The 144,179-nt window shown below is 42.9% G+C and overlaps 1 protein-coding gene and 1 long non-coding RNA gene across 5 annotated transcripts; one reads left to right on the top strand and one right to left on the bottom strand.

Moving 5' to 3' along the window:
• The first annotated feature begins 51,954 nt into the window (after positions 1-51,954).
• Positions 51,955-104,157, top strand: LOC142478356 (uncharacterized). The gene is made up of 3 exons (XR_012793103.1): positions 51,955-52,066; positions 99,343-99,453; positions 103,821-104,157. It is a non-coding gene; the product is annotated as an uncharacterized LOC142478356 (long non-coding RNA).
• Positions 98,859-123,127, bottom strand: TMEM74 (transmembrane protein 74). 4 transcript variants are annotated; one of them, XM_075582466.1, is made up of 3 exons: positions 122,995-123,114; positions 108,202-108,361; positions 98,859-104,101 (listed from the first exon to the last, which is right to left on the bottom strand). In XM_075582466.1, the coding sequence occupies exon 3, from the start codon at positions 104,046-104,048 to the stop codon at positions 103,209-103,211; it is 840 nt and encodes a 279-aa protein (XP_075438581.1). In that variant the 5' UTR covers positions 104,049-104,101; positions 108,202-108,361; positions 122,995-123,114; the 3' UTR covers positions 98,859-103,208. The 4 variants fall into 4 exon arrangements, with proteins under 4 accessions (XP_075438581.1, XP_075438582.1, XP_075438580.1 ...); XM_075582467.1 differs by having other exon boundaries at positions 98,859-104,098; XM_075582465.1 differs by lacking the exon at positions 108,202-108,361 and having other exon boundaries at positions 122,995-123,127.
• Positions 123,128-144,179: the final 21,052 nt, after the last annotated feature.

Genomic DNA, 144,179 nt, shown 5'->3' with positions numbered 1-144,179 from the left:
TAGCATAGTTACGTGAACCATGGGTCAGGGGTCCTGCCTAGCACCCCCACTCCGACGCGTTTCGTCCAGAGACTTTGACTAGGTTCATTAGGCATTTTCCTATACATGCTATTCACAAACTTTAATGTTCTACACATCTAGGGATTTCATTCCCACTTACCATCTTACCTACAAATGATTTATTTGCGCTGTTGGTATTGGTTATATTACTGTATGCTTATGCAGATGTGTGATGCTTTGAGACTGTCATTTATATTTTGACCAGTCTACTTTGTGGTGTGTAGTGTGTACTATTCTTAGCCTTGTATAGGTGCCTTTGAACCCATTAACCTGTTGTGATTCACTTTGATTTACCCTAGTGTTTTTTGAGCCACTATCCTTTTCATGTTTAGGGTTGACAACTTGTGTCGTTCCCTAGTGCTGTTCACTTGTGTTTAAGGGTAGCACCCGTGACAGGGGTCCATGCCTCTTTTTTAAGTGTTTTTAATCATGTACTGTTTATTCATCCCTTTTTGCACTGTGTCAAATAAATAAACAAACATATCAATTGCATACCTGAGTGCTCCCATACGGGTTACTTTTTTCTCTTTTCACTTACATAATTCACAACCCGTGAGCACCGACAAATCTTACTCATGTAAAGCAAATAGTATATTTTCTTTGGCTTATGGTGGCATGAACATTGTACAAGTAGATGCGAGGTTTTTCTTCCCTATCCCTTCCCCCTCTTTTTCCCCCGTTATTTGAACACATATATATATATATATATATATATATATATATATATATATATATATATATACACACACAGTGGTCGACAAATCACCCAAAAATCTACTCGCCGAACCAAAAAATCTACTCGCCACCTAGCCCCGCCCCTAAAAAATAAATAAATTTAATAAATTCCTAGTAAGAACATTCGTTTTTGACATAAGTTTATTTATTGTATTACATTATACTACAATTAGTCCTTGTTACGTGTGTGTGTGTGTGTGTGTGTGTGTATAAATGTTGGATCTAGGGGGGGGAAAAAGCCAGATATGAATGACTAGTTTCCTGAACCCCTTAACCAGTGTCAGGATGCCCCCACTTCCCAATATCTAAAGCAGCAATCCCGCCTGGGATCTTACCTTATCCGCAGTCCCTCGATGTCCAGGTTCTCTCATTCCCGCAATGTTATATGTTGGAGGGGAGGCGTTCCTTACCTGTCTTCTGGGTTAGGGGGATTTCCGATTTCTCCCGTGTGAAGCTTGAGTCAGATCTGGAATAATGCAGTATAGGTTATTTATTTTGGTTTAGGTATAGGGCAGTTAAGATATATATAGGGTAAATAAGATATCCAGATCCAGAGTGTGAGACAGAGAGTGTGGGGGTGAGAGAGAGACAGAGAGAGTGTGGATGAGAGAGAGAGAGAGAGAGACAGAGAAAGTGTGGGTGAGAGAGAGAAACAGAGAGAGTGTGGGTGAGAGAGAGAGAGAGAGAGACAGAGAGAGTGTGGGTGAGAGAGAGACAGAGAGAGTGTGGGCGAGAGAGAGAGAGACAGAGATAGTGTGGGTGAGAGAGAGAATGACACAGAGAGAGAGACAGAGAGAGAGTGACGGGAGGTGGGTGACAGTGACGGGAGGTGGGTGACTGGGTGACAGTGACGGGTGGTGGGTGGCTGGGTGACAGCGATGGGAGGTGGTTGACTGGGTGACAGTGACGGGTGGGCAGGTGGCTGTGGGTGGGCAGGTGACGGTGGCTGTGGGTGGGCAGGTGACGGTGGCTGTGGGTGTGTGTCTGTACACACACACAGTGTCACACACACACAGTGTCACTCAGTGTCACACACACTGACACACACACACACACAAACAGAGTGACACACACACACGCACACACACAGTGACACACACACAGTCAGTCAGTCACACAGTGACACACACAGTCACTCACACACACACAGTCACTCACACACAGTCACTCACACACACTCAGTCACTCAGTCACACACACTCAGTCACTCACACACACTCAGTCACACACACAGACACTCAGTCACACACACACACACACACACACTCAGTCAAACACACACAGTCACACACACTCAGTCACACACACTCAGTCACACACACAGCCGCGGGGGGACATCGGAGAGCCGCGCACTTGGGGGGCAAGCATCGGAGAGCCGCGCACTTGGGGGGCAGGCATCGGAGAGCCACGCACAGGGGGGCAAGCATCGGAGAGCCGCGCATGGGGGGGGCGGGGGCAGGTATTGGAGAGCCGCGCGGGGGGGGGGGGCACATCGGAGAGCCGTGCGCGGGGGGGAGCATGGGAGAGGCATAGGAGGGACATGGGAGAGGCATGTGGCTGTGTGGGGATATAGAAGAGTACTTACGTGCTCAAGGATCAAGATTAAAAAGGAAGGCCGCTTTCATGCAAGCTGAAATAGAGCCTGGATGCGCGCCAAAAAAAAAAAATTGTCAGTGTGCCAAGTCACGTCAGACCAATCAAATAGGAGGATATTTTTTTTTCCAGCCCGAGCAGGGAAAATTTAAAAAAAAAATCACGTGCACTGCTTGGGCCAATAGGAGGTCGCCACGATGTCAAATCCAGTCACCTGGGGCGTGCGGCAGACCGGATTTGTCGAACACGTATGTGTATATATATATTGTAGTTAACCTGACTGCTGCCCTTCTCTTAATTGGTCCAGGCTTTCTTTAGTAAAACATTAAATAACGTAGAAGCAGTATAACTCGTCCTCTCAAAGTTATTGTTTTCTACAGTAGATGACTTGTGGGCTGCTGGGAGCTGTACTTTCCAGCACTTACCCCTCACTTCCCGAGTGGGCCTCTTCCATCCTGCACCCGCTTGGGATGCACTCCTAAAGCTCCCACAGGCAGCAGAGCTGAACCGCCCTGAGTGGTGGGTACTGGTCTCCTCCGAGAAATCTGGGGCTGCACACATGGCACCGCTTGACCGGGCTCTCCTTGTCTGCTCTGCTTCCGACATTAAATGGGTGGGTAGAGCCTGGCACGGTTTACAGAAGCTCCTGGATCCAGCCTGCACTGTGCTGTTCCACTCCCATCCGGATTTGAGTCAGTAGACTGTCACACTTCTCCAACAGGGATGGCAGGCACTCTCACTGCCCGTGAAATCATCCCTATTGCCGACACTGAACTCCCCGACCTCCACTCTGGTTCCATCATGCCTGAACTTGACAGGGGCGAGAGGAACCTTTTGGGGAGTTGGTCAGAGAAGGAGAGAGGTTGGTCATAATGTGACATCCCCTTAAATAACCTAGTTCTTCCTCATTCACCCCCCCCCCCCCATGCATCACTCCATGGCCCCTCGGGCCAAGGGTCTGCTGCCCTTCTCCTAATTGGTCCAGGCTTTCTTTGTAAAACATTAAATAACGTAGAAGCAGTATAACTTGTACTCTCAAAGTTATTGTTTTCTACAGTAGATGACACTGCTTCTTACATTCAGATCGATTTGTGTTTCAAGTAAGCAACACTTGTTGAACTTGGTGATCTTTGAAAATGTTTGAAACTATTTGATATTTTATGACATTAAAAGAGCATGGGAAATACATAAACTATTAGATACACACAGTTGATATTTATCAAAACAATTGTATTAGATGTTGTTGTGGAGTCATGTCACTGTTATCTGTAGTGCATGTTCTTATTACTAATTGCTGATCTCATTGATAGTCAGATAGAATTGTTTACACAATTACATCAATGTCTTTGGGAAAGAAAAACTTAAAATGTACACCATAAATGGTCTGGACTGGGCATGCAGCTTTTAGGGTGACAAGGCGACAATGCAACAAATTACTGTTACCAAAAAATCTTCTGAAGGATATAAGTACAGATATATTCTTTATATAATGATTATTCTGCTGGTAGTTACAGAGTGATGAATCATATATTTCCAAATTATATGTCCACAGTAAGATAACATACAGTAGTTAACTCACCGCTAAATGCCTGCAACATGTAATAATCCTCTTCTGAAGCGGGATCGCAACTTATACTCTATGTTGTTACCTTATAATTATTCATCATACAGTATGTGTTACAAAACCACAGGATTGTGCTTTTAAGAAAGAAATAAACAACGTGCTTAATTAACATAGTAAAGTTTACAGAAGCAGCCCAAAGTAACATCATAAATTGGAAAACGTAAAATCTTTCAGCCATGTAACCTTTTCTAACTTTAAGTTTAAGTCCCATAGATACCAGGAACCCATTGCTGGTGATGCATATCAATAAGGCTAAGTAAGGCTAGCGAAACATACGTGGTTTATAGGTTTATGTTTATACTGTAGTGTTTCTATGTAACAAAGGGGAAAGGAGCACTCACAATTCCTGCATCGGCACTGCCATGTGTGTGCACAGCCCTCCACAGGGAGATCAACGTTGTGGTCCTGCTTTGGAGCTCTTGACAAACATTGAACCCTCAACAAACCTACACATCTATATGCACAAGTCCACTGGAGTGCCACCTGCTTTTTTGACTCTGTATATTGTTGGTTTGGCACCAGGGATCAACAGAAGTTCAGAAATGTTTGAATGTTGTACCCTGTACATACGGTACATTGGAGACATTTAATATGAAAGTGACAAAAATTAAATGTATTGGAATTCATATATGCTATAAATGAAAATGATGCTGTTGTCCTGACATTGTTCACTAAACATTACGTTAAATGCAGAATTGTGGCATTTAATTAAACCTAATATTGCACTGTACGTAGATTTATTCACTAACATTTGACATTACAAAATAAGTTCTATACAAAAAAATCGATATATTGTGTCTTGCACTCTCGGGACATTTGGCTTTTCCCTATGTAATGAAATAGTCCCTGTAACATGGACTTATCACTGTTTTGAGAGAAACTGCCTCTAAATTCAGCAGTGTGCGGGTTCATTTCACACGGGCAATCAACCAGACTCCACCTGGCTGATTAGGTCTCTTGAGAAAAGCCTGATGTGAGAAACAGGATTCCTTAGTTCACAATTGAACTGACACAGGAAAGCAGAGAAGCCTGCACACAGACACTGTCTTGAGCACAAATGTCTGCTGAGATCAAGACACCCAGACACCCAGAAACCTATATTTCCTGACACAGATGACCCAGGAACCTGCCAGAGACTGACATGGAGGGCCACCTGCTTAAGGTATTTCCTGAGACTGGGGTAATAGGCTGGTAATGGGAATATCCCTCCAGTCCTGCAGATACAGTAGGATCTGGGGAAGTAAGTTAGCCCTTACAAAGGGATGGGGGTTTGTTATTTTGTTGTTTTTGTATGTTTTGCCTGGATAAAGGAACAGGCTCAATAAAGCCAAGATATAATTTCACCCTAATCGGTCTGCATTATATGAACCTCTGCACACATCTCTTACAGGCCCGTATTAATTAAGTGGTGCTATCCCATAAGACACTTTCCAGTGCTGCTAGAAACTTAATTTTTCTGGAAAGGTGTCATTTGGAATAATACTGCTTAGTAAATATGGACCATAATCTGTATTATGCACAGATTCTGGCAATGTTATGGCACCCTAAGGAGTCACAGACAAGATACTCTAGTTGTTTGCAGTGAGGTATTTCAAAGGGTCAAATTTCACAAAGCTCCATTAGCTCGGTGATCATAACATACGATAATAAAAATCAGTTGTTCCTATATGTTCCTTAAGGTTAATGTGAATCCACAAAGTAATTATATGCACAAACAACAGCCGTTGGTGATTTCATTAGCATAGGCTTAAGGGTATTCAGACCCTGGGGGGTGAGAGAGAGATTGATTGGTTAGAGGGAACACGGCTTTTGCATATCATTAGCTCTAATGGCCATTACAGTTAACGCAAGGACCCGTTATGGCTGACAATATCACTCAATACTGCATTAGTTAGTTCTGAAGATACAGGTTAGCAAGTTAATACCTCATTAGATAAATAACAGAGCTCTGTGGATCTGGACCTTAAAATAGGGTGACCAGATTTGCAAAAGTAAAAGTCGGGACACGTGAAAAAATAATTTGTAAAACAAATGACAACACTTAAAAATAAATATTATAATGGCATGTGTCGAATAGCACTCCCATTTATGCTGTATTATTGATTTATTTATCTCCCCCTCGCTCTTTTGCCTCTCCCCTCCCCACTTCCCCCCACACACAAACTTTTACCAACATACACTTACCTGCTGCTGCCAGAATCACTCTACTCTTTCCTAGATCTGTCTCAGCATCTCCCCTCATGAAATCCCTCTCCTGGCTTCCGATCAAATCCCGCATCTCTCACTCCATTCTTCTACTCACTTTTAAAGCTTTACACTCTTCTGCCACTCCTTACATCTTAGCCCTAATTTCTCGTTATGCACCATCCAGACTCTTGCGTTCTTCTCAAGGAAGTCTTCTTTCTACCCCCTTTGTATCTAAAGCAATGTCCCGCCTTAAACCTTTTTCACTGACTGCCCCACACCTCTGGAATGCCCTTCCCCTCAGTACCTGAATAGCACCCTCTCTATCCACCTTTAAGACCCACCTTAAGACACACTTGCTTAAAGAAGCATATGAATAGCACAGTGGATATTCTGAACACATGATACATAAAGCTTGGCCCCCTGCAAACGCACTTACCAGAACTCCCTCCTACTGTCTCTGTACATTCTCCCTACATAACAATTAGACTGTAAGCTCCTCGGGGCAGGGACTCCTCTTCCTTAATGTTACTTTTATGTCTGAAGCACTTATTCCCATGACCTGTTATTTATATTATCTGTTAATTATTTGATTACCACATGTATTACTACTGTGAAGCGCTATGTACATTAATGGCGCTATATAAATAAAGACATACAATACAATACAATACAATACCTTATCAGTGACAGCACACTGCAGCAAGGGAGAGTAGATCATCATGAGCAGCACAGCGACACCTAATGGCTGGAGGAGTAATTGTGCTGTACAGGCCCTGCTCCTCTCTCTGCTCAAAAACGATACATTAGAACAGGGGTGTGCAAACTTTTGGAGCTGGCCCACCTGCCTGCTCCCCTCAGTACTTGCATCCCCCTTACCTTTTTGCCAGCGTCAAATGATGCAGCGGGATCATGTGACATGACCCCGCAGCATCATTTGACACCATGTTGCCATTGCGACCCGTCACACCAAGCCTTTGAATCTCAGTAAGTTGGGTTGCAGAGGCCTTACAGAATCCCCCGACATTTAATTTAAATGCCTTGGGGAAGAACGCAGAGCCTCTGCAAGCGCCCCCCCCCCCAGAAAAATCTTGCCCCTGCCCCATTTTGCACACCCCTGCATTAGAGTCATTGGGGCCTATTCTAGTAGCTTCGATAAGTAACTTAACGAGCTTTTTGAGCAGTTCCCATATGATTTGGCAAGGTAGCTATTCAGAAAGCTCTGATGACCTGCCAAACTCGTATGGGTGGTGCAACTCCCCACCGGTAGAGCTCTTACTGAAACACCGAGTGGGAGCTGAAAAACAGTTCCAACTCGTGTTTGATAAAATCACGCTATTCTAGTAGCTCCAATGAGAACATCGAGGCTCTAACCTTGCGAGCTTCTCGCAAATTTCATCTCGCCACCCCAATTTCATGTCACCACCACTTACCCCATACCTTACCCACCCATACCTTCCCCCTTACCCCATATCTTATTTACCCCTTACCCCATACTTTCCTCCCCCCCTCCCAGCCGGTACCCCATATCTCCCACAGCCATTACCCCATACCTCCCAAGCCGCTTAAGGTAGAGGGTGTGAGATGTATATGGGGGGGAGAAATACATGAGGGGTTGGGGAGAGCAATAGAGGGGGTGAGAGAGCGAGGGGGGATGTGTAAGAGAAAGAGGGGAGGCTGACATGGGGAACCCAGTAGAAACTTTAGTCCTGGGCCCCATGAAAGCTGTCGACGGCCCTGTTTGGATGTGAGTTGTCGAGGAGATGAGCGCATGCAAACAAGAAGAAAAAAGCAGAAGAATATATATATGGAGTATAAACACCTAATTGTTTGTTGGAGTGGAGGTAAGGATAAAATAAAATAAAGGTTCTATATGTACTCACACAGGCATGTGTGGAGACGGCAATGCGGCGTCATGTGACGTCACATTGCTATGGCATGCCCAGACACCGGGATCCACGTTAAGGGGGAGGGAGGTGGGCGCGTGGAGAACAGGACAGCCAGCAGAGGGACGCAGGGGGAAAAGTTTGCGCTCCCTTTATCTACCCAATAGATAGAATTGAAACCAGTTTAAAGCATGTTCCCCTATTCCAGAGCACTGAAGCTGTTTAACAAGATAACATGGTAAACAGTGTCAAAAGCCCTTGCAAAATCTAGGAATATTGCACCAATGAGTTGTCCCAGTTCCATTCCACACTGGATCTCATTACATACTTTTAAGAGGTGTGTTACTGTGGAGTAGTTTGGATGAAAGCCAGATTGGAGTTGGCTAAGGAAATTTGTCTTGGTATAGTAATCTCTTAATTGGGAGTGGACACGTTTTTCCATGACCTGGGATTGTATTGGGAGAAGAGAGATTAGTCTGGAGTTGGGGACAATATTTTTGTCCCCACTTTTGTAGATTGTGACAACTGTGGGATATGTCCTGAAGAAAAAATAGAGTTGACAAACACACTTAATCCCGGCAAACTAACTCCAACCCCCACCACCCCATATCATACAGTATATATTTGTGCCAAAAGGAGTGCTATTAGGTGTGATCAAATATATACAGTACAACACAAGACAAAAAATCCCAATACAACATCCAATATGACAAAAAATATACATACTGTATTGTACTAGCTAGGGATGTATCCAGCCCACTTGAACTTTCTCTATCAGTTCACTTTTTATATCTCTTCTTAACTGGAAGTTCATTGTCTTCTAGACAAGGTGGGGGGCAGTGGACGTGGGCCTTCTGCAGTGAGATTGTTATGAAAGTGATACATTGGCAGTGTCATTATTATCCTTCCGCTTATGCTTGCAGTGACGGTTATGATTACTTTGAATCAGCACCACCAACAGCACCACTTATAACTGATTTAACTGTATCAGATTCATTCCCACCACTTCCAACACAACGACCTACACTAAAAATACACCCATCTCTTCTTCCCCCACCTCTGTCTACTTTCCAAATATGTATACAAAAGACTAACTGGTATGTCTACTATTAAATATCTTGATGTCATTATTTTTCTTCACTATTGCTATAGATCGAGCTATATTATTACGTAACTGCTGCTGTTGGTGTTTGTCCTTCTGCCACTGCGCAATGGACAGCACACTAGGTGCACTGCAGAGATTGAATGATATAGAAACTCAATTTGGGAAGAGTTTAGTTTATCACACTGATTATCCCAAAATTTACAGTAGAAACTGTTGTGCGAGCCTAATAATTATTCTTGGGATTCTTTTTCACATTAACTAATAGCAATAATAATAACTGCTGCTATATATTCAAGTTGATGTATTACAATCACAGTAACAAGTACAGTATGAAGGCCAGAGGCAGAGCCCACTTCAATGAGAGTCCGGTCAATCCCATCAGGTTTGTTGTTGTTTAATGGTTCAGCTAGATCAGGGGTCGCCAAACTCAGTCCTTAAGGGCCGTCAACAGGCTGGCTTTTATGGATAACCTTGTTTCAGCACAGGTGGCTCTTTAAGACTGAGCCACTGATTGAGCCACCTGTGCTGAAACAGGTACATCCATAAAAGCCGGCCTGTTGACGGCCCTTGAGGACTGAGTTTCGAGACCCCTGAGCTAGATCCAACTATTCTTACGTAAATGTAGCCCTGGTCCTCTGGGGCTCCTAGTTTATTCCCCTACCTCATGTTGCCAGCGGTGCAGGCGGCTGCGGCAGCGGTCGGCCCCCCCCCGTTTGTCTCTGGAGGGGGTGGCGAGGTGCAGGGCCACTGCGGAAGGAGGAGAGACTGCCGCTAGGGCGACCGGGTCGCCAGAGGCTCCGGCGGCCATACCTGAAGGGCACCGCCATGTTGGCAAGGTGTGAGCACGCACGGAGAGGTTCGCACATGCACAGTGTGCCCGGCGGCCATTAGAATGGAGCGCATGCATGCGCAGAAGGTAGTATAAGAGTGGCAATGCAGGGAAGGCTCCGTGGGGAACTACAGGTCCCATCATGCTCAGGGGCTAGGAGTCACATTACCATTCACAGGTTCCTTTATTTCTCCTGCTCACACATTGATACATTTTGTACGCTGGAACCGCGAGGCAGTCAGAACTGGGACAAGGACAGGGTAGGAGGTATGTGCAGGGGTCTGTGACCCTCTAGACTAGCACAAAGAAGAAGAAGCAGGCACACGGTCTTACTCAAAAGGAGGTTTAATATGCCATAAAGTCTCAAGCCTTCACCTTGAGAAAGGCAGTATTTGACTGCCGAAACATTGGACTTTATGGCATATTAAACCTCCTTTTGAGTAAGACCGTGTGCCTGCTTCTTCTTCTTTGTACTGGAACATTTGGGACTACAGGAGCTCCCCAGGACCAGCGCACCGGCAGCTAAGTACCCCACCTCTATTACCATTGATATTGAGTGCGTGTCTCATACTCTGTGTACCCTCTAGACTAGCAACAGACTAGCAACAGAATATATAAGGAAAAGAGATCCCTTACAAGGGGCCCTTTTAACTTGCACTCAAAGTACATACAGTGATTTAATTGATATATAATATATCTTGCAAGATACAATGTTCACAAGAGTGCAATTTTATATATATTAGCACTCTTTATGTACCACTAATTGAAAACAATAACAACTTTATTAACATTAGACATTAACGTAATGTGTTGAATATATACACTGATTTAAAAGACTCCTATCGAGAGGCTGAAATAGTATATGCCTCTAAACTAGGACAGATCCCCCCTAGGCCCGACTCATACCATCAGATTGTGGCTGCTACAGGGACAGGCCCTTAGGTAGGGACTCTGCCCCATTAGCTATTTGGTAAATCAGGGACACAGCTGCAAGCTGCGCGGCCCCTGACAATTGTGATCTGGGACCAGATCACCCTGCAAGGAGTAAAGACTGTCATCCCGGTGGGACACTCCAGCGGGATACCACCCCACTCGTAGGTGGACTTATCGCTGAAAGCCCACATCGCTGGATCAGACAGATCCTAGTTGTTAAGTTGGCCGCACCAAGTACTGGAGTACTTGGCAGGTACCTTCATTAAAGTGCACCAATCAAATACACACACCATAGTGGCAGCGCTGACCATATATAAGGGGTGGGGGTTGCATACTTGTGGACACCAAGGGTGGTTGGGTGCCCGAAGGCCCTGTCAGGTACTGTGGACACGGTGTGGGTTGCACGGTGGTGGGAAAGGCCCTGCGAGGTTAAGGGGTAGCTGTAACCAGTAGCGTTACTATTTTCATTATTGCTGAATATCTACTTTTTTATTCCTGTGCAGGGTTATCCCATCTAGTTAGGATCCTGCGCAGGTGGAGGCGCTGTCACCTATTGAATCAGGTACACCACAGGCTCCCAGCGGAGGAGGTTCAGGCCTCCGGTGAGCCACAGGTAAAGCACCACATACACCGTAGATGCCTTATCTCCCAGAGGGTGGGGGAAAGTGCGCTACATAAATAAGGTATATATATTTTTTTTGTTTTTTACACTAGAGTGATTTTTTAATTAGTTTAATTAAGTGTTCAATCAGCGCCCTTCGTCGTCAATAGTGTAAAAGTAGAGATTGATAGAAAATTATGCTAGAGTACAGTCCTATATATATTAATCTGTCATTGCAACAAATAGTTACAATTACATTTTTCTGGAAGCTTAATAAATTATTCTTCACAGTAATATCAATAATAATAAATGCTGCTATATATTCCAGTTAATATACTACAATCACAGTAACATGCTGCATGAGGGTCAAGACCCAGATCCCACTTCACTGGAAGTCCATTCAGTCTCAGCAGGTTAATAATGCAAACACTATTATTAAGTAAATATTTTTTTATATTTTTAAACTATAATAGTACAGCAGCAACACACAGCCTAACCAACCCACAGCTAATCCCTGCAACAAACAGCTTCAGATTGAGGCTCGACTTCTTTTTATGCTCCTCTTCGACTCCTCCTCATCCACAGATTGCGGATTACACGGATTATGGTTCAAATTATTAATTTGTTGTGTGGATTGCTAGTGCTGGAACAGATAAAGTAAAGAGGAGATACCATTTCTGTGGATGTTCATCGGGACTAAGGCACAGTATTGCTTTGGATATACTCCTTCCTTTTAAGGGCTATAGTTCACATGGGACTTTAGAACAGGCTACCAGACATTAGCTGCTTGATCCTGTTATTAGGAGTAGAGTGTGTGTACTCAACCCTTATGTGATCTCCTACTGCATTGTTTTATGCATTTTTACGTGCTCCAGACCTTGTTTAAGGTTTGCTATATTTTTAATAAATAGCCTTCTTTACTCACATAATTGTTGGTTACCTCACCTGTGATCTTCTATAGAAGGCGTTTACCCTTTTGTATTATGAGGATCCTATTGCATGATGCCATCCAGGATATAGAAGACTTCTGATTCCTGTGCAGGATCCAGTTCCAGTGTTACTGGAGAAACGCCTGAATTATCCTATGTGTTGTAAGTGCATCTCTCACCTTGTATTGTAGATCCAGTTAAATACGTACTACTCTATTTTCTTTTTTCTTTCTCTTCCCTTCCCCTATATTTTTTTCCCTTTTCCCTGCGCCTAGGTCATCTCCAGCTACATATAGCATTTTTTCATTTTCTATTTTTAGATTTTCTCATTTGCATTTTTATGGATACAAATTTTTATATCAGTGTGACATATGCACAATTGATATGTATTGCACAGGTGGTGATCCCTATTTATTTTTATATTCTTTTTATATTTTTCTTATACTGTATTTGCACTGTTTACAGAACTGCGGGGTGAGGTAATAAGACAAATCAGACACAAAATGACACAATTTGCATTATTTTCATTTTGGCGTCAATATATAGGTATTACGGTCTACCTTCAAATGTAGGAACCTCTTTCTTATATTTGATGCAAAATCAAACAGAAATTGGAGCGATGCATCAAAACACCTTCTACAGTATTTTCACTTTCTTTAAGCTGTGTGTTTATACACTGTTTGCTTTATTTATCTTTTGCTTGTTTGCAATTTGGCCGTGAATGATCCATCTTTGTCCATGTATGGCAACGTCACCAGAATATACTATTACTTAAAAAAATCAATTGAGCTTCAAAACATTTACTAAAGACATGAAAAAACCCATGGGAGGATACTTAACTCAGAGAAGGCAAATGTGTGAGATAAGAAGCTGTCAGGAACAAATTGTTTTAAAGCAAGCTCATGGAAATTGATAACACAGGATTAGGTAGGGCATGTGTGATGTGAAGCAAGTTGAACAAGATATGCTTATTCATTTGGCTTGTATATTCAAAGCACCACCTCATCACATCACAATTTAGATACTTCTAAACCCTCTCTCAGATCATTTCTCAGTCTTTGTCTTTATCTTGCATGCATCACATCTCCAAAACACTTACATAACACTAGTCCTACACTAGTCCTGGCTTTTTCCATGATCTTTTGTTAAATACTTATCTTAAATATATTTCAATGAAGTCTAACTTACATATTGTCTTGAAATTAAACATACCATGTACAATTTTATTTTTCTACTGTGAAGAGCACATGGATTTGTCTACTTCCTGTATAACTTTGCTGATGGGAAATATTCCAAAGGGCACAAAGGAAGAAAGGTTTTAGCAAATGTTAAAGAAATGTAGGTGCAAAAATATAAAATATGAATGATATTTTCATGATAAATTATCCACTCCATGCAAATACAAACAATAGAGGTAGATCAAGAGAGTAACCATTATGATTTAATGGTAAGATATGCTAAATCATGCACTGGACACAAAAACCCAGGTGCAGACTAATGGTAAACAATGCAAAACTGTTAGTCACCGGAACTGAACATGAAAGTTATTAGATTTGAAGCAGATAAACAGTGTACATGTAGCAACACAATGGGAAAAGAAATCATGGTGCTGGGTTGTATAGGGAATGGCATTAGCAGAAGAAAGAAAAAGATTGTTATGCTACTGTACTTTTTGGAATAAGTGATATAAGGCGCGAACAACTATAAATAATAAGAATGGTGAATATATAATAATAAAAAAGTGATGTGTGATGAAAATATTCCAACCACCCAGCTCAAACCTCACTGGTGGGACCTGTTTCACGGGTTCCAAAGATTTAAGCAATTTTCTCAAACATCCAGTTGGATGTTTGAGAAAACTGTACTTTTTGGGTCATTGGGAAGACATTCATTAGAGACCATACCTCCCAGAAACACATCAATAAAGCAGAGGTGGTACAAAAAATAGCAACTGAAATGGTGAATGGTTTGCAATATAACATTTATTAGAAACCTATACATATATGCCAATGTATAAAATGATTATGATTTGGGATATCTACTGAGACGAGTGGTTGATGAGGAGAGCCTCTGGGTCCGGAGGGTCGACGGAGAGAGAGAGAGTGAGTGAGTGGATCCTCCCCCCCTCACTTTTCCCTCACGCACTGTCTGCAGGCCGCCATCCAGTGCACCGTCAGGCGGCTAAATCAGCCGAATACAAGTAAATAAATAAAAACTGACGTCCGTGCGCTGGGGAGCGTCTGGGGATCCGCGGCCGCCGGGGGCTCATCTCCCTCAGTCCCCGATCCTAAGATGGCCACCAGAGCCGCACGGTTCCCTTGAGGATTGGCGGTTCAGGGTGACGGCTGGGGGGCTGTGGCTGACGGACGAGAGAGCCCCGCCCCCACGGGTGATCCCCCCCCCCAACTAGATCTAAACGGGGTATAGAGGATTTGGCTCTGCAGAGACAGGCACTGCTGACACCCCTGCTAACCCCCCTAAAATGGCCGCAGGGCCCACGAGACATCACTAGAGCATCAGCCGAGTGATCACCTGCCCACAGGGTGTGTGAGTTGTGCTCCTGTTCCACCAGAGCCTAGGTGAGGGGGTGCTGTGCTGCCCTCTGGGGGGGTGGATCCTACGGGGGTCAGAGGAGGAGCCAGGTGGCCGCTGCAAAGCACTGCAGCACCAAGTGCAGTATCGCAGCTCTGTGAGAAGAATCACATACGGTACCAAGTGCAAGGAAAGGCTCCAGACAGAGTGCCAGCGGCCTGCAGAGGACCAATCAATAGAATGAGGGAAGAGTGTCCAACCTTATCTAATTAAAAATGGTCATTTTGAGACTTCCCAAGGCGTCGAACAGGATGGTCGCCTAGGGAGTTAGCCTATGAGCCCCCTCACAAAGAAACTCTTAAAAAAGCACCTTTCCCAGATTATTGATGCACAAAAATAACTTTAAATGCCAGACGAAGCAACAGAGATGTCTAATAAACTTAACAAAAAGAATCAACAGAGCGTTTCAACTTATTTCCAACCGGGGCCGCGACCCTCTCCCCCTAGTGAATGGCACCATCACAGGTGCTCCAGAGACACTACAAACCACAACCCTAGTGGAGCATGGTCGATAGAAGGGAACCCTTGACAGGGACTATATGGAAGACCTATTCTCTCGCATGCGTAGAGGCTTTCAAGAGGATTTGTCCACGGCAATAAAAGATATGAAAGCTGAAATACACACTCTGGTGGAACGAACGGAAGCAGTTGAATGCAGAGTGGAGGATGTGGGGGTCTCGCAATCTGCGATGGAGGATGACATGTCCCGAATGGGACTTGAACTGAGAGCTCTGAAGGATCAGGTGGAAGACCTGGAGAACCGGGAGAGGAGACAAAACCTCTGCATTCGCTATATCCCCGAAGAAGTTACAACTGACCTCCTAGGAGATTTCCTGAAGGACCTGTTCATAGAACTGGTCCCTACCTTGAACAGATGCTTAATAGAAATTGACAGGGCCCACAGGGCTCCAGGCCCAAAGAACGCAAACCCCAAGAGGATGAGAGATATTTTGGTGAAATTTCACTTCTACCGCATAAAAGAGCTAATTCTGTTTGCAAGTCGTAAAAAGTCTGTATTACTCTTCTGCGGCTCGCTGCTCCAAATCTACAGCGATCTCTCCAGATCGACGATCGACCGCAGAAGAGAGTTGAAACCGCTCACTGAACTAATGCGAAGCAAGGGAATCCGGTATAGGTGGGGATTCCCTTTCAAAATCATCATTCCCCAGAAAGGCAAATTCCACACGCTCTCCTATCCAGAGGACACACCGAGGCTTCTCAAAGACCTAGGCTTCATGATGCCCGAGACTGCGAAGCAGGAGCAACAGAGAAGAGGCCCACAAGAGCAGGAAAGACAGAGATGCAAATCTGAAAGAATTGCAGGAAAAGCTGCTAGCAGGGCCCTCGACTAGTCGGTCGGAGCCCTACAGAAAAGACCCTCAACGGACGCAATCTCCATGAGCTGCCCCGCTAGTATATGAGCCTCGCTGGTTTGATAGCCCCAGGGGGGGCCCGGTGGCACCGAAGCCCTGCCGCCTGCGGGAGACGGGGGCGGCACGGGTGGGTTCCGAGACGCTGTGGTCTACGGCGAAGACTTGGAAGGAGCGGATGCTGCTCTAGGAACTGTGCCTCATGGTAGAGCCTGGAACTCATGGATCTGATTGATAGCTGCTGTCCCTCTCGATCCGGGCGATCGATCGGGGGTGGGGGTCATACCTGCTGGGGGTTCAGGGTTTCCGACCCGTTCGTGGCTCTGCATAACCCATTCTGGCTCACGGAGCACCGGGCGGTTTCCCGCTACTAACCCCCCCCCCCCCCTCCTGGGAATTGTGTTAAATGTTAAGTATATGCATAAGTTTGAATCTTAAGAGAAAAGTTTAAAATGTAATATGTAATACAAGAGTCTGTTCCCCCCCTCATCCGCTGCCCCCTTCCTCCTCCCCCTCGCTCCCCGTCTGCTCTCCCCCATCCCCCCTGCCCACCTTCCCTCCCCCCTCTCCCCTCTCCCCCCTTCCCTTTTCTTCCCCCCCTTCCCCCCCTTTTTTCCTCCCCCCTCCCTCCCCTCTCCCTTCCCCTCCTCCCCACTTTCCACGTCCCCCTCCCCACACGCCTCACAGGCCTGCAGTCAGCAAAAATTTAAGCCCATGGCGCTGTCCCGGATGGGAATCTATTTTGTTATTCGGTTAAATTTGTTATAAGGTTGATATGTGTTTTGCTCTTCCGGGGATGCTTATCCGCCCTCCCCCCTCTCCTCCCTCCCCCTTCCCCTGCCTCCCCCTCCCCCCCCTCCCTGCTTCCCTCCTTTCTCCCCCTCAACCCCCTCCCTCCACCCCCCCCTCCCCCCCTTATCCCCCCCTTTTTTCATTCCCCTCCTCCCCCTCCCCCTCCACCCCCTCCTCCTGGGCTCCCACAGCTCCTTTGGATAATAGAATCGCTCCTTCAGATGAACCGCTATCTGAGATTCTCTCCTCGAGTGTACTCTAGTTAAAAGTTTATTAAGAAACTGTTGAAATGTTATGTTTGGGTTTATCACATCCACAATTATGCTTTATATGTATGTAATTGGGTGTCTGGTTCTGACCAGACTATATGGAAGAGGGGCCTCGGCTTTCCCCCTGGGATTGCCGGTGTCTGTTCGCACGAGAAGATCTACAAGGGCCTTATGCCCATATCCTTCGCCATTAGGGCAATGAAGGAGTTTAGTCCAGGGCTAATCCTTAGCCCATCTACTTCCTACTTTTCCCTTCTTACTATCTCCCCCTTCTCCCCCCCCCCCCCCGAGGAACCTTCTCCCCCCCTGGTGGCTCCGCCGTGGGATGACGCTGGTGCCCGGAAGCTGGAGTGCAGTGGGTTTCTCCCCCAAAGAAAAGAGAGGGTTGACTGCCATGGGAAAGTAGTCGCTAACCTGGTTAAGAAGACTCAGGCAAAAATATGTAATATATGCACCTGGATTGAAAACTGGTTAAAGGACAGACAACAGAGGGTTGTCATAAATGGAACTTTTTCCGGTTGGGCTAAAGTCGTGAGTGGAGTACATCAGGGATCGGTACTGGGACCCCTGCTTTTTAACTTGTTTATTAATGACCTTGAGGTTGGGATAGAGAGCAAAGTCTCCATCTTTGCTGATGACACTAAATTGTGTAAGGTAATAGAATCAGAGCAGGATGTAATTTCTCTTCAGAAGGACTTGGAGAGACTGGAAATGTGGGCAGGTAAATGGCAAATGAGGTTTAATACAGATAAATGTAAGGTTATGCATTTGGAATGCAAGAATAAAAAGGCGACTTACAAATTAAATGGAGATATATTGGGGGAATCCTTGATGGAGAAGGATTTAGGAGTGCTTGTAACAGCAGGCTTAGCAATAGTGCCCAATGTCATGATGTAGCTGCAAAGGCAAACAAGATCTTATCTTGCATCAAATGGGCAATGGATGGAATGGAAGTTAACATAATTATGCCCCTTTAAAAAGCACTAGTAAGACCACACCTTGAATATGGAGTACAATTTTGGGCACCAATCCTAAGAAAAGACATTATGGAACTAGAAAGAGTGCAGAGAAGAGCCACCAAATTAATAAAGGGGGTGGACAATCTAACTTATGAGGAGAGGCTAGCTAAATTAGATTTATTTACATTAGAAAAGAGGCGTCTAAGAGGGGATATGATAACTATATACAAATATATTCGGGGACAATACAAGGAGCTTTCAAAAGAACTATTCATCCCACGGGCAGTTCTAAGGACTCAGGGCCATCCCTTAAGGTTGGAGGAAAGGAAATTTCACCAGCAACAAAGGAAAGGGTTCTTTACAGTAAGGGCAGTTAAAATGTGGAATTCATTACCCATGGAGACTGTGATGGCAGATACAATAGATTTGTTCAAAAAAAGGTTGGACATCTTTTTAGATGGGAAATGTATACAGGGATATACCAAATAAGTATACATGGGAAGGATGTTGATCCAGGGATTAATCCGATTGCCAATTCTTGGAGTCAGGAAGGAATACATTTTTCCCCTTAATGGGGTTTTTTGTTTTCCTTCCTCTGGATCAATAAGTAAGTATAGATATAGGATAAAGTATCTGTTGTCTAAATTTAGCATACGTTGAACTTGATGGACGTACGTCTTTTTTCAACCTCATCTACTATGTAACTATGTAACTATGTCTATCTCAGAAGATATAAAATGAGTACCGATTAATGTAAAGGGGCTTAATTCAGTACCGAAGCGTAGATTGGCCCTGCAGGAGATAAATAAACTAAAAGGGGATATTATCTACTTACAGGAGACACATTTCAACACCTAACGCCACCCAATACGTTCAGCAATACATACCCACAGACATTTTTTGCCTCTTGTAGATTTATAAAAAGAGGCGTTGCTATTTTGTTCCGTCACAATACCCCATTTACTCTTGAATCGTCTAGTGCAGATCCAGAGGGAAGATACTTAATACTTTCAGGTTCTCTTGCAGGATCATCAATCACCCTAGTGAACATCTATGCGCCCAATGAAGGACAAATACCCTTCCTCAGATCAGTCCTCGAAAAAGTGAGTAAAACAAGATATACAGTACACCACTTATCCTGGCAGGAGACTTTAACATGGTATACTCACCAAATCTTGATAGAGCCAGCACACAGGGCACAGCACCACCTAAGTCCACCCTCATTAACGCTAAAAACCATAAAGATGTTCTCAGGGACTTTTCCTTGTTTGACATCTGGAGGTTACAGCATGAGGGACAGAGAGACTATACATTCTTCTCCATACCCCATCAGTCCTACTCGAGGATTGATTTCTTTCTAGGTACTAAAGATGCCCCCAGTCCTCCTCCCAGTCTAATATTTGTTTGATATCCTTGTCCGACCATGCCCCCATTGACTTGTTGCTCTCTTTGCCTTTCTTTAAGAAAACCCGCCACTAGTGGAAACTAAATGATTCTCTATTAAACTCTCCAGAGGTAATAAATTAGGTATCTCAAAAAATCTCAGAGTATTTTGTTTTGAACAAGGGCTCAGTAAGTTCTCCAGCAACGCTTTGAGAGGCCCGTAAGGCAACAATCCGAGGCACCCTCATTTCCATCGCGTCATTCCAAAAGAAAAAAAGGAGAGAATATATAAAGAATTATCAGAAAAGGTTCGATCGCTAGAATCCGTAGACAAAAACAAGCCGACAAAACAGCTATACAAAAAACTTAATATAGCAAGGATGGAATTAAAAGCCGTCCAACTTGATGAGGTAGAGCGGGCGATGAGGTGGACAAAACAGAGATACTATGACAAGGGCAATAAGGCTGACCGGATCCTGGCAATAAATTAAGAGGTCTTAGGGTTAAATCCCAAATTAATGCAATTCGGACGAAATACGGTTCCAAAACGCTCAAAGAGAGCGAAATTGCCCAAGAATTTGCAGTCTACTATACTAAACTCTATAACCTGAACCACCCACAGAACGCGCAGTCCGGGTTGACGGCTATCACAAAATATCTAGAGGATTGCAGCCTACTGGCCCTCTCAGAAGAAACCGCCCAAAAATTAAATGAGAAAATAAACGCCGGTGAAATAATGGAAGTATTAAATCAATTAAAAAGAAACAAGACCCTGGGCCCTGATGGGTTCTCTAATCTTTTCAAATCAAAGGCAGTACCAGCACTCTCTGTCTCACAGCTAAAGATACTGAAGAATACCAGTGTAGTGAAAATGAACAATTTTAATGACACTAGCAATAAACTGAAATGATAGCAACAATAGCCAATGTGCCAATGAGAAAATTAATATCACCATGGGAAAGGTCAAAGTATAGGGGATGGAGGGGAAAGAAGGAGAAGGGGGAAAAAAACACACGAAACAAAAGGAAAAAACCACAATATGGAAAAAGGAAAGCAAACTAGGGGGCGACGTTTCGAGGGGTGACCTCTTCATCTGGCCCATTCCCCTGGGTCCCAAAGGGTCCCAGAGGTACTTCCCTAAGCCTTCCCTCCCCACTATCAGATAATCCCACACTCTGCTAAAAATAGCTATAAATCATGAGCTGTAAATAGGACAAAGTACATATGCAGATATCAGATATCCAAACAGTTAATGAAAATGAGCAAACCCTCTGTCCTCTGCTATAAATAGTGGAGAAAGTTGCCGTCCCTCTTTGCCTGGCTGGTGACGTCACTTGCAGGGTACTCTCTGGTGTAACCTGAGCGCTGTCGACGTGGCATGCCTTGACTGCGCATGTGCTGACTCTTCTCCTTCACTGATCGTGAGGAGTGCCAATGCGCATGCTCGAGGTCCCATTTTGGCAGTCGTGTATCTGCGCCATGTGTGTCAGTATCTCTGGAGCCTGTGGAGACGCAATGCTTGCGTTCCTGCTGATAGCTCAATGCGCATGCGCGAGGTACCGGTTTGGCAGTTCTTGATCTGTGCAGTGTGTGTCAGCATCTGTTGAGCCTGTGAGGACGCGATGCTTGCATTCATGGTGGTGGCACTTATGACTCTGCACTGACAAACTGGATACTCCTGTAGTGACTCCCATATCCAACAAATAAAGATATAAAGCAATATAAGTATTAATACAGTGATAGGCATCTAAGGCATATACCTAAATAGCTGAAGATGGACAGACAACCCCCTAGGGAAAAGAGACCAAAAAAACTCACACCTGAGTACCACAGACGAGTCCAAACTCCTCAAGGGTATAATAATGTAAATGAGCCCACAACTCAACCACTGTCAAGGGTCTGATTAGAGATGGGTAGAGACGACTAAGGTGACAGGATGGATCACTTGCAAGACATTAACCCTTACAACACCTGACCCATACTTCAAGAACAATGAGCAACAGTCGCATAGTGACTGCTGGTCCAGGTCTGGTGGGGAGGGTGTCCTGCGGGACCCGTGAGGGTTGGTAGGAGGGACAAACGGCACATTATGGCGTTAAGCAAAGCTTTATCCTGGATCTCCTCTTACCTCTCCCATCGTACCTTCAGTGTCTCTTTTGCTAACACCTCCTCCTCCTCTATTGATCTCTCTGTGGGGGTACCCCAGGGCTCTGTCCTGGGACCCCTTCTCTTTTCTCTCTACACACTCTCTCTAGGTGACCTAATCACATCTTTTGGGTTTAAATATCACCTCTATGCTGACGACACACAAATTTACCTTTCAACCCCTGACCTTACACCTGCTATACAGACCAAAGTTTCTGAATGCCTCTCTGGAATATCATCCTGGATGGCCATCCACCGACTGAAACTTAACATGGCAAAAACAGAGCTCCTTATACTACCTCCCAAACCTGGCCCTACTACATCCTTCCACCTTGCTATTGGAAATACGATCATTCACCCAGTAGCCCAAGCACGCTGCCTAGGGGTCACACTTGATTCCTCTCTCTCATTCTCCTCTCATATTCAAAACGTTTCTAAAACTTGTCGCTTTTTCCTCCGCAATATCACAAAGATACGCCCTTTCCTCTGTTACTCAACTGCTAAAACTCTGACTCAGGCCCTCATTCTCTCACGTCTCGATTACTGCAACCTCCTGCTGTCCGGCCTTCCTACCTCTCACCTGTCTCCCCTACAATCTATCCTAAACACTGCTGCCAGAATCACTCTACTCTTTCCTAAATCTGTCTCAGCGTCTCCCCTGCTGAAATCCCTCTCCTGGCTTCCGATTAAATCGCGTATCTCACACTCAATTCTACTGCTCACTTTTAAAGCTTTACATTCTTCTGCCCCTCATTACATCTCAGCCCTAATTTCTCGCTATGCACCATCACGACTCTTGCGTTCTTCTCAAGGAAGTCTTCTTACTACCCCCTTTGTATCTAAAGCTCTCTCCCGCCTTAAACCTTTCTCACTTTCTGCCCCACACCTCTGGAATGCCCTTCCCCTCAATACCCGACTAGCCCCCTCGCTATCCACCTTTAAGACCCACCTTAAGACACATCTGCTTAAAGAAGCATATGAGTAGTACTGGATAATCATGGACACATGACACAAAGCTTGGCCCCCTGCAGACGCACTTACTAGTATTCCCTCCTACTGTCTCTGTACGTTCTCCCTACCTACCAATTAGATTGTAAGCTCCTCGGAGCAGGGACTCCTTCCTTAATGTTACTTTTACAGTATGTCTGAAGCACTTATTCCCATGATCTGTTATTTATATTTGTTATTTATATGACATGTATTACTACTGTGAAGCGCTATATACATTTTATGGCGCTATACAAATAAAGACATACATACATACCCAATATGATCAAAAATAGCAACTAAGGTCCAATTCTTTATTAATGCCTCTGGGGCTTACCGTGTCCAAACGTCTCATCCATTGCATCTTTTTTTGCAATAAGGACCTCTGAATGTCCCCACCATGCCTCTTCCTCCCCACACCATCAATGACCTGGTACCTCAGCTGGCTCACATTGTGCCCAGCCTGTGTGAAGTGATGGGCGACCGGAGAGTCAGGATCACCCTTGCGGATGGCCGCTTTATGTTGTCGAATCCGGTCCTTCACCTGTTGCGTCGTTTCCCCCACATAACCAAAACCACAGGGGCATTTAATGAGGTACACTATGTTCTTAGACATACACGTGTACAAGTTCTTGATATAGTATATCTGTCCGGTGTGGGGATGTCGAAATGTGGGGTCCTCCTGTAAACTGTTACATTGACTGCAGTTTAGACACCTGTAACACCCCAATTTTTGGAGTCCCCGGAAAAGTCTGAGTTGTCCCTTTCCCCCCTATGTCTGCCTTCACAAGTCTATCTCTTATATTACGACCCTTTTGGTAAGAAAATAAGTGTTTGAATGTGAAAGTAGGGGATTAAAGGGAATCATTTTGCAATAGAGGCCAGTGCCTCAGTATGATATTTTTGATTCTACCCGATTGGGTATTGAATGTAGTTACAAACGGTATAGAGAACTGTTTTTTGGGGTGATCACCCTGTGCTGTACCTTGTAAGAGCTCCTCTCTGGGGATAGCCTCTGCCTTATCTCGTTCGATCTTAAGTAATGAGTTAGGATACCCTCTTTTCCTAAATTTATCCTGCATCTTATCCAGACTAACCTTAACGCCATCAGAGGTACTAATGATTCTCTTGGTCCTCAAAAATTGGCTATATGGAAGCCCTCGCACGGTACCAGGAGGGTGAAAGCTACTATAGTGTAGCAGATTATTTCTGTCTGTTGGTTTAGTGAATAGGTTGGATTCCAATCTATTATCCACTATGGAAATTGTTGTGTCTAAACAAATCAACCGAGATCGCACTGAACTGACAAGAAAAACCGATGGTAGCCCTAGCCATGTTAATGTCTGAGACAAATGCCAATAATGATCCAACCTCCCCCAGCCATATAAGGAACACATCGTCAATGTAGCGCACCCACATATGCCCATGGACGATGAATCCGGGATGAGGCTAGACATACTCCTCCTCAAACCTAGCCATGAAAATGTTGGCATATGAGGGTGCGACATTCGACCCCATGGCCGTGCCTTGCAACTGAACGTAGAAGGTATCCTCAAAGAGAAAATAATTCTCCTAAAGGATAATCTCCAGAAGATCCAGTATAAGCATAAGTTTCTTCGGCGTATATAGGCCTCCTGTAGCTAAAGTCTCCTTCACAGCTGCGATACCCTCAAGATGAGGAATCAAGGTATATAAGCTATTAACGTCAAGGGTAGCCAACAATACACTAGTGGTAAATGGTGGAATAGAGGCTATCTTATTCAGAAAGTGCGTAGTATCCTGAACAAACGATTTGGAGTTATCTACAAATGGTCTCAGCAGTTTATCTAAAATATTCGCACAGGGCTGGAAAATAGAGTCTGTGCCTGCCACTATCGGCCTACCTGGAGGGGATACTAAACTCCTGTGTATTTTGGGTAACACATAGAAGACCGGTGTGATGGGATATTTTTTGGAAGAAAGTCTTTCTGTTTTTTAGTAATTACACTGCCTTTATAAGCCATGTCTATGACCTCTAAGATCCTCCTGGTAACATCAAAAATAGGGTTGTGATCAATGACTCTATAGTTGTTAACAACCTACAGTTGTCTTAATATCTCCTTCCAATAATCCGAACGATCCATTATAACTATCGCCCCACCCTTATGCGCCGGTTTTATTATGATGTCAGGGTCTGATTCTATCTCCGTGATAATGGCCTGCTCTTTTCTAGAGAAATTGTTATTTTTAAGTTGTGGTCTATTCACTTTGAGTGCATCAATATCCCTCTGTACCAAAGAGATACAGTATATGTTTCTATTGTATGATTAATGGGAGGAGGGTTAAATCTGCCCTTGTTCTTACACTCTTCTGTGAGAATATGAAATGGTTACTCAACCATAACGTCATTATCCGTGGGTGATGATGAACAGGGGTGCTTAAGAAAGAACCCCTTAAGGCGTAAGTTCCTAAAGAAATGAGCCAAATCCATATCAAGTTCTAAGATATCAAGGTGGGTACAAATGAGAGGCCTTTGTTTAATACTTCCAATTGTTCATTGGTAAAGGTCTTACTAGAGATGTTCACTACCAGTGGATCTGTGACGTGTCAGCATTCCTCTCTTTACTGTCCCGTTTGCCTGGTGCTTCCTCCCCGCGCTCCCCACAAAGGTCTTTGCTCTAAAAAATGAGGAACACCTGCCGACGAATCGCTTCCTGTGGAGTCCATGTAATCTGGATCCGGTTGATCTAATCTTTATTACAAAACATTTAAGGCAGTGCTGATCCCACATCTATTAGAATTTTTCAACTCCTTTATGGAAGGGGAAGATATTCCTCCCTCAATGTCCCTAGCGAACCTAGCAATAATTCACTAAATTGCGGCAGCTACAGACCGATCTCCTTTCTTAATTCGGACCTGAAAATATACAGCAACATTTTGGCCAATAGACTAAACCCAATAATCCCGAGTTTGATCCACAAAGACCAGGTCGGCTTCGTCATGGGTAGACAAGCCTCGAACAATACACGCAAAATTATTAACATCATCGACCATGTACATCTCTCTAAAACAAAGGCCTTTATTTTGAGCCTCGATGCTGAAAAAGCATTTGACAGAATTAGATGGGACTTTTTAGATCACACTCTGATCAAATTTGGCCTCCGATGTCCTTTCCTCGAGGGAATCAGAGCTCTGTATAAAAACCTGTTTGCATTGGTAAAGCTCCCGGGCGGAGGCTCAAATCCCGAAATAATAAAAAACGGTACGAGACAGGGCTGCCCCTTGTCCCCTCTCCTCTTTGCCCTATCGATCGAACCCTTGGCGGCCACCATCCGAAAAGATATCAATATAAAGGGAATCAAAATAGGCCAAGAGGAATTAAAGATATCCCTGTTCGCCGACGATGTAATATTGTCTCTGGCGGAGCCCTTGACGTCCCTTCCCAACCTTCAATTACAACTAGAAAAATTCGGCCAGGTGTCAGGATATAAAATTAATAATGACACATCTGAAGCCCCAAATTTATCCCTGACACCATCCGAGGTAAAACTACTACAAATTAATTTCAGCTATAAATGGAACTCCTCCTGTATTCGATACCTCGGAATTAAAAATACGAACTCATATGAGATATTGTTTAAGCATAACTTCCCCCCACTATTTGCAAAAATTAAAGGAGACCTACAGAGCTGGAGCGAACACCATATCTCCTGGCTGGGTAGAGTTGCTTCAGAAAAAATGAATATCCTCCCCAGAATTCTGTATTTATTCCAAACACTCCTAGTCCAGGTCCCAGGAGCTGAACTCAAAAATATCCAAAATAATATACTCCAATTTATCTGGAATGGGAAAAAGCCAAGAGTGGCAAGATCGGTTATGATGGCACCAAGAGAGAGTGGAGGTCTGGGAGTACCAGATATTTCCAAATACTACCTTGCAGCCCACTTTAAACAGGCTGCCACATGGAATAATGACCCAGTGTCTAGCAGCTGGTTGGAGATTGAAGCCTCCTTCATCTCTCCCTTCTCCCTCCTGTCCCTTTTGTAGGGGGTTGGAGACAACGCCGGGCAGGACGGGCCTGGGAGCGATGAGATGTACATGGGGGATATGGTCAAAAACAAGAATTAAATTTGGCCTATCATCTTTCCCTTCAATTCTGACCCCCCTGTTTGGCAATCCGGACTTCCCCCTAGGTTGTGATCCCAGGAACTTCAGACTGTTCAAAGCAGCCAATATAACAAAAGCGTCCGATCTACTAATCAAATGACACCCTATGAAATTCCCTGAAGCACAGGAAAAATATGCCCCCGGGGGGTCTCCCCCTATTCGCTTTCCTCCAGATCAGACACTTCTTAACAACGATCTCCCACAACTCCAAGTTTGACAACCCCTCTAACTTTGAAAAGATATGTGCAGTAGGAGCATATCAGAAGGGTCTGATCTCTGGGATTTATATGGGACTAGCATGCGCACTGATACCTCCTCAACCATAGCTATATGCTTAAGTGGACTGCAGACCTCAATATAGAAATAGATAGAGAAGACTGGGAGGATATCTGGGATGCCGCAACAAAACCTCAATTTGTACCACCATCAAGGAAAATATTTATAACATTTTATTCCACTGGTAGCTCACCCGAGTAGGCTGAGCCAGGCCTTCCCTGGCCTGTCAGACCTCTGTAGGAGGGTATGTGGCCAGCAGGGAGACCTGGTACACATACCGTGTTGGGCCCTTTTTGGGATATGATCCGAGCCATGCTGGAGGAGATAAGGGAGGTGGAGGTCTCGCTGGATCCGCTGTCGTTTTTGTTGGGTAATCCTATCGAAGGCCTCCCTCCTCAGACCAAAAAATTAGCATCCTTCATACTAACGGCAGCCCGATGCTCAATAGTGGCACAAAGGAAAAAAACTAGACCACCCAGCAGGGAGATGGTCCTCACCAGAATCAGGGAAGTCCATTTGATGGAACTCCTATCAGCTCGATTAAAACAACAACTAAACAAATTCAACAGAACTTGGGAAGCTTGGCCATATGATTAAACCCCCATAGTTTACTTAAACTCTGTTCTAGAGCACGGTGGATGTCGGGCCCTGGGCGGCCCTCTCTTATGCCGTTCCATACCACACCCCCCCCCCTTCTCCCTCCCCATCGCTCTCCCCCTCTCTCGCTCCCCTCTTTCTTCCTTTCTCTCTTTTAACTATCCTTAATCCTCTTGAAAAGGAGAGACGGGTGCACACCCATAGAAACCCCCCCTCCGGATGGAGTGGAGGGCTTGATACGCTTGGATTCTAACAGGATGGGCGGAAGCTCTAATATTGTCAATTTGTTAAAAAAAAAAAAATCCCAATGACTTCTGTACCAGCTTGTTGTGATATGATATGCTGTACCCTACCCTCTGAAAAACCCAATAAATTTTTTAAATAAAAAAAAAAAAAATGATTATGATTTAAGCTTTCATATATGTCAAGGTATAAACAATGTGTTGAATACAATTATTTTCATGAGAAAAAGGAATGCTAGACCAAGAGTCCATGTTCTGTAAACAGAAGGTGGCCAGTTCAAAGAAATTAAATAATTTGTCAGAACGTCTAGTAGATGTATGGAACAATCTCCCAGCAGGAATGCTGGATACCAATACTTAAAGACATTTTAAATTAAAAGCAGCTGTATCTGTTTCTAAACTAGAAGTGTCAGTGGGGGCGTGTCCAACTATTGAACGAAGTGGATGTGCAGCTCCGGAGATCCGGTCCCCAGAGTTATAAAAAACACTTTAAAGGCATATAAAACTGCAGGAAATAACTCCACTAACAGCAGAGGGTTACCCGGGTTACTTCCTGAGAGGCTGATTCTGAGCGGGAGGCGATGGAGGAACGAAGGGCAGGGAGAGATCGAGACCTGGTCAATAGAAGTGACCTCAAGGCATTTGTTGGCGAAATAAAGTCCCTCTTTCAGTCGGAGATGGCTGAACTACGGAAAGATATCAATAGCATTGGTGATAGAACAGACAAACTGGAAAAGAGACTGGATGCCATGATAAAAGCCCTGCACAAAACTGAGAAATCCACCTCTAATCTGAAGTCCCTTGTGTTAGACTTAACTGACTGGTAGTAGGACACAGAAATTAGGGGCCGTAGGAATAATATCAGTCAGGGGGGTCCCAGAGGCCATCTCAGGTGCAGAGGAGTTTATAACAAAATGGCTGATTAGCATGATGCCTGACAAATCTGACGCAGAACTTCCGCCACAGAACCCTGCGCACTGGACCCCAAACTGGAGACCACCCCAGAGACATCATAATGCACTTCTATTATTTCAAAGTGAAAGATGCATTATGCCAAATCACAAGGAACACAACATCGATCGAATATAATATAGTATCTAATATTATATATGGAGCTAAACAAGGAGGTGTACCAATGTGGTGGCTTATCTTTGACCGCAAGCCCATGGCTCCACCCCCTAGGAGGAGTATTTATATCTGCATGAAGAGGAGTAGATGCACACTCCTCCCCCTTGAGAAAGTGCTCCTGTTTTGGTGCAAAACGATCGTCGGGTTCGGCGACGCACTGAAGGATGACGTCAGCCGCAGGAGATGTATGCCGTATACACCAGTGATGCCTGAAAACTGGCTGTATGAATCCCTCTGAAATATGAGGTTCTTTTTCTGATGCACTTATTGTTTAGTCTAAGGACCATGTATTCAGACACATAGCAAGGGAGGTTTACCCACACTATTTAACTATACTAATGTGTCTTTTCACCACATATCAATGCGAACTACTGTATACATGCTGCAGAATATAACAAGATGACTTACATGGTAGATGTCATTCATTCAGCTGATGCTCTAAAATAACTCTTCAGTCCAGCTTTAAAATATTTGATCCCTACATATACAAATAGTGAGGATCTTCCATATTGCTAGGCTATACTAATGTGCCTTCTAAATATATGGCTACACGAGCTAGACATTAAATGCAGCAGGTTACAATATGATTGCTATATTGTGATACTAATGGAGTTGTTAGTCAGCTTTTGTTTGAACTGAGTCTATATTGCTATGTTGCTACTCATGGTAACAGTCACCAAGCATTGTTAGTGATACTACAAACTTATTATTGTTTGTTACTTTAAATCACAATATGGAAACTATACCAGAATATTGACACAGAACTACTTGTGTGGATGTTCTCCTTTGTGTACTCAGTTCTACAACCTTAAGGCTAAATGTGCTAAGCCTATTTGGCTTATGGGGTTTCTACAGAGTAGTTACCATATATTTACCACACACTGGGTGTAAACGAAGTTGACATTATCTCATCGTGAGATATTTTATCTATTTTATTTTTTCACATAATACACTTAGAAGAGTTTACTAATAAAATGTTATTATTTTTGGATTTTACCCCTCCTAGATATATTCATTATTGTTTTTCATTACTAATATAGGTTGAGTGCAAGTCTGTTGGGGTTTGTTTTTGTGATTCTCTCTTGATCATTTGGCTACATCTTTATTGACCATACCTGATTCTTAGAGGTTTTTTTACCCCCCCCCCCCCCCACTCCTTGTCTCCCCTGTCCCCATTTTTGGCTCTCCCTTCCCTTGCTTCCCCTGGCGGATAACAATGAGCTCCCTGGAGGAGGCCTGTGGGCCCGGTGACATGATGAACTCCCCATGCGGTCTCAGCTGTAGGTCAAAGCACAGAAGAGTTCGATCACCTAACTTTCAATGGCATTGAACATCATCTCCCACAATGTTAAAGGCCTAAACTGTCCCGGTAAGAGGCGAATTGCAATGTCTGAATATAAGAGGAAACTTGCAGATATCATTTTACTCCAAGAAACGCATTTTAGGAAAACTAGCTTCCCCAAACATTTTGATAAACAATACAGGCAAACCTTCTTGTTGTCCACCAAATGCAAAAAAAAGAGGAGTAGCTGTACTGTTCCATAACAGATGCCTCTTTATAGTTGAACAGGTCAGAAGGGATAGGGAAGGCAGATTTCTGATTATAGTATGCACAATTAAGGGTCGGTACCTGACGATCGCCAATATATATGCCCCCTGTGAACAGGACCCTGCCTTTTTGCATCATTCTTCACAACTCTGCAAGGGATGAGTAAAGGTTATATCATACTAGCAGGCAATTTAAATATGGCCATGAACCCTAGTTAGACAAACCAGGACAAAATTGGGACAGAAGAAAAGAGAGCCCCGATACACTGCTTGAGGGTCTAAAAGAGAACCAACTGGTGGATATTTGGCTAGAACTCCACCCCAACGAACGCGACTATATATTCTTCTCTCACCCCCTCTCCAGCTATAGCAGCATTGAATACGTCCTTATTTTGTTTAAATGTGGGAAGTGTAAATTCCCAAACAATGTTGTGGGAATCACATACGGCTACTCTCCAGGGATCCCTAATTAGCATAACTACATGGAGAAAAAGAGAGCGAGAAATAAAAAGTTAGTCTTACTCCAAACCAAGTTGGAAGAGCTGGCCGACAAGCATAAACATGGTGGTAGAGCAGAAACATTGAAGGAAGTTAAAAGATGCTAGAATTGAGTTAAATATGCTCCTGACCTCCCAGTCTGAGAATTCTCTGAGTTGCTTAAAGTGGAAATTCTATGAAAAAGCAAACAAGCTAGATACCTTGCTAACAAACAAAATTAAGAATAAACAACCAAATTATAACATTCAGGCTATTAGACTGAAATCTGGAGTCATGACATCAAATCCTAAACTAATTGTAGAAGAATTAAAAAAAAAATCTACGAAAATGTATACAGTATAATGATGAGAAAGTCACACATAACAATAATACCAAACAGGCCCTACAGGACTTCCTAGCGGACTTGAAGCTCCCAAGATTGAATAGGTAGGAGAGAGAAAAGATGGCAGAGGACTACACACTGGAGGAATTGCTCTAGGTCATCAAACAATTGAAACCCTCGAAGGCCCCAGGCCCAGATGGGTTCTGTAACTTATACTATAAGAAATTTAGTGCAATCCTAGCCCCCCACCTACTCCGGTTGTTCGGTGCAGTGCTGGAAGGTGCCTTATTCCCAGACCAGATGCTGAACGCGTCTATTTCTCTAATCTATAAACCAGGGAAAGACCCAGTGGATTGTAAAAGCTACAGACTTATATCTCTAATAAATTTGAATGTCAAAATATATGCTAAACTATTGGATAACCGATTAAGTCATGTCCTGCCTAGACTCATACACCTAGATCAAGTCGGCTTTAACAGAGATAGACAGGTGGCAGATAATACCAGACTAATTATTGTTCTGATAGAAATAGCCAATTACAAAAAGATACAAGTTATGGTGCTGAGTCTAGATGCAGAAAAATCATTTTACAGGATAGACTGGCCTACTTAAATGCTACACTGGAGGCGTTCGGTTTTGGGGTAGAATCTTACAAGCAATCCTAGCACTGTATTCCAGCCCAGCAGCGAGAGTATTACACCAAGGATTCCTGTCGGAACAATATAAAAGTAAAAACGGAACAAGACAGGGATGCCCACTTTCACCCCTGCTGTTTGCCCTAACCGTGGAACCCCTGGCAGCACACATTCGGAATAATCCAGATATATCGGGTATACAAATTAACCATCAGATATATAAAATAGCATTGTACGCAGATGATGTCTTCTTAATGATATCTAGACCTCTCACCTCCCTCCCTAATCTATTTGACCTAGACCTAGAATTTCAGGCTTCAGGATTAACCAAATGAAGTCGGAATCTCTAAATATAACTCTCCAAAAAGAGATAGAAAAACTGATTAATTAACTTGAATTTTAAATGGCAACAATATGCTATCAAATATTTAGGAATATACAGTATATCACCAGCAAGTATAATACCCTATACAGGGCTAACTTTCCCAAACTCCTCCACACTTTACGAGAAGACATCCGAGTATGGTCAACATACAATATTTTGTGGATTGGCAAGATCCAATGTATTAAAATGCAGACTTTATCTATTCCAGACCATACTGGTGCCACTGAAACTAAAGGAAATACTCTCACTGCAGTCTCTGATCTCTACATTTATCTGGGGACATAAAAAAACGTGCGTAAAGGGGAAGATTCTAAAGAGACCCATACTAACAGGGGGGCTAGCGGTACCTTGCTGGTTATTTTACTACAAAGCGGCACAATTATGACAAATTTCCCAATCCCAGCCGAAAGCGATGGGTGGAATTAGAAACATTAATCTGCGCTCCTCTAGAGTTAGATAATCTGTTTTGGTACCCAAAATCGGTGTTTAGAACCATCAAAGAACCGCTATCCTCAATGGCTAACTTGGTTAATCTGGGAGGCTGCCAAATTTCAAATGCTCATTGACAACAAGAAATTCATTAATGGCCCCTCTATGGGGTAATCAGGATTTTGCTCCAGGCCTGAATATTACAGATTTTGCGATTTGGAAGCAGAAGGGATTCATACGATTTAATGATCTGGAGGGGAATATAAATAGAAATATCAAAACATTTGAGCAAATTAGATACGGAAAAAAATATCCCCCAATAATATATTGGAGAGTGAGGAGTGGGATGAGATATTTGTATCTGCAGCCAAAAGTTCTATATGCACCATATTAAGGGACAACATATATAAAGTATGCGTTGGTATCTCACTCCACTAAAATTATCCAGATTCGTTCCAGAATACTCCCCATTGTGCCCGAGACAATGTGGAGAGTCAGCTGATCTGGTGCATATGCTGTGGTCTTGTCCTCGGATTACTCCATTATGGCAGGAAATTAAGGATTGGCTTAAAAGGATTTTGGACCTCACAATTCCATTGGACCCTTGGCTGTTCCTATTAAATAGACCAACACCAGGCCTGGCCAGGGTCGAGAGTAAATTAGTTGCTCATTTTGCAACAGCAATGAGATGCAAGATTGCAGCACTGTGGAAACAAAATGAAATTCCAACAACCTCTAAAATTCGGAACAGAATTTGGTTTGTCTGCCAGATGGAGACGTTGACCAGTTTAGTTAACGACACTGGCATCAAATTCCAAAAGGGCTGGCTCAAACAGATATCCCAGGAGTGAATGTTACGACAATTATGCTATGATCTCCCCTCCTGAAATCCCTCTCCTGGCTTCCAATCAAATCCCGCATCTCACACTCCATTCTTCTCCTCACTTTTAAAGCTTTACACACTTCTGCCCCTCCTTACATCTCAGCCCTAATTTCTCGCTATGCACCATCCCGACTCTTGCGTTCTGCTCAAGGATGTCTTCTTTCTACCCCCTTTTTATCTAAAGCCCTCTCCCGCCTTAAACATTTTTCACTGACTGCCCCACATCTTTGGAATGCCCTTCCCCTCAGTACCCGACTAGCACCCTCTCTATCCACCTTTAAGACCCACCTTAAGACCCACTTGCTTAAAGAAGCATACGAATAGCACTGTGAACATTCTGAACACATGATACATAAAGCTTGGCCCCCTGCAGACGCACTTACCAGAACTCCCTCCTACTGTCTCTGTACGTTCTCCCTACCTACCAATTAGATTGTAAGCTCCTCGGGGCAGGGACTCCTCTTCCTTAATGTTATGTTTGTCTAAAGCACTTATTCCCATGATCTGTTTTTTATTTTATCTGTTATTTATTCGATTACCACATGTATTACTACTGTGAAGCGCTATGTACATTAATGGCGCTATATAAATAAAGACATACAATACAATGATAGCCATAGGTGCGTTCTCAGCTGATTGCGGGGCAACCTCGACAGCAGACGACGATCGGGGCTGAGTAGACAATTAGAGGTGGACTGGACCACATAGGGAACTGTGAGGTAGTGTAGGATCAAGACATAAGATCTCATGAAGCAAGGGAAAGAGCTTCCCCCCCTAGATTTAGGAATATATGTTTTTATAATTTGTATAGATGTTACTGAACATAATAGATGTCATGTGTATTTATGTTTTTCATTAACATCAATAAAAATTTTGAGTTACAAAAAAAAAAAAGAAGATGAAGGGCCTCATGCAGTAAGCCCCAATAAGGCGTTTTTCGCCATTTTTTCCCTTCCAGATTCAGTAAGGCCCGATAAGTGGGAATTATCGGCAACTTTTGTTCCGAAAATTTTTTTTTCGCCACCCGGCTGCCGATAAGCCACTTATCGGGACTTTTTTAACCTGGCTGAATTCAGTAAGCCCTGATCAGCTTTTCGGTGCTGATTGGCAGGCCAGATTGGAGATTTTATGGCCAATCCGTCCCGCCAACTAAAGTTGGCAACTTGCTGGAGGAGAAGCATCGGCAAGGGCGACACTTAGAAAAAATCAGCCCTTTTTCCTGCCTGTGATTGATGCCGGGGGTCTCCGGAGCTGATACCCGCACCGGAGACCTCCGGCATGCATCCGAAGCAGGAAAACGGCATTTAAAAGCCACTTCATTACCTTAGCGGCTAACCGCTAAGGCAATGAAGGGGTTAACCCACCGTGCCAGCGTTATTGTGGGTAGTGGGGGTGGGTGAAGGGGGTATTTGGCCCTGGGTGTGAGTTTTGGACTTGCAGGGGGGTTGCGGGGGCACTTAACCCCTTCACGACCGTAGCGGTTAATACCGCTACGGTCCTGAAGGGGTTAAGGCCTCCCGCTACCCACCCGCAAGCCCTAAACAGCCACCGTTGGGGCTAATACCCCCTTCGCCCACCCCCACTACCCTCAATATTAAAAAAAATACACACCCCAGCCCCACAATAACTAAATAAATAAATAATTAAAGAAATATATATATATATATATATATATTTATATATATATATATATATATATATATATATATATATATATATATATTTATATATATATATATATATATATATATATATATATATATAAACCCAACAAACACCTATACCACCCTAACATACTGTATAGTAATGTGCACAATGACTATTATCCACAAATGGATAATAGTGCAGTTGTCCATTTACAATACATACACACCAATAAAGACATTAAATACATGTAGCACTCACCCATGTGTGGCTGCCACGATGAAGGCCATCCTCTTCTTCATCCTGCCCATGCCCCATCCGCTTCTGCAAAACAGACACAAAAATTAAAACATCCAATGTAATGTCCCCTAACCCCTTAATCACCATAGCGGTTATTAACCGCTACAGTCATTAAGGGGTTAACCCACCATCACCCACATACCCTCCCCCACTAACCCCCCTACCCCTGAGGCCTAACCACCCTCACCCACTACCCACAGGGGAGTCCTACCAAATACCCTTGGGGCCAATACCCCCTCCCCCAGCACATACAGTACAATAATGAGCCAAATAAATATTATCCACATAGGTATAATACATTATTTGGCCATTATTAAACACATTGAATACGGTAATAAAGTGAATTACATTGTACTAACCTCATTAATAAGAAGTCTCCATCGCCAGCATCATCCTTGGGGTCCGTTGCCAAAATAATAAATAGCCAAAACATCTCAATACCAGTAACATAACAATGAACCCCTTAATCACCTTATCGGGTACTAACCTGAAAGGTAATTAAGGGGTGAAGCCATCCTGCAATGCCAACAACACTTATGCATAACATCCTCAATGATTTAAAAACCAATTGCCTAACCAAATCCCATTTAATCATTCAATCTAAAGGCTCACATGGGCAAGTAATGGTAAGTTAAAGAAAGAAATGTATTGAATGTAACTGTGTTTTTTGTTGCTTTTTCATGTGTTCATTTTTTTAAATGCATATCATTTGTTGCCACTGTATGTATGTATGTATGTATGTATGTATGTATGTCTACAGATATTTATATATATATACTGGGTAAGAAATGATACTGATGTTAAAGCTTGATATTCTGTATTGTTAATCATTGTGGCTATGCATAGATGTGTGGTAAATGTATTTTATTATTAGAGAGATGTAAGTTTTGGGCTTCTAGGCCGTACAGTAGGTTATGGAAAGCCTTGCTTTAGTATATTGTAATTGTTGATGTACTTTTTTCTATGATTTGAAGTGGTTCTCTGTTACGATAGCTTTAGTTCATTGTGTAATTGGTATGGATGGTATTTTAATTGTTTAGGGATGTAATTGATGTGTGTTAATTCATTGATGGTGAGTTTATTGGATTAAATAATATACTTCTTGTGATGTATGGCGATTTGAGTGGGATTATTGTATTGTTAACATTGATTTGCAGCGTGTACATGTACTTTACATGTTATGCTACATGTATACACTGTAAATGCAATGTTTTAAGAGGCATGTGAGCCTTTAGATTGAATGATTAAATGGGATTTGGTTAGGCAATTGGTTTTTAAATCATTGAGGATGTTATGCATAAGTGTTGTTGGCATTGCAGGATGGCTTCACCCCTTAATTACCTTTCAGGTTAGTACCCGATAAGGTGATTAAGGGGTTCATTGTTATGTTACTGGTATTGAGATGTTTTGGCTATTTATTATTTTGGCAACGGACCCCAAGGATGATGCTGGCGATGGAGACTTCTTATTAATGAGGTTAGTACAATTTAATTCACTTTATTACCGTATTCAATGTGTTTAATAATGGCCAAATAATGTATTATACCTATGTGGATAATATTTATTTGGCTCATTATTGTACTGTATGTGCTGGGGGAGGGGGTATTGGCCCCAAGGGTATTTGGTAGGACTCCCCTGTGGGTAGTGGGTGAGGGTGGTTAGGCCTCAGGGGTGGGGGGGTTAGTGGGGGAGGGTATGTGGGTGATGGTGGGTTAACCCCTTAATGACTGTAGCGGTTAATAACCGCTATGGTGATTAAGGGGTTAGGGGACATTACATTGGATGTTTTAATTTTTGTGTCTGTTTTGCAGAAGCGGATGGGGCATGGGCAGGATGAAGAAGAGGATGGCCTTCATCGTGGCAGCCGCACATGGGTGAGTGCTACATGTATTTAATGTCTTTATTGGTGTGTACTGCACCGACACACTTTATTCGAGCAAATACCCAGTATGTACCTGGCAGATACCTGGAATGCGCCACTCCTCACCTCTGACAAGCCCCGTTGCGTTTGCCTTCCCAGCCTGGGTTCATGCCTGGCTGATGGGCGGCTGATCTGTTAAATGATAATGATTAGGATTTAATAGGCTGCAATGCTTCGCGTGTCTACCAGATGGCATAAATTCATGAATTGTAATGCAGTGTATATATATATATATACTGTGCAGTATTGCAGCCAGCAGGAATAAAATGCTTCAATCCCTGCCTGGAAAATACCTCAATGCACTCGGGCAGAAAACAGTCACAAACCTCAATACACCCGGGTATACCCGAATTCGTGGGACTAGCCGAGCTCAAATAAAGTGTGTCGCCAGTGTATGTATTGTAAATGGACAACTGCACTATTATCCTTTTGTGGATAATAGTAATGTTGCCCATTACTGTATTGTATGTTGTGTATTGCTGCTATGTTTATTGTGGGCATTTGTCCCCAATAAACATGCTACTATGCGTTAACCCCTTCATTGCCTTAGCGGCTATCCGCTATGGTAATGGAGCAGCATTAATGTATTTTAATAATATTGTGCGGGAGCAGGAGGCCCCCTGAGCTGAAGCGCATTTATTTGTGGCTCAGAGACCCCCTGCTTCCCGAGTTACAGGCCCCGGTTTGGGCCATCGGTTACATTGTGGACGCCATATTTGTTGCGGGAACGCTATAAACATGACGGCGACACTGCCACCCGATGACACATACCGGGGCCTGTAACTCGGGAAGCAGGGGGTCCCTGCTCCACAAAGAAGTTCAGCTCAGGGAACCCCCTGCTCACTGTAAAGTATTATTAAAAATACATTCATGCTACTTCATTACCGTAGCACATAGCCGCCAAGGTAAGGAACGAGTCTTTATTGATGTGTGTTTTTTACTGATAGTGTAGATATGCAGAGGGTCTCCGGAGCAGAACCGTGTTGGTTTCAGCTCCGGGGACCCCGTGCTCCCCGAGATACAGGCCCCTTTTGGGGTGCCGGTATCCCTCTGCTTTGTTTACAGGTCGCGGTCACGTGATCGGGACCTTAAACGCAGAGGGATACCGGCACCTCATAAAGGGGCCTGTATCTCGGGGAGCAGGGGGTCCCCGGAGCTGAAACCAACGCGCTTCAGCTCCGAAGACCCCCTGAACATGTACATTATCAGTAAAAGTTGTTTTTAAATACTTTATTTATTGCCGATGTTTGCGCTGAGAGAGCGGCTTGTCTCTCTCAGCTGCAAACATTTATCGGCAGAAAAGGCCTTATCGGGAGCCAGGCTGTATCGGCACAGGCTCATCGGCAGCTTTGCTTTCGCAGTGCTTCGGCAGGGTTCGGAAGGATTCGGCCCTTACTGAATACTGCGAGGGCAAATCGCCAAAAAAAAGCCTTTTCGCAATTCTTGCCGAAAATTTTGTATCGGGGCTTACTGCATGAGGCCCGAAGTGTCAGACAGTTATGTGTAAGTTTGAATTATGTATATGAGATGTTTTATACATGTAAGTTAATGACTAGGGGTCCTCCCAAAAGGAGACTACACAACTGATGAAGTGTAATCCACAATGCAAAGTGACTCAAAGTGCAATAATACAATGTAAAATCTTGACTTGTGTTAATACAGTATTACAGTATTACAGTATACAAATTGGTAAAAAGATAAGGCCAATGATTACATTTAAACACTAAAAAAATGAAATGGATTAAAAAGAAGGAAAAGTCCTCCACTCAACCTTTAGATGATAAACGGTTTCTAAGTTTCTTGCAATAGTATCTTCCAAGGAAAAAACTGAATGGTACTGCAGGGACCCCTGCTATGTTAATCTGATGGGCCTTTAAGAATCTCACATAAATGTTGAGGCATTTACTGTGAGATTGCCCCAGAATTTCCCAGGCAAGTGTTCTAATACTGGTGGCTGCATCTGTACTGATGAGTTTAAATGCGCCAATCACAATCAGTGGCAAGTGCTGTGTATCTGTATGATGGTCGTGGGTAGTCTCAGGGGGAAGAGAGGAGAAATAACACCATAGCGCAGATTGCTAAAATATAACCACTTTATATATATAGGATAAAAACCCTTTAGAATGCACACTTACAGGAGTACCATTCGTTTAGGCATTAAAAACAGAAGTAGCCGAGTGATGCTGTGTGCGGCGATCTCACCGCTTCCACATTACTGGTGTAACCTGCTATCCGGTCTTCTGGTGGTGTCACTTCAAGTAGCGGCCACTCGGGAACCTTGACGATTCGGATGCAGTTCCTCTCCAATGTAACTCTCGGGTCTCGGGGCTTTATGCGTTTCGCTGCGTTCCAGCTTCCTCAGGAGCCATGGCAATGGAAGGCAATATTATAATGGCCAAAGCTTGCAACGCCAATCAATTACTCTTTGTTTCTGTTCTGTGACTAAGATCAAATGTAAATATGTGTACAGGAGCTTTATAACATTTAAACCCGTACAACAATAGTGCAAATGACTTTTTTGCAAGACATAAATATGACTATCTGATCTATCCAAAATAATGAATACAGCTCCAGAATAGAGTTACATTTTAAGGAGGGACATGTGACCATAATGATTTGTTACCACCCTTTATTTAAAAAAAAAAAAAAGTTTAAAAATGTAGTTTGGGAAAAAGACAATAAATACAGCAACACAAGGGAAAGGAATATATTGTACTTCTGCTTTAAGCAATACTCCTGTTTTTTTTTGTGTCAAGATCTGTGTACAATTTAAATTCCTGGCCTTGCATGCATATGTAATTCTCATGTGAATCAAATTGGCTCAGCAATGAAAGAATAACTGTTTTTCATTTTCACTAGTAAGGCATATGTCTGTCTGTTAAAATAATGTTAAAAAGTTATGGCTAAAATAGACCCCATCATATTTCCACAGTTGGAATCACCACAATTCCTATATAATTGATGTGTGTATGGGAGGTTCACAAAAACAGCTTTCCTTACCGATTTTGCTGTGTGTTACAGCCTCATTTTATAGAGTCTGAGATTGCTGTAGATCAGATTCCCCTGCACAGAGAATCCATGGGACTTTTGGGCAGTATGGGCAATTTGGTGAATTCTGGTGCTACCTCAGAAAAATACATTTACAGTATTTATAGAATAAAGTAATTCGATTTTCTTTTAGCGTTAGAGTTACCTACAGTATTTACTTTCAGTTTTTTCTATTGACAAAAATTAGACGTTAATTTGCAGGTGACTTCCAAAAAGGGATAATTTATTTTGCATACAAAGTATCACAATCACCAAAGTAACTCAATTTGCATTCATATAGTGTTTAATTTATAAAATCATGTTATGACATATTTGCTAAACGTTAACAAACGGTATTAGACAGCACAAAAAACTCTGTATAAAGTGAAATAATAGGTGCAAAACGGGAACAAGGAGGACGCTGATTCCTCCCAAATAATCAATAAACCACAAATGTTCCCAGCACTCAAACGGAAAGAACAGATAGTAAATGGATCAGCCAAAAGTAAGTATTTAATGGTACACGAATGATGCAAAAAATGGTCAAACAAGGACCAAAAAAGAAAGCACTATATACTAGGGCAGGAACAAGGACAGGGAAGGGGAAAAGGGAGAGGGGAGAGGGAAAGAAAAGGGAAAACACGGGGAGTTAAAAGTCCAGGGCAAGGGGGACAACGTTACGTTTCAGGGTATAGGAACCCCATCTACAGCCCCGTTCCCAGGTAGACCGTAGTCACCTGGTACTTCCCTAAACCCTGCAACAATGTCCCTGGGAGACACAGTGACAAGCTGTCACTGAATATCCCAACAGAATGAAGGTAGGCTGTGAGGCACAAGACTCAGACCAACTAACCCTAAGTGAGTAGCATGGAAACTGGATGATAAGGGTCTGAACCTAAAAGGTATATATCAACACTATAAAGGCTATCTAAGTAGCAGTGGAGTTAGCTGGCAAAGCAGGGTGCTAAAGGGTTAATGCCCCACACTGGAGAGCTTTGAGTCCAGTAAATGCAGGAAATGTCCAAGGGCAAAAAACAGGGCGTGGCAGCAAACTCCTCCTTGTGCAGGCAGCCCAGCATTTGCTAAACATTGTACAACTTTTCTAAATGGCTATTTATGGGAAGATTCAAGCCTAGAAGAAATCTAGTGATGAAAAGGTACAGATAATGTACAATTAAATTAGTGGTATCGACCTGCTACCAGACATCAAACATGTTAATCTAGTTATGATTCTACAGAAAATGTAAATCAGATTAAAAATAAATAGCAATTTTTCAACCATACTTTTAATTAATCTTGTGTTTTCAAGATTATAATTTGCACAACTATTGTTTTCATTAAATACAGGTTATGAGCATTGCTTATATATACAGTATAACAAAGAAAAAATGATAGCGCCAAAAAAGATGTGAAAAGTGAAATACTATATAATAAAGTAAAAAAAATGTTGGTGTGTGTATTGTGTAAAATCCCTAAATAGTGAGTGGTACATGTGAAAAAGATTAATATCTTAATGGTGCATAGGTGCTAGATATGAATATATCCAACCAGAGTCAAATATTCGGAACAAAGCTCTATTCTGGATCTCATCCTACCTCTCCCATCGTACTTTTAGTGTCTCTTCTGCTAACACCTCCTCCTCTTCTATTGATCTCTCTTTGGGGGTACCCCAGGGCTCTGTCCTGGGACCTCTTCTCTTTTCTCTGTACACACTCTCTCTAGGTGACCTAATAACATCTTTTGGGTTTAATTATCACCTCTATGCCGACGACACACAAATATACTTTTCAACACCTGACCTTACACCTGCTGTACAAACCAAAGTTTCTGAATGTCTCTCTGCTATATCATCCTGGATGGCCCTCCGACACCTTAAACTCAACATGGCTAAAACAGAGCTCATCATACTTCCTCCCAAACCTGGCCCTACTACCTCCTTCCACATTACTGTTGGAACTACAGTCATTCACCCAGTAGCCCAAGCACGCTGCCTAGGGGTCACACTCGACTCCTCTCTCACATTCGCCCCTCACATTCAAAACATTTCTAAAACTTGTCGCTTTTTCCTCCGCAATATAACTAAGATACGCCCTTTCCTCTGTTGTTCGACTGCTAAAACTCTGACTCAGGCCCTCATTCTCTCCCGTCTTGATTACTGTAACCTCCTGCTGTCTGGCCTTCCTGCCTCTCACCTGTCTCCCCTACAATCTATCCTAAATGCTGCTGCCAGAATCACTCTACTATTTCCTAGATCTGTCTCAGCATCTCCCCTCATGAAATCCCTCTCCTGGCTTCCGATCAAATCCCGCATCTCACACTCCATTCTTCTCCTCACTTTTAAAGCTTTACATTCTTCTGCCCCTCCTTACATCTCATCCCTAATTTCTCGGTATGCACCATCCAGACTCTTGCGTTCTTCTCAAGGATGTCTTCTTTCTACCCCCTTTGTATCTAAAGCCCTCTCCTGCCTTAAACCTTTTTCACTGACTGCCCCACACCTCTGGAATGCCCTTCCCCTCAGTACCCGACTAGCACCCACTCTATCCACCTTTAAGACCCACCTTAAGACACACTTGCTTAAAGAAGCATATGAATAGCACTGTGGATATTCTGAACACGATACATAAAGCTTGGCCCCCTGCAGACGCACTTATCAGAACTCCCTCCTACTGTCTCTGTACGTTCTACCTACCTACAAATTAGACTGTAAGCTCCTCGGGGCAGGGACTCCTCTTCCGAAATGTTACTTTTATGTCTAAAGCACTTATTCCCATGATCTGTTATTTATATTATCTGTTATTTATTTGATTACCACGTGTATTACTACTGTGAAGCGCTATGTTCACTAATGGCGCTATATAAATAAAGACATACAATATAATACAATACAATACAATGGAGAGGGCATGGGGAAGGAATGGGAGCGGTGGTGTAGCTGACATGCGCGGGCACACGGGAAAAACAAAATTCAGGGCCCCATTAATATTAATACTGACTGCATTTTTTTTCTCGCTCCCCCCATCATCTCCCTGATACTCTCTCTCATCATCCCTCCTCATCTCTCCCCATCCCTCCTCCTCATCATCATCCCTCATCATCATCTCTACCCATCCTCCTCCTCATCTCTCGCCCTCCACATCATCATCCTCTCCCACTCATCTCTCCCCCTTCTCCTCCTCATCTCTCCCTCTCCTCATCTCCCCCCTCCTCCTCATCTCTCCCCCTTATCATTTCTCCTCCTCATCTCTGCCCCTCCTCATCATCTTCCCCCCACCTCACCTCTCCCCCTCCTCATCTCTCCCCATCATCATCTGATCTCCCCCAGACCCCCTCATCATCAGATCTCCTCCAGTCCCCCTCATCATCATTAGATCTCCCCCAGTCCCTCTCATCATCATCATCATCATCATCAGATCTCTCCCAATCCCCCTCATCATTCTCATATCTTTCCCAGTACCTCTCATCCTCCTCCTCATCATCATCATCATCATCTTCATATCTCCCCCTCATCATCATCAGATCTCCCCCAGTCCCCCTCATCATTATCAGATCTTCCCCAGTCCCACTCATTATCATCAGATCTTGCCCAGTCCCCATCATCATCATCATCATCATCAGATCTCCCCCAGTCTCCCTCATTATCATCATCATCAGATCTCCCCAGGCCCCCTATCATCATCAGATCTCCCATCCCAGATCTCCCCCCCCTTCCTCCTCAATGCCTACCTGTGATAATGGAGACAGGCGGGGGGAGATGGTATGCAGCAGCAGGCCATCAGCGTTAAAGGATAAGCCAGTAGAAGAACCAGCACTTGAGGCAGAGCAGGATGGCACGAGGTGAGGTGCGCACTCTAGCAGCAGACACTGGAAGTAAGAAAGACTTCTGTGTCAGAATGCTAGAGGGGACACCTCCCCTGACGTCCTGCTCTGCCTCTGTCTCAAGTGCTGGTTCTTCTACCGGCTTATCCTTTAATGCCGGTGGCCTGCCGCTGCCACATAACATCTTCCCCTGCTTGTCTCTACAGGGGAGGGGGGGAGAGCAGGGCAACACAAAGAGTGCGGGCCCCCGGGCTATAGTTACGCCCCTGAATTGGAGGTGTGTAGATACAGAGTATACTGTGGGGCTGCTTCATATGGAGACCAATCCGAAAAGAAAAGTGTAGATGGAATGTTAGAAGTGCTCACTACAGATGATACATAATGTATATTCACAAAGGATAGAATTTATTAAAAATCTCCAAAACACATTTTGGGGTACATCAGCAAAAACACTAAAAATAATGGGAATTGATGACCATTGTGTGTGGAATCAAACTATATAGGTGCATATAGCACTCTGAGGCAGAAATATATGAAAGTCTGTTACTGGTCTAGGAGGATGGAATAGTCCAATCAAAGTCCAGAGGGTATACTTATATCCTGTATTATACAAAGTCAATTGACCACTGTAGTGAATGGCAGATAATTAATAATTGAAGGTGTCATAATGCATGGTCCTAGGGAGCAGTTCATACCCGAAGTTGAATGAAAAACAGGACCTGCAAGAGACTGCCCCAGCATTAGACGTGGCTCTGGGGCTGTATGACTCCAATTCCCGTCTCCAGAGCACACCAAAATATTCACAGGGTAGGTATTAGGAAACATGTTACCTTACCCAAATCTCTGGACGTCTAGTAGCTGGATGAGTTGTATTTACCATTCAGTTCTTTAAACAGGGTCACTTGAGTTGTATGTGAGTTGAGTTGTATGTGAATCACTCGTCTGTGATCGCTGCAGTGTAGCATAGGTACTGTGGAAAGTGTGAAGATTCTCCTCTGGTGGTTGCTTGGGATTCCTTCTCAGTGTAGACCACGTAATAACATCAGGGACTTCAGACCACCGTGTTTCGTCATTAGGCATAACATCATAATATATATGTCAATTATCTTTTTCAGCCCTTGTCGATCCACTGCTGGATGAAGCCTCCCAAATGATCTTCCACGTACTGCGGTTGCAAGCATCTCTTCTCCCCGTTGCTCCAACATATTTTCTGATTTAATTCACCCATTTTACTTTCAATTGTCATCGTGGCCTTATGAAAACTGATGTTAAAATAATAAGGGGCAGTAAAGAAGCACTGCTCTGAGAACTGCAAGGTTCACAGAGGCTTCAAGTTACAAGTCTTTTATTCAGCCAAAAAGCTGAAAAACTGTTTTTTTCAACAATTAGTTTTTTGTCAATTACTTAAAATCCGTCTGAGGGATTCGGAATCCGAAACTGCAAACAGAATCCTTATCCATCAGCGGAGTTATTATGGGAGGAAGAGTATATATATATAGTAGATGTTGCAGAACAATAGGCACTCCGTCTGGTTGAAACAATGTGGGTGCAAATCCTGCATGGTATAGAATAGGCAATACGATACCGTTTGAAGACGAATATCAGAGGCAGCACTCCAGGTAAGTGGTCAAAAGAAATTTGTATTAACAAGACATCTTATTCAACATTTCGGTCCTCGTGCGGGACCTTTCTCAAGGTGATGAGAAAGGTCCCGCACGAGGACTGAAACGTTGGATAAGATGTCTTGTTAATACAAATTTCTTTTGACCACTTACCTGGAGTGCTGCCTCTGATATTCGTCTTCAAAAGGTATCGTATTGCCTATATATATATATATATATATATATATATATAGCAACTGTAAATATTCCTGTATATTCATTTGCATGTCTTAGACAGGTCTGCAACCCTGTCTTTCACCATTATCACCCAGCACACAGCACTTCCACTGCAACAAGGGATTCTAGGAAATGACATGCAAATGAGCACACAGTGCCACCTTTATCTCAAGCTCACACTACATGAGACGTTGGTGCCGCCCTTGTGTGTGCACAATAAAAAATTTTGAAGAGACATCCGGCCTCATTTCAGACATGCGCAGTTGCGCCAAAACTTCTTCCACTTCCCTGACGTTCTTGACTGTGGCACGCAGGAGTAGGCGAGGAGAGGGGGTCCCAGACCGGAGGAGCAGGTGATGTAACACTATTATCCCCCTGCACCGGTCAATTATGTGGCCCTGCTTAGCTCCCTCATACCTACTCCAGTGTCTGATAACCTCCACACCTGTGTATTACACCGAAGCGCACGACAGACTCCCGGGTACTCTGGTAAGTTTGATCACAAGCTTTTGTATTGAAAAAGACACATAAACCGACGTTCCCACCTTCAGAAAGGTCCCACTGGGGGACCGAAACGTTGGTTTATGTGTCTTTTTCAGTACAAAAACTTGTGATCAAACTTACCAGAGGGCTGCCTCCTGATCTCGTGCTTCAAACGGTATCGTATGGTTTATATATATATATGTAGCACACTTTCCCCCACCCCCTTGGAAAATGTGTGGCTATGTTGTGTGTGTGGTGCAATACCTGTGGCTCACAGGAGGTCTGAGCCTCCGCTGCAGGGAGCCTGGGGTGTAACTGTTACGGTGTTCTTCAGCGCCTCCACTTGTAACAGATTCTACTGTGTGAAATTACCCATTACAGGACCTATATACATAAAGTATACTTATACAATAACCACACACAATGGGTAAAACATAAAATAACAATTTTACTACAGAACGATAATACGGCTACTGGTTACAGCCTACCCACCAGGCCTCGCACGGCAGTAACCACCCACCCAGTGTCCCATACACTTGTTCACAGTCCCCACAGTACCTGATGGGGCCCTCAGGCACCCAACCACTTTAGTATCCACAAGGATATAACCCCTCACCCTTATATGTGGTCAGCGCTGCCACTATAGTGTTTATTGGTGCACTTGTGCATGGGTTACCTGCGAACCCGAGCGTGCTACATCCTGCGATGGGGTACACAAACCCAACGATGATCTGCATGGGGTGTCCACCTCAAGGACAGTCTCTTCCATGGAGGTGGTCTGGTCCCAGACCACCAGGAGTCAGGATGCTGCTGTGTCCTGTCTGTGTCCCTCACTACAAGCTACAGGGGCAGTTTCCTTATATTCTGGGCTTGTCCCTGTAGCAGCTCCAAACTGAGGGGAGTTGGGCCTAGCTGTGGCCTATCAGGGGTCTCTGGCCTAGTGCAGATGCCACAGGGCCATGCACACTCACACACTACCCCTTCAGTATCCAGCTTCCAACTAACAGTCCCCTTAACTGTCAGAATACCAACTGTCAAAATTCCAACTGCCATACATCTCTCAGCCCTATTGGTTGCCTGGCAACGTGTCCTGCAGCCCCTGAGGCTGCTGATATTTGTAGTTCCCCTGCTGTGCTAGAGTCCTATGGAAAGGTAAGGGGACAAACAGGGGACCAGGGGGATCCAGGCTATATATATAGCCAATAAAGAATATCACTTGTGACCACATTCACATGTCTTAGACATGTCTGCAACCCTGTGTGACTGTGCTCTCAAGTGATATTATCTATTGGCTATATGCTAACGGTGGAGGTTTTTTTGTTGTCTTTTTTCACCCACCATAACCTAAAATGTATATATACTTTAAATCCTTTTTTGGATTTAAGACACTTCTTCACTTGTCACTTTATGGTTATTTCTAATTAATGATAGTATAGTTCTATATATATTTTCACCCAATTCATTTTTTTTATTATTATTTATTTAATCACTGATATTCACTTTATTTCTACCTTAGCGCTACATCTTTGTGTGTGTTTTATATATATATATATATATATATATATATATATATATATATATATATACACAGTCAACAGATTCAATGTAAAGGCATTCAGCGGATTCACCTTTAAGTTGAATCCGTCAACGGAGTCTTTAAAATCCATCTGGCCTATACCCAACAACAGAAAATTAAGCAATCCGACAGCAGATTTCATTCCACGGATCGGATTGGGCTAGGGAAAGCCCGGGAAAATCTGGGGAATGGATTCAGACAAGTCTGCCTATCTCTACGATCAGGCCGCCTGGGCTTTAATTAGCTCAGTTCCCATTCTCGTGCACATTGACTATGCAGACTGAAAGAGCACTGCCACAAGCTACAAACGTGTGAATTTACAGTAGCCTCTGGTGCCTGGTAGCAGTTCCCTGTTACTGGAGATTATTCTATATAGTCCGTAGCTGCCCGTCACATCATGATTGGCCACAAACTCCTTTACAGTCAATAAGAGTTTTAGACTTATCTCTGTGCAATCGTTCATTTCAGAGAACCAGTGTATAGAATAAGCCCCTACATTTTCAAAGCAAAATACATTAATTAAGCAGATTTAAATCCCTTAAGCATATAACTGATTCATTTTGGAGCTGCAATTATAAGGCTTCTTTTAATCCCCATACAGTAAACTCAGATATTAAAGAGAGCTAGAGCATGATGCTTTGTTTCTCCTATCAATGTAGTAGAGACTTCTCATCATTTCTATGACGTGACATTAACTAGTATAGATAGGTGATAAAGTGTCCTTGACTATCTCCAGATTTGCAGCTTTGATATATTTGCCTGACATTTGTTTAGTTAAAATTGCAACATAGTTTATATCTGTATATGTTAATAACAACTAAGAATATTACAACAGAATACTGATTTTATAAATCTATTCTGTATATCTCTCCCCTGGTGCTTGAAATTACTGTATATGTTACAATTTATCCAGAAAACACCTCATTCATATTTTTACCAGTTCATGCTTAACTTTATTTCTTTGCCCTCCGTTGTGCTATCATGGAATTCAAAAAGCCATTAGTATCTCTAAACACTCATATGAAATCTATTAATGATTTCTTAATAGCCAGTGGTAATCGGTATGAAGCAATCTTGGCTCTGATAAAACTTAGAAAAGGTAGTTATTGTTTGTGAATCTGTGCTATACACTTCAAATAAAATCTGTTTGAGGCACTGTAACTGTATGTAGCAATCACAATGGTATGCAAAAATATTCTTATGCTACTTACTAAAAACTGTGTAACAGAAATAAATAAATGGTTAGCTGCATTACTTTTATCAATTTAATGAAAGTGTGCTGTAATATTTTAGTGCTTAGTCACATTTAATAATAGGATATAATACAATAAAAAAGTATCAATGTGCCTTTGAATTAAAAGTGATATACTGTAAATATGATCCATATTACCAACCAGGCATCTAGGACAATTAACCACAGCTGTTTAGCCGTGGCCATTTCACCTCCCGGACATTTAGCCACCAGGAGAGCTTTCCACCACAGGTAATGTGTTCCCTAACCCCTTACCCTAAAAACCATAACCTTATACTGTTACCCTAAATACCTTAACCCCTTACCTTAAAATCCTTAACCCCTAATCCTAACTCTAATTGTCCTAAATCAGGACCGAAACGTCCGTGGCAAATAGTTCTGTTCTGTTGACCGGCATGTTCACTTGCATGCGAAAACTGCACGTATCAAAGTCAGCATTGTAAAGGTCAAAGCTTAAGCTGGTATCAAGGTACAATGGTTCATTTTGTATGTTGTATACATTTTTCTCATGTACCCCAGGTTTGCATCACACCTGCCCTGCTTCTCTATATAATGGTTACTATATACAGAGGCCAGATAATCTTGCCAATCTACAATAGAGGATAAAATACATAATATTAATTATGTAGATTGTAGAACATATTAATCTCATGGGAATCCCTCCCTTATCAAGAAATCTTCATCCCAGCAATGGTAAGAAACACATTGTATTGTATTTTATTGTGTAATTGTTTTTTCAGATGCCCATTCATTAGCAATATGTTTATCTATGCCCCCATTGAGGGTATAGATAATCACATTGACAATCAATGCATTTGTTTGTTTTTATTTAAGTGTAATGTATTACATTTTGGGGATGTTTTGTTTTTTGGTTGCCCATTCATTGCCACTGTGGTAATCTGTGCCCTCATTTTGGGCATAGCGACAATCAATGGGTTTATTGACTATTGTGTCATGTATTGTACTGTAATGTCAATGTTATTTTATTGTGTATTTGTTTTTTTTTAAACAAATGGGCAAAAGTGCTTATAGCCATATTTGGCTACTAGTGCTTTTGCAAATTTGTATGTGTGATGAGGGGGGTAGTTGCCCCGGGGAGGGCTGGTAGCAGGGGGTGGTGGTTAACCTCTTAATTACCACAGCAGTTAATAAATGATAAGGTAATTAATGGTGTACCGGCCAGTAGTTAGATTTTTTATTTTACTGTTGCTGCTCATGGTGGACGAGGAGGACGCGGAGGCTGAAGATGAGGATCGTCTCCATCCTGGCAGGGGTAAGTACAACTTTTATTTACTATATGCTGGCTAATGTTTTATTTTTAATGGGAAAATTTGCTATTATACAGACATCTATGACCTGTTGAGGACATAGATTACCACAGTGACAATCATTGGATTAAATGGCTATAGTTTTGTTATATAGTAATGTATATATTATAGTAATGTATTTTTAGAGTAATATTTTTCAGTGTATTGCACTGTATTGATAATTTAAATTGGCAAAAGCACTATTAGCCATCTTTGGCTAATAGCACTTTTGCCCATCCCTGTGTAGTGTTGGTGGTAGAGGGTGGTGGATGAAGGGGGTAGTTGCCCCGGGGTAGGAGTTGTAACCGCTAAAGTAAGGGAGGGGTTAATCCCTACCAGGAGGCGTAATCACCCTCCCTGGGATAACTATAACCTTCACCCTCCCCCTCTACCAACAACAAACCGGGTAGTGGCGGGTAACCCCTTCATTACCTTAGCGGTTAGCCGCTAAGGTTTTGAAGCTCTGTTTTTATTTAAAATGTATTAACATAGGATTGAAGCAGGTGGTGTCTGGAGCTGAACTTCATTAATTTCAGAACCGGCAAGTTTAATTCGCTTGTGTCACGTGCCCAGGACATTTAAACTTTGCAGAGATACCGGCACCCCATATCGAGGCTTGTAACTCGGGAAGCAGGGGGTCTCTGGGGCTGAAATTAATGCGGTTCAGGTTCAGAGACTGTGATAATAATTTTTTTTTTTTTTTTTAAACAGGGCAATCGCCTGTAAAAGCTGTGCAGGGAGATGCAATTCTTACAGAATACAGGCAGATCGCACCCGCAGATCTTAGAAAAAGAAACTGCTAAGTCGATAGGCATGGCATTTTTCTACCGAAAGGTAACTGGCTTACGAGAAATCTTTCTGAATACCATGATAACACACAGGTCAAACCATGAGGTAGGAACATACTGTACCAACCCGATTGATATGGCAGCGAGCTTATCGGAGCTACCTACACAGGGCCCTAAGCGGGAGAAACTGTGCTCTTAATCAAAGCATAATGACTGTAGGACTTTGGGCTCTCAAAATATCTTGAATATGAATAAAAATAAAGAAAAATCTATGTTGCTCTTGTACCAAGTGTCATAATCAAGAGTGAAACTCCAAAAATAATTTTTGGGGGAATTGTGCATTATACATGATTAGTAAAATCACCCAGATTTAACCCGTCCCACCTGCTTCTTTCCTTTGTTCATATTGGTATATATACTATACTGTATATCCGGCCGCTCCTCCTTCTCTTACCGTGCACCCCAAAACTGGAACATTCTACCGGAGACTCTCACAGCCGCCACCAGTCTAAGTTCTTTCAAAACTAAAGCTGTCTCACATTTTAGTCTGGTCTGTAACTGTTACATACGCCTATAATATATATTATCTCTAACTGTGCATGCCATGTCTGGTATATAATGTATAACCCTGTTTACTTATGTAACTGTATTTGCAACCATGTATTACAGTATTTGTCTTAACTATGTGCCCAGGACATACTTAAAAACGAGAGGTAACGCTCAATGTATTACTTCCTTGAAAAACATTTTTATAAATAAATAAATTAAATATACCAATACTGTATGAATAAAAGAAAGAAACAGATGGGACGGATTTAATCCGCGTGGTTTTACTAAAGTATTTATACATTATTGCTAACATTACTTTGTAACCTAAGTAAGTCTGTATCTGCTCCATTTGACTCATGCTGCTGTGTGCTATATTGTGCTGTGCTGTGCATAGTTTGTATCCTCTTCCTTCTTTTTCCTGGTTAGTTTTCCAACTGGGAGAGGAGGGATGGATAATGGTGAGGAAAACCCCTTTTATTGGCATAACCCACACATTCGTATAACCATACTAAAGAAACCAAAACAGTTAAATGTTTGCTTTAAGTATAATTCCCTTTATTTTGTAAAATAAGTGGTATCCTAAACATCTTACTTATTTCGCAACCCATATTTTTAAAGTTTTTATATTAAGAAACAGAATACAAAATTACAGGGGGTATATCACAAAATGTTGTTTAAATGATCAATTGTATCTTCCCTAAAAATGCAGCACTAATTTGAACCCTAGAATTAATTAATCAGAATGAAGTTATTTAACATCACAACCACATAACAATAGCATGGCTGTGCACCTCTCTTGTGTAGTAAATATAAGTTATTTCACATGCATCGTAAATTCATAGAGGTCCAATCCCACTTTGTTGTTGTGGGCCAATACCTAAAAAATACTCAAGAGCACAATACCCTGTCTGCAGATGTCATTATACTAACTGTTAGTAAATGTAGATTAAGTTTGTTCCTGAAATGGAATACAGAATATGTACATTAAAAGTGATGTAACCAGATAAACTATGATCTCAGATTTATACCATCATGTTAGCCTGGATCAGATATCTTGCATATTGAGCCATCTGATCTGGGAATCAAACAGGTAGCCATCCTGCATCAAATGACATACTGTATAATGTAGATACATGATCTGAAAGGGTTTATTTCAGTTTGACTTTTGTGTTGACATTGGAGGGTCACAGTCAAGCATTTTCCATTGTACAGTGGGGTACATACAGTACTGTATCTTAGATACCAATGTTAATGATTAAGTAACACATATTATAATGTGCAAAATTCTGGTAACAGTACTGTATGTTAGTTGAGAATTAGAAATACAGGTCAATAACATACTGTAATAGCAATCTGTACTTCAGTCTAGATTCTCCTAGTGAATCCGGTTGAACTTGTGAATACCATGCTGGCTACAGTAGATCTTACCCAATAGTAAATAGATTCCCCAAAAATCCAGTTGTTTCTCATCACTGTTAAGTTTTCAAAGAGCCAGCCATTCCATAGCGAAATATTGGCAGTGACATGCTTGAAATATTAAATGATAACCTTTAGAAAAAATACACAGATGTGTATGATACATTTTAAAACTCTTAGACATGGTAGCCAAATGCTTTAAAAGGTTGTCCTTCTCTGATCTCTAGAAACTAAAAATATTTTGGGAAACGTTGGGTCAGCAGAGATCAGGAAAGTAAGGCCTGGCCTCAGGGTTCAGATGCAGGTAATATATATATATATATATATATATATATATATATATATATATATATATATATATATATATATATAATTATTTTATTATTATTTTTTTATGGTGATTGTTGCTTTAACAGACCTAAACCAATATGACTGATGAATGGGATGAAACATTCAGAAAGTTTTTTTAATATGGAAAAACTGCACATTGAAGGACGTTTAAATAAAAACAAAATGAGTCAGAATGGTTGAAATCTAATTTAGAAAATAGAATAATTAGAGCATTATACAATAACAGAACTTCTGCATAAAAAAATGTGAGCTCACTAGGTGATATCAGGCATCCCTAAACAATCATCAATATGAAAGAGAGACACTTATGTTGGTCACACAAATGGACATTGATTTTTCAATAAATTGGAATGCAAAGCCAAGATCAATCCTGCGATATCTTTCCTCTTGAGAGACAATTTCTCGCTTATACTTGGCAATGCACATCTGATCTTAAAGCATAAGGATCAAACCGGTGATGTGAAATCATCAGACCACAAAAGTAAATAGGTTATCGTGGAAGAGAACAGACCAGAACATAAATGCGGCTTGCTGCATGGCCAGTATTATGGAAGGATTATGGTTTTTAATATTACAGTATGAATATAGTAATTTATTATGGAATGTGAAAGTTAAAAATTGTGAGTAGCAACATACTGTATATTAGCTATTCGGGTTGAATGTATAATGTGTTCCAGTGGCTCCCCCAACATTTTTGTATTAAAAACTGACTTTTTCATTATATAGTGCAAAATTGTGGCCAGTTTGGTAATCCAAAAGTCGGGTTTTGTTTTATTTAATGGCCAACAGGAATATTCTTTAAATATTACATTATAATAATAATGTACAAGGTTTTTGAAACCACATGCACTGTAGTTCAGTTGCCACTGGAATATTAAGTGGAGAATGGACAGTATGTCACTATTTATAATAATCCACTGTGCAGATTTACCAAGCTCTAATCATATTCAATAAGTGAATTACTTAAAAAGTTCTCTCTCATTTCTACTTCAACAAAAGTTTTCAGAATGAAATAGAAAAAGTGCCTAGCAAAGACAGGGAAATGGGTTAAACAAATCTGAGGCCTAAGAAGAAATAAATAAGGGCTGTGGCAGGATGAGGGTTGTACTGTAGATCGCAGGTAGAGATGAGCTATCCATTCAGAATCTGTTCTGTGGTGTAAAATCCTTCGGCAGATTGTTCCAGTTTTAATCCCTTTAGTTGAATCCAAAACCATCATCGGATACAGTCCGCTGGTGAATTTTAACAATCCGATCTGTGGATTCAGCAATCCAGGGATTAGATTGTCGGTGATAAAAGAAATCTGGAAAAGACAAATCGGCCCTTTTTGAGACAGATTCATGGAAATTCATGGGCCAAAGGAACCGGACGATCCGAGGCGGATCCAAATCAGCAAAAAAAATCTGCCTATGTCTAATCGCAGGCAAATTCCACAATATATGCCACTGCAAACCTGTGACGGTTCAGGGGATTCCTGCTTCCCAATGTGTCCCCGTCACCCCTGTTCTCCCTGCCTCTAACCTTTCTCCTCTGCCTCCTCGTTCATCTCTCCCTTCCTCCTCCCGCACCCGTTCCTCTGCGGCCTGTCCGGACGCATGCCCAGCTGTCACGTGCGTTCCCCGCAAGGTGCACACTAATCCCCAAACACCCGATCCCCTCCGTGGCACTCTCTGCTTGTGGTGCCTCTCTATTCCCTCTCCTCTCACATTACCTCCTTCTGTCGCTCCTCCTGCCCCCTCGCCGTCCTTGGCGAGCGCCCCCACGGCGCGACGCTCCTCACGCTCCCTGGCACACACTGTGCGCGCGCATCCAACCCTTACAGAGGGTGCGTGCACATGCTCCACTTGTAGGTCTTCCCTGAGCTCTGGTTCCACCCCTCATAGTGTGCAAGCCATATCCCTGTCTGATTCACCTGACTCCTCCCCCACTCCTTCTGACCTATCGCTGCAACCCCTCACTCAACCCTCTGCTCCTCCTCTCTCTCCCATTGGTGCTCCCTCCTATATAATCCCTGTCTGTCCTCTAACTCATTGCTCTGCATAGCTTCTTGTGACCCCTGTGTGTGCAGTCTCTATGCTGGGCTCTCCTGTCTCTTTCAGTGCTGGTTCCTGTCCCTGTTTACCTTTGGATCTCCCTGGCTTGAACTCTGCTTTGAATTGGATTACCCTGCTTTCTCCTGCCTTTGGATCCTGCATTCGGATACAACTATGCTGCCCTCTCCTATCCTCGAACACTGGCTTACGGACTCTACCACGTTGCTCTCTATTACCCCTGAACTCTGGCACATGGACATTACCATCCAAACTCTGATATCCTGGACATTGCAAGTATCTGTTAACCTTTTCTCAACAGTGTTAAAACCTTACCCACCTCAGTACTGGGGACTGGGCAGGTCTCCGGGCATACAGGCGTTACAAAACCCCGTATGCTGTACTAAAGATGCATCTACTGCAGTGGAAGAGGTTTCTGCAATTAATAGGAAGGACACAGTCGTGAAAATGGTATTCCAGCAAAAAAGGAATCTTCTTTTGTGGGATTCTATTGTATAGATTTGGGAGCAGGTAGTGCGGGAAAGCAGGAGCTAAGGTATCTACCTGGAGCTATAGCTCAGAGGGATAGGGAACACATTATGAGAATTGTTATGGCAGCATGACAGGAGGGAGAGGTAGATGTCATTGTCCACCTATCGACTAATGCCCTGGCTAGGACTGAAGTGTAGGAGGAGTTTAGGAATTTAGGGTCACCTCTTAGGCAGGTAGCATCCTCAAATTTGTTTTAGAGTTATTGCCAGTATAAAGGAATGCAGAAGACTGGACTCTTCACACCAGGTACTTGAATGTGTGGTTGAGGGGGGCAGTGAAATGAGCCAGAAAAAAATCCATATGCCCAACACTGCAAGTGGTAGCAATTCAGTGAGATATTACAGAAGGAAACATATCCAGGTGAACAAAAGGTAGATTCAATAGGGAAAAGATCAACATAGGGAGAAAGAGGGATGTAATGAGGAAACAAAGGTTAGCTAGATGAAGCTGATATGGCTCTTTTACAACTTTTAGGAAATGAAAGCAGGTTCAGATGAGGTGGACAGAGGCAGCCAATCAGTGAATACAGCATCTAGTTCAGGCCTGCGCAACTGGTAAAGCGAGAAGGGCCGAACTGCTCCAAGGAAAACAGATTCGTGCCGCACGAGTAAATTAATCATCATTATATCTCCCCCAGCACCTCGCACCATCATCATCCTCATATCTCCCCCAGCACCCATCATCATCCTCATATCTGCCCCAGCACCCCTCATCTTCATATATCTCCCCCAGCACCCCTAATCCTCATATCTCCCCCTGCACCCCTCATCATCAACCTTTGCGAGACTCACCCTCTATCTCACACCCCCATCTCTTCCCCTCACCCATACACAATACCCCCTATCCACAAAACACACAATACCCCCCTGCAGACCACACACATCCCACCCCCCTGCACTTCACCTCCCCCGCCCTGCACCTCACCTCCCCATCCTGCACCTCACCTCCCCCCCTCTGCACCTCACCTTACTCCCCCCCCTACACCTCACATCATGACAGCGGCACAGCAGGCCAGACTAGCACACTCGCGAGCAGCGGGCACAGGAAGTGCTACACGCAAAGAGCGTGCAGTCCAGAGAGCAGGCTCGAGGGGGGGGGGAGGAGGGGGAGAGCGGGCTCACGGGCGGGGTGAAAGCGGGCTCGTGAGGGGAAAAGCAGGCTCGTGGGATGGAGAGCAGGGTTTGGAGAGAGGAGGACGGGGAAAGTCGCCGCAGGCCGCACAATGAGTGCAGGGGGCCGCATGTGGTCCGCAGGTCGCGTGTTGTGCAGGCCTAATCTAGTTGGTCATTTAGGACCAACCAGAAAAGAAAAGGTTCAAAACAAATAGATAACAAAAACCAGTATGTAAGTGCACCTGTAACTTAAAATAAAGTGCACTAAAGGAGGATGTGGAGTTTAAAAGAAAAAACTATGGGGGGATACCGAACATAGCACCCCGCTTAAGGCCCACTCGGAAGTGAACGCAGCTTCCTGCCGAGTGGCCACAGCGTGGGTGTACTCTGCTCGATGCCGGTAGGGGTGAGTTGTGGGGAGGGGGAAAGGATGCCGTATCGGGCCTGGGGCTTTTTTTCCCTGACATGGGCCCGGCCCCGGGTGGCTGGGCCCCCTGACTAACCGGGCCTGGGACGCCAATCCCGGCAGACCCACCCTGTTTGCAGCCCTGACCACTGTGGGAAATGTGAGCAGGTGGTCTCTTTGCAGTCCCAGATTGCTGATCTGCAGAGGTAATTTGCAATATTTAGAAATATTGACCATCTTGAAAAGAGGTTAGTGCTCACTGAGCAGGCCCTGGCTGGGACTAGTGGTGCCGAGGGTGGAGCTGTGAGTGAGGAACAGTTAGGTAGCTGGGTAACAGATAGAAGGGGAAGCAGGGGGAAGAGGAAGAGGCAGGCCAGTTATGAGCTGACCCATCCCAACAGATTTACCATATTGAGTGAAGATATTGGGAGTATTAGGGCAGGAATGCTGAGGCTGGAGGAGACTGATTCCTCTAGTAGCCAGTGGAATAGTTCCTCGAGCACAAATGGGACTCAGGATACTCAGAAACCGAGAAAGATTGTGGTGGCAGGGGACTCCATTATTAGGAAGGTAGATACAGTAGGGCAATTTGGTGCCATTTTTTGCTATGACCACATGAATCAAACAGTTTGTTGTCTCCTGGGGGCTTCAGTTCAGCACATTGCGGATCGCGTAGACAGATTGGGAAGAGCTAGGAATGACCCAGCAGTCTTGGTACACATTGGCACTAATGACATAGAGAAATGGAGGGTCCTAAAAAATTATTTAGGGATCTAGATCACAAGCTTAAGGCAAGGACCTCCAAGGTAGTATTTTCTGAAATACTACCAGTGCCATGCGCTACCCCAGGGAGACAGTCGGAGGTTAGGAATGCATGGCTAAGAAAGTGGTTTAGGAAAGAGAGTTTGGGGTTTTTAGAGCACTGAGACTCCTTTTCTGGACTTCTAAAGACTAAATCCAATTGGAGTAGAAAGGCAGGAGAAGATAAGATAATAGTACAGGCTGAAAAAAAACTTAAATGCATGCTTTCTAATGCAAGAAGCCTGACAGATAAAACGGGGGAGCTTGAATTAATAGCTGCAAGGGAGCAGTATGATATCATAGGCCTTACTGAAACATGGTGGGATGAAACACATGGCTGGGCAGTTCATTTAGAGGGTTATTCCCTTTTTCGGAAGGATTAAGCAAATAGAAGAGGAAGTGGAGTATGCTTATATGTTAAACCAGATCTAAAACCTATTACTGTATAAGGGAAGATGTTTATGAAGGGAATTATGAAAATGTAGAGACCTTGTGCATAGAAATTAGCATTGGAGGTAAATGTATAAAGACAATGTTTGTAGGGTTATGCTATAAACCACCAAATATCTGTGAGATTGAGGAAGCTAAAATACCTTTGCAAATGGAAAAGGCATCAAAACTAGGTCATGCTTGCATAATTGGTGATTTTAATTATTCAAATATAGACTGGATGAGATTAGCATTACAAAAAACAGGTTTTTGGGGGTGGTTAAAGACAATTTAATTATCCAAATAATTGAGGAAGCAACCAAGAGAGGGGCAATACTGGATTTGGTAATATGAAACAATGCAGAAGTAATAACAAATATTCACGTCTGGGAACATTTGGGAAACAGTGATCATAACATGGTCTCATTTGAAATAAGATATCAAAAACCATATTACATGGGTTCAACAAAGACTTTACATTTTAGAAAGGAAGATTTTAAGAAATCCAGGAATAATCGACAATGAATACATTGGGATGATGTTTTTGCAGGGAAAAATGTGGAAGATAAATGGGCAGTTTTTAAAAGCATTGTTACAAAAGCACACTTATCAGTGTACTGTATACCCTTGGGTAATAAATATAAAAGAAACAAGTCTAAACCAATGTGGCTAAATGAACAGGCAGGGGAGAAAATAGAAAAGAAGAGACAGTCATTTAGATTCTTAAAAGGTCAGAAGGGATGAAGACATCATATCAGAATTATAAGGAATGTAAGAAAAGTTGGAAAAGGCAATTAAATTAGCAACAATTGAAATTGAAAAAAGGATTGCAATAGAAAGTAAGATCAACCCTAAAAAGTTCTGTAAGTACCTAAATAACTAAACAAAAAAATCAAAGAAAATATAGGGCCCTTTCAGTGTGAGATGGGTAGGCAAATTGTTGGTGATAAGGTAAAAAGCAGAGGTATTAAACAAATTCTTTGCCTCTGTATTTACCAGAGAAGAATCAATTGCAATAGTAGTGCTGCAGGAGGAAACCACAACCTCTCTATTAAGAACAATTGCTTAACTGAGGAAGAAGTTAATAGGCGGCTTGATAAAATTAAAGTTCTTAAGCAGCTAAATTCAGTAATAGCCAAACCATTCATTTAATATTCAAGGACTCGTTTCCACAGGCTCACACACAAGATTGGCGTAAAGCAGACGTGGTGCCTATATTTAAAAAGGGTGTTAGATCACAGCCAGGGAATTACAGACCTCTAAGCCTAACATCAACAGTGGGGAAGCTACTTGAAGGTTTAGTACAGGATAATATTCAGGAATACCTAATGGAAAACACTATTATTAGTAATAGCCACCATGGATTTATGAAGGATAGATCATGCCAAACTAACCTTATTAGTTTCTTTGAGGAGGTAAGTAGGAATTTAGACCAGGTTATGCAGTTGATGTGGTCTACTTAGATTTTGCAAAGGCTTTTAATATGATTCCACACAAGAGGTTAGTGTACAAAATAAAGCAAATTGGACTAGGTAGAAATATTTGCACCTGCATTTAAAACTGTTGGAGGATAGACAACAGAGAGTTATAATAAATGGAACTTTTTCTGGTTGGGATAAAGTTGTGAGTGGAGTACCTCAAAGATTGGTACTGGGACTCATGCTTTTTAACTTATTTTTTTAATGATGTTGAGATTGGCAGAGAGCAAAGTATCATCTTTTCTGCTGACACTGAATTGTGTAAGGTAATAAAATCAGAGCAGGGTGTAGTTTCTCTCCTTAAGGACTTGGATAGACTGGAAACGTGGGCAGGTAAATGGCAGATGAGGTTTAATACAGATATATGTAAGGTTATGAATGTGGAAAACAAGAATAAACAGGCAACTTAAAAATTAAATGGGGATAAATTAGGAGAATCATTGATGGAGAAAGATTTAGGAGTGCTTGTAGAAAGCAAGCTTACAGTAGCAGTAGTGCCCAAAGTCATGCAGTAGCTGCAAAGGCAAACAAGATCTTATCTTGCATTCAACAGGCAATGGATGGAAGTAAACACGAGTATGCCCTTTTATAAAGTATTAGTGAGACCACACCTTGAATATGGAGTACAATTTTGGGCACCACTCCATAGAAAAGACATTATGGAACTAGACAAAATGCAGAGAAAAGCCACCAAATTAATAAATACATATAAATACATATACAGCGATATACAGTACCAAATAAGTAAACACGTGAAAGATGTTGATCCGATGAGTAATCTGATTGCCAATATTTGGACTCCAGAAGGAATTTATTTTTCCCCTTTTGAGATATCATTGAATGATATTTCACTGTTTTTTTTTTTTTTTGCATTTCTCTGAATCAAAATACAGTAAATACAAATATAAGATAAAGTATCTGTTGTCTAAATGTAGCCTAGGTTGAACTTGATGCATATATGTCATTTTTCATCACTATCTACTATGTAACTATGTATTTTGAACTGTGTCCACGTCTTTACTATTTCTGGGTCTTTTTTTATTTGTTCATTTTTATTACGTTAATCCTTATTTTCTTTTGCTTTACGCAATTGTACATGCTTTACTCATTGTTATGCATGTTTTCCAAATTGGACATTGTTGTATTTATTTTTCTTCTGTATGTTGTGTACTTTGAACAATACCATAAAGAATTTACAGCAAAAAAAGTTGCTATCAATGTATTATAAAATTAACATATTCAAATAAATTTCCTCCATATAATGATATTAACAATAATAATAATAATAATAATAAAAATAATAATAATAATATTAGCTACATTAATGACTGTTATACATGAAATTTCTTTTCATTAACTAAAGGGAAGATTTGATAGTTTGTGGACCTGTGGAAAATATGCTATACTCTGAAAACATAGTAATGAAATACTGCCCTCTTGTGGAAATATTAAAGATTCAAAGCAAAAAACAAAAACAGTATTAACAATGATAGGGTAAATCCACAAAAATCAGGGCAAGTAACGTTTGTAATCTACTGTAAACAGTTAATGGGCATTAGCTTCCCTGAGTTTAATGTAGATCCAAAAAGCTAATTTTATGCAAAAACAAAGGCGGTTAGGGCCCTCATTTGCATATAGCTAACACTTCGTTAGCCGGTTAAGGTTAGGTTAAAACACCCCGGCGCCAGCTGCCATTAACGCTGTCTTGCGTTAGCCAAATTATAAGGATGTTGCCAGCTATATATTGCAATGCAATGTAATATATACGTGGGAACTGTCTGTACAAAATAGGTAGCCAAGAGGTTAATACAAATACTGAATGTCATAGAGGTAAAACCCCTATGGTGTACAAGGTTTTAAATGGCCTCCTTACTCCCCCCCCCAGGTGAATTAAACTCCCTCCCGAGGGGAACCTCCCCACATAATCAACATCCCAACCTCCCCAAACAAACCTATCCCCCTCTACAGTACTGGATATTAGCCCTACTAGCCAAAGGTGGCTAACAGGGCTAAAGGCCAATAGAAATCCAATATATAGTGACACCCCAAGCAATATTAAAAATACAATGACACATATAATGGGTGTATATTTCTATATATTAGTTCACAAATACCTAGGTGTACAAAATAGGAGAAAAGGAAAGTAGGAGGGGCGGAGGCAAAATATATAGTTGTATGTCTGAAAAATTGGATTTATAACAATGGTAACTATTGCACTCACACGGGAATCTCTTTATAAGAAGCACATTTCCTTAGATTGTCAGATCTCTGTGGCAGTTCCTTTCCTATTGTCTGACTTTTCTGCGCTTATTGTAGTATTATAATTCTGTGTACTGTATTGTCTTTGTAAAGCGCTGAGTACACTATATAACTAAAGAAATACATATGTATAATAGTGTCGTTAAATGATCACCTTACAGTACCTGGAATAACCACTGTCATAGGAGCTTTGATACTCCTGTTCCTTCTAGCTTCAATACAGAAACCACATTTCAAGGAAAGATAAAAGTAAAAATAGTGTAGATCTTTTTTCATTTTCTAATTTGAAAAGGAATTGTATTTACATCGATTTAAAAAGTTTGCGCTTTAGTAACAGATGATGTAGGAAACCCACTCCAAGACACCAGGCGCATGCATCTCCCTAAGACTCCACCCTCGCGATGACATTGTCAGGGAACAAGATGGATGCATAAGAGACACGAATTGGAGGTTCCGTCACATACTGATGTTTCTCCGTCTAATGCTGGTAAACGCTCCAACACCCTATGCATTTCACCCGTCAGCTTCTTCAGGGGTGATTTTGACTTGTATAGCGCTATCCCTTAAATACCCTAACCATTTAAAAATGAATCCTATAGATGCTTCTGATATAAATAATTATCGTCACATAGACGATAGCAGGGTATGTCCCATAATACCTTTCTTTCCCCACATAGTGTATCTGTTATGTAAGTCCTGTTAACTCCAGGCAGTAACAGGTTAACCTGTGGGCCAGTGACCTCCCTTATGCTTCACTTGTAAGAGAAGGAAGTAAGGGAGATAGGTACAGTCCATGAGCCCGCCCCTTCCAGAGACTTCCAAGTGGGAGTAGCAAAGTTAGAGTTGTCTGGCTCTGCCTGCGAAGGAGAGAGCATGGGCTATCAGGCTCTCCCTTGGCGTAGATGAGCTGGCCCACCCCAGGCCAAAAGGCCTGGGGACCATCAAGACTCAAGCCCCCATACTAACGGGGGAAGCACCATCCTTAAGTCCTGGGACTTTGGACATCAACATCTCTGCTGAGTGAAGAACTGCTGCAGTATGACCATTAAATATATCTGGTCACTATACCTTTGCCTGGGTGTCAGTTCATGGGCAGGAGGGGTAAGGAATGTTGTGGTGGGAGCTGACGTCCTGCATCCCAGGAGCCCATCACAGCTGGAGGCGCTGAAGCACTGACGATACAGACCCAGAGAACCCCAAAAGCCTGCCCCTTACCATCTCGGCTACTCAGCTCTCCTGAACCAGCAGGTATGCCTCAGCACCACACTAATATTAGTAACTGCAGTGGATCTCCCAGAGGGGGGTGGAGGGGGGGGGGGCGGAAACAGTGTTACATAGATAATATAGACAAATATGAAAATATAAAAATATGCAGTTTCCCCTAGATAGTACAAAATACTATAAAACATATTTCCTCAGGTGATTTTCCATAGCATGCCACACCAGTTCTATGGGATTCAAATGAGGGGATCTGCAAACATAGAAACAAAGACAGTATGGTTATTGACAAGTAAAAAGCGCACACAGCAGTACAGTACAGTTAATACTATACATTACTGAGTATTAACTCAAAACAGTTACAGTACTCTCTCTGGCATTGTTGTGACCCAGTTGATTCCACATTCCTTAATAAAGGTAACAGAGGCACTATGTTTTGGGTCGTTATCTTGGAAATACTGGTGACCAGATGGGCAATCTTGTATAATGTATGGTACTATCGGGGTGAAAATGGACACCTGTACATACACTTTTTCAATGATTCCTGGACAAAAAACAAATGTAACACGTTTCTGTGAATGTACCATGCAACAGTATCACACGGTTATACAGAGACAGGGTCACATTCTTTTAAATTTACTGTACTGTCTAATACTGTTATACAGGGGCAGGGCAAAATCAAGATGCACTTAAAGTACAGTCCTACTGTAAAACAAAGATAACACTGATACACAGGATCTTACCTTTAAATATAATTATTGGTCCTGGCTCACGTCTCGAAATTGCCCCCCACGCATGAAGCTTGAGTGAATTCTTGGGCCGAGGTTTCAGGGATAAACTTTTTTTCTCCCTAAATGCAATAGTGGAAAATCTTTCAAATGTGACAGATGTCTCATCTGAAAAGATACTGTAACATCATCAAACCTTTCTCCCCTCTCAATCCATGCACGTGCTTGATCAATTCTTTTTATATTGTTGGCTTCCCTTATCATGGGAAACACTCTGCAATTACAAGAAAGAACGGGTTAAATTAATACTTGTAACGGAGTGTTCACCACAAACAAGGCGTGACCGTGAGGCCGAGGTGGGGATAGATATACAACAACAACCCACAGCCGCATGGGCACGTCTGGAGTGTAGATTGGTCAAGGTAGCTGGGTCGGGATTGGAGAGGTACGGATAGTCAGTGGTACTTGCCAAGGTCGGGGTTGGAACTAGCCATAGTCAGGATCGGAGAGATGCGGATCGTCGTAGTACTTTGCCGAGGTCGGGGTTGGAGAGGTGCGGATCGTCTTTGGTAGCTTTGGGGTCAGTTTAGAAAAACGGACTCTAGAAGAATAGCCGAGGTCGGAAACAGAGGAACTAGGAACCAGATGCAAGACAAGACTGTGGAGGCAATGGTAGCAGTGAACACTTCGAAACATCAAAGGTTTATGCTCAGCCAATTTTCCAGTGGACCGGCTGAGCATATATAGGACACAGGTATCAATGAGGTAGCAGACAGGAGGAGGTGTGTCAGTAAGACTGACCATGATAGGCTGATAAGGTGCAGGAGACAGGAGTGGGAAGGATCCTTGAAGAGGATAGATGATGTGGCTTATGTGTGCACTGAATGCGCACCGCATGTGGGCGCTGTGCGCCGATGATGTCACTACGTGGGCAAAGTCTGGAGGCAGGACCAGAGAGGGTGGTATTTACATCCGCGCGGGATGCACGCGCACCCCTAGTATGGCAGCTGGTCACAGGAGAAGGGAGAGAAGCGTCACAGATGACGTAAGGAGCATGGGGCCCGATCACGGGTTGGGGTAAGTGCTGAGTGCGAGAAGCACATCGCGGATCACGGATCCTGACAATACCCCCCCTCAGGAGCGGCCTCCAGATGTCTCAGGAAGGGCTTGTGCAGATATTTGGCGTGGAAGAGCCAGACAAGCCTGGGCATGAAGACGATGATGAGAAACCCAGGACCGTTTCTCGGGTCCAAAGCCCCTCCAGTGTACCAGATACTGGATCGAACCCCTGGAAGTCACGGAGTCCAAGATGGACTGAACCTCGTTCTCCTGTTGGCCCTGTACGAGGAGAGGAGCTGTGGACGAGTCGGGGAAATGAGGGTCCCGGATAGCTGTTTCAACAAGGAGACGTGGAACACACATGCTGGCGTGCGTGCTCAAGACTCACCCCAGCTCAGAGGTGTCCATGTGTGTGGGGCTGAGAATACTGTAACAGAGTTCTCACCACAAAGTTAAGTAGGCAGCAGAAAGCAGAAGCCAGGGCTATGTTAGAAGAGCATAGGGATCTGTTCTCGGACAAGCCAGGAAGAACGCATATCACAGGTCACCCCGTGCTCACAGGTGATCTGTGACCCCGGCATAAGCATGCCTACTGGATATCGGCAGAGGTGAAGGGCAGTATAGATAGGGAGGTGGAAGAGATGCTTGCCCTAGGGGTAATTGTACCATCCCAGAGCCTTTGGGCTTGCCTGGTAGTCCTAGTACCTAAGAAGGACAGGACCACCCGCTTCTGTGTGTACTACTGGCAGCTCAATGCAGGGACCATGTCAGATGCTTATCCCATGCCCCGCATGGATGAGCTGCTAGATGAGGAAAAAAAGCCTGTCACAGGAGACCAGGTCCCTTAACACATTTATACCAGGATCATATGATTGAGCAAAGCAAGGTGGTCAAATAAATTGTAATTTATTTCACGAAAAGGCATATACACAATGTTCCACAATTACAGTCAAAATACACTTACTGGGACGGGGACAAATGAAATAATTTGTTTCCAGAACGAAATGTTGCAAAATAAAGTCATGCCTTGCGAATCTCTGCTGGATGGCACTCCTGGAACAGTAAAACACACATGGAAAACAACCCCTGAAGAAGCTCCTTTGCTGGAGGGAAACGCACGTTGGACGTGCAATGTTGTCAGTCTCCTACTTGGAGCTGTTTTAATGCAGTGCTTATAGTCTCCTGGTTCAGTCTATACAGATCATAACACTTGGCTAATTTAGTCAGCAGTGAGGTCTGCTGTTATCTCTCCTACCTAGTGTCTTATGTGTCTTTACAGTGTATGTGCTGTGAATTCACTACATTGTTTCTTCATTGCTGCTGTGAGTGTCAGTATCCACATTCACAGTGCATGCACCTCCTAAACCTGCATTTAACCTATTGAGGTGTTTAATAAAATATTATTACACTAGGACTGGGTATTTATAAACTATTATTTATCTGCCCTTGCTGACCTTTATACATTTACCATCTGGTCTGTTAGCTGACCCAGAGGGGGTTACACCCTGACTTGTAGCATCTTATGCTCTCTATATCCCACCATCATTAGCTGGTTAACTGGGATATTAAAATCATACCAATTTGATGACATAAGATGCTCGATATTATTGATTTAATTCATTTTTAATTCACGTTACACAATTCTTTGGTAATATATGTTTTAAGTAAATTTATTAAAAGTTATTTTTTACATTTAGTGGTGTGCAGTTTAGTGAATTCTTTTAGGGGCACAATCACTTTGCGTTCACTTGCTTTTTTCTGAGTAAAACACACATACCTCTTTATTAAAATACAGTTCACATGCCATAACTGGGTTGCAGAGCTGACACTTCAAACTCTCCAATATGGCTCAGGTGCATCCAGAAGGGCATAATACCTTTAGTACCTGAGACCCCCAAAACCAAAAAGGCTAATGTTGGGGGGGGAAACAAGGATCACCTAAAACTCCTAAGGTCAAGAATCTGTGGCCGACATGGAGAAAGAAGAAGAAGATGGCCAAACCCCTTTCCACTCAAGTTTTTTGGTACAGTAGTGACCAACTTTATTCTAACTTGGCTAGCTCCGCGAATTTCGGAATATCCCGGTGATGTGCGGTTTTGTGTCGTTTTCTCCCGGGGTGTATTGTGTTATTTTCGCGGCTGTGATTTAAGCATTTTATTCCCGCTGGCTGCAATACTGCAATGCCGTGTAAAAACGCATGGGGGCATTTGCGAGCTGTTGTCTTTGAAGCCGAGAAATTCATGAATTGTAATGCAGTATATACTGTATATATACAGTATATACTGTATAACAACAACCCCTATAACCCCTAACATACACATACAGTACTGTATATGCACATCAATGATACTATAGGCCGTCCCCTGGCGAGATGTGTTTGCAGCAGAGAGAGAACCGCTGCTCTCTCTGCGCAAACATCGGCACATAAAAAATGATATAAAATACATTTTTATTCATAGTGTACATGTGCAGGGGGTCTCCGGAGCTGAACCGCGTTGGTTTCAGGTCTGGGGACCCCATGCTCCCCGAGATACAGGCCCCTTTATGAGGTACCGGTATCCCTCTGCATTTAAAGGTCCCAATCACGTGACCGCGGCCTGTAAACCAAGCAGAGGGATACCGGCACCCCCTAAAGGGGCCTGTATCTCGGGGAGCAGGGGTCCCCGGACCTAAAACCAAAACGTTTCTGCTCCGGAGACCCTCTGCACATCTACAGTATGAATAAAACACACACATCAATAAGGAATCGTTCTTTACCTTTGCGGCTATGTGCTATGGTAATGAAGCAGCATTTCTGTATTTTTAATAATATTGTACAGTAAGCAGGGGGTTCCCTGAGCCAGTAATTAATGCTCAGGGGACCCTCTGCTCCTGCACAATATTATTAAAAATACAGAAATGCTGCTTCATTACCATAGCTGATAGCCGCTAAGGCAATGAAGGGTTAAGGCAGAATAAACAAAACAAAAAAATACATTAAATACATATTTTTAATGTGTGTGTTAAACCTCCCTGCCTTGACTGTAATCTGTGTAAGACCCCCTCCCCCTATTGTGTGTGTTAAACTTCCCTGCCTTGACTAATCTATGTAAAAACCCCACCCCCTATTGTGTGTGTTAAACTTCCCTGCCTTGACTGTAATCTATGTAAAAAAAAACCTCCCCCTATTGTGTCTGCTAAGATTCCCTGCTTTGACTAATCTGTGTAAACCCCCCTCCCCCTATTGTGTAGGTTAAATCTCCCTGCCTGTGTTTCTGTGAGTGCAGTGTACTGTATGTAAATGTGGGGAGGGGGAGGGGGATCCCATGTAAATAACCACACCCACACCCACTACCCACCTGCACATGGCCCCTTCACTGCTGCAAAACAGAGACAAAAATTAAAACATACAAAGTAATGTCCCCTAACCACTTAATTACCACAGCCGTTATTAACCGCTACAGTCATTAAGGGGTTAACCCACGCTCACCCACCACTCGGGATGCCTACATACCCTCCCACACTAACCCCATATATATATATGTATAGGGATTGTTGTTATATATATACTGTATGTATATATTTTATATGTATGTATATATATATATATATATATATTTATAGAAAGAAAGAGAAAAAAGTAACCCGTATGGGAGCACTCAGGTATGCAAAAGATTAATTAATTTATTTATTTGACACAATGCAAAAAGGAATGAATAAACAGTACATGATTAAAAACACTTAAAAAAGAGGCATGGACCCCTGTCACGGTTGTTACCCTAAAGCACTGATGAGCAACACTAGGGAACGACATGCATTGTCAACCCTAAACATGAGTTGAAAAGTGACTCAAAGAACACTAGGGTGAATCAAAGTAAATCACAATGGGTTATTGGGTTCAAAAGGCACCTATACAGAGCTAAAGATGATTCACACTACACACCAAACGGTGGACTGATCAAAATATGAATGACAGTCACCAGGCATCACACATCTGCATGAGTGTACAATAATTTGACCAGTACCTTCAGCATAAATCCTATGTAGGAAAGATGGTGAAATGGAATATAATCCCTAGGTGTGTGGAGTAGTTGAGTTGGTGAAATAGCATGTATATTATTTGAATATATATATTTATATTCATGTATTTATTTAGATTTATTTATTAATTGTGGGGCTGCTGTGCGTGAATTTTTTTTATTGTGAGTAGCGGGGGTGGGTGAAGGGGGTATTTTGCCCTTGGTGTGAGTTTAGGACTTGCGGCGGGGTTGCGGGTACACTTAACCCCTTCACGACCGTAGCAGTTAATACCGCTACGGTCGTGAAGGGGTTAAGTGCACCCGCTACCCCCCCCACAAGCCCTAAACAACCACCGTTGGGGCTAATACCCCCTTCACCCACCCCCGCTACCCACAATAAAAAAAATTCACACACAGCAGCAGCACAATTAATAAATAAATCTAAATAAATAAATACATGAATAGAAATAAATACATTTAAAATACATTTTTATTCATAGTGTAGATGTGCAGGGGGTCTCCGGAGCTGAACCGCTTTGGTTTTAGGTCTGGGGACCCCCTGCTTCCCGAGATACAGGCCCCTTTAGGGGGTGCCGGTATCCCACTGCTTGGTTTACATGCCGCGGTCACGTGATCGGGACCTTAAATGCAGAGGGATACCGGCACCTCATAAAGGGGGCTGTATCTCGGGAAGCAGGGGGTCCCCGGACCTGAAACCAACGCGGTTCAGCTCCGGAGACCCCCTGCACATCTACACTATGAATAAAAATGTATTTTAAATGTATTTATTTATTTATTTAGATTTATTTATTTATTTTTTGGACGGCTGCTGTGTGTGAATTTTTTTTATTGTGGGTAGCGGGGGTTGGTGAAGGGGGTATTTGCCCCAACGATGGTTGTTTAGGGCTTGCGGGGGGGTAGCGGGAGGGGTTAACCCCTTCATGACCGTAGCGGTATTAATTGCTACGGCCGTGAAGGGGTTAAGTGCGCCCGCAACCCCCCCGCATGTCCTAAACTCACACCAAGGGCCAAATACCCCCTTCACCCACCCCCACTACCCACAATAAAGCGGGCACGGTGGGTTAACCCCATTCATTGCCTTATCGGCTATCAGCTTTGGTAATGAAGCAGCATTTCTGTATTTTTACTAATATTGTGCAGGAGCAGGAGGTCCCCTGAGTTTTGATTTGTGGCTCAGGGAACCCCCTGCTCACTGTACAATATTATTAAAAATACAGTCATGCTGCTTCGTTACCATAGCACAAAGCCGCAAAGGTAAGGAATGAGTGTTTATTTATATATGTGTTTTATTCATACTGTAGATGTGCAGGGGGTCTCCGGAGCTGAACCGCTGTGGTTTTAGGTCCGGGGACCCCCTGCTTCCCGAGATACAGGCCCCTTTAGGGGGTGCCGGTATCCCTCTGCTTTGTTCACATATCACTTGATCGGGACCTTTAAATGCAGGGGGATACTGGCACCTCATAAAGGGGGCTGTATCTCGGGAAGCAGGGGGTCCCCGGACCTGAAACCAACGCGGTTCAGCTCCGGAGACCCCCTGCACATCTACACTATGAATAAAAATGTATTTTAAATCATTTTTAATGTGCCGATGTTTGCGCAGAGAGAGCAGCGGTTCTCTCTCTGCTGCAAACACATCTCGCCCCCGCCGGCCTATAGTATCATTGATGTGCATACAGTATACAGTACTGTATGTGTACAGTACTGTATGTTAGGGGTTATAGGGGTTGTTGTTATACAGTATATATATATATATATATATATATATATATATATATATATATATATATATATATATATATATATATATATACTGTATATATATATACTGCATTACAATTCATGAATTTATGCCATCTGGCGGACACGCGAAGCATTGCAGCCTAGTAAATCCTGAACCATTATCAATTAACACATCAACCGCGCGTCAGCCGGGCATGAACCCTGGCTGGGACGCGGCATGCTCCGGGTGAACAGCGTGGCATTCCAGGAACATGCCAGGGACAAACCAGTGATTTTTTAGAATAAAGTGTGCCGCAGCAGTACCTGATGTTGCACCCGGAACCTTGAAGGAAGTGTGGCCATCCAATCAGATACCACAGGCATGTCATGTCTCATTATTACAGGAAGAAGATGGTGTGGCAACATCTCCTACTGGAACTGTTCAAGAGAAGAAAGATGACTAGGATGAAGATAAGATCTACTCACCGGGGACTTCTTTTCAAGCAACGGAGAATTGTGAACCTCTGTGCATCATGCTATAGAGGTGTAGTCCTTGGATCGGTCGCACTTTCCTCACGAAATCCACTTCTGCTCCAATTTTTGCTCATGTGTGCTCGTGGTCTCTGTAAGAAGATTTAATGACCCATCAAGATTAACTGAACCTGTCTGTAAGAGATGCACTAAGTCTGGTGAACCTGTCTGGTGCACTAAGGGGCCTATTGTGTAAGCGCAGATAAGCCCTATCTCATCAAAAAAGCCTACTGCTATTCAGTAAGTCCCGAGAAGTTGGCAAGAATATGAAAACTCGCCTGTTTTTTTTGGCGGAAAAAAAAATCCGCCGACCGCTTGGCAAGAAGCCCCATGTCGCCGCTCATCGCCAGCTTTTCCAACTCGCTGTATTCTAATAGCCCCAATCAGTATCTTGCAGCTGATCGCCGCTCTAGAATGGTGAAATTTATCGCCAAATGGCCTCGGCAAAAAAAGTTGTCAAGAAGCTGGGTATGAGCAGCGAGACGGGACTTAGAAAAAATCAGGCCATTTTCCTGCCTCAGATTGATGCCGGGAGACTCCGGAGCTGATACCCATTATTATCATCACCGGAGACCCCCAGCATGCATCCGATGCATGTAAAATGCATTTAAAACCCACTTCATTACCTTAGCGACTAACCGCTAAGGCAATGAAGGGGTTAATCACCCATGCCGGGCTTATTGTGGGTAGCGGGGGTGGGTGAAGGGCTTCACCCATCCCCGCTACCCACAATAAAAAAAATACACAATACAACCCCACTACCCCACTACCCACCTCCTAGGCCCTCAATAACCATTACTATATCAATTACACCACCCACTTCCTGTGTCCCCAACAACCTCTATACCCCCGTAACATACAGTACATTTTTTTTTATGCACAGGGATTATACTACATGCCGGCGGTGGCCCTTGGGTTGTCCCCGCTTGCCTGCAGTACCAATTCTGGGCCCCCCAAAAAATACATAATTACTTTTAAATAAATACACCTCCTCCACACCCGCCGCACCCTAACACATACAGTGCAGTAATGGGCAAAATGACTATTATCCACATATGGATAATAATGCATTTGCCCATTTCAAATACAATAAGCAGCAAAAATAAAATAAATACATCTTGCACTCACCCACGATGAAGGCCGTCCTCATCCTCACCCCGTCCCTGCCCTCCGTTGCTTTAAAAAATATAGAAGAATAAAAAGAGACAATATACTGTCCCCTAACCCCTTTATAACCTTATCGGTTAGTAACCGCTAGAGTAATTAAGGGGTTAACCCACCCTCCCCCAGTACTCACCCAGGAGGCCTAACCACCCTCACCCACTACCCACCAGGGAGGCCTACACACCCACCCTTGAGGACAATACCCCCTTCACCCACCCCCCGCTACCCACAATAAAAACACTACAGAGAACAGCCCCACTACCCACCACCTAGGCCCCACAATAAACATTACCATATTTAATAAACAATACATAACCCACCCCCTGTGCCCCCCCATAAACACATGATTTATTATTTTACATACAGGCTTAATACCCCAGGCCTACGGTAGTCCCCAGTGGTTCTGACGGTGTCCGCAGGCCGCAGAGTGCACCAGAGCGGGGTGTCCACAGGTGTCTGGGGGTCTCCGGGTGGTCCATGCTAGGCGCTGTAGGCCTCCAGGTGGTCCCTGCAAATCACCAAGGGCCACAATGGGGTCCATGGGTGGGCCCGCAAGTGTCTGGGGGTCCCTTGGTCATCCCCACAGGTATCTGGGGGCCCTCGGGTGGTTCCCACAGGGGTCTGGGGCCCTTGGGTGGTCCCTGTGGGGTTGCGTGGCAGCTGTGGGGACCCCAGTTCTTCCCCGCAGGTGTCCCCCGTGGGTCCGCAGGTGGTCTCCATAGGTCCCCACAGACCTAAGGTACCAACCCTATATGTAAATCATTAAAACATGTCCTACATTTAAATAAATCAATACCCCCTCTCCCCCCTCACCACCAAATACATACAGCACACTAAAGGGCAAAATAACTATTATTCAGATATGGATAATAGATTATGTGCCCATTATTAAACACATAAACCAGCATAAATACAGTAAATAAATACAGTTCTACTTACCACAGCAATATGAAGGGTGTCCTCGTCAGGATGCAGCAGGTGTCCTCCGTTGCCAGAAAAATACATTCTAATGTCCCCTAACCCCTTAATTGCCTTATTGGTTAATAACCGCAAAAGTAATTAAGGGGTTAACCCACCCGGCTCTGATACCCACCCACGATGCCTAACCACCCTCCCCAGGCAACTACACCCACCCTTCACCTATTCATTTGTACAGTGGCTTCATCATGCCCATATATAATATATATTTTATATATTGATTTATATATATATATATATATATATATATATATATATATATATATATATATATATATATATATATATATATATTATATGGACCTGATTCACCAATATACAAAGAAATGGTTAAGGATTACAAAAACATATCAAAACATCACATAGCCAATTAAAAACTTCACATAGCCAAATCAAAACATCACATGGCCAATTAAAAAACACAGCACATTGCAAAAGAAAATAAAGCACATCTCAAAAGAAAACACAGCATATAGCCAGATACATATATATCAAATGCCAATTAAACAATTGAATGGTACAGTGTGTACATGATGCAATTAATCGTGCATCATGTAACACTATGCCAATCAATGCTCAAACTAAAAGAAACAATTACAAACAAGATACAATGCCATCCAAACAATAATAAAATAAAAACAAAGCAAGAAGTAAGCCGAAATAAATTACCATCAATTACACCAATCCAAAATTAAATGACATAATTGACTATTAAATCCACAAATTCAAACCCTTATGAAATACATTAAAGCTCAAAGTAACACCATCAGCCAAAATCTAACTTCCAAAAATAAGCCACTATTACAAAGCAAGCCCCCCCCTGAAATAAACTATTGAAAACACCACTAAATAAACTAATAATAAACTAAATAAAAATTACATTGCACACACATTTCAAAACAACCAACAAAATACATTTAAAATACATCAAAACAAGCCAAACAAGCATTTGCAATACAAGCATTGATTGTCCCTGTATGTATATATATATATATATATATATATATATATATATATATATATATATATATGTATATATATATATATATATATATATATATATATATATGTATATATATATATATATATATATATATATGTATATATATTTATTTATATATATATTACGCTCCGGCTCCGTGATAGAAATCAGCTTGTCAGCTTGTCACTCTCTCTGCTGCAATACGCCCTACGCATTTCTCCAGTGCGGCTTCCTCAGGGGCTACACACACACACACATATATATACATATATATACATACATACATATACACACGCACATATATATCTACAGTTATATAGATATATATATATATCTATATAGATATATATCTATATATATATTATCAAAAAATAAATAGATGATACCGTTCTGTGGCTAACAAAATACTTTTATTTGTGCGAGCTTTCGAGATACACTGATCTCTTCTTCCGGCGATGTTACAATGAATTAAGCAAGCAAAGGGTATACTTAAAAACAGTGTCTCTTGGAATGTTATGAGACACTGTTTTTAAGTATACCCTTTGCTTGCTTCATTCATTGTAACATCGCCGGAAGAAGAGATCAGTGTATCTCGAAAGCTCGCACAAATAAAAGCATTTCGTTAGCCACAGAATGGTATCATCTATTTATTTTTTGATTATTGAAGCTCGGCTAACACGGTACTGATACCTCTACATGTATATATAGATATATATATCTATATATATCTATATAGATATATAGATATATGGATACACACACACAAACACACGATATAGTGTGTATATACTGTGTATGTATATATATATATATATATATATATATATATATATATATATATAGGCAATACGATACCGCATCAAGATGAAATATCAGAGGCAGCACTCCAAATGGTAATCAAAATATTGTATTGAATCAACAAGACATCATTCCAACGTTTCGGTCCTCAAACGGGACCTTTATCAAGGTGATGTGATTTACAGAGTGAGAACGAACACACATATATACCTAAAAACCCATTAAATGTACAGGTGCAAGAAATAATCTACTTAATCATTACTCCCATCCATGTTGTTTAACCCCTTGAGTACCTGTCAGCAACTGGACTGTTGCTGTAGCTCTAAATTAACTGCGTGCACCTGACACGCATCTATGGTTAATGGAACGCAAGGAAATCTCCATTAAGAACCAACTGAGCATGTTAAGCAACATGAGGGATCACTTGGATCTAAACATACAGCACCTGAAAAAAAACACCTAAAGTGATAGTAAAAAACATCATAAAAATGTGAACATACATGCTGATGTATACTGGCAAGATATATAAAAAATAAATAAATAAAGTACACAAATCATTACTGCAACATGCTTAGACAATAGATGTGGTAAATGTACAACCATATAAATCTCTGATGGAGATTTAAGTATCATAAAGTAATCTTTTGCCATGTCAGGCTCATAATCTATCTATTAATAATTGCCTACACATACCCAAAAAGAAGGGGGAGGTAGCTCTTGACTATGCCTAAATCAACCTTTATCAGATAATAATTTGGCACAAGCTTACTGGCTATCAATACAGCCAAATGTCAAGCAAAAAAGAACATCATAGGTCTAACCGTTGGTCTTAATGAAAATGGTATATAATCCAAAAATAGACACAGACTTCAGTATGTTTGCCACTATTGATCAAAGGAACTGTAGTATAAGTACAAGGAGCATATGTCAAAAATAATGGCAAAATACATATGAACCATCAACAATGTGCATACTATATCTCAGCATGTTTTGGCAGCACCTTATCTGTTGATGGTTCATATGTATTTTGCCGTTATTTTTGACATATGCTCCTTGTACTTATACTACAGTTCCTTTGATCAATAGTGGCAAACATACTGAAGTCTGTGTCTATTTTTGGATTATATCTCCCTTAGATAAGCATGTCTCCCAGCCCCAAACATATAGCATGAAATGAACAGATAAAAAGTCTTGTAAATAAAAGTCTTATCTGTTCCTTGTGGTTTGGAGGGAAAATCTTCTCTGTCCCTGGTTGCTACCTCTTAATAATCAAATCCTCGACTCAGCATATGTCAGGATCATCTCCAGTACATCGGATCGAACACCTCCGGAGGCTTTCCCCACTGTTACAGCCCTGGAAAAGTAATCGAACGTTCGGAGGAGAAATAATTGAGTCTGACACCAATGTGTGATCAAAAATATCTCCTGTTTATTAGGCGTTCACATTCAGGTTATATAGGCCTTGAAACAAAGATGAATATTTGCCAATTTCCATTTCCCTTATTTTGTGCTTATGTTAGACATAACATGTCATTAAATCATTTATTTGGAAACTACCGTACATCACATGGCTCCTGATAAAATAGCTGAGGACGTACTTAATTTCCCGTTCGCTACCTTGTTTGGTCAATACTTCCTATTTCAACACAGAAGTTCAGCCAACATTAAAACACAAAAAGGGTAGTTGGAAAAAGGTTTAGTTAAATCATATGATTAAGCGGAATATCAGTGTTAGCAGGAAATGGTTATACAAGAGACAAAATGGAGTCACCCCTGATATATATATTATCACTACCTTTTCTTCAGGGTTTGTCAGCATTCAGGTTTAGAAGTTTCCCCTGTGTCTTGAAAGCAGCTCTGCTGTTTCTTCTGGCAGGGCTCAAGACAAGTGTCTCCAAGTTCAGCTCAGGTGTGAGCTAAGGAGTCTCTCTTCCTGTCTCAAAAGACAGGCTTTTCTAAGCCATCTAATCAGGCAGGTGGTGTTTGTTAATTGACTACCAGCAGTTAACCACCACACTGCTGGATTAGAGGCAAATTACCTGAACAGGGATAACTCCCCTGTTACAATACCAAATTAAAATTAAAGCCTAAAGCCAATTGCCAATTGCTTATAATTTTAGTTTAAAAAAATATTAATAAATCAATATATTAATTAGAATATAATAATATAAATATATAAACAACCAAATACCACTACACCATATAAAAATGAATTATAGAAAAATCTAAATAAAATTGAAAAAATATATTAAAATCAACCTATTTAATTCCTTGTGTGATGAGAACAACATTCACAAAATAATCTTTACATTATATGTACTAACAAAAATTATTAAATTGATAATTCACATAGTGCATTAATTAAAATTATATTTCATTACATATAATAACACCAATTGTTACATTAAAAAATAACTAAAATTATATAAAGATAAAGGAAAAACTGGATTAACTATTAAATAACACCTACTCTAAGGAAATATCATATAATATAGTAAAGAGGAATCCCCTCCAAAAACACAGAACCTCATCCTAGGATAGGGGGAGAGGAACCGAACTAGCAACCAGAGCAGCAAGGCAGAGAACAGCAAGGCAGGACACTAAACCAGTGTGCTATTATCCAAGCACTCATTAAGACCCCTGGGAGAAAGTGTACCAAGTGAATATATCCAAAAAGACTCTCTCATACATAGTGTCTTAAATCTATCTCCCCCTAATAGGGTACTCGGAATACTCTCAATAGCCATAATAACAAGTCCCTTGGGATCCTTTTGGTGTACTTGGGGAAAATGTTGAGGAACACTGTGTGCCAGCACTCCCTTAATGATGGAACGTCTGTGTTCCAGGAATCTGACACACAGTGCTCTTTTAGTGCGACCCACATATTGCAATTGACATGGACAAGATAAAACATACACTATATATGTGGAGAGACAGTTGATTGAACTTTTTAATGTATATTCAGACTTGTTGCTAAATGAAGAGAAAGTATCCGACAGATGCAGATGTCCACACATTAGACATCAAGATCTGCCACACTTAATGTTTCCAGACACTAACTGTGAACCACTATTCTCAATTGAAGTGTCACTAAGTCTACTTGGGGCCAAGATGTTCTTGATATTTAGACCCTTGGGAAGACCAGTGGTGCCACAGTGGACAACTGACTGCTGAGATGCGGATCTGAGAGCAACACTTTCCAGTGGCGATTGATAATTTGTCTAATTTTGTGGGAATACCCATTACATTTTGTAATAAACTTAACGCTTTGAAAAAGTCACCGTAGTGTGACGAAACGCGTCAGGGTACGTCACTACGACATTACGTCATCACGCAAGTGCGCACTTTATGGCCGAAGAGCGCATGGAGCTGATTTGAGGCTGATACACTTGGAAATCGCACTGTAAACAGAGATTCGGCTTTTTGTCCATCAGGAGCTGCTGAAAGTGAACCGGAGAGGATATCGATCCGATGGTGTGATCCAGGATGATGTTACCCTGTTGGTGGTGATTATATAACAAACTGCTTGATTTTCTAATACTTTTGTGAGTGTCTTTAATCCCCTTGTCCTCTTTTTTAACATTAATGTACTTTTTTACACTATGTGATGTGCGCTCTCTGTTCTCTTGTTTGTATATATATATATATATATATATATATATATATATATATATATATATACAGCATACGAACCAATCCAAGGACCAGTAAGGAGACAGCAAACTGCACGGGGTTAATCCAAAAAAACTGTATTCAAACCATAGACACACGTAAACCAACGTTTCGGTCCCAAATGGAGACATTCCTCAGGGCCGTGCAACCAACAAGTGATAGTGACCATACATATATACCCCCACCCATGATGCACCACAACAGAAAGAACCAATCACCAACATGTAATCAAGAACGGCATTCAACATAGCTGTGCTCTGAGCCACCTCCCCCAATACCTGTAAGGCGATTGGTCATCTGTAGCCACGAACAGGCAATCCTGTAATCAAAATAGCCCACAATGATACTCATGCCCTGCACACCAGTGTCAGTCTGACAGCGCGTCGCATGTCAGGCATGCACAGTAAAAACTACAAACGCTGGAGGCAGGAGCGCCAATCAGGATCAGGCTCTGTGCACTAGATTAGCACACGGAGGCCACGCATAGTGTCCCTGGCAACGTAGGATGCCGGCAAGCAGCCTGCGCATGCACAGTGTTAAACTCTGCAACTGACAGCGACACCCATCATCCAAACACTGACTCAGGGCAGAGATAAGGCAGACAGCAATTGGCTCATCATAAACTAAAAACAGAGCCCTTAAAGGAGATAACACAGGTATCAGAGCACAATCTATAGAAGAAACCAAACCTGCAAAAAACAAACAAGGGAAGTGTGGGTGTGCAGAGGATGTGAAACAATGGAGAGCTAGTGACATATACACATAAGGCATAATACATTGCTTGATCATTGTATAACATAAACAAAAGAGCATTTATAGAAAACAGCCTAATTGAAGCTCCTCATTGAGGCCTCCAAGAGTCATAGTCCGAAGCTCGTAAATTAGCCTGGCCTCATGTTGTAACAGAGTCTTGTCCCTATCACCCCCACGCAAGGGGACCGGAACCTGAAAAATGGGCATGCATCTAAGTGTAGCCAATGAGTCTCTCATCTTTAAAATGTCTAGCCACAGGAAGACATTTCAGATCCATGTCAGCGACATCACTCAAAAGGGCTTTTCTAATAGTTGAGCGGTGCATAGCCATGCGTTCCTTATGTATATATATATATAAATATATATATATTTGTGTGTGTGTGTGTGTGTGTGTACCCCTGACGAAGCTGCACTGGAGAAACGCGTAGGGCGAATTGCAGCAGAGAGAGTGACATGCTGACAAGCTGATTTCTATCACTGAGCCGGAGCGCTGAGTTCAAGCAGCAGAGGGAAGATCTCGCGAGACCAGAGGTCACGTGACGTGGAAATGACTACATGGAATCTGTATATTCAGGCTCACCGTGACCACTGTGAAGCACTGTGGACAGCTGCTTGGAAGTGCAGAGAGTCCCTGGCAGAGGTATAAGAAATCTTCAAGCTTAATTCCTGATCCCAGAGTGGATACAAGGCACATATTGATCAAGCTAACTGTAAGTGCATATCTCACCATTACTGTGATTCTTGATATTGGACATACTAGTACCTTATGATGGTTCTTTTTCTCTTTTTCTCTCTCTCTGGTTTCTTTGCGCCTATGTCATTCTCTTCATATATATATATATTGTGATGTCCACACCACGTTGCAGTCTCTTGTATCCAGATAAAAAGCAGGGAAACGTAGTGTTGATGCACAGGAAGGATTTTTTGCCAGGTATAAAGCAGGAACAAGGTTAACTTATAACATAAAACAGAAACAAAAACCTAACTCCTTTTCAGAGTTCTGACTAACACAGCTTAGTCCCTAACTAACAGTAGGGGAAACTAAGGGGGCTATGCACTAAGCTCCGAGCTTTCGCGCCGGCCTGAAAAAAATTAGCACGTCCGATAAAAAATGTAGCCGGCGGCGCGATTCACTAAGGCCCTCAGCCCATTTTTTATCGGACGTGCCCAAAACTGGCTTATCGTGCGTGCAATGTATTTCCCCCCTGCTATTGCACTTAAAGTTCCCGTACGCTAGCTGATTGAAAAAAAAGCCGCTTGTAACATTTGCATGGAGATTTGCCATCTCCATGCAAGGCTGTTACAGGCGATCGTACAATAAATAAATACATTTTAATTATAGTGTACATGAGCAGGGGGTCTCCCGAGCTGAACCGCATTGGATTCAGGTCCGAGGACCCCCTACTTCAGGAGATACAGGCCCTGTTATGGGGTGCCGGTATCCCCCGGAACACCACGGGTTCAGACGGACGGTGAGGGACGGTGAAGCTGGAAACAGACGGTTCGATCGAGGTGCTGCTGAGGTGCAGGTATGGGGAGTTAAAGTGCGGGAGAGCATGGCGGCCCCCTCCCCTGCGTGACTGCTGCTGTCTTCTTATGCTAAAGCCCCGCCCCCGGCCTCCCATCCAATCCCGGGCCGCGGCCCAGCATATTTTATTAAATTAATGCAAGGATCCTGGGGGGGCAAGCGCCCACCCTTGCCCCCCCCCTGCGGACGCCCATGCCCTGGAGACTAAAAAAACCAGCGAGTTACACGAGCATTCTTTTCCTTATTTTGTTGCATGTACTTTAAGGGTGCATGGTCCGTTATTAGGGTAAATTCTATCCTCCCTAACAAATAATATTTTAGAGTCTCTAATGCCCATTTGATGGCCAAGCCCTCTTTCTCAACTACGGCATATCTCTTCTCATGGACAGTTAGTTTTCAGCTGATATATATTATGAGGTGTTCCTCCGTTCCGACTCTTTGTGACAGGACCGCTCCTATCCCTACATCGGAAGCGTCACACTGAACCTGAAATACCCTGGTGAAGTCCGGGGTGATCAGGACGGGATGAGCACATAAGGCGTCTTTTAAGCTTTGGAAAGCTTTCTCCGTCTGGTCAGACCACTTCACCATGACCGAACTCTTCCCTTTCGTTAATTCAGACAGAGGGGTTGAGAGGGTGGCAAAATCCGGTATAGAATCGACGGTAGTAACCAGCCAGGCCGAGGAAGGCTTTAACTTGTTTCTTGGTTACTGGTCTCGGCCACTCCCTAATTGTCTTTAGCTTTGCCACCTGCGGTTTCACAAGCCCTCTACCAACCGTATACCCTAAGTACTTGGTTTCTTCTAAACCGATGGCACACTTAGCAGGGTTTGCCGTCAGACCCTCTTCCTCCAGGGAGTCTAACACTGCCTGTACCTTTTCCAGGTGAGAGCCCCAGTCATTACTGTGAATGACCACATCATCCAGGTAGCTCGCGGCATAGTCTGTATTGGACTTCAACACCCGGTCCATCAATCTCTGAAAGGTTGCTGGAGCCCCATGTAGACCGAAGGGTAGGACCTTATATTGGTATAGCCCGCCTGGTGTGGAAAATGCCGTTTTTTTCTTTAGCAGCCTGTGTTAGAGGTACCTGCCAATACCCCTTAGCCAGATCAAGGGTAGTTAAGTATCGGGCATCACCTACCCTGTCTATCAGTTCGTCCAACCGTGGCATAGGGTATGTATCAAATTTGGAGACTGCATTTAGTTTCCTAAAATCATTACAGAACCTGATCGAGCCATCCGGTTTGGGAACCAACACGATAGGGCTCGACAAGTTACTGAATGATTCCTCAATTACGTCGAGGTCCAACATTTTCTGTACCTCCTCTTTAACGGCCTGTCACCTAGCCTCAGGTAATCTATAGGGCTTAAGATGTATGACCTTCCCAGGTTCTGTATGGATGTTATGCTCAATAACCGAGGTTCTCCCGGGTACAGGGGAGAAAACTCGGGCATTGCGCACAAGAAACTCCTTTACCTCCTATTTCTGAGGGCCAGACAAGGTGTCAGCAATTTTCACTTCAGGAACAGAAGGTTCCCTAGATGGTACAGTCTGAACTACAGTAACCAACGCTTCCCTCTATTTCCAGGGCTTTAAGAGATTCACATGATTCCTCCTCCTGGGCTGTCTAATTTATAATTGACCTCTCCTACTCTTTCTAGGACTTCGTAGGGTCCCCGCCAGGTGGCCAAAAATGTACATTCTACTGTAGGTACCAGCACTAACACCTTATCTCCCGGCCCATACACCCTAAGTCTGGCATTCCGATTATAAGAATTCTGTTGTGTACTCTGGGCTTGCTGCATGTGTTGTCACACAATCGGCAACACTGCTGCAATGCGATCCTGCATCTGGGAAATATGCTCGATTATGCTACGGTGGGGTGTCGACTATGTTTCCCAGGTCTCTTTGAGCATATCAAGTATACCTCGTGGGTGTCTCCCATACAACAACTCAAAAGGGGAGTACCCTGTAGATGCCTGAGGAACTTCTCTTACGGCAAACAATAAATACGGTAAGAGAAAATCCCAGTTTTTACCATCTCGGTCTATGGCCTTCCGTAACATATGTTTAAGAGTCTTGTTAAACTGCTCCACTAGGCCGTCGGTTTGCGGGTGATAGACCGAGGTGTGTAAATGTTTGATATTCAACAACCTGCATAGCTCTTTCGTCACCCGGGACATAAAAGGGGTTCCTTGATCTGTTAATATTTCCTTGGGGATCCCGACCCGAGTAAACAACAACATTCATTCTTTGGCTATGCTTTTAGCGGATGTATTCTGGAGGGGAACCGCTTCCGGATATTTTGTGGCATAGTCTACGATGACTAGAATGTGTTGATGGCCCCGTGCTGACTTTGGTAATGGGACTACCAGATCCATTCCGATACGTTCAAAAGGAACTTCAATAATGGGCAAGGGTATTAACGGACTACGGAACGATTTTACTGGTGAGGTCATTTGACACTCTGGACATGTCTCACAATAACGTTTTACATCTTTGTGTAGACCCGGCCAGTAAAATTGTGCCTTTATTCTATCAGTGGTTTTCTTTACCCCTAGGTGTCCTCCCAGGATATCGCTATGGGCCAGGTCCATTACCGGACTTCTAAAGGGCTTTGGCACCTGTAGCTGCTCTAACCTATCTGGGTCTTCTCTTTCTACCCAATACACTAAGTCATTGTTGTAGACAAAGTAGGGTGGTGATGGCGTAACCTCAGGGTTAACTGGTACCCCATTTATGCTCATGATCACTACTGTGGCTTTGGCGTTTACTAGCATCAAATCATCTAGTTGGGCAGTGGCAAACTTTACGGGAGCAACCTGTAAATCCTGAAAATCTAGTTCTGGGGTGTCCTCAACCTCAGGTCCTTCACCTTCCATAACCTCTAACAGAGAACCAGGGTCTACTGGATCGGGAACCTCAGACCTCAAGGGCACATCCTGAACACAATCAGACTTCCTTTCCCACAGTTCCCAAAACCACAGGAATCCTGACCCACTAGGACCTCATACATCAGATTCGGCACTACCCGTGACCTGATGATGTACTGGGCCGATGGGGTTTTCTATGTACACTCGTGCAGCCGGGTAAGTGCAATCATCCCCATGGATACAGGTTACCTGTAAGGAGACCCCTGGTAGAAACCCCGACTGGATTAGACGTGCAGCGACAAATGTAACTGTACTACCAGTGTCAAGCATTGCACTTACAGGTATCCCATCTATTTTGACTTCACACACCTTATTCCTCTCTAAATGACCTTTCTCTATCACAGTCTGCTTAACAGCAGGTACCCCACCCGAAAAATACCCCACAGAAATGTCACATTGCATTCGGTCAAGGTTCATAGGGCAAACTGCTGCCACATGTTCATGACATTTGTAGCACTCAGTGTACTTCCCAAAACTGGGTCGGGGTTTTTTCTCCAGTCTATTGGAAGGAGTGGGGCTAGAGTCCCTTCTATGGGCCGTGGGATTTCCACCTCCATTATGGGAGTCTATGAGTCCCTGTGGGCCATTAGGCCGAGGAACAGTCTTACCGGACCTCCTGATGTGCGGGGACCTGCGACCGGGAAACTCGTCGGGACTTGTATTCCGGGCCATCTCCTCAGCAGCAAAGTGGCGTTCCACTAAAGCGACCAACTGCTCTGCGCTTTGGGGGTCATTCTGGCTGACCCACTTCTGGACGGTGCGAGGAAGACCCCGCAGGTTTTGACGACGGCGGCGGCTGTACATTCGTCAGGCTGGAGCCATTTCCGCTCAGAGTGGATGAGATCATAGAGTTGGGAGCGTGGAGCGTTTTCTGCATTGTAACGCCAGGAGTGGAACCGCTGGGCCCAAACTGTGACAGTGACACCTAGCCGTGCCATAATCTCAGCCTTCAGGGTTTCATAGTTTTTCGCTTGCTCTGGCTCCAAGTCATAATAGGCCTTCTGCGAGTCCCCCACCAGGAAAGGAGCAATTATTCCAGCCCACTGCTCAACTGGCCACCCTTCGCGTACTGCGGTGCGCTCGAAAATTGACAGGTACGCCTCAACGTCATCGTCCATCGTCATTTTCTGAATAAGGTGCAATTTTACCTGGTGAGCGACCTGTGGGGCCACACTAGTCTGGGCGGTAATTTTCTCCCCCAAGACTCGGAGCTCCTGGTGTAGGCGAAGTTGCGCCTCGTGTTGCTCTTCTTTTAGCGTCTGATGTAGGGACAGCGCCATCTGCTGTACTAACGCCGCAGTACTTTCCGTTTGTGACTTTGTCATCTGTTGTAAGCTCTCATTATTGGATTTTGACATCTCCTGCAAACCCCGCAATAAGATAGCAGCATTTTCTGTTTGCTTGTACTGGAGCGAGGTTAGAAATGCCTCCCTTTTCCACTTTCACTGCCCACTTTAGACACTGCACCTGCAGCTTCCCTTTGCAGTATCTCACAGGGCTGTCTGTGTGTGTGCCTTCAGATCGGCACAGCAGCAGCCCAGGAAGCTGTCTTTGCTGCCTTTTAACCTTGACGCTCATTAATTAGGGCTCAGGTGAGAGTGAAGGGAACACACCCTGGAAGGTGCTGGGTCTTATGTACCTCCCCTCAAACACCTTTTGCTTCAATATATCACTATATATATATTGTATTGTATGATCTTTATTTATATAGCGCCATTAATGTACATAACGCTTCACAGTAGTAATACACATGGTAATCAAATAAATAACAGATAATATAAATAACAGATCATGGGAATAAGTGCTTTAGACATAAAAAGTAACATTAAGAAAGAGGAGTCCCTGCCCCGAGGAGCTTACAGTCTAATTGGTAGGTAGGGTGAACGTACAGAGACAGTAGGAGGGAGTTCTGGTAAGTGCGTCTGCAGGGGGCCAAGATTTATGTATCATGTGTTCAGAATATCCACAGTGCTATTCATATGCTTCTTTAAGCAAGTGTGTCTTAAGTTGGGTCTTAAAGGTGGATAGAGAGGGTGCTAGTCGGGTACTGAGGGGAAGGGCATTCCAGAGGTGCGGGGCAGTCAGTGAAAAAGGTTTAAGGCGAGAGAGGGCTTTAGATACAAAGGGGGTAGAAAGAAGACATCCTTGAGAAGAACGCAAGAGTCTGGATGGTGCATAACGAGAAATTAGGGCTGAGATGTAAGGAGGGGCAGAAGAGTGTAAAGCTTTAAAAGTGAGGAGAAGAATGGAGTGTGAGATGTGGGATTTGATCGGAAGCCAGGCGCGGGATTTCATGAGGGGAGATGCTGAGACAGATCTAGGAAAGAGTAGCGTGACTCTGGCAGCAGCGTTTAGGATAGATTGTAGGGGAGACAGGTGAGGCAGGAAGGCCGGCAGCAGGAGGTTACATTAATCAAGACGGGAGAGAATGAGGGCCTGAGTCAGAGTTTTAGCAGTCGAGCAACAGAGGAAAGGGCGTATCTTTGTTATATTGCGGAGGAAAAAGCGGCAGGTTTTAGAAATGTTTTGAATGTGAGGGGCGAATGTGAGAGAGGAGTCAAGTGTGACCCCTAGGCAGCGTGCTTGGGCTACTGGTTGAACTGTAGTTCCAACAGTAATGTGGAAGGAGGTAGTAGGGCCAGGTTTGGGAGGAATTATGAGGAGCTCTGTTTTAGTCATGTTGAGTTTAAGGCGGCGGAGGGCCATCCAGGATGATATAGCAGAGAGACATTCAGAAACTTTGGTTTGTACAGCAGGTGTAAGGTCGGGTGTTGAAAAGTATATTTGTGTGTCGTCAGCATAGAGGTGATAATTAAACCCAAAAGATGTTATTAGGTCACCTAGAGAGAGTGTGTACAGAGAAAAATGAAGAGGTCCCAGGACAGAGCCCTGGGGTACCCCCACAGAGAGATCAATAGAGGAGGAGGAGGTGTTAGCAGAAGAGACACTGAAAGTACGATGGGAGAGGTAGGTTGAGATCCAGGATAGAGCTTTGTTCTGAATACCAAGAGTATGGAGAATGTGAAGGAGAACAGGGTGGTCTACGGTGTCAAATGCTGCAGAGAGGTCGAGTAATATGAGCAGAGTGTAATGACCTCTGTCTTTGGCAGCATGGAGGTCGTCAGTTATTTTAGTGAGGGCTGTTTCCGTGGAGTGAGCAGTGCTGTGTGTATATATATATGTCTATACTGTGTGTGTATATATATATACACACAGTATATGCACACTATTTATACAGTATATATATACATTTCCCAGAATCCCTTGCTGCAGTGGAAGTGCTGTATGCTGGGTGATAATGGGGAAAGGTGGGGTTGCAGACCTGCCTAAGACATGCAGATGAGCATACAGTTATATTTGCATATATATGTGTGTGTGTGTGTGTGTGTATATATATATATGTGTATATATCCTGTACTGTATGTATATATGTATGTATGTATGTGTGTATATATGTGTGTGTGTGTATATACACACACACACACACACATACACACACACATATATATATATATATATATATATATATATATATATATATATATACCCACACACTATATATACAGTATATACACACTATTTATACAGTATATATACACACAACTCACCATCCATCATACACAACACACTTACCATTACCAGCAACACACTGCACAGAGGAGGAAGCCTGGAAGAAGAGGATCTGCTGGGCTCTGCAGTGCTCCCTGCTGGCCAGAGTCGCACACAGCTTCTCCTCTCTACTGCCTATAGGTCCAATTTTTTTTTTATATGACGGGCCCAAGGGGCAATTGCCCGCTATCCCCATGCCAGTCCACCCCTGAGGGCGAGAGAGAAAGGGAGGGAGTTTTCTCAACAGAATTTCTTTAGAAAACTTGTACAGGCTTCTGACATGGTTGCTTGCTGAAGCCAATGCCTGGTGCAGTTACAGTGCAATGCCATTTGATGACCGTTAGATCAGTAACTTTAACATAATATATTATCTAGTTGATTGTACAAATATTGGACAGCATTAAAAAAATTAATTGATGTGGTTGCGCTCTCTCTAGAATGAAAGCAAGGATGTTCATAGCAGCACTGGTTGTCTTGGCAGCAAAGGAGATATTGGAAATAGAAGAGTACTGTAGGAAGAAAGAGTCCTGTAGTATGTGCCAGTATAAACAGCACTGAACAACAGCAGAAGGGTAACTCCATAATGCGATCTTTTTCCTTTTCAGATGCAGTTGAGTCAGATATACATTTATGTATTATTTGTTTCCAACCTTTTTGCCAGAATCACAAGCAAAAAAAGTCTCAAATGGAGGTTTCATTGCCCAAATGATCCTCATCTCAGTTTCAGTAGCAGCAGCATCTCTTCTTGTCCCTTGCTTGTACATGGAATAAATGTAGTAATATTGAGGGTGACGCATGCAACATTAGGATACACCAGGTTGTCCATACAGAAGTGCACTTGTACTGAGGGAGGTTAGCCAGCCACAGCAGAGTGAGCAGAAATTCTGTGAGTGAGATCCACCTCACGCTTTACCATCACTAATATTTCATCTCAGGGAAACTGCTGCTGCATTTCTACATTACCATCAAATGCAAAGAAAACAGCAAAGCAATACCTACAACCCGAGGATTCTCAATATTGTATTGCTGATTCATTAGACTTAAGGAAGCAGCTGAAGGGTAGAGCTCCATCTCATCAAATGCCTCCTCCCTAACACTGTTGGAACTGAAGGTACTTGTGAATGTGGTGGTCACAGCATCAAATTGTACCTCCAGAGTACCACCTAATCACAGAGATGCTGCTCCTACATCTCCACTTCTTCATTAAATGCTAAGAAGTTTTAAACAGTGATGCTCCTGCGGCCTTAAGGCATCCAACATGCCTTAGGCTTAGACTAAAGGAGCAGGCAAGAGAAAGGACCTCTGATGTATATCCTCAAATGCCTTCCTGACACTGGCTTTGGTGGCACTGGTGATGGTTGGAGCAGTGGTGCTGTGACGGCACTGCGGTTGATTATAATAATGAGCCTGTTGGTTCTGACTGAAGACAAAGTAAATTAGTATGCACAGCAGCAGACCTGATATACCTGGAGTTAATGCTGAACCATTAAAGCAGTCCCATGCAACTATCTAAAGAAAATAACCTTAAATAAAGAGTTTAATAGTCTACGGGCTTATTGTAGTAGCTTTGGAAAGTAACTTTATGTATCTTAAGTGCATTTTACTCGTGGATTTGGATGTTTTGCTTTTCTGTATGCTGTTATCGCATGTCCAATCGCCTGTAAAGGGCTTTTTTACATGCGTTGTCACTCTTGCTCTGATAATCCAATTGGTAGGTCAAAACAGGTTGAAACTTGCATTTTGTGCCAACAACTGCTATTCAAATAGCTCCGGCTCCAGCAAATCACAGCTGAAATACTCACTTTTTTTTAACATCACCTGAAGGGTGGCGAGATAGGCTTAATACATGCACAATGGCGTGCCAACAAATAAAACATGGGAATTCAGATTTGCTTAACATGCAGTTAGTAATAAAAGAGCTCTAGTCAAATATTGTAGCTACTTTTATGCAATAAAGCTGCACTTTATAAGTGTAACGGTATTTCTGGCCCGGCCTGACCCACCCAATCTCACATTGGCCCCTGTGGTCTAACCGGACCCCATTACAGTGTAGATATGCCTGATGGTGCACCTGTTGGCTACAGGACTCCTGAGTCTCCCGCATGATAGTGTGTGGGGAGGACCCGTCAGACAGGCAGCTGAGGTAGTGTGCTGAGTCTCACCTAGTTCCAGTGCAGCGCCTCCACCTCACCAGGGTCCCTGCGTCCGCATGGGGATGATCCTGACGAGGAACTCCTCGGTGGTGCAACCTCCTGTGTAATCATTGGACTCTCACACACAGGGGTTTCTCTGATCAGCTCCATCTTTATTGTCACGGTGGGCATAGCTGCCCTCCACAATGGGTATATTCAGCCAATCATCTCGTCCGTGCTCCCTTTAGATAGGTATATCACCTAGATCAGGGATTCACTTATTCCCGCAGGAATCACTGTCCTGTGCCAGGTCCCTGGACACAGCCTCCCATGGAGTTACTATAACATAACTGACACTCTGATAGAACTTGAACTCCTGCCTCAGCTCTGACAAGAGCTGAACTCTTCCTCCTCTCAGCAGAACCTTCTAGCAACTAACTTTTAGACACAGTGCTGTGCCTTATGTAAGCTTCTGAGGCTGACACACCTCTGACATCACTAACCATGGAGTCAGAGCATGTGACCAGTCCCAGCCATACACAGGGCACCCCACCAGGGTGTGAGGGGAAACCTCCATAATTACTGCTGGCATGCCCACACTTACCAGGCCTTACTGCCAACAGGAGAGATGACTGTAGGCATTTTACATGACCGCTACATAAGTCATCATGTTCTTTCTCCAACATTTCAGTCGGCTTCAGTCAGCTTGCCCTGAGCATCTTCTTCTCCCGCTTCTCAGTGCTTTCTCAGTGCTATTTCACACAAAGCACTTTTGAATCTCCCACCAGCCGTGTCTCCGATCAGCTCCAAAGATGCTCTGGTTTCTCCGGCGCTTCTCTGTCATGAGCAGTGCTATTTCCCACATAGCACTTTTGAAAATCCTGCCAGACGTGTCTCTGATCGACTCCAGAAATGTGCTGGTTCTCTGTTCGGCCGCCTCCTTAAATAGCCCTCGATGGCTATACTTAACATGGAGCAGGAGCCGCCGGCCAATCAGAGCGTGGATCGTGATGGTGCAGCCAATCGGAGGATGAGGCTCGCCCGGCTGCGCCAATCAGAGGAGGGGGCCGGCTTAAGTACTCAGGACCACCCCTCGATGATGGAGCTGCTGGCAAGCGGCAAATTCGAACTTGCCAATGGGAATCATGCCTCCGGGGCTCAGACCCGGCAAACTGTTCCCTTGGCCAGCCCAATAACTCCCGTTGGGTAGGCTCCTCAGTATCTGCGGGGAACAAAGGCTCTACCCCGCTGAGAGCCCGTACCTGGACATGGTAATCAGCCCTTCCCCGCTCACCATTTGTCTTGGTACTCTGCCGCTCCCAGCCTCTTGTCACGATCCGGCATTTCTCTGTAGACAGCCCAGCTAAGTGAATTATTGGGTCTGAATACAGAGAAATGCTAAAACACAAATTACAGTACTGGCTTGCTGACTAACTATATGGGGAACATGCTACACACTAACATGGGAATAAAAGTGTTTTTCTTTATTGTACAATCCCCAGTCCCCAAACCATACTGATTTCCCCCTTCCCGACATCACACAGTGATTAGCGCTTTTGGGAAAGGGGTTACACAAAACATTACATATACTGACCAAAATGAGTCTCGCAGAGGCGGCCATTAGACACGGTATTGGGGCAGCCAGCCAGGCTTCACCTTTATTATGGGAGGCTGGCTACCCCTACCATCACACTAATTACCTAAGCTGACAATCGATTCTTTCTCTCGTCATCGATCAGCAAAATACGGCTTCTCAGGGTATTTATACATTTCAGTATCAATCCTTCAGTCAGTGTACAGTAACTTAGCAGCTCCTTAGCAGCTCCTTATATTACTAAGGTAACACTATCTATTGTTACAGTTTGCAGCTCAAACTGCTGGGAATATTGGCAACAAATGATTACAAACAGGAAAGTGTTACAAATATCTTGCACTGCTTGGGAGGTGTGCTAAAGCCTGCTCTACAAATCAAAGGATGCTCAGTGTATAAAAAAACTCATTAAAAATGGCATTAAGAGTTGAATGTTAACATAAAAAAGGTTGTAAGTATTATGTAATACTACAGAACTGATTTCTTGTAAAAACACACACATCGGATATTGCTTGGAATGCTCATTTAAATCCAAGCTGGCTTCATTTAAAGTTGTGCAGCTTAATTAGATGGCTACTTAAAGCACATCAAGTATGTATTGTCTCCTTCCTCATGATGTTTGTCATACAGTATATATGTATGTTTTTGATCATAGGAGACAACTGTGTATGTAGCAGAGGATGGGTGCCAATGGTATTTGAGGGTTTGACCCCTTCGACCTCTCCATAACAATTACCTCCCTACCCGACCCCTCTCTTTTATGTGTGCATGAGAGAGGGGTAAATGTCGTTTATGGTGATAAGGGGCATTACTGTGCTTTTTTTCCTTATTAGCTAAATTGATGTACGTAATATTTGTTCTAATAAATTAGTTCAATAGTGTTAATATAATACAAACAGTTTGCTCACGTACATTTTCAAATTGTACAACATACTTAATCATAATATGCTGAACTACAATGACTAATGCTAACTTGTCATTAAAGCTTTAGATACATAGGTATATTGTTAGTGTAAATGACTGAGTCTGCTAAATTGCCCTTCCATTCCATTTACAACACTAAATGCAGGTCTTGTTAGTGGCCCTGCAGGAGCAGCAGCTGGTGACCTGCCATACATTGATGAACAGGGGCACAGGCACAAAGTCACAGTTATTTTTGATAGATGCCTACTTTATACAGTAGTATACTTGTACAGTTTATGTATGTAACACCCTTATCTACCTCTCCCCCCCCCACCCACTAAGAGAGATCTGTTCTTCCTAGGTAAGTGCCTCATGTTACCGGTGTGATGGTGCATACCTGTAGGCAAACAGCAGTCTGAGTGCTCCACAGATGTTATTAGGGAGTATCTTAGTGCAGCGCCTCCAGCTCATAGGGCTCCTGCCAGGGACAGAAGTTCTCCCCACAAGCACTCCTCCTCCATAACCACGCGTAGGCAGATGATGGTACAACCAGTCTTTATTGAAGCAGTACATCATACTCCAACCTCTCCCTCTTCCCTGGATCAGACCCAAGGGGCTTGAGGCCCCAAGAGCCCATCCTTTACCCCATTACCCCCTGATGGGGCAAGGTGGAATAGCTCCCATTCCACAGAGGGAGGGGACAGAAACAACACAATTCAGTGGCCACCCTCCCTTTAAGGTGATACCACATCCCTCCAAAAAAGGAAAGGCATCACATGGAACATCCACCAATCAGATTGGTGGATGTACCATGTTATTCCATCAAGTTTGGTAGAGAAGTCATTCTCTGCCAAACCTGATGCTTGGACACATGGTACATCCACCAATCTGATTAGTGGATTTACTATTTGTCAATCAAATGTGACATCACAGGCATTATATAAGGCCTAACTTGACAGGAAGGAGATGGCATGGCAACACCTCATTCTGGACCTGTTCAAGAAAAGAAAGAAGACAAGGATGAAGATAAGAAGAAAAGAAAGAAGATCTACTAACCACGGACTCCTCTTCAAGCAATGGAAGATTGTGGACTTCTGCGTATCATGCTGCTAAGGATCATTGCTTCGTTGGTCAAGAGTTGTTGGTGCCCCAGTTGGATGAGGAGGATGAGCCTTCATCCTGGCAAAGGTAAGAAACACTTGCATTGTATTTTAATTAATTGTGTATTTTTTTTAGGTTGCCCATTGATTGGCAATGTGTTTATCTGTGTCCGTTTGAGGGTATAGCTAACCACAATCACAATCAATGCATTTTTTGGCTAATGTTTGTGTTTATTGAATTGTAATGTATTTTATTATTTAAATGTTATTTCTTTAGGTTGCCCAATCATTGCCCTTGTGGTTATCAGTGCCCCCATCAAGGGCATAGGTTGCCACAGTGACAATGAATTGGTTTATTGCATACTGTGTTTATAATGTTTTGCATTGCCAATTGTATTTTATTATGTATTTTAATTTCAACACAAATGGGGAAAATGTTATTAGTGATATTTGGCTACTAGTGCTTATGCCCATTTGTATGTGTAGTGATGGGGGTAGAGGTGGTGGGGGATGGGGGGTAGTTGCCCCGGGGAGGGTGGTCAGGCCTCACGAGTGGGCAGTGGGATTGGTTAACCCCTTAATTACCATAGCAGTTATAATCGCTATGGTAATCAAGGGGTTAACCCCATCCCACAACCATATTCTGCTACTAGGGCATTTGCCCATTCCTGTGTTGCTGGTGGGGGGGGGGGTAGATGAAGGGGGTAGTTCCTCCCTGGGGTGGGTGGTAAGGCCTCTCGGGCGGGTAGCGAGAGCGGTTAACCCCTTCATTACCTTAGCAGTAGTAATTAAGGGTTTTACCCCTCTCACAGCCCTTCCGGTATGCCTAACCACCCAAGCTGGGGCAATTACCCCATTCACCGGCTCCCTCTACCCCCAACCAGTTACTTCAGTTTAACCCCTTCATAACCTTAGCGGTCAGCCACTAAGGTAATGAAGCTACTTCTATTATTATTTTTGTAACATATTATTGAAGTATGGGGTCTCCGGAGCTGAGCCGCATTAATTTTAGATGGGGGGACACAGCCATGGTGAGGCATATCTGCCCTTCCATTGGCCGCCCGCCGAGCAAGTGACCGCGTCGCGGGAAGACACAATTCTTGTCTTCCCTGCCAGTGTACACGTCACAGCGCTTTGCGTGCCCACACACAGATGGCCCCTGGGGCCTCACTGCGCAGCTCTTCCAGACCGACCCAGTAGGATTAAAACAGTCGTAATCCCATTAAGAAGCAGGGACCACTGTTGTGTTAATGCTGACAGGCAATTAGTCTCGGGAATCTGCGAGCAGGCAGTGGTCAAGCACTTTTAAACTGTGGTTTCCTGACCGAATACTCAACAATAGGTCTGGCTGCATCTGTATGTTTTCGAAGTCTTTTTCTTGCTGACATATTATTTTTCTATAAATCATGATTTACGTGACCAAGCCATGTTCACGAGTTTTTCGATAGTTTTTTATTCTCTACTGTGAATTTAGTGTTTTCTATTAATTATTTTCTAGTTCAGAACTGATATATAATCATAACATTGCCCTTTAAGAAGTTTGGATACTTACAAATGTGCATTTCATTCATATACTTTTGAATATCACTATCACTAGAAGAGAACATAGATCCTCAGGGATACAATCCTGTATGTATAGTTCTGCAGTAGATGATAACATGTGAGCCACACAAGTACTAAGGGACACAATACTTGCAATAGCCAGTGCTAAAGACATTGGGTTTGATTTGTGAGACCTGAGTTTAAAAGTGAAATCTTGATTCAGGGACTCATTGTACCTGTTTACTGCTGCAGACTAGTGTAGTATAATCAGGTAATAATTCCTCCAGGTCAAGCATGAATGTTTTGGGTGAGGGAGCTGAAGGTCCATTTGGGACATTAATAGCCAGGTAATGCACTGTCCTGAGAGGATTATACTATTACTGTACACCCCTGATCTACCTCTTCATTAACAAAAACCTACATGCAAATATCATACTATAGGTTTATGAAATATAATTTATTACCAAACTATATGACAGGAAAATAAAGCCATAAATCATGCTTAGTTAGTTGCATCCATCCAGATACTGCATAAGCCCTATTTCAGAATCTGGATGGGAGTAAAACCAGATTTAGCTCTTATTTAGCTATCTAAACAAAATAGTAAATACACACCAATGGGGAACAAAGTAGTGCAAAAATAATCCCAATGCATTTCTCCATCCTTGGCTTTTTCAGGGGCTTGTACAATATGCACCACTGGGAGAGAAAGGTAAGGTAGTGTACATATAAGCCCAACCCATGTTTATCCATTGTTGGCTTTTTCAGAGCAACAAGGGCTAATACTTGTACTACCTTAGCTTTGTCCCCCAGTGGTGTGTATTTATGGGTTTTGTACATGATCTTTTATAAGGAAGTGAAGAATACATATTTGATATTTGTAGCTGTTTATTTTATTTTGGGACATCAGAGCTCTCTGATGATTGTTCTAGTTTGAGCACCTGTCTGATTACTCCCCTCACACATCCCTCTGCAACTTCCTACATCTCTTACTTTCCACAGTGCCAAGGCACAAAGTGATCTTTTCTTTGTGGATCCAGGTAAGTTAAGTCTGGCTACATCTGTATGTTTGTCTCATGCCAGGAGAAAATGCCCCCTTATTTCATTGCTTCTGTTTTTTTGTGGAACTGAAATATTTTTTTTATTTTATTATTATTTATTTTTTAAATGTCTCTAAATTCCAAAAGACCTTAGGAGCAAAAAGCCCAGAATAGAAGAAATCAGAAAAATAATTTTGAGAGAATTATTTTTTACAATGTATTTATTATATTTGTGCATAGAAACAAATATTAAATAAATGATTAGCAGCAGTCTTACACATAAAATATGTAATCTTTTTATAGCTAGATCAGTATTCACACCCACAATATTATATAAACAGAAAAACACAATATACAGATACTGTATTTGAGTAATATGTACATTAAAATAATAAGTGCTCTTTAATGTTTCAAATTCCTTTTTATCTTATTATACACTGGCACTTAATGTTTCTCACTCCCTGAAATATTGCGGGGGAACTGTCACCTTAGTCCTCAGGCATGTTTAGAGAAAATAAAAGAACAAAAAGACAGAAATGCTCAATGCTACATCCAATATGACAAAAATACAGTGAAATACCTATATATTCTCTTGAAAATGGGTCATTTATTAAAATCTTTGGCCAAAGCGTTATAAGCCTGTAAGCCACATCAAGGCATGACCATTATCAGGTCCTAACACTACCTGATTAAAATTCTCATTTACCTCTATATTTGGAGGGAGAATGATCACATTGGTTCTGTCCAAACCCAGAACATGAAAAAGACCTGCTAACATGGAAAGTGGGGAGGGGTGAGCTTAAACCCTGAGGGGGGGGGGGACATATATATATATATATATATATATATATATATATATATATATATATATATATATAAAATGTGGTATGTTTTATGGTTTCTTGAGCTTGCTGGGATTCTGCGTGTTTTATTAACTTTTTCCAGCTGGTCTCCCCACAACCAGGGTTTAGAAGTAGAAGGGCCATTGACTTATTGTAATGTCATTTTAGATACATTTAAAACCTGGACATTATTCTATTTTTAAAATTTTCAAGCATATATTACATCTGCACCGTATGTAATTACATTACCTTAACAAGTGAGTGTCACTGTGAATAACTGCACTTAGCTGCCTAAGAAACTAATATAAAATTAGCAGCAAATTGTCCAAGGGACACATCAAGGTCACATTTGAAGAGCCATGATATAATGTATGGCAAATAAACAAAGAAAGCATCGGTATATTTGGAATAACACATGCATTGTTCTATGTAATAATATAATACATACATTAATATAACATTGCCACTAATAACGTAAACAAGAACTAATTGAAGGTCTTTGAAAATGAATATAAACAAAAACAAAAAATAGGAACTTGTTGTTGCTGGGGGTAAGATGAAGATATCATCACACATCACATCTACATGTAAAAATATTAAGAAACAAAACAATTTTAACTGCTATTTTATTTCTTTTTTTGTGTTATTATTTTTGTTACAGAAGAAGCATAGAATACATAGGTGACATGAAATACATATGAAATATGTGAGCTTTACAGTGCACTGCATATTATGATATAACATAATTTTCTTTTAACTCATGTGAGTTCAAAAAATAGGTTTAATCGTATAGCCTACAAAGCAATCTAAAAAAAAAAATATAGAAAAAAGTATTGAAAATAACTGTAGTAAGGGTAGTGATAATCTATCCTACATTGGAAAACACAGTACAATTAGCAGCTAGTTGTAAATATAAACATGTATCAGAAGTGATTTGACTTGTAATATGTAACAGAAAGCATACTGTATGATAATTGATGACATTTTGAAAAGCTGTAATATGCAGTACAGTTATCTTATAACTTAATATTTATAGGCAACTGATCAGATTATACTTTTAATTTAATTTCATGTAATTGTGTTATTTCTACAGTGATGTACAGCATGTTCTGGATGAGTATTGCTCTGGACCTGAAGTTCAGAATGACTTGGAACTTGCTGAAGATGTTGAACAGATGAGTTGTCTGCTATAGAGATTCTCCAGGTTACGTTGGACAGCCACCATTTCAGATAGTCAGAGCCATAACGTCTTATTCTGAAACAGTTTACCACATAAAACACTAATACAACTACAGTAGTAATGAAATTTGTCAAATGTATTTCCTGCTGCATAATAATTATTTTCCTCTGCAATGTTCGTGGTAAACACATTCCTTGCAGACAGGTTGCATAGCATTACTTTTACAGTATATCATGATTGTACAGTGTACGTAGCTCCCGATCTAAAGAGCTCCTGTTAACTCAGGGCTCATAACATACTCAAAACAGATGTTATGTTTCCTGAGGTTTAACGCGAATCCACACAGCTAATAACATGCAAAAACAACATACCGTTAGTGATCTCATCAGCATAGGCGTAACATCATGTTAAGTTAGCACTGCCTTGCATTAGCTTTAAATAACATAACTCTCGTTAAGCCTGTCTTACCCAAAAGGTAAGCGTTAAGCTCCCACCAGACACTGAAATATAGGTTTTGCAAGAGAGAGAGGGACGGGATATACTGTATGCTAATATGGATATGCAAAATATATTTAAATGACTTAAACTAGCTATATACTAGGAATCTCAGGTGTGCTCCTTTTTCTGCACATGTGTCTCCACCTGTTTGAGGAGTCTAGTCAAATAGAACGCTTTCCTTCTCTCCCTATAATTCAGTGTCGGGTGGGAGCTAACGCCACCTGTAGGTATGAAGTAACGGTTCGTTAAATCCCTACTTTAACAGAGCTCTGTGGATAGGCGTTGTTAGAGGGAACACCTCTTTTGCATATCATTAGCCCTAACGTCCATTATAGTTAACGCAAAGGCCTTTTGCGACTGAAAAGAGCACTTAACACGGTGTTAGCGAGCTTTGAAGATACCCGCTACCACTTAACGAGGAGTTAACCAATACTAGTATAGGGTATATGTCAATGCTCCAGAACTGGGTGAAAATAATGTAAGATTGCATAAGTCTCTCAGAAAATGTTATACCATACAATCTAGGTGGGATAACTGGAGACATAGAGAGACCATTGAAGGAGGTGTAAGTGATCTATCTGTAAATATTATCAACAAGAAACAAAGGGGGGGGGAGTTCTGAGAGCTTGCTGGGTATCTGTGTGTTTGGTACATTTTATCAAGTAGCAAACATAGTTGGTGAAATAGAGAAGTTATTAAAAGTTATTTCTAGAAAAGTAGTTGTGCAAAAGTACCTTGAAGACAGAGGGAGAGGTAATCCAACTATAATGAGAAACAGTTGCATACTGTAAATAACAGAGCATTATAGGGTGTGGTTAAAAAGGTGGTACATAAAGTATAGAGCATTAAACTGAGCACAATAGTGGCATAAAAAAAGTTTAAACCTGGGATAAAAGGAACATACTGTAGAAGTGTTATTTAATATGAGTAATAAAAGACATAGGCCCAGTTCAATGTGCTGTGAAGCTACTTCTCTTCGTCAGGTAAGTCTCCGAGTTCCATTCACATGCATGCAGCCTAAAGCCTTCCCTGACATTAAGAAGCAGCTACAGGGCATATTACATAGAGGCCAAGTCAGATACAGAAAATAGAATACTTAACCAAACCCATATTATAGGGTCTATTTATTAATCTGCGATAAGGGCATTGCATCTTGCTGTGTCCATTAAGTAGTTATTGCATGTCCAAACCATGAGAAAGCGTCTTTGTTCTGGCTGTGCAGTTCTGTGCGATATGCAAATTTGGTATAAAAATGAAGAAAGCTTGTAAAATGACATATTCTTGAGCTATTCATTAAGCTGGGAGATTTCACATAGCCAGGAAGGTCACAGTCATTAATCTCATCTCCCTCAGGTAGGCGAATATAGAGACAGATAGAAAAATGTCACATTTTTATTGCCTCAAATTGCATGCAGTTTTCAGGTGACTTTGTATTGGAACTATCAGAATTTAATATATAGGCAAGGTAACAAGAAGCTGTCCTGTACTCAAGGAAAAATGGTGTATCACTGTCAATTAATAGTTAGTGTTGCTTGCAGAGGGGAATAAAGCATGTATAAAGCATCAAGGGATATACCTATATCCTCTGTATGCTCAACTACTCGGGCCCTGTTAGAAAGCTTTATGAAGTACTGTACAGAAATAGTATTACAAGTTGTGGTCACTGTTTATTACACAGATTCATTTATTTGATTATGTACTGCTGCTTTACACCTGTTTACCCCTATGAATTGATTTCATTCACCTGCGGCTTTTTAATTGAGTGTTGTTGGGAGTGGGGTATTTTTATGTCTGTGTATTCTCCACTGGTTACTCCTCGAGAAAGCGTTGTTTTGGTGTGAAAAGCGTAGGCGGTCTGTTTGTATTTTTCAGTATGTCCTGATTAAAGTTTTGTACATTTTTTATCAATTGAGTTCCCGAGAGATCTGTTACTCTGGACACATTGGATCTCTTTAACGTAGAGGCCCCTGAGTCTACAGATGTACAGTAGGAAGGCTTACTATTTTTGGCACTGAGGCAAGCTGTTGGACCATGACCACTACTGCCCCGGTGCTAGAGGATTATCACTGTGGGGGGTCCATCCGGAAGCATGGACCCCATGCTGCTAACCACGGCAGCACTATTTCTGGAGCAGCGGTTTTAAGCTTTTGAAGCCTTGGCTCCGGAGACAGAAAGTCTTGATACATCTGTAGCTAGTTGAAGTTTACAATAGACACAATTGACAGAGCGGACCATAACATTATGATGGGGAAAGAATAGTGAAAACACAAGTATTAGAAAAGGTATACAATGATTTGTGGAAAATGATAAATATTATGGGGTACCTCCTGTGGTGGAAAAGGAACAGAATGACCGAGTTTGGATGGGGGGGGATCCATGTTAAATATATCGCGTTTAAGGTATTTAAGATTAGGGCTAAATCTGGGGATGTGTCTGCATAGAGGGAGAAGAGCAGTACGTACCATACATACTGGTTGGAGACGATATAGGTGAACAATTGATACAACTGATTATACAAGACTTTCATGGATTTCTGAAGCAAAATAATATATTACATAATATTATATAATCAATAGCAGAAAGGGACAATGTTTCTTAAAATCATAAAGTGTCATATCTGCACTAGTTTATACAAATTATTTAAAAATTATTTTGTTCTAATAATACACTACTGATATATACTGTACAAAACTCAATATCCTGTTTATTCATGACACTCTGTGAAGTTGAATGGAAAGGGCTACATCAATCATTTAACAAATCCTTCATGTCATATTTATCATATACCCCTTTTGTATCTAAAGCCCTCTCCCACCTAGAACCTCCCACTCGCTACCCCCCCTCTGGAATGCCCTTCCCCTCAATATCCAACCAGCACCCTTTCTCTCCACCTTTAAGACCCACCTTAAAACACACCTCTTTAACGAAGCATATGGGTAGGTCCATGGGCTGGTACTATACATCTCATACATCGACCTTGACCCTTTACAAATGCACTTACCAGAACACCCTCCTACGGTCTCTGTACATTCTTCCCACTTAGATTGTAAGTTCTTCAGGGCAGGGACTGCCTTTTCCTAATGTTAATATTAGGTCTCAAGCCCTCATTCCCCTTATGTCGTATGTTAATATATCATGTATATTACTGCTGTGAAGCGTTATGTACATAGATGGCGCTATAGCAATAAAGATATACATACATACATATTTTGAGCCAAATGTAGATAGAGTATTCCATTGCTATGTGTAAAAACACAGTTTAAAATAAAAATATGAATTTACTAATTAACAATGTCAATGGTATCTTCCTGCACTAATGTATTTTCATTTCCACCAGACTTCATTTGGTTAAAATTGATGGACCCATATAACTTTGCAGAGTCTTTAGATGCAAATGTTTTCCTTCTATATAATTCACCTTTCCACATGGACACCATTAACAAAATTGATAGCACCACGGCACCAAGAGTTAGAAGGCAAAGTCCTGCAATAACACATCTATCCAAATGAGCTCCAATGATAGCTTTTTCTTTTTCTATCCGTTCCATTTCTCGTGCTGTGGTCAAATTGGGATCTGATTTGACATCTCGTGGGACTAAGTATGAAATTATGACAAGTAAAATTCCAGTAATTAGGAAAGTAACTGCACTGATGAAGCCATAATCTACAGACTTCCCCGAGGCTTCAGACACAGCTTCGTCATCTGACATCATGGAGGCTTCATGTATCCCTTCTGGTTGAATTATTTCTCTATCAGAATTATGATATAGATATCCATGGCAGTTCTTATTGGGAGGTGGATGTGTTACAAGCTCTAGATTGACATTCTCATCAACATATGTAAAGGATGTTTCCAGTTCTTCAACACAGCACACCTTCTTTCTGTCTTTCAGGTAACCATCTTGAAAGCCCTTTGGATCTGGTCCGTCAGCTGATGGTGCTAATGAAATAGATTCATATTGATCTGGTGAAACTGGAGAAGCCACATACTGATTTTCATAACATAGAGTTTTTGAATCTCTGTCATCGTTCTTGCAAGTGTTAAAACTCCAGTCCACATTGTTGCATTCATCAAGCTTCTGTGTCTTTCCAGTGATGTGTAAAAGCTCCATGCAAGCCATAAGATTACTCCTACATAACAGTTCCACTGCAGTCCATGCTGTTCAAAGCTCTGCTGAAAAAGAACAATACCAAAATACAATGAAAATGTTAACTATAGTTATGCAATGTAACGATTTACAAATCTAAAAGAACAATAAAAACTACAATTAAATATACTTATGTCATATAGCAACTATTTCATTGTTTTACAGATACGTCTAATGCATGTGTTCTCCCTGCACAACTAGACGTCACATATACACACTGGCACAATGACATATACTGTATGTGAAGTCTACTAGTGTTTCCTATTCAAGACGCATGCACCAAAATAGTGTATTCAGTCCGCAATGTTACATACATCATTCTTCTGCGACCTTCTATTGATCTTTTAAAAATCTATGCAAGCAATATGATTACTCCTACATATCAGTTCCACTGCAGTCCATGCGGTTTAAAGCTCTGCAAAAAAAATCTAAAACAAAATACTAGCGTGAAAAATCTGTCATTAGAGGTTCTCCATCCGGGTGTTTGCACCAAAAACAGTGCTATCTTTGTTTAAATCGTAAAAATATAGTTGTCAGTCTGCTCAAACTTGAACAAATAATGAAAATTGTATTTATGTTTCGATCCTGCAGTTGGACCGCTCTCATGTCACCCCCTGGGAGTCAGAAACAACGGCAATAAACTCTGTGTACAAAGTAATAGCGTGCCAATCATAGACCTTGACAAACACTCTTCAGCTACAGTGAGTGTAGTGGGCCAGAACCTGACCTGATATTAACTCTATAGTGGGAACACGCAACCTCTGCAGCAACAGCAGTAACAGTATATAGAAAGCCAATGCATCCCGGTATTGACTGCATACCGACATCGCAATTGAATGTTCATTACAGTAGAACATATTGAATAGAGACTTACAAGCATAAACAAACCAGTAACAGGCTGTATGTTTATTTCATATCAACTGTGAATAATGAAGCAAAAGAAAACTGCAGGTGCATCACATCATATAAAAAGCCAAGAAAATAGAGTCAAACCAAAGGAAAACTCTGATTACCAACTGCTCTCATAGTTACATAGTTACATAGTTACATAGTAGATGAGGTTGAAAAAAGACATACGTCCAACAAGTTCAACCTATGCTAAATTTAGACAACAGATACTTTATCCTATATCTATACTTACTTATTGATCCAGAGGAAGGCAAACAAAAAACCCCATTAAGGGGAAAAATTAATTCCTTCCTGACTCTAAGAATTGGCAATCGGATTAATCCCTGGATCAATATCCTTCCCATGTATACTTATTTGGTATATCCCTGTATACCTTTCCCATCTAAAAAGATGTCCAACCTTTTTTTGAACAAATCTATTGTATCTGCCATCACAGTCTCCATGGGTAATGAATTCCACATTTTAACTGCCCTTACTGTAAAGAACCCTTTTCTTTGTTGCTGGTGAAATGTCCTTTCCTCCAACCTTAAGGGATGGCCCGAGTCCTTTGTACTGCCCGTGGGATGAATAGTTCTTTTGAAAGCTCCTTGTATTGTCCCTGAATATATTTGTATATAGTTATCATATCCCCTCTTAGACGCCTCTTTTCTAATGTAAATAAATCTAATTTAGCTAGCCTCTCTTCATAAGTTAGAATGTCCATCCCCTTTATTAATTTGGTGGCTCTTCTCTGCACTCTCTAGTTCCATAATGTCTTTTCTTAGGATTGGTGCCCAAAATTGTACTCCATATTCAAGGTGTGGTCTTACTAATGCTTGGTAAAGGGGCATAATTATGTTTACTTCCCTTCCATCCATTGCCCGTTTGATGCAAGATAAGATCTTGTTTGCCTTTGCAGCTACTGCATGACATTGGGCACTATTGCTAAGCCTGCTGTCTACAAGCACTCCTAAATCCTTCTCCATCAAGGATTCCCCCAAAATATCTCCATTTAATTTGTAAGTTGCCTTTTTATTCTTGCATCCCAAATGCATAACCTTACATTTATCTGTATTAAACCTCATTTGCCATTTACCTGCCCACGTTTCCAGTCTCTCCAAGTCCTTCTGAAGAGAAATTACATCCTGCTCTGATTCTATCACCTTACACAATTTAGTATCATCAGCAAAGATGGAAACTTTGCTCTCGATCCCAACCTCAAGGTCATTAATAAACAAGTTAAAAAGCAGGGGTCCCAGTACCGATCCCTGAGGTACTCCACTCACGACTTTAGCCCAACCTGAAAAAGTTCCATTTATGACAACCCTCTGTTGTCTGTCCTTTAACCAGTTTTCAATCCAGGTGCATATATTATTACTGAGTCAAATTTTCTTTATTTTGTACACCAACCTCTTGTGTGAAACCGTATCAAAAGCCTTTGCAAAATCTAAGTAGACCACATCAACTGCATTACCCTGGTCTAAATTCCTACTTACCTCCTCAAAGAAACAAATAAGGTTAGTTTGGCAAGATCTATCCTTCATAAATCCATGCTGACTATTACTAATAATTTTGTTTTCCATTAGGTATTCCTGAATATTATCCCGTATTAAACCTTCAAGTAGTTTCCCTACTATTGAAGTCAGGCTTACAGGTCTGTAATTCCCCGGGTGTGATCTAGCTCCCTTTTTAAATATAGGCACCACATCTGCTTTACGCCAATCTTGTGGTACTGAGCCTGTGGAAATGGAGTCCTTGAATATTAAATATAATGGTTTTGCTATTACTGAGCTTAACACCTTGAGAACTCTTGGATGTATGCCATCGGGGCCACGTGCCTTATTTACTTTAATTTTTTCAAGTCGCTTATGAACTTCTTCCTCAGTTAACCAATTGTTCATTAATTAGAATTCGATCAGAGTGCATTTCTTGGAGAAGATTGAATTAGAATTTACGCTGCCTTCTCTCTTTTCTCATTCTCTCAAGATTGTGTATTCGCAAAGTCATTTTGTCTCTCATACAAATGCCATCTGTATTACCATCTTGTCCTCCAGCCCTTAGTACTGTTAGCATCACAGCCCCATTATGTTTCTTTAACTCACATTAACTATTATCCAGCAGGGGATTCTTTTTGCCCTGTGGAATCATATAGTATTTAGCTACACACTTGATATTTATACACAATTATTAGTGATTTTTCTATTTTCACATCCTATTTTTATTAGTACATATAACATTTACAATGTGTTCTTAATTTTTAGTTTAATATTACTTCACTTACAATGGTATTACAGTATATGTATATTAGATGTTATTGCTACAGACCTATTGGCTGCAATTGGTATTGTAATTGATATGTCTCTAATTTTTGCATTTCCCATTTCTGATTCATATTCACCTTAAGTATATGTGCATGATTGTCTAGCTCAGGGGTGCACAAACTGGGGGGTGGTAAGGGGGTGGGCGCAACGCTGTCAGAGGCCCCACACTCTTTCTAACAAAGAGGGGGCACAGACAAAAAGGTTTGTGCACCCCTGGTCTAGCTGATGTGTCGTACTATTTGCTTGTATATGTGTACTTTATTCATGCCCCACAGTCTACGTTATTTGTTTTGTTTTTCACATATTTGTTTTTAACTCGATCATACTGTATATTCACCGCACAAAGAGTTAATTGGATTGACTATATAAATAGAGAGACTAACCCCTCCTTTATCACACACTCCTGAAGAAGCGACGTTAGTCACAAAACGCGCAGGGGCTTATGTTGTCCACACATAGCAGAGGCTCAGATGTCCGCCTTCCGACTACCATACTCATGCCGTATAGATGGCAGCTCTCCACGATCAAAGTTTTGTGGTAAATTTGCAAGGAGGCATACACTTTGCGGCTTGAACTGGGATGCCTGTTCCATTCACCATGCTAATTGGGACGCTAATTGTGACGGACAACCATACGGACGTTCTGATTTGGGACATGCCCATAACCTACCTACAATTTGTAAGTAGGATTCAAATGTTTCCATTGGATAACCACCTCCCCGACATTTGTACATTAAAATGTATGGTTTTTAATAAATTTGAACTTTTTTCACTTACCTGTCCATTTAAGTACATTAAACTGCTTGAGGCATTTTTGCATATTCTATATTCTTTACTATAGCAGTGGTCATTTGGCCACATATACTTGATCCATCAGTATTACACTATGTATGTCTTTTTTCATCTCTCTCCACATACCCTGAATATTATTTGACCATCCCCTCTGTGGAGTCCTCTGGATTCAGGGTTTACCAATAGAAATCCTCCGCATCATTGGCTCTGTGGCAATTTTGTGTCCACCAGGCGCTCCCTAACTGAAGGGTCCCCAACGCCGGGGGACCAAGCCTGGAGGACCCACCTGTTCAGTAAGTTAAATAAAAAATGAAATCATTAATAAGAAACAAGCAGCATGGATTGCTGCATTAAATGAATGATTGTATTCTGCCCAACACGATACACTATTGCACACCTCACATTTTTTCATGTGGCTTTTCTACTTTCTCTTTACTTCTAAATTTTTCCATCTATTTTTTCCTCTAAATGTAGCTTTTGATATTCTACAACGTTCTATGATTTATCTAGATAATAGTGAAAATTAAATAATATGATTTAGAGGCCAGCAACAAATGACTGAGTAATCTGTTACGTTTATTCTCCTACATGTTCTTACTATATCACACCTAGATTTACAAAACAAAATGATAACACATTGTAGCCTAATAAATCACACTTAATTTCAGGTTCCTCCAGAGCACCTTCACAGCTATGTTGATTATTTTCATTATCACCTTCCTTGGTTCTTTATTCCCCACTGTAAATGCTTTTCTACTGTCTCAGGCAGTGTCTTAGGCTCAGTGTCACTGCTGCTATACACTGCCTCATGTTCTATTTTTATCACATCAACTTCCATTACCACTTGTACACGGATACTGGATCATACATCTTTTTAAAGTCTTTCAGTGAACATTTTCTTGCCAGTTTCATTTTCTGCATAGACACATTTAATCAAGTGTTGGCTTTAACTCAAAGTGATTAAGTAAAATGACTACCTAAAGCTAGATGTTCACTGACAGAATTAAGACACCATTTAGTTGTCATTGTATTTATATATTTTATTTTTTGCCTTTCAACCCACTTTAGCTTGTGTGTCATTTTTCCTTTGCGCCTACTGTATGTTTGTAGAAATGTGTTCAGAGTTAAGAGATTTCCATTACAAAATAGTAATTGCTGCAAAACAGTGCCAAAAATGGCTTGAATCTGATATATATATATATATATATATATATATTTTAACGGAAATAGCCGTATTAGTCCAGTTGCGATAGTGCAGAATAAATGAGTACTTCAGTATTAGATGATACCTTTTTTATTTGGACTAAATTTATGTAATAGGACAAGCTTTTGAGAGTTCTCCTCTCTTCCTCAGGTCTGCAATACTGATTTGCAAAGGAATCTATGGCTAAAAAAGTGTAAGGGAGAGAAAAAAACCCCCAAAAAACAGAGATGTACTGTGGATAAGGTGGGGTGAAAAAGTGTTTGAAGCATGGAAGGGTGACAAGGAACTGCAGGGGGGGGGGGGGAGAAGGTGTGGATAAGAAGAGAGACAGACATGATGATTACAAACAATTCTGATAGTGTGAGAAAACCCATATCCGCATTAAGTCCTTTTGTTTTGGTGTCAAAGAGTCTTATCACTCTGAGTTCAAATGTTTTCCGTTCTTGGGTGCGTTTAAACATTCCATTGAGGATTTTGATTTTTTAATCATTTATGGCATGATCTGGTTGTGAGAAATGATGTCCCACTGGTGAGCAGTATCTTCCTTCTTCGTGGTGTTGTATAAATGATTAATTTGTATGATCATTGTTTGAGCGCCGTCCATTATTTTGGTGCGTGAGTCTTTCTAAAGACAATATAACAGGCCTGGGTGTAGCCATTCTGTGACAGGGACTATGTATTTTTTAATTTTATATAGCCACCACAGGAGATTGGTTTCCCTACTATCACCTGCCACTTTTTCTTAACCTTAAGAGGAAATAACTGGTTAGATACTGTATATCCTCAATTATACAGTGGATTAAGTCCAGATCAAATTATCACTTTCAGTGCATCACCAAGGTGTTGAAGGGTGTTAATAGGAATTCCTTACTTTGCTCCCCTTGTGCTGAATATTTTTTCCGCGCTGGTTGAGATTTATGTGAAAGGTGTGATTTCATCTCATTAATTTATAACACTATGGTGAACAATTACACTTTCGGGCAAAACTGCACTGACACAGTAAATAATACCACCACCACTGTGTAAAACTGCACCTTATATCTCTCTGAATCCCTTTCAGAAAAACAAATGTTTCTAGTGGCATATTATACATATTTAAGAAGTCATAACAATAACATACAGTATATAAAGTAACAAAAAAAAAACATATTTCTAAAACTCTACCCCTGCACTTTATGTGGTTACCTTTGTCTATTTTATATATGCTGTTTGAACAGATTAGATGTTTTATTTAATCAATGTAATTTCTACAGCATGCTCAGGGAAAAATATTTTTGTTGATGTCTGACTTACAGTACAATAGGTGACATTTTGACATACAGTATTAGATATTTGAATTAATATAATATATTTCATATCCTTAAAAGTAGCAGTGAAGTTACTATCCCTAACGCGTTCTGTGAGGGGATCCCAATTTATTATAGGAGCTGATCTGATTTTTTAATCTAATTTAAACATTTTAATTACTACAGTACATACATTTCATTGCTAATGCTGACCATTCATACAATGCCCATTATATGCTCTACTCATTTTGAATAGGAACCAAACAGTTTAATATATTAAAGAGATCAAGGAGAGATAAAAAAAAAAAAAACAAAGAATTTAATTACCTGGAAAAATGTTAAAATAGTTCTACTGTTTTTTTTTTTTATAGAAGGTGCAAGTCATCTGCAGTAGGTGTACATTGAACCCATTAAACATGCCTTGTGTTTACTTTTGTAATAGAAAGAAGCGCTTTATGGGGTTACTAATGCAGTGATGCTTATCACACGATTTACTGCAGTTCCATTGACAGAAACTGACCTGCAAGTTTGAGTAATTTTGCTAACTAATTGCACGATGTACCTTACCACGCAGTAACAGGTTCTATAATGTCTGCTACATCTGTACCTTTCACAGATACAATACTAAAGATCGGGAGTTAAAAGGTATATTTTATAAACCAATTAGAGATTTGGCTGCTTTATGAGCTCGAAAGATCCTGGCAAAAATATTCAAAGAACTGAAACTTTTTAGAAGTGTTGTAAGTGTAGCCGGGATTCCTTTGCGCGCATGTGTTGTATTACAGCAGAGCAGGGAATGCTCCGGTTATCGGAGGTTCCGCGTTGTGGGCGCCACCATTGTTGGGAGTTGGTGCAGGCGCAGAAGGTGTGGAAGAGGAGGTTGCGCATGCGCGGGTATGGCAGCAAAGCCCGCGAAGGAGGAGCAGCTCTCATTGGGTGCGGGAGGGGGAACTACGAGTCCCAGCAGCCCCGCGGGGGACCAATCGGGTGAGAGGGAAGGAGAGTGGATAGGGGGAGAGGGCGCGCACGTTGGGCAGAGCGAGCGGGAGGAGGAAGGAGACGGAGCTCCAGGTGTAGGGAGGCCATCAGCCCCTACATAGGCCATATGCCCCAGGCCCAGTTAGGCACTGAGCCCCGGTAGTGTTCAGCAGAGACAGGGATTGGCCCTAGATAGGTTCCGGTTCCCTTATTGTGCTGCCAAGTGATCGAGTGAGAGACAGTGTGTAGTCTGCAGGAGGTCTGGGCTCAGACCCTGCCGTTGTTGCTACCGTCTGTCTGGGTGGGATCACCCCGGACGCCTATTGCTGGAAATCACCGCGCATCTGACCCTTTGTGAAGATACGTGGCAGGCCCGGGCACTGGAGTGCCCGGCAGGTAATCAACAAGTGCACCAACTATATCATCATTACACAGGACACAGTGGCTGCGCAGTCACCCATACATATTCTTTACCTCACTGGAGGGTGGGGACACAAGGTGTTGGGGAATTGGACATGGGGTGGGATCACCCGGTAAAGGAGAGGAATAAGCGTCCTGAGAGACGCAGAAGGTAGTGTCACCTCTAGGGAGGGACACCTGTAATACATATCTCTGCTCTTGCCAACAAGTAAAGTCATTCGGTTGTTATATGCTGTGTGTGTGTATTGTTATACATATTGTCCTGCGAGGAACCACTCCCCCTCTGGTGGGAGCCATCGCAGGTGGAGGCGCTGCACCAAGTATCAGGTATCATTAGTATTACGTGTGCCCCAGGCCCTCTGTGGCAGAAGCTTAGGCCCTGTGAGCCTACAGGTTAGACAGCATATGGTAGCGGCCTGTGTTCACTAGGAAACAGGGCTACATAAGTTATAAATGCATATTAACTACATGAAACTAGAAAACAATTTATTTTTAAATTTATGACCAAAGACAAAAACATGTTTCTTAACAAATTACCGCGGCACAAATTATTTTTCATATGCAGTTTACTCATAAATGAAATGCTGATATTCACATCGAGCCAATTAACTTCCACACACACGATTTCAATTTCGTCTTCTTCTTATGTTAATGATAACTTAGTAGTCTGTTACTAGGAAAGTAAAACACTCATCAGTATACCATTGTAAATGTGGCACAATTGAAAATGTATTTAAAGCACATAAACCTTTACAGGTTTTAGTTGTATGGGAATGATTACATTATCTATTCATGATATTTAGAGTCCTACATGATATGCTATGAGAGAAAAATGTTTACAGTGATAAGGTTTAGGAGACGGCTTTTGGCAAAAAGAGGCTGTTTACAGAGTGTCTTCTTGGCTACCAAGAAAATGTAAAACCAGTGGCCGTCACATCAGATGAATTCTCATGCACTGCAATGCCGGCTTAACCACAATTCAAGTCAATGGCAGTTAATGCGGAATCACGGTGAATTCTCTCCCACCAGAGGTTAGTAAATCTTCCCCAATATAGTATGGTTACCAACAGATGCAGTCATTGAAGAGTGCTCCACAAGTCTAAGATAAATGCAAGAATTCATTTACTGCAAAGCTCAGAAAGTATAGCATTTAATAAATATAAATCACAGCACTCTGTACCTACAGAGTGAATGAGACTCTTATTCAGCCTGTAAGTATGAGGCCTCTGTGATTTACTTCTAGAAGCAGAGATAGGACATACAGTAAGCGTAATATGTGTTCCGAGCCTACAACTTTATAGATGCAGATGTAGCCAACGTTATTGGCCCAGTTAACGTGATGCTCTGCGTGAAAGCTGACACGTCATTTAATGCAATATTTGATGTAGGGCCATTTAAATAAATGCTGACACACATCATTTGACATGTTCTTTTTACAACACTGTTGCATGAATGTGTGCTACATCTGCACTTGGATTGTGATACAGTAAAAGTAACAATGCACACATTCAGTGTACACATTTTTCAAACCCAATGCCCATCTTAGTCCTGTTCTGGATTAGTCCCTCAGCCTAGAAGCAGCCTAAGTGTACATTCAGTACAGAAACATATTGATTCACAGAGTACACTGTACATTTTAGGTCTCTACTACTCAATTCAGCTTTGGAACTTTGAGTAAATTTAATATGCAGGGAGTCGTGTTTCTAAGGCCGAGCTTATAGTGCTGGCAACATCGACACTGACGTTACGGTCGCTGGAAAAATCTAATTGAAGTGACTTCCAGCGATCGCGACCAAGCCGTCGCGCCGCTCCTACTATAAGCGCACGCGACTGCGTCAATACATTTGTTTTGACGCGACGACGCTTTCGCCGTCGCCGGCACTATAAGCGCAGCCTAAGAAGCTTTTCTTTGCTGTGCAGACTAACAAACAACATGTGCAAACACAAGTGTTGAGAACATGGCAACGTTATTTTGGGAGGGCAGACTGACATTGTTTTGAAGGGATTTAATGTTCTTCCAAAAATCTGTCATCCTCAGAAATGGCAAGTATGTTGTTTACTTCATTCTTTATTAAACTGCAAGAAGCTTGATGGGTGAATGGGTAGTGGGCAGGTCATTCTCCTTATTTGGGAACTTGCAAAGGGAGTAAGGGTTTCAAGTAATCAGAGTATGAGGGTATATAGACTAACAAAATGATATAGCATGCAGTAATTGAACTGCATCTTTGTGTTTACATTTTAATAAAATATGTTTAGGAATATAAATAATCAGCCATTGGCAACAGTGTTAAAATGACCTCCAGTAATGAAGCAGTCAGCCAAAGTATCAGTGACTACTTAGGCTGAGTCCATAGAGACTCCAGCCGTGCGGAGGCACGAGAAGGCTGAGGGAAAGCGGGTGCTTTCCCTGGCCTTACTACGCACGCCGTCTGGGGGCGGGCCAGTGACATCACGGAGCTGGTTCGCCCTCATTGGGTGAACCGCTAACGTGACCGGCCCTCCGATTCCGTGAGCGCTTAAACTAAAAAAAAATTGTCTGCTACGCCTCCGCACGCCTGTGGAAGCTCATTGCGCTCATTGCGGCTGCAGGGGCTCACTGGTAAGCATGACCATGCCCGCGGTCTTAACCCACAAATACACATGCACAATTGGCGCGCTTTAAGGTGACATAGTGACCCCAGATTAGTTGGGACAATGTGCTAGTCTTGGTTCTGAGCTCCATAAACAGCACATCATTTGAAAAAAAAACAATGCTTAAAATCATTAAGGTCTAAAAAGTGAAAAATATAAAATGATATAAAACATATATGGCGAGCATCAGGGCTAGATTTGACGTTGACTTGAATGGCAGTTAACGATAGATCCATTATCAGAGCTTAAGGAATCCCCCCTACAGTGTATGAATGAGGTGACTGCGAAGGTGCAAAATCAAGTCCAATGTGAAGCCTAAGGCCTTGTCCCCACTGCTCGTGTCTGCACGCGCTATGGCGAACGCAAACAAGATATGGCCCTCTATGGGGCCGGCCGCAGTCACCACTGCTGTGCGCCTGCAGAAAGCGCAATGTGCGACCACCTTTGTCAAAAGCCAATTTTTTTTATCTTTTGGCGTGGCGGAAGAGCGTTTGCCACATCACTGTGACGGTCCAGCCAATGAGGCGAACCAGCCACGTGACATCATGGCTGCACCCCTGCCGCGCCCCAACCATGAGTGGATGAAGGGAACGAGCGGCGCCAGGCACCCCGTCGCGCACGCAACGCGCACACTGGGGTCGTAGCGAGCAGGTGAGGAGAGCAGGCAGGGCGGCGCAGGGGGAAAGTTTGCGCACTCCTGCCTTAATCGACAGAGCTCATTACTGATGGAATATGCTCCCCCGCTTGTTTCCCTTCTAATGGGGCTGGATTCCCCTCTCCCCTTTCCATGTCAGGTGATGGATGGGGGGGAGGGGCTGGGGGGATGTTATTTAAATCCTCTGCAGGGGCAGAAAGTCAGTCCATATGCTGCCAGGAAAGTTTATGGATGTCTGCTCCAACAGCAGGAGCTGAGTGTGAGTGCAGCAGAAGTGTGTGAGTGCAGCTCTGTTTGAGGCAGAGTCTCTAGGGCTGGAACTCAGTGGGACAGAGACACCAGCAGGACACTCAGCTTGGACGCCAGCAGCCAGGACACCTTTTTTAATTTCCTGTGGGAAATGTAAAAATGTGTGCTGGCTGCTTTTTGTTAAATATATCATGACACGGTGTAATATGTCATGTGTTGTTGTTTATCTGAGGTTGTATTTACCTAATTTTAAGACCTGCTAAGGAACAGTGATTGTTATTATGTCCTGATATGTAAAACCATGGAATTCAAAGAGGGTGTACTTTCTTTTTCACACAACTGTATACAGTATGTGGGTGGGGGCGAGATATTTCACTCGCAGGCTCCAAGGTCATGATTATATAACATGTTGTGGGCATAATACATTAATAGTGATGATAAATATCAAAATGTCTATCCTGCTGTTAAATACTCGGCATTAACTCTTTGAGTGCAGGATGGGTTGCGACATCTCCGGGAACAGTTCGGTCACACGGTCGGTTTCAATAGTGGTCATGTGATCGCCAGGGCCATTTTGCAGGAAATGAAAGAGGAGCCTCTCTGGCCACATCACATCCTGCAATTCATGAGAATGCAGGATGCTATCTATGGCTGCATTTATAGTTAGGGCGACGGCGACGCGACCATGTGACATCAGCCGTCGCTGTCCCGATAGCGTTTCCTGCACTCTGGTGCAGGAGACAAGAGGGCAACCAGGGGGCGTGGCGGAGGCGTGGCCATGAGCGGTTCGCCCTCACTGGCTGAACCGCTCACGTGCCACTGTCATGCGCCGATCTCTGAAGAAGTCAAAATCCTTTGACTTCCAGCTATCGCGATCATGTGACGTCAGCCGTCGCCGTCTCACCCACTATGGGCACCCGCGACAGACTGCATGTACTTGCTACAGCGCTGCGCAACATCGCAGTCACCGTAGCCAGTACTATAAACACAGCCTAAGAGGCAAAAAACCTTCCATTGGGAATGCCGTAGTCACTACGTCCCATAGTGCCAGCCCCAAAGACATAGTGACTACATCCTGGGACACCCAAAGGGTTAAACAGGGAATTGTTATTTGTAAAAAAAAAAAAAAAAAACACTGGTTGTGTGCAATCCTTGATCTGTTGTAATATCATTACATTAACAAAGACAAGTATTTTGTGCAACCACAACATGAATTGGCCTTTTATGTGTAAGAGCGTTTCATGCATTTAAACTGGTCTATTTTATTCGATATAAATTTTCACTGAACATATTTTTATGTTCCATTTTGTCTTCCATCCATAGCATCAGACACTGAAAAATATCGACGTTACTAAAAAAAATGACTAACAAGCAATCAAAAAGAGAGCACCATCGCTACTTTGTGTCAATAGTATTGCAACTGTGCATGAAAAGAAACCTTGTGTGTTGCTTCTTTAGGCTTTGTCCCCGCTGGCGCTGAGTGGGCGGTGCTTGGCGAGGTGACTTGTATATATATATATATATATGCAAGTCCCTGCTCACGCGATGCGCCCGCGGGTATGCGCGTGCACACACACTCACCAGCGCTCAGGTAAATAAAAATGTTTAACTTTCCCGCTCGCTCAACTATTTGGCAATGCCGACCCCCTCTCCCCTCCCCCCACGCCCCCCGCGGCCGCGCAAGCAGACGCAGGACACCCGGCTCGCATGCTTTGGGCGCAGCGCGTTCAGCGCCAGCGGGGACTCAGCCTTATTCAGACTCCTGGATTTCACATGTATTCCCATTGAACTTTCTAATTAAACCATTTTTTAGCAGTACACATTCCCTGCTGCCTATCACCCTGTCTGCATTTATGTTTTCTTTGCAGTTGCCTTTATATGTTTTAATCTTTTCTCTTGTGCGATCAGGGTACAGTTACAGTAAGTTAATTAGTCTGTCCTCAGATGATTGGTCTGTCCTTGTTTTGCTCTGATTGGTCCGTGTGCCTAATAAAAACAAGTATTCCGAGCTCACTTGGGAGTTTGCTCCCTCTGTCTGTAAAGCTGTCTCTAGCGCAGCTGGTTTTCTAAGTGGGAGTTCTAAATAATAAGGTGTTTTTACACTGAAGAAATTGCACACAGCATTGTCAATAGCATTTAAATCTGCTACAATGTTTGGTGTTGTACAGTGCTATGGATGTAAGGCAATTGTTTTCCATGAGATATTCTGAAACAATTCAGCTACTGTCCCATCTGTAGGCACTTGTAATAAAAATGGCAGGAATATTACGTGTTTTAACCAATCTAGTACTTTAGGGGTTAAAGTTGATTCCAAATTGTGTTAAAGATACACAAATAGTTTTTATGTCCTGTCCAGGCAGGTCTGGGTTGTATAGGACTGATAGAAACTAGAGATAAGGACATCTGGTTTGCCAGACATGGGATTAAATTATGGCTATTCTGGCACTCAATTAAAGAGGACGCTTTTTAAAGGTACTTTCAAAGTATTCCTAGATGGGTTCTACAGAGTGCCAAGGGGGTGTGACTAACCCTAACGTTCAAAAGATACGAAATATGGAATCCTGGACCTGACACATATTCTGATGTATAACGTTTAGATATTTGTAATCGTTAAAAGGAGACTAATACAATAAGGCCAAACACTTGATGTTTCGAATGTGGCAAGGGACAGATATCCGTTTGTTGCTCAAATTTAGGGGCAAGCCAGTCAAAATTAGCATTGTTATATTCAGCAGACTCGCCTGAATCTCTTGATATGACGCACGTCTGTCTAAGTATTCGAGAATTAAGATATAAGGTCTTTGATATATTTAGTCAGACTTTAAACGTCAAAGGTTGTCTTTTTCTTTTAAGTCGTTAAACTTTCACTCACGAGGCTGATTGATGACAGAGGTGGGCTTATGGTGTGCTCAATGAAGGGGAGTTTGAATATAAAGCCCTACTTTTTAATTATGAGTTAGAATAAAACAAGAGGTGTGTTTTGGGATCAGACACGTGAGTTCTCATCTTTCCTACACCAGTGACCTCTCTGGGAAAAACCCATGACATGTGGTAAAGTATAGGAATTTCTACTTATCTTTTATCCTTTTTATTTTGAGAAACTGTTCTGCATTTATTGTAACGGTATGTTCTTGTGATAATCTTTTTCTGTAATCTAAAGCACTGCATTTTTAAATATATTAAATCCGTCTTTAAAAGTAATGCTTTGGGCTCTGAATTAACACTTATAGAGTAACTGACATTTTTGGACACATTTTGCTACAACAAATATTTGTGTGCTAAGTGCATACTGTAGTTTTCATTAACAAACAGGGACCTTAGACCATGGCATATATATATTTTGTCCGCATAGTTCTTGGGTGATGGAAGCGGGTAGAATGATTGCAATTGAGTAAGGGTAAATATTAACTAATTGAAAGTACCTAGAGCAGGAGAAAAGTGAGTTAGCTAGAGTAGCCGTGTGTATAATCCCTGGTTGCATATCTAAGTAAAATGCTCACAAGTATGTTGCTCGTAACAGATGGTATATGGGAACGGATTGAGGTGAGATGTTCATTTGAGGAACCTTTGCGGAAGATGAAAAGTGGGCCAGCTCGAGAGCTGAGTATTAACCTTTATCCCATATGCAGGTCACGGGTTCACAGGTGTGCCCTACGTGACAGCACTTATCTATGTAGAGGAAGGAGATTGGCTGCAGGCTAAAATATGTAGGATATCTATATCCTTTTGCTCCACACAGGCACATCCTGAGAGGCCACCGCTGCCTCAGGGGCCTTACAGGAGGAGGACCGTCTGGACAACTGTGGGCTCAGGGAGGCTGAGGGTATAGCACAGCCACATCCCATAATATCTACCACTGCACAGCACCAGTGGAACCTTAACAATACAGCTCTGGAACTATCTTATATTCATATATCCAGGGTAGAGAAGAACCATTTCTTAGATCACTTTTTATTTGCTTTTTGCTCATTATTTGTATATGAACTGTGGGCTCCCCATTATCAGAACCATCTCAGGGACCTCTCAAATCCCAGGGACCTTCAAGTTCCTGAGAAATTAATTTTTAAATTTATTTTCCGTAAACAAAAACAACAAAAAATGGTGATGTCCCCAATATAAAGCCAACATATCATCTCCACATGACGTCACAGTTTTATATAGGTCGCCAGACCAAGGATGAACTCGGCTGCCATATTGTTCTTGTGCATAATTAGCAGTCGTTATTACACCCATTAACGTGTGCATTAGGGAGAAATAACATGAAAAATCACTGTGTGTTAAGGAGTTAAAGCACACATTATCATTCATTTCAATGGCGCTGCATCAACGTGCGTTAACTCACTTGCTGGCGTTAATGCACCGCATCATGTCAATAGGACTAAAAACTCCTGCTCCAGCTGTAACTGAGATTTAAAAGTTACATATCAGCAGCGCAGGTCTTGGGAGTTGGAAGTGCAGTGGTTTAGCTTTAGGCTGAGTCCATAGACGGACAGGCCGTGCTGAGGCGTGCGGACGCTCCGCGCTGAGCCCCTGCATCCTCAATGAGGATGCCTTGAGAGGGGGCTCACGCGAGCGTCCGCAGGCGTGCTGACGAGTTGGAGGTTTCAGCCGAGCGCCAAGCTGTTTTTCAGCGCGCTGTCGGCTGAAAACCTCCAATCACAGCACAGCAGCGTCAACGTCACGGCGCCGTGACGTCGGCGCTGTGACATTGACGTCAGTGCGTCGTGGGCGATTGGCCCAGCGACGTCACTGCCCCGCCTCCAACCACCTCCCCCGGCTCCCTTCGCGCACGCTGGCTCGCCTGCAAGTCCGTGCAATCGCGCTGACTGAAGCAGGCAAGCCTTAGCGTTAGCGCGCCCCCGCTCTCCCCACCCCTCTATGGCCCGGGCGTTAGGGGGTGCTTTTGGAGCAAATGAATGTTTTTAAAAGAATTGGTTTGGGGGGATTACTGGTTAAAAAAATATGATTCTTCTGTTGGTATTTGAAAGAAACCTCTTAATTAATTAATTAATTACAGTTGATGCTTCAGAACTACTGTAGCAAAGGAGGTTTCAGTAACCTCAAGTCTGTCATGTAATGCTTTTCTTAGCACAAAGGAAAAAGAGTGATGGGTCAAAATGGAAACCAAAACATATATATTGCATAACTGCTCCCAAACTCGTCCTAGTACTCAATAAAAGCACTCAATTAATTACTCGCTGGCACAGGCAGGGGAACATTCCGTGATGCACTGGCAAACATTTTAAAAGAGGTCTCTCTTATTATACATTTTATATCAGAAATGTTAACCTTACATTATTTGCCCAAGATCAAACAGAGGTCCTCATTCAATATGCTGTGAACCCCTTATCTAGTAATAGAGAAGATGAATTGGACTAAAATGTTCTCCAGTATGGGGAAGTACTGTATCTTCTCTACACATGACATAAGGGCCAGATAGAGAGGGAGGATAAGTGGGAGAATGTGTACTCAAACCCATAAACTTGTGTATTCAAGCCTCATAGCAGATGCCAGAACCTTATAGAGAATAATATATAGATGTAGCAAGTGACCTTGCTCCCCAGATAACACATCCTGTTACAATACCACAGTGTTTCCATGGGATTAAATGGTAGTATTGGTGAAAAATATCACATTACATGTAACAATAGAGTATGCAGTAACATTATTCACGACTTCATCCTGAATTATTTGCCAGTGCACCAATGGTGCAGGGGAACTCTCTGGGTGCCAAACCCCATAAACACTTATAAACAGGAGAGGAAACAGTGGGCACTCAATATTTCAGTTAAAAAGTCAGATTCTTTATTGAATTACATTATGACCAAACCGATTTCGGTCCAGGCCAGGACGGTCATCGGGGCTGGGACTGAAAACGTTAAATCGCGATGTAGACCAATAAAGTAGCTTACTTTCCACTGCAATACTGAGTGCACACTGTTTCTTCACCTGGCGCCCAATATCATAACATTTAACCATAACACAACACAAGGAACAATGAAGCCTGCTACATTAGTAGTCCACTGTATGAATGCGTTTCATTAAAGTGCGATAGTGCTGATATGGGGGCTATCGCACGCAAATTACATGGAAGAAAATGGGAGTTTACATGCCATAGTATCCTTGATTTTCACTATCACCATTTCATAAATTAACCCCCTATGTGCTTATACTCTTATTGTGCTAAGTTGTTTGCCTATGCCCCATTCACAGCACAAAACGAAAATAAAACATTTAATTATCAGTTCCCCGTGTTATGCATTTAATAGGACTGGATATTCAGTGCGGATTGGCTCTCGGGGTGATGGATCAAAGTTTAATCCCATGTCTGGCAAACCAGATGGTGCCAATCTGGTATAAAATTTGTCACCTGATTTCCATAAAATAAGGAATAGGACTTTCCGATAAACTAGTCACTATTAGAACTAATAACATACATGTCAGTGTATTTCACTGACCCCTCCGTTGTTTTTGTTTGTGTGTATATGAATATATATATCAATATCAAAAGACAGGGGTGCCCAATGCTACATCCAATTGACAGAACATATAAAGTAATAAGTATAAAGTTTATATATATATATATAAAACAAAAAGCATAAGCGCATGCCCCATAGTGTACAGTATTATCGTTTAATACATTTACGTGTGTGTGTGTACATATATATATATATATATATATATATATTTTTTACTGAATCATTATTCACCCCGTATTCTATTACCCAAACGGAAACCAAATGAGAGCACACCACAAAGCAGCAGAAAGAAAAAGTCGGGATACATTTAACCTTCCTGGATCAGATCAATGGCGACTGTTTAAAGCAGACATTTAACTAATGTCTATAAAAAATATGCAGTGACTAATCAATGTACAAAAAAACAAAAGCATTCACAATCCGCAATATTTAAGGAATCTCTGGTGAAGCAAGGATGAGTATTATTTGAATTAAAGAAGCCTGTGCCAAGGTAAAAGGCTAAGAATAAACAATCCTATATAGCAGGATCTCTGTGTAACCCAGTGATGCTCAGGATTCTCAGTGAACATTTGATAATCCCAAGGGACATGCAAGTGCATCCGCAGCAGAAATAAGACATGACTAAGAACATCTCTAATTAAATTTAGATCCAAAAACCTTCAGCGTGCAAGGTACTAATACCAAGCTTAATATTTTTATTTTTTTTTAATATTGGCTATCTTTATTTTTTATCTGTAGAAAAAAACTAAAGTATAATTTATTGCATCTGCAAAACTACTCAATCAAAATAATTGAAAAACCACAACTATGAAAAGTCCTTCAAAAAAAATCTCTGATCAAAGGGGGATAACTTAATTGATTGTACTGACATGCAGCTTTTCCAAGACAATTGTAGTTTATTGTAGAAGAAATAGAGTGCCTTGTGCTTTGTAATATCAGAAAGAAACAAAGCAGCTGCATACTGAATCCCCACTTTGCTTTGCAAGAGATTAGTGTTTTTGTGACATTAGTACTTACTTGAATATGATCACTCACTTCATCGACGGTCCCCCATCCCGAATTGCTGTGTGGAAGAGTGGCACGGGAACAAGCACTTGTTGTAGCCCTCGCTCTGTGCTCTGCTGATCTTGATCTTCAAACAGGGATGATTTTAGCTGGGAGTGGTTGGCTGCAGTGCCTGCTGGGAGTTGTAGTTTAGCATAAGAAGATGCTCCTAGTGATAAATGACATGCGAAGAGCAGCAGGATGGAGAGAGTGGGAAAGAGACAGAGACTTAGCAGTATGATCACTTGTCCAGGAAAAGATAGAATTTATAGACCATATTCCTAGAAATGAGATATTTTCCTTTAGATAATCCAGTAAACTAAAAAAAAAAAAGAAAAGATTTTAGCATTTTATAAACAATGTGAGATAAAGCTGCAACCATATAAAGTCTCATTTGTTTACATTTAGTCTCCATTTATAGTCAGGAGTTGTCAAATCTCAATGATCTGTGACAACTTTGATGACATGCTAAGTACATTTAATTTAACACATTTAATTTTCTTAAATTGTTTTTTTTTATTAATAATAAAAAAAAGTAAAACAAGTACAGTGCACATGGCTGAGGCTCATGTCCACTATCTGATCATAATTGGAGATAAGTGAATGTGTCTAAATCGCAAATATTCATTGTCGCGGTTTTTTTTCCAATAAAAATCAGGGAAATCAGACGATTTCATTTCTCTGGTTTTCTGCTTGCAAAAACATCACTTTTTGCCTTTGAATAATATTAACAACATTTTGTCTAATTCTTCATGGAGAATGCAAATACTTCTCTCAGATGAGTCCGTGAATATTCCCTCTTGCGAATGAACGGGATATTCGTGGCGGATTTCAAAGTTGTGCAAATGATTTACCCATCTCTACTCATAATGCTCCTTATAGTAATCTTTTTATAAGACCTGGTAATGCTCACTGGGTCTCGCTTATTTCTACCATCAATGGCTTCACATACAGATGTAACCAGATTTATCGCACCCATTGTCGTATAGTAGGGCACTAAATTGCGCAATTTGGTGTGCAAATAGGGTTGCCGGGTGGCTTCTCCAAAAATACTGGACACAATGGAGAAAGGTGTGACGCGCTCGAGACACAGACACACACAAACACCCCTCTCTGCTCCATGCTGTTTCCTCCTCTCCTTGGCCCCACCCCAAGGCTCCTGACACCTCCTCCTGATTGGCTGCTGCTGGGTAATGCAGCCAATCAGGATGGTGGAAGTTGCCTAGCACAGCCCTGCTCTCTCCCGACTCGGGGTAATCTTGCGGCCCCCCAAGCCAGTCAGGTCACCATGTCCAGAGAGGTAATACCAGGCACATACATGTTCAGTATTATCTCTATTTTTTTACTGGACAGTGTCCAAATACAGGACAGTCCAGTTCAATGCTGGACACCTGGCTACACTATGCGCAAGTCGAGAGAAATGGCTACTCCTGCTCTATTAAATTCCTGTGCAAATCGGACGATAAAAGGCTAAAACTCACACCAGCAGAAACGAGTTATTGTGCAATAATGTGGGCAATAATGTTGGTTACATCTGTTCTGCAAGTCTCGTTAATAAAAATAAAAGCTATTTTTGACCTTTAACTCTCAAATCTACTGATTTGGAGCATGGCAGGTTGACATCTTTGTTTTATCCATAATTTAGGCAGATTACACTATACAAGGAAGCTAAACATAATTGTACTGTGTACATTTTCAACGAGTTCAGCTGCTTTTTCCATAGACATAAAGGAGGCATTGCTTTTTGTGTTGATGGTATCTGTACACTTTCCATCCCCAACAGTTACCTCTTCAAAGCTCAATTAGAGATAAAGGTTATAAATAAAAACAGCGCTATATGCTACAGTACTAACTAAGAGGAGAGTACTTCTAAAGAGCGGTGGGTTTAACTGTATAATGTAAAACTGAGAATAACTGTCAAAAGGAATACTTTATTTAACGGTTTTGGGTGCAGTGCCCCCTGCATAGTGGTCCTTTGCCATGTATTAAATGTAAGCAATTGTAGAAATATGTAGCAGCTGCCTGTAGGTAATTACTTAACAAGCTTCATTCAATCATATACATATTCATTTTATTTCATCTTCAAAAAGCATGTACGGTATTGCAGAGACCACACAGCGCAATGTTTCAAGCTACAGTACTGGGCGCACAGCACAAATCTTTATTATTTGGGTTTCTATTCTCCTTTCAAGAATAAGGAGTTTCTTCAGTATTACTTCATTCTTGATGCTTTTAACCCCTTCTCTGCCAGACGGAGCAATGCCTTACAACCCTCTCTAACAGTAAAGAGATTAGGTTTAACGGAAGCAAAATCTGTAAGTGGCAATGGACCATGGATTGTGGGGAAGAAAATTAATTACCGCATACATATAAAACATATTAGGACCCAGCACGGTAATAGTTGTTTTCATTTTAAACTTTACGGCAAAGTGGTTCATTACAGAGAGTGAAATCTCCCTGTGGTATTGTAAGTGGCAGTTTTGTAAGAATAACAACAGATACAAACAAACAAAAGTGTTACATGGCCAATTGAATGTGGGATTATACTGAGGCCCGCCCGAGAGTGTTGGGGGGTAGTGGTAAGCAATGGGGTGTGCAAAAACTGATCATCAGTACCTGCGAGAAAAGGCGTGGCAGCAGAGAGGTGCGTGGGCACAATGGTGGAGGAGAGCCAATCCCAGAAGTATTTCTAATGTTTGAAGACCCACTGCATACTGCAGAGAACCTAAGCCACCAGTGACCACTGACGAGTCTCTCTTCAGTACTCAGGCAGTGTGATTCATGAAGCTCTGCAATCACTTCTCCGTAGGAGATTTTCATGATATAAATTGAAACAATGAATGTTGATTTTTCTACAATGCAAGGCTGGTTATTCTCCTGAGAGTGTACCATTGCTATTTCCCTTTTAGTATCAAAATAAAGGCAGATGACTGGATTCCTAAATATTTTATCAAGGAGGAAGACCTAAAAATAGAAACAAATAATTGTCCAGAACCTTACAGTACACACATTTGTCTGAAAAATATATGATTTAATCACGTTAGTATGTGTTTGACAGTATGTACTGGGATGGAAGAAGCAACAAAATGCATGTGCTGGAGGCACTACTTTTTTCAGCTGAATGTTACATTTTTGGAAAAGGAGCCAAGGAAATGCCAGCTTAATTCCTATGTTTAGCAGTCAACATTTAAGGATGCTAACACACTACATATTTAGTCCTTAATCAAAATATAAACCTACAGAGTAGTAAGGACATCGGTTTTCTGTGAACGGTTAGAACATACAGTAATAGAAAGGTGCATTTCTGTTTGGTTAGTTATGGAAAACAAGCACCAGGTCAATAAACATGTTGTGCTTTTTAATATTTTGTGTGGAGAACATTATAATGTTTCAGTGAGTTTCCCTTACTATATATTATGCCTTCTCAATGATGTGGAGCTGCTTTAGATGGGTCACTTTTTAGGATTTATTAGATGAAACTACATTAACCCATGTTTTATGGGATATATATATATATAACACATTAATTTATATTAAAAAATATATATAAAAGAAAATGACATATGTCCTGCTCCACTTTAATTTTTTTTAGAGATGATAGTGCAAAATACAGAAAACTACAGGGAAAAGTTAAAATTATGTATGTACTCATTTAATATAGCCAATAATTTGAGAGAATAATAAAAACATCTGATTTAAACTAGTAAAAGCTCAAAAGGCTTTAAAAATGATTATTGATTTTAATATATATGAAGAGTCAAATTTAAAATAAAAAATAGATAAAAAAATGATGGTGGAAGGGGACATATGCTGGATATACATTATAGTGCTGATCAAATTACACTAAAAAGGCATTAATATCAATATCCACATTTAAACTCTGTGGTTGTAATGTGTTCAATCGGTGTATCCAAAAGGATCCACGTTGTGATAAAGTTAATGTCCTATTGCCTCCTCTCCAATTACTGCTTACCTGTTCTAATCCCAACTATGTTAGACCCATTGGGTTGGAGTTATGATTCTTTTAAAAATGTTGTGGTACACTGTGAGACTCTAATCCTTTGTGATGTTCCTTATGTGTTTAAGTATCCTCACCCTCACAAATTGTTCTGCCTACATAGTGTAGGCCACATGGATAGGTGAGTTCATAAACTACACAATTACTTCTGCAGTTTATAAAGCTGGTGATTTTTGAGACTATACCAGTAGTATTTGAAATAAATGTATCAGTTTTGTCTGAGTCGAATTTGCAGGCCTTGCAGCGTTCACACTTAAAAAAGCCTTTCAGTTTCTCTGGTAATCAACTGTTCTCCCTACCCATGTCTAATCTTTTCAATGCACTTGGAGCTAAAGTGTCTTTCAGGTTACGTACCTTAGAGAAAACTACTTGTGGTCTGTCTGGTAAAAGTTCCTTCAACACTCGATCTCTTTTGAGTACGTGCCAGTGTTTGCGGGTAATCCGCTGGATATTGGTTGACTCTTTATTACATTTTTTAATAAAAGGGACAACATTTGTCTGTCTCTCTTTTTTTATTAGCTACTAGCTGAGAGACCCGGCATTGCCCGGGATGTAAATGCGTAATAGGTAGTATTATTTATAAATCGTGGAACAATAGATGACTATTTGTTGTAAAGGTTGGATAATAATGTTGAAAAGAAAGATGGAATAAAATGTAATACGATGTTGTTTAAAAATGGTTTATTGTAAACACACCACAGTACAATGTATATTTTGGTGACATAACAGATGTAAAAATGTGAGGCGTGTGTCCTGCTAGGGTGTGAGGCGGCGGGTGGCGCGTGGGTTGTGAGTACTGTCTGTGAGTGGGGGTCCTGCTAGGGTGTGAGGCGGCGGGTGGCGCGTGGGTTGTGAATGCTGTCTGTGAGTGGGGGTCCTGCTAGGGTGTGAGGCGGTGGGTCAGTGATGTCGGTGCGTAGGGGCGGGAGGCAGCAGGTGTGTGTGGCGGCAGGTATGTGTCGAGTGTGGCGGGTGTCTGTTGAGTGCGTGCAGCGGCTGTGAGGCGGCGGGTGAAAGGCAGAGGCGGGCGGAGTAAGGGTGGGTGAAAGGCAGAGGCAGAGGCGGAGTAAGGGTGGGAGGGGGAAGGGGGTGGGAGGGGGGAAGGGGGGTGGGGTCGGGGGGGTGAGGGGAGGAGGGGGGAGGGAAAGGGGAGGAGGGGGGAGGGAAAGGGGAGGAGGGGGGAGGGAAAGGGGAGGAGGGGGGAGGGAAAGGGGAGCAGAAGGGGGGAGGAAAGGGGAGCGGAGGGGGGGAGGAAAGGGGAGCGGAGGGGTGGGGAAGGGGAGCGGAGGGGGGGGAAGGGGAGCGGAGTGGGGGGAAGGGGAGCGGAGGGGGGGAAGGGGAGCGGAGGGGGGGGGGAAAGGGGAGCGGAGGGGGGGGAAAGGGGAGCGGAGGGGGGGGAAAGGGGAGCGGAGGGGGGGAGGAAAGGGGAGCGGAGGGGTGGGGAAGGGGAGCGGAGGGGGGGAAGGGGAGCGGAGGGGGGGAAGGGGAGCGGAGGGGGGGGGAAGGGGAGCGGAGGGGGGGGAAGGGGAGCGGAGGGGGGGGAAGGGGAGCGGAGGGGGGGAAGGGGAGCGGAGGGGGGGGAAGGGGAGTGGAGGGGGGGAAGGGGAGCGGAGGGGGGGGGAAGGGGAGCGGAGGGGGGGGGAAAGGGGAGCGGAGGGGGGGAAAGGGGAGCGGAGGGGGGGGAAAGGGGAGCGGAGGGGGGGAAAGGGGAGTGGAGGGGAGGGGGGAAAGGGGAGCGGAGGGGGGGGGAAGGGGAGCGGAGGGGGGGGAAAGGGGAGCGGAGGGGGGGAAAGGGAGTGGAGGGGGGTAAAGGGGAGCGGAGGGGGGGTAAAGGGGAGCGGAGGGGGGGGAAAGGGAGCGGAGGGGGGGGAAAGGGGAGCGGAGGGGGGGGAAAGGGGAGCGGAGGGGGGGGAAAGGGGAGCGGAGGGGGGGAAAGGGAAGCGGAGGGGGGGGAAAGGGGAGCGGAGGGGGGGGAAAGGGGAGCGGAGGGGGGGAAAGGGGAAAGGGGAGCGGAGGGGGGGAAAGGGGAGCGGAGGGGGGGAAAGGGGAGCGGAGGGGGGGGAAGGGGAGCGGAGGGGGGGGAAGGGGAGCGGAGGGGGGGGAAGGGGAGCGGAGGGGGGGGAAAGGACAGCAGAGGGGGGGGAAAGGGGAGCGGAGGGGGGGGAAAGGGGAGCGGAGGGGGGGGGAAGGGGAGCAGAGGGGGGGAAAGGGGAGCGGGGGAGGGGGGGGGAAAGGGGAGTGGGGGAGGGGGGAGAAAGGGGAGTGGGGGAGGGGGGGTAAAGGGGAGTGGGGGAGGGGGGGGGAAAGGGGAGTGGGGGAGGGGGGTGGAGAGCAGTGGGCATATGTATTGTCATAATTTATGTATGTGCATGCCCCCCCCTCCCCCTGGTTCGGCGGGTGGTTGCTCCCTCATTCCCCGTGACTCGCCCCACTCCCCCCCGTTCCCCGTGATTTGCAGCTCGCCCCCCCCCCCGTTCCCCATGACTCGCGGCTCGCCCCCCGTGACTCGCCCCCCCCCCGTTCCCCGTGACTCGCCCCCCCCCCCCCCCCATTCCTCGTGACTCGCGCTCCCCCCCCCCGGCGCCCGCTTTCCCCCGATGTGCCGTCCGGCTGAGTGAGGCGTTCAGGCGGCGGCAGGAAGTGCCCTGTGTGGGCCTGTGTGGGGCCTGTGTGGGCCTGAGGCGCGAGGCTCCGCGCCTGAAATAGGAGAGTTAGTGGCAGTGGTGTGACTTACCTGAGGGGGAGGTAGCGCCGGGGAGGTAAGGGAGCGGCTGTGGTAGGAGGGCCGCGCTTCCCCTCCGTCTGGAGCCGGTGCAGGGCGGCGCACGTGATGGGGGGGTGGGGGGGCGGACAGAGGGGGGGGGGGTGGTGTGTGTGTGTGTGTCATGTCTGTCTATCTGTGTCCTGTCTGTGTATCTCAGTGTGTGTGTGTGTGTCATTGTGTGTATCTCAGTGTGTGTGTGTGTGTATCTTTGTGTGTGTCTCAGTGTCCTGCTGTGTGTCTCCATGTGTGTGTGTGTGTGTGTGTGTGTGTGTGTCCTGTCTGTATATATGTGTCCTGTCTGTGTATCTCAGTGTGTGTGTGTGTGTCTGTGTGTGTCTCAGTGTGTGTGTATCTTTGTGTGTGTCTCAGTGTCCTGCCTGTGTGTGTCTCCGTGTGTGTGTATCTCTGTGTGAGTGTATGTGTGTGTCCGGCCAATGAGAGGTGTGCGGGGGCGGGCCAAGGGAGCCAATGGGATTGCCGCTAGGGACACGGGGAGGGACACAGGGAGACACATACAGACACGGACACATAGAACACTTTCACAAATATATAGTGGACTAACATGGTGTCCCTATTTAGCCCACCAGCTTTCTCTCTAGCTGCTTTTATAATCGCTTGATCATAATTTTTTTTCTTTGAATCTTCTTTTCAGAATCTCTGCCTGTCGGTGGTATTCATCCAAGTCAGAACAATTTCTTCGGATACGCCGAAACTGACCATGTAGAATATTAGCTAGCCACCTTTTATGGTGGCAACTGGAGTTCAAAATAAAATTGTTACAATCTTCATCTTTAAAATGAGTCGGTGTGTATTTTGTTATTATCTATAAAGATACATAAATCCAAATATGGAATGCTAATTTTACTGAATGTAGGGATAACAATCAGATGAAGAAATGTTTTATTAAGATAATCTAAAAATCAAAATAAAAGAGTTTCCTCACCTTTCTATATAAAAACGATATGCCAATACAGCGGCGCAATAGGACCAGGTTTGCGCCAAATGGATTGTTATTAAATACAACATAATCTCTTCTCAGGCGTACAAAAATAAATTGGCGTAACTGTACGTAAACCTGGACCCCATGGCAGTACTGCACAACTGCAGATAAAAATGTCCCTCAAACTAAAAGAAATTAGGAGTTAAAATACAGAAAATTCCGTCTATAGTAAATTGTATTTGAGCCAAATCTAAAACGCCTTTCTTCATTAAAAATCTTCTAACTGTAGAGATGTAGTCCTAAGACTCCACCAATACACAACCAAAGAAAGGATTATAAAAGGCTGCAGAAACAGCGACTCAATTGAATTCGAAAACAGCTCCATCGAAATCTTCCAAGATCTGCCTAGGATGACAATCGAGAGGAGAAGAGGACTGCGCCCAGTGATGGCGGTGCTACAGGTAAAGGGTATTGGTTACCGGTGGGGCTTCCCATTCCGTTTGTTGGTAAACCATAGAGGCAGACAGGTCTCCCTTCATTATCCCGAGGAATCAGCATCTTTTCTATCGGCTCTGGATCTGACTCTCAGCGAAGGTTCGGGACAGCACCAAAGATCCGGTGAAGATAACACAGATGACAATCGATCGGCGGAGGGTGCGGTTGCCCGGAGATAAAAGATTCAAGACTAAGGGTGGTTTGAGGATTTCTCAACGAGTCTGTGGCCATCTTCTTGATCGATGACTCGGCAACCAACGGCAACTCAGGGAAAGAGTCCCTGATGTGCAGCTATATTTGTTTTCTCTTTTCTGTTCTCTCCACTCTCCCTTCAATCTCCCTCCATATCTTTCCCAATTTCCAATAGGGACCGTTGAATATACGGTTTGGAGTCGTCTGCCTGCTTTGCGGGTGCCGGTTTGCTAAAGTTGATCAGACGAAACCGGTGAATTCACAGAGCGAGACTTTCGGCAATGGGTGAGGGGGCCTTGGTCCAAAGATTTAGAAGACCTGTTTCTTCTTGTTTGGTTATAGAAATAAAGGACATCAAGACTCAATGAGAAACAATAGCAATTTACTACTTGGGAAAAGACATTAAACATGTAAAGATAAAATGTGAATCCGGTGTTTGATATTTTTATATCTTTATATTTTTAGTTGGGAAGTCTATCCCTATAAGTATATGTCAACACAATAAGGTTTATATATTTATTTTTCTCACGGGTGATAGGAATTTATGTGTTCTCTTTTAGAAACATTTTATTATATTTATTCTAATCAAAATGGGGTGAGGTCGTGGTCAGGTGAGGTAGAGCAGATGGAGGCATGGTGTGTAGGACGGGTGAAAGCTTCGAATGCCCGATGTCAGGTCACCCCCAGTAGGGCCATATGTTCGCCAGGCCACGTAGAGTCTGGCCGCAAATTTGGGATGAGTGGCTGGTTCCACTCATCTTATCTAATAGTTTAATTTTTGTTATTTTTGTTTTTTCCCAAGTTCCCAGAGGGGGAATGTCCGTTTTTTCTGTTCTTCTCCCCTTTTTGTTCCCTACAACCATTGCAATCATTAAAGTATTCTATACACAACTTTCACATGAGACAGAGTGATACGACATAGGAAATGACTTGTCAAACACCATTGAAGTTAGTATCCCTGAATGTCAAAGGCCTCAATAGTAAGAGTAAGTGAAGATTGGCATTAAAAGAATTTAGAAAGCTGAATGCAGATATTTTTTTCCTACAAGAGACACATTTTGACTCCCAAGAACCTCCAAACACTTTTAGCAGGACATATCCTATTGTATTCCATTTGTCTTTTATTAGTAAGAAAAGAGGGGTCGTGATCTTGATAAGACAGGGCATCCCGTTTCAGACACTGGAGATGAAGAGAGACCAGGGAGGGAAGTCATTGGTAGTCCATGGTCATCTTTCAGGCCAACATATTACATTAGTGAATATACAGTATGCACCTAACGAGGGACACATTGATTTTTTTAAAGGAAACATTGGAATCAATGGGGGATAATAAAGAACAGCTATATATTGTAGGAGGCGATTTTAATATGGTTCCAGACCTGGATCTGGACAAGTCCCCACACCCAAGGCATTTACACTACACATTGACTTACAGTGTAGCAAAGAAATTTAGATTGTTAGTTAAAGAATTTGGTCTGTTAGACGCCTGGTGCTGCTCGCACAGGGCAGAGAGATTATTCCTTCTACTCGCCCCCGCATGATTCATAATCTAGAATTGATAATATTTTGGTATCTCCAAATATTCTAGAAATATTGGTCCATTAAGAAATAGGCCCTATCACTTGGGCGGACCACGCAATGGTGGCTATTCTGTTTGATCCACCATTTGCAAAGATTCAGTCATTTCGTTGGAGGATGAATGACTCTTTACTAAATTATCCAGAGATTAGCGCACAAATTGGGGATTCACTTAAAAACTATTTCAGTCAAACAAAGGATCTGTAGAATCATCAGCAATTTTGTGGGAGGCACATAAGGCCACTATTAGAGGACAGCTTATTTCAATAGCATCTTACAGAAAGAGAATAAAAATGGAAAGATAAAAGTATTTAACAGGCAAAATTATAAAGTTAGAAAGCTCACATAAAAAAAACTCGTAGAGGAAAGTATATCAAATTCTGAATCAGGCAAGGGAGAAACTCAAGAGAGTACAATTGGAGGATGTAGAGAAGGCCCTTAAGTGGACTAGGACAAGGGTGATAAGGCAGATCGTCTATTAGCAAATAAACCTAGAGGGAATAAGGTGAGGGCCTCGGTTCCCGCTAATAGATTGAAAAATGGGGGAGTGACCTACAATCCGTTAAAGACAGCTGAGGAATTTGCTAGATTTTACACAGATCTTTATGAAATAGACAATTGAACCCCGAATGCTAAAGTCCCTAGTTTGAACCAGATTGAGGACTATCTGAGAGATTGATCACTCCGAAATTGACGGAAGAAGATCTTAAGATCTTAAACACAAAAATAACACTGGTAGAATTAGGAAAAGCGATTGGCCCTTTGAAGCCACCGAAAGCTCCAGGCCCAGATAGTTTCTCAAATCTCTAGTATAAAAGTTTTATAGGAATTTTAGGACCCCATCTATTGGATTTATTTAATGATTTCTTAAGTGCAAAACAATTCCTCTTCAGTGGCTACCATTAGAGCCTCTCCAAATATACAAGGGATCAAAATAAAAGATGAGTGTTATAAAATATCGTTGTTTGCAGCTTCTGATTTTCCCATATTTATTTTATACTCGGAAAGCTCGCCAAACCCCCAAAGAGCAGACTGCAAATTCGGGAATGTTGTCAATGGGTTAGCTAACCCATTGACAACATTCCCGAATTTGCAGTCTGCTCTTTGGGGGTTTGGCGAGCTTTCCGAGTATAAAATAAATATGGGAAAATCAGAAGCTTTAAATTTGACGCTAACAGAAAAGGAGGTTGAGGTGCTTAAATGACATTTTGACTATAAATGAAAAAGACCCATTTGGTATCTGTCTGGGGATCTCTACTGATGGAGTGCCCAATGTGGCTCACTACTAGTACATAAAAAGACTGAAAGCCAATCTCCAAAGAGCATACCAGTTTGCTGAAGGAACCACAGCTAACCTGAATGAAAATAATAAAAGCAAATAATAAAATAATAAAATAATAAAAGCAAATGTTAGGAGGGAGACAACAGCTACAATTAGCATGACAAGTATGGACAGAGGTGAGAATTTTGTAAGGATCAGGGTGTGGGAGTAAGAGAACGAATGAGAAGTGAGGTAATATCCAAGAGGGAGAGAGATATGTTCTCCTCAGTGATGGGTCAGAATGTGTTGAGGTAGAAGAAGAGGTCTAGAAAGAAGTTATATAGTAAAGGAAGGCGAAGCGGGGCTATATTGGTAACTACTGTATAATCCATATTAGCTTTAAAGACACGGTAAACCTCAATTAGGAAAAACATTTTTATCTGAATATTTGTATTCAAGTTAATAACTTTGTATGTGTGTGATAAATCAAGAAAGGCTTAAGCATCAATACAATAATAAAGCTAAATCTCACCAAGTAATGGATTTTATGGATTTTCTCTGTCTGCTGCCATGTTCAGTGCTCTGCATCTCTCTACTGTTCAAATGTTACCTCCTGTGATTTAATTTATGACTCTGCCAGTGTCAGAGGCCATTTGTTAATAGAAGGGGCAGTTCTTTGAAAAGAGTATGATTTTTAAATAAACTTTTCATTTGAGATACTTTGGAAGTGATGTGTTTCCAGGGTTAATAGTATATGCCTGTGTAGGTCTATTTAGTTACATTATATCATTTAAAGAGGGATGAAAGTTTGTTAAATTATGATGGTGCCTGTGGATACATGGAACTTTCTGCACCTCCTGTACCATAAATGCCATCACCAAAGTAGCAACATACTAATTAAAAGTCCTGCTGTTTTAATGTTAATAACATCAATGCACTCTTTAAAAAAAAGGTTACAATTGAAACAATAAACAATGGGATGTTTGAAAGGACAAGGAGTACTTAAAGCAGCAATACTACTTTTTTCTTACTTTTTTTTTTATTATTATTTGTATATGTAAAACATGTGGCAATGTGTAACTCTACAGTCTTACCTAAGCTGGCAATCATTTGGTGCTCCTGTTATAAATCTGTCAACATCCTTATTACAGTATGTGACTAACATAATGGCTGCTTCAGTCAGTGTACCATAACTCAGCAGATACAGTATATCCTTATATTAGTAAGGTAACATTATCTATTGTTACAGTTTACATCTCAGACTGCTGGGAATATTGGCCAAAAATTATCCCAAACATGAAAGTGTTGCAAAGACCTTGCATTGCTTGGGAGATGGACTAAAGCCTGGTATAGAAATCAAAGGATGCTTCAAAACTCATTAAAATGGCATTGAAAGTTGAATAAAAACAAAAACAAACACAAAAACAGTCACTAATATCTATTACTACCAATCTGATTTATTAAAAAAAAAAAAAAAAAAAACCTATGCAAGATTTTGCATGTTTTGCTGCTTTTATTGATTATAGAATATAGCCTGACTTTAAAATATTCTGTAGTCCGCAAATGTTTAAACCGCATTGAAAAAAATATTGTAAAAAGACATGCCAGAAAGAATCAAATATAGAAAATAAATTAAATAGGTGACTCTTGTGATTGAGGGAAAGACGTGTTGTTTGGCATGAGAGAGTTGTAACAGAATACACGGAATTTATAGTGGATTATTGTAACGCTGCATGGTGCTATTTCCTCCAGTGGTGTTCAGATAAACAGATGCAGTAGAAGCATCCTTGTGAAACTAGCCCAGGTTGAGGGTTAAGGGGAGAAGGTGCAATAAAATATTGGTCTACTGATGCAGATAGAGTTGAATGTGTTAGCAACATTGTCAGTAAAATAGGACACAAGGAACATCAGAGTGAGGATTAGCTTGAGTAGAGGGTAAATGTCAGAAATTTCCCGTCAATAATATTCCAGCAAGTGTTAGAAGTAATGCATGGAACATGTAGCAAAGCTTAGTGTCTTCAGTGCTGCTGCCAAGCGTGATCACATAACCGATGGATTAGCGCTGTGGGAGGTCCCATTCAGAAGCATTGACCACCATCCCCCACAGCCACATCTCGGCAGACACTGTACCTGGCACATTCTTCAAAAACAGGGTATATGGCAATATTGTATGTGCAAGGTGATATCCACGCAGTGTGTTGCTGTTCAAAAGTTATACTCACAATGGAGTGATGTAATCAAGTGTAACGGGTATTCCCCCACCCAATCGCAGATTCTACTGTGTGAGTGCAGGAAACATATATTGTTACTCAGGTGTGGTGCATTACCTGTTGGCTCGCAGGAGGGCTGAGCTTCCGCCACGGGGAACCTGGGGCAATTATACTAGGGGTAACCACTTACTCAATAGGTGCAGCGCCTCCACCTGCGATGGCTCCCACCAGAGGGGGAAGTGAATCCTCGCAGGACAAACACAATGATCACATACACAATGGGGTATAATAACTAAGGACTTTACTAACATGTAATACGACACATCACATTCATAATATAACCTGTGTCCCTCTCAGGAGGAGACACTAACCGTGACGTCTCGCAGGACGATTCCCCAACACTAGGTGATCCCACCCAGTGTCCAGTGAACCCCACCCAATGTCCCGCACTCTTGCAGAGAATCAATGGGTGACTGCGCAGTCACTATTAAGCTAAGGGCCCGGTGGTGCACTTAGAACTGTAGATACCTGCCGAGCACTCCAGTGCTCGGATCAGCAACGCTTCACAAAGGGTCAGACGCGTGATGAATCCGTCTGATCCTATCCGGGCGATATTCTCTGTGACCCTCAACGTGGGTCCGAACTCCTTCACTGGAACCGCAGCATCCGCTGAGTCCCTCACTAACGATACAGCAACGTGACACACCCTGCACTACAGGCCGTCCCTATAGCACAGCATCCTTAAGTGGCTTAAGGGTCACTCTCCTAGGGCCTTCGGGGTTGCCTATCCTATATAGGTAGGTCTTGTACCCACCCTACTCATAATACGGGCCCTGGGCCATGGATCCCCGGACTGGTTACCGCTATGAACCCCCCCCAGTTGCCTCGTACTACGCGCAACGCCGCCCTGGGCTATGGCTCCCCGGATTGGTTACCGCTATGAAACCCCCCAGTGGCCTCGCCACTCGCGACACGGACCCTGGGCTATGGCTCCCCGGACTGGTTACCGCTATGAAACCCCCCAGCTGTCTCGTGCCTCTAACTTACAACAGGACCCTGGGCTATGGCTCCCCGGATTGGTTACCGCTATGAAACCCCCCAGCTGTCCCTATCTTCCCTTCTGTTCCCCAGTGGCCAACTAAGGTAAGTGACAGGTTCCCTATCCTGAGGGCTGTCCCTGGCAACACTCACACTACTGGGGACTCAGGGCTATATTGGGCCAAGGGGGTGCTGGCCTAGTACAGGGAGTCCCTCGCTCCTGTACCCTACCTCCTTCCCTTGACTGCTCCTTCCTCTGACTGACAACGTAGCTGCAAGCCCGCCAAATGTATCCACTTGCTCTCCTGGCAGTCCTGCAGCCCTATTGGCTCCTATGAGGCACCTGGTGCCTCCCTCGCTAAGCACTATGGGAAGTGTAGTCCCTGGGCGCCTGTAATAACATTGGGGCCGCGTGCGTGCCTTTCCTATGCCTGCACTAGCTCCTAATGGCCGCCGCAATCTCTCCCTACCTCTCGCGCGACTCTCCTGGCTGGCTCCTACACTCGCGCGATCTTCTGCGCATGCGCGACTATCTCGGGCCGCCGGGGACTCTCTGCGCATGCGCGAACCGGCGCAACATGGCGGCGCCCTGTGCAAGAGCCGCCGGAGATCTCCTGCACTCCGGCGAGCTCCCTCCTCGGCCCCCACCCTCCTGAATGGCCGTCGGGTCTGCCGCTTGCCGCTGGCAGTACCCGACAGCGTCCGTGACCACGGAGGCGCCCGGGGGGGTCGCAGGGGAAAACAGGTGACCTGGCTACACTCTCCCCCTGGTGAAATACCCAACGCCCTCGCTTGGGGAACGACATAACATGGTACAATTTTACACACTGAAAAATGGCATGGCATACCCCGTACACTTAACAGATCGACTGCAACATCCTCAAAACATGGCACATTTTCACACAATGCAAAATTACATGGCATATCACACCCACTATTACCCGAGGCCAGCTGAGTATCAGCTGCTTGCTGAGACCATTTGTGGGGTGCCCCTAACTGATCAGATGGGGGTACCTCACTTTTGCGTCCGTGAGCCTCCCCGGGGTGAATCTCTTGGAAAGCACACTCTGGCGTAACAGTCACTGCTTCAGTGCTACTTCCTCCCCCTGGTGGAAGGAATAGCGCAGTGTCCTTCACACCAACCTTTACTTGATCATCCATGGCCTGGAAGCAGCAGGCCAGGCGGCCAGGACCTTTCCCTCGGTCCACTACGTGACGAATGGGCCGCTTCTTCTTAGGCGCAAAGGAGGCAACTTCTACCAGCTCCTTTGCCACATAGTCCTTGTCCCTACATACGTGCTCAGCTTCCACTGAGAAGCGAGAACTGGACACTGTCTCTTTACTCAAAGTCTCTGCTTCACCTGGCAGGGGGTAAAGAGTAGACACCTTACCCCTGCGGTGATTCTCGGTGGCCAACAGGTCCTCGGGGACGCTGTCAGTTCCCACCTCGGTTGTCTCGGTACCTGCCCCCTGTACTTCTGGGGCAGTCCACTTGCTGTCCTTAAACTCGGGAGCATTGGATCCCAGTCCTGGGACCATTTGGGTTGGAGCGCACGGGCTCTCACTCAGATCAGGAACCGTAACTCTGGCCTGTTGCACGGCCACCTCCATCGGAGCCTGTGGGGAGCAAGGGAGTTCCTTACCACTCTGCTGGCTTGCGATGGGTTTCTCTTCTTCTGGAACGATAGGCAGTGGGTACTGGTCCACTCGCACTGCAGGACAGCTATCTTCTAGGGGGGACACCTCCGCCAGGACGCGATGTCGAGTGGAGCCATTCGCCCAGGTGTCCAGACTTAAGAGGCTATCGTGCTCCGCGGTCACCTGGAGGCTCACACCCAACACCCCTGGGGCAGTCAACTCACCCTGGTCGTCGTCAACAGGTACTGATCCCAAGCCTGGGACCGATGGTACCTCTGTAGGCCGGACTGGCCGTGGTAGGGCACACGGGCCCACAGCAGGCTCTGTATGCTGTGATTCCTCTGTCTCCTCTGCTGGTTCGGCATGCTGGGGAACAATAGACTTCAATAACCGCACACCGCAACACTCACAGTAGGACCACCATGTCAATGTCTCTCTAGAACAGTTACAAGTGGGGCTAAAACACTGTATGCCCATTTCTCCTTCCACCTCGATGGTCCTGTAGTCGAGGGATAACCGAGACACTTTGGCTCCCTGAGCGTGGGCTTCTTGCAGGCAGGAGCATATGAAGAGAAGAGAATCTACTCCTGGCGCACGCCAGGCCACATACATATTGGGGTGTATGTCCTGACAGTCTATCTCGGTTTCCTGCTCAGAAAGAAAATATTCCATGTCTACGACAATGCCTTCCTCCTCCTCTTCCTCCTGGTGAATAGAAGGGTCTAATGGCTGTTCACTGTGCTCACTCCCCCTGGTGGAATTTAAAGGAGGGGTGTGCTCTATCACTGGATGGCTCTGGCTCTGCACTGAGTCACTCACATTACAGGGGCGGGGCTCTGGTTTTCCCGCCAGTCCCGGATGGTTTTCTGTAACCTTTTTCTGAGCAGCCTGGCAGTCAGAAGCACGTGTGTCATCTTGAGTTGGCGGGAGCCGCCATTTTAGGTGGGACTCACTGTTAGCCTCCCCTGCGGCAGGAGCCTCCATTTTAACTACAGTCCTGTCAACTACACTGCAGCTTTTTGCATAGATCATGAGACAGTCCCCTGCGGAAGACTCGGGGAGTGTTAATACATGGGGAACAGTCTCTAGGCATATGTCATGCGTGGTGACCAGGAGATAGGTAATCCCCCGGCCGTCAGTATCCAGCCTTAAGTCTTTCACCCGGGCAGTGGCCAATTCCGGGCAAGTTCTTACTTGGGCGCGCATAGTGGACAATTGCGTATCATGGGATACTCCGGCCACTACAAACACGCGCCTTGGGGATAATTGCCGCGCTAAGGCCCAGTCATCGACGTCTTGCGGTGACGGCACCGCCATGATGAAAAATATGAATGGGACAATTTGAAAAATTGCAAACAGGGCACCCCAGGTCTATCTCAGCAGCGCCTCCAAATGTAACGGGTATTCCCCCACCCAATCGCAGATTCTACTGTGTGAGTGCAGGAAACATATATTGTTACTCAGGTGTGGTGCGTATACCTGTAGGCTCACAGGAGGGCTGAGCTTCCGCCACTGGGAACCTGGGGCAAGTATACTAGGGGTAACCACTTACTCAATAGGTGCAGCGCCTCCACCTGCGATGGCTCCCACCAGAGGGGGAAGTGAATCCTCGCAGGACAAACACAATGATCACATACACAATGGGGTATAATAACTAAGGACTTTACTAACATGTAATACGACACATCACATTCATAATATAACCTGTGTCCCTCTCAGGAGGAGACACTAACCGTGACGTCTCGCAGGACGATTCCCCAACACTAGGTGATCCCACCCAGTGTCCAGTGAACCCCACCCAATGTCCCGCACTCTTGCAGAGAATCAATGGGTGACTGCGCAGTCACTATTAAGCTAAGGGCCCGGTGGTGCACTTAGAACTGTAGATACCTGCCGAGCACTCCAGTGCTCGGATCAGCAACGCTTCACAAAGGGTCAGACGCGTGATGAATCCGTCTGATCCTATCCGGGCGATATTCTCTGTGACCCTCAACGTGGGTCCGAACTCCTTCACTGGAACCGCAGCATCCGCTGAGTCCCTCACTAACGATACAGCAACGTGACACACCCTGCACTACAGGCCGTCCCTATAGCACAGCATCCTTAAGTGGCTTAAGGGTCACTCTCCTAGGGCCTTCGGGGTTGCCTATCCTATATAGGTAGGTCTTGTACCCACCCTACTCATAATACGGGCCCTGGGCCATGGATCCCCGGACTGGTTACCGCTATGAACCCCCCCCAGTTGCCTCGTACTACGCGCAACGCCGCCCTGGGCTATGGCTCCCCGGATTGGTTACCGCTATGAAACCCCCCAGTGGCCTCGCCACTCGCGACACGGACCCTGGGCTATGGCTCCCCGGACTGGTTACCGCTATGAAACCCCCCAGCTGTCTCGTGCCTCTAACTTACAACAGGACCCTGGGCTATGGCTCCCCGGATTGGTTACCGCTATGAAACCCCCCAGCTGTCCCTATCTTCCCTTCTGTTCCCCAGTGGCCAACTAAGGTAAGTGACAGGTTCCCTATCCTGAGGGCTGTCCCTGGCAACACTCACACTACTGGGGACTCAGGGCTATATTGGGCCAAGGGGGTGCTGGCCTAGTACAGGGAGTCCCTCGCTCCTGTACCCTACCTCCTTCCCTTGACTGCTCCTTCCTCTGACTGACAACGTAGCTGCAAGCCCGCCAAATGTATCCACTTGCTCTCCTGGCAGTCCTGCAGCCCTATTGGCTCCTATGAGGCACCTGGTGCCTCCCTCGCTAAGCACTATGGGAAGTGTAGTCCCTGGGCGCCTGTAATAACATTGGGGCCGCGTGCGTGCCTTTCCTATGCCTGCACTAGCTCCTAATGGCCGCCGCAATCTCTCCCTACCTCTCGCGCGACTCTCCTGGCTGGCTCCTACACTCGCGCGATCTTCTGCGCATGCGCGACTATCTCGGGCCGCCGGGGACTCTCTGCGCATGCGCGAACCGGCGCAACATGGCGGCGCCCTGTGCAAGAGCCGCCGGAGATCTCCTGCACTCCGGCGAGCTCCCTCCTCGGCCCCCACCCTCCTGAATGGCCGTCGGGTCTGCCGCTTGCCGCTGGCAGTACCCGACAGCGTCCGTGACCACGGAGGCGCCCGGGGGGGTCGCAGGGGAAAACAGGTGACCTGGCTACACAAGCATATCAATAATCAGTAGCAATTCTGTAGATGTGATGTCAGGAAATCCAAATGTACTGTACTCAGAAAAAAAAGAGCAATAGAAATAGTGCAGATGGTATATGATCTACTAATACACTTTATGGTAAAAAATAATCTTATGGAATCGAGGCTTACATGAAATACAATCTTTTGGGCATAATAACAGATCTTTAAGTAATTCCCAGGGGGTAGGGTGAGTGGCTATCTCACCGCTCCTCTCGGGTCAGTCTCATTTGGCCGCGTCACTTCCGGTTGCATGTCACGCCGGTTCTGGTCGCTGCCATCAGCAATCAAAGGCGTGGCTTCTCTCTGTCTCCTCTCTCGGCCAACTGAGTCACTGATTTGCTGTAAGACTCTACTAGTTTCGCTGTAACACGCTGCTTCGTCAGGGGTCATCGTCATGTACCTGGCGCAATAGACTTTTGCTTGTTCATCTGCGGTGCTGGGGACAGTTAGACTTACTAGATTTGTAACAGATAAAATGATGCGGTGGTCAAAGAATAAAGAACAACAGATACAGTATATACAAAAATATATCTTCTTTTTGATCTCCACTGACTTTACTAAACTCTTCAATCTTAACCTATAGAAAGTTAGTGGATCCTATTATGTCAGAAATGTGAAAACCTATGCCTTTCTAGTTCATATTTTGTATAGAGAAGATATAAACTGATAATCAACACAATTTTGCCTATGTAAAAAACAAAACATAAAGTGCAAAATGTCACTATACACAATTACATAAAGTAGCAATCCCGACAAAATCTTACATTGATTTTTTTCAATAATTAGAACCAGGGAGTACCCCGGAGCTGAGCTGACTTATTTTTTACCTCTGTGGATCCCCAAGTTTCAAGAAAATATGAAGTTTTATGTGCCATGCTCGCTCATGGATAAAACGCAGTTATTGTCCAATAAGAAGCCTCAACTGCTGATGTTGCGGCTTCTGATAGACCTGCAGATTCCACAAGATTTGGCGCCCATATAATTTTCCTTGGAGGGAGATTTAAACCTTCTCTTACCGTGCACCCCAAAAAGTGGAACAACCTACCGGAAACTCTCACAGCCTCCACCAGTTTAAGTTCTTTCAAAACTAAAGGTGTCTCACATTTTAATCTGGTCTGTAACTGTTACATACGCCTATAATATATATTATCTCTAACTGTGCATGTTATGTTTTGTATATAATGTATACCCTGTTATACTCTATGTCCAGGACATACTTGAAAATGAGAGGTAACTCTCAATGTATTACTTCCTTGTAAAACATTTTATAAATAAATTTGAACCGGGAAGTATGTCAGGAAGTGAGGTTACTCGTGAACGGAAAATAACAGAAGATTGTTCCATTAAAAAGCAATATTTACTGAGCAGTCTCCTGCCATAATACACCTACTGCTGTTGGAAGGCATTTTACACTCGAAGGGTTTTTCTGGGCTGTAAAAAGGGGCTGGCATGTGAAAAGCACATTTCTTCTCCTCCCGTTTTCTGTGCATTGAGACATATTATGGGAAGAATAACGCATTTATTAAAACATGTAATTTAGTTGGTTTTATATTGCTGAGATAAACGATACCATGCACATTTTTTCAACTGAAATATGCAGCAATATTAATATGACAGCTATTTTAAAAAGCTGCTTCAATTCAAAGCTATTGACGTCTTTAAAACAAGGCTTCCATAGCAACACATTTAAGACAGATTGCAAGGTCAAATTCATAACCTTACACTTAACACAGGAGAAAGAGAATGTGTTCCCATTTTATAATCTACAGTGCAGCCAATTAGTAACAATGATGGGGCCTACTCATTGAACTCTGATATTGTCAAAGCAAAATCAG

This window comes from Ascaphus truei, chromosome 2, assembly GCF_040206685.1.
Source record: "Ascaphus truei isolate aAscTru1 chromosome 2, aAscTru1.hap1, whole genome shotgun sequence".
NCBI classification, from domain to species: Eukaryota; Metazoa; Chordata; class Amphibia; order Anura; family Ascaphidae; genus Ascaphus; species Ascaphus truei.
The sequence above is the reverse complement of the archived record's forward strand: the minus strand, read 5'-3'. Positions and strand labels throughout refer to the sequence as shown.

What these genes read in the sequence shown, in the direction of transcription:
- TMEM74 (XM_075582465.1), bottom strand. Translation starts at nt 104,048, where the DNA reads ATGGCTTGCATGGAGCTTTTACACATCACTGGAAAGACACAGAAGCTT.